General features: G+C 50.0%; 3 protein-coding genes and 4 long non-coding RNA genes across 9 annotated transcripts; 5 read left to right on the top strand and 2 right to left on the bottom strand.

The window, feature by feature from the left end:
* Positions 1–9,666: 9,666 nt before the first annotated feature.
* Positions 9,667–16,671, bottom strand: LOC144739316 (uncharacterized). The gene is made up of 3 exons (XR_013589407.1): positions 16,547–16,671; positions 13,861–13,963; positions 9,667–9,707 (listed from the first exon to the last, which is right to left on the bottom strand). It is a non-coding gene; the product is annotated as an uncharacterized LOC144739316 (long non-coding RNA).
* A 181-nt stretch (positions 16,672–16,852) lies between these two features.
* Positions 16,853–20,499, top strand: LOC144739317 (uncharacterized). Its single transcript, XR_013589408.1, has 3 exons — positions 16,853–17,151; positions 18,165–18,240; positions 19,132–20,499. It is a non-coding gene; the product is annotated as an uncharacterized LOC144739317 (long non-coding RNA).
* A 2,263-nt stretch (positions 20,500–22,762) lies between these two features.
* On the top strand, positions 22,763–28,688 carry LOC144739315 (uncharacterized). Its single transcript, XR_013589406.1, has 3 exons — positions 22,763–23,512; positions 27,532–27,625; positions 28,541–28,688. It is a non-coding gene; the product is annotated as an uncharacterized LOC144739315 (long non-coding RNA).
* Positions 28,689–28,962: 274 nt separating this feature from the next.
* LOC144739325 (uncharacterized) lies at positions 28,963–33,955 on the top strand. Its single transcript, XR_013589409.1, has 4 exons — positions 28,963–29,032; positions 30,903–31,069; positions 33,387–33,476; positions 33,927–33,955. It is a non-coding gene; the product is annotated as an uncharacterized LOC144739325 (long non-coding RNA).
* An 86-nt stretch (positions 33,956–34,041) lies between these two features.
* LOC144739327 (uncharacterized) lies at positions 34,042–39,243 on the top strand. Its single transcript, XM_078622289.1, has 4 exons — positions 34,042–35,030; positions 37,642–37,917; positions 38,791–38,969; positions 39,060–39,243. Exons 1-4 carry the CDS (start codon positions 34,760–34,762, stop codon positions 39,222–39,224), a joined length of 891 nt encoding a protein of 296 aa, XP_078478415.1. The 5' UTR covers positions 34,042–34,759; the 3' UTR covers positions 39,225–39,243.
* Positions 39,244–43,739: 4,496 nt separating this feature from the next.
* On the top strand, positions 43,740–61,352 carry LOC144739326 (uncharacterized). 2 transcript variants are annotated; one of them, XM_078622287.1, is made up of 10 exons: positions 43,740–44,484; positions 46,931–47,024; positions 48,045–48,173; positions 48,677–48,790; positions 51,955–52,044; positions 52,508–52,563; positions 53,896–54,190; positions 55,942–56,217; positions 56,974–57,152; positions 59,224–61,352. In XM_078622287.1, the coding sequence occupies exons 1-10, from the start codon at positions 44,434–44,436 to the stop codon at positions 59,386–59,388; spliced, it is 1,449 nt and encodes a 482-aa protein (XP_078478413.1). In that variant the 5' UTR covers positions 43,740–44,433; the 3' UTR covers positions 59,389–61,352. The 2 variants fall into 2 exon arrangements, with proteins under 2 accessions (XP_078478413.1, XP_078478414.1); XM_078622288.1 differs by lacking the exon at positions 51,955–52,044.
* An 18,739-nt stretch (positions 61,353–80,091) lies between these two features.
* On the bottom strand, positions 80,092–99,720 carry VTN (vitronectin). Of its 2 annotated transcripts, none has more exons than XM_078622279.1 (10): positions 99,643–99,720; positions 98,599–98,729; positions 97,833–97,958; positions 92,219–92,478; positions 91,294–91,669; positions 90,304–90,446; positions 86,444–86,597; positions 83,899–84,051; positions 82,953–83,078; positions 80,092–80,795 (listed from the first exon to the last, which is right to left on the bottom strand). In XM_078622279.1, exons 2-10 carry the CDS (start codon positions 98,690–98,692, stop codon positions 80,692–80,694), a joined length of 1,536 nt encoding a protein of 511 aa, XP_078478405.1. In that variant the 5' UTR covers positions 98,693–98,729; positions 99,643–99,720; the 3' UTR covers positions 80,092–80,691. The 2 variants fall into 2 exon arrangements, with proteins under 2 accessions (XP_078478405.1, XP_078478406.1); XM_078622280.1 differs by having other exon boundaries at positions 98,599–98,719; positions 99,643–99,713.
* Between the last annotated feature and the right edge of the window lie 6,582 nt (positions 99,721–106,302).

The following is a 106,302-nucleotide window of genomic DNA, read 5'->3' as shown; positions in this document are numbered from 1 at the left end:
ACGCAGTGGCGCAAATTGGCACGGAGAGTTGTCGCGGCCGCTACGGGTTCGTCCACTGTACCGGGGTCCATACAAGGTGTGGACGTGCGCATTTTGGTCGACTCGGGAGCGTCTGCGACTATTATATCGGATGTCATTTTCCATCTGTTGGGCATTCCGCCGGGGGCTGTGCGTCCGGTTTATGGGTCTTGCGTCGCTGCAAACGGGGGTAGTATGGGGATTGTGGGCCAGGTGGATGCTAAGATATCTATAGGGGATGTGTCGGCTTCGGGCGTTGTGTTAATATCGAGATCTTTGGCGGTTCCTTGCTTACTAGGCACGGATTTTTTGGCTAAGATGCCCATTTTGATTAAAATCAATGAGAATTGTATTGAATTGCCGGGGGGCCGTCGAATCTCGTTTCTGCCGTCGCCCTGGGGGCGACCTGCTTCGGCCGTACAGGTGCAGGCGCTGTCCGTCGCATCTGTGGACATCCCACCTGGTTCACAGATGCTTATACCCTTGCGGTATCGGAAGCCCCTGCCCGATCGGCTAGGAGCATTAGGGGTCTTGTTGTCACCATCCGCCACGATAACAACGGGATTGGCGTTAGTTGGGGCACAGACCATCGTCCGGCCGGATCAATTACCGGTTTTACAGGTGCTTAATGCGGGGGTGGAAAACATCCGTGTTCCGGCCGGTACGGTTGTGGCACATGCCACTACGACGTTTGCGACGCACGATTGTCCGCATCGCCGAGGAGTGGTCGCTGGTGTTTCCGAGCCAAGGAGTTCGGACAATCGTTGGATCGCTACCTTATGTGACGAAAATTCTTCCCTGTCCGTGGGGCAACGTGATGCGCTGCGTAAATTGTTGCTGACGTATTCGGATGTATTCAGCTCCGACGATTTGGATTTGGGACGCACATCCTTGCTTTCCCATCACATTGAGACGGGCGACGCTGCCCCTATTCGGTTAAATTCGCATCGGATGAGTCCAGCGGAGCGAGAACACGTTCGGGGGGCGGTGGAAGACATGTTGGCTGCGGACATTATATCGCCATCTAACAGCCCATGGGGCGCTCCTGTGGTCTTGGTTAAGAAAAAGGATGGCAACTTGAGATTTTGTGTCGATTTCCGGAAATTGAATAAGATATCGGTGGCAGATGCGTACCCCCTGCCGCGTATGGACGACTCCCTTGACGCATTGTCGGGGGCTAAGTTCTTTTCCACACTGGACCTCTCTTCGGGATTTTGGCAGCTTCCCCTTGACGAGTCCTCACGGGAGAAAACCGCATTCCGTACGCCGCAGGGGTTATTTCAATTCAACTGCCTCCCAATGGGATTGAATGCGGCCCCTGCTACGTTTCAAAGATTGATGGAGCTCGTTTTGACGGGGTTGCAGTGGGAGACGTGTCTTATATATTTGGACGATATTATTGTGTTCAGCCGCACATTTGAGGAACATTTAACGCGGCTGGAGACAGTGTTCACGAGGATGCGCTCTGCCAATTTGAAATTCAAACCAAAGAAATGCCACCTACTGCAACGGTCCGTCCGTTATTTGGGGCACATTGTGAGTGCCGAGGGGGTGTCCACGGATCCGGAAAAGACGGCGTGTGTCCGGGATTGGCCGACTCCGGCCTCTGTGGGGGATGTTCGACGGTTTTTGGGATTTGCCTCGTATTACCGAAGATTTGTGCCGGGGTTTGCGACGATTGCGAGGCCCTTGCATCTCCTTACGGGTAAAGGACGGAAATTTGTTTGGGGAGAGCCGGAAGAGGCGGCCTTTCGGAGTCTGCGCGATCTATTGGCTACGGCCCCGACATTGGATTATCCCGATTTTGATCGCCCTTTCATTCTAGATACGGACGCGAGTGACACAGGTATACTGGTGAGTGGTGAGTGTGAGTGGTGAGTGGTGAGTGGTGAGTGTGAGTGGTGAGTGTGACTGGTGAGTGGTGAGTGTGAGTGGTGAGTGTTGGTGGCGAGTGTGAGTGGCGAGTGTGAGTGGTGAGTGTGACTGGTGAGTGTGACTGGTGAGTGGTGAGTGTGAGTGGTGAGTGGTGAGTGGTGAGTGTGAGTGGTGAGTGCGAGTGGTGAGTGCGAGTGGTGAGTGTGAGTGGTGAGTGGTGAGTGGTGAGTGGTGAGTGTGAGTGGTGAGTGTGAGTGGTGAGTGCGAGTGGTGAGTGTGAGTGGTGAGTGGTGAGTGCGAGTGGTGAGTGGTGAGTGTGAGTGGTGAGTGTGAGTGGTGAGTGCGAGTGGTGAGTGCGAGTGGTGAGTGCGAGTGGTGAGTGCGAGTGGTGAGTGCGAGTGGTGAGTGTGAGTGGTGAGTGTGACTGGTGAGTGGTGAGTGTGACTGGTGAGTGGTGAGTGTGAGTGGTGAGTGCGAGTGGTGAGTGTGAGTGGTGAGTGTGAGTGGTGAGTGTGAGTGGTGAGTGTGAGTGGTGAGTGGTGAGTGGTGAGTGTGAGTGGTGAGTGTGAGTGGTGAGTGCGAGTGGTGAGTGCGAGTGGTGAGTGTGAGTGGTGAGTGCGAGTGGTGAGTGCGAGTGGTGAGTGCGAGTGGTGAGTGTGACTGGTGAGTGGTGAGTGTGAGTGGTGAGTGCGAGTGGTGAGTGCGAGTGGTGAGTGTGAGTGGTGAGTGTGAGTGGTGAGTGTGAGTGGTGAGTGGTGAGTGGTGAGTGTGAGTGGTGAGTGTGAGTGGTGAGTGCGAGTGGTGAGTGGTGAGTGTGAGTGGTGAGTGCGAGTGGTGAGTGCGAGTGGTGAGTGCGAGTGGTGAGTGTGAGTGGTGAGTGGTGAGTGCGAGTGGTGAGTGCGAGTGGTGAGTGTGAGTGGTGAGTGTGAGTGGTGAGTGCGAGTGGTGAGTGGTGAGTGTGAGTGGTGAGTGCGAGTGGTGAGTGCGAGTGGTGAGTGCGAGTGGTGAGTGTGAGTGGTGAGTGCGAGTGGTGAGTGCGAGTGGTGAGTGTGAGTGGTGAGTGTGACTGGTGAGTGGTGAGTGTGACTGGTGAGTGGTGAGTGTGAGTGGTGAGTGCGAGTGGTGAGTGTGAGTGGTGAGTGTGAGTGGTGAGTGTGAGTGGTGAGTGTGAGTGGTGAGTGGTGAGTGGTGAGTGTGAGTGGTGAGTGTGAGTGGTGAGTGCGAGTGGTGAGTGTGAGTGGTGAGTGTGAGTGGTGAGTGCGAGTGGTGAGTGCGAGTGGTGAGTGCGAGTGGTGAGTGTGACTGGTGAGTGGTGAGTGTGAGTGGTGAGTGCGAGTGGTGAGTGTGAGTGGTGAGTGTGAGTGGTGAGTGTGAGTGGTGAGTGTGAGTGGTGAGTGTGAGTGGTGAGTGTGAGTGGTGAGTGCGAGTGGTGAGTGTGAGTGGTGAGTGGTGAGTGGTGAGTGTGAGTGGTGAGTGTGAGTGGTGAGTGTGAGTGGTGAGTGTGAGTGGTGAGTGTGAGTGGTGAGTGGTGAGTGGTGAGTGTGAGTGGTGAGTGTGAGTGGTGAGTGCGAGTGGTGAGTGCGAGTGGTGAGTGTGACTGGTGAGTGGTGAGTGTGAGTGGTGAGTGCGAGTGGTGAGTGCGAGTGGTGAGTGTGAGTGGTGAGTGTGAGTGGTGAGTGTGAGTGGTGAGTGGTGAGTGTGAGTGGTGAGTGTGAGTGGTGAGTGTGAGTGGTGAGTGTGAGTGGTGAGTGTGAGTGGTGAGTGTGAGTGGTGAGTGTGAGTGGTGAGTGTGAGTGGTGAGTGGTGAGTGTGAGTGGTGAGTGGTGAGTGTGAGTGGTGAGTGGTGAGTGTGAGTGGTGAGTGTGAGTGGTGAGTGGTGAATGTGAGTGGTGAGTGTGAGTGGTGAGTGGTGAGTGGTGAGTGGTGAGTGGTGAGTGGTGAGTGTGAGTGGTGAGTGTGAGTGGTGAGTGGTGAGTGTGAGTGTGAGTGGTGAGTGTGAGTGTGAGTGGTGAGTGTGAGTGGTGAGTGTGAGTGGTGAGTGTGAGTGGTGAGTGTGAGTGGTGAGTGTGAGTGGTGAGTGGTGAGTGGTGAGTGGTGAGTGGTGAGTGGTGAGTGTGAGTGGTGAGTGTGAGTGGTGAGTGGTGAGTGTGAGTGGTGAGTGTGAGTGGTGAGTGTGAGTGGTGAGTGTGAGTGGTGAGTGGTGAGTGTGAGTGGTGAGTGTGAGTGGTGAGTGTGAGTGGTGAGTGTGAGTGGTGAGTGTGAGTGGTGAGTGTGAGTGGTGAGTGGTGAGTGGTGAGTGTGAGTGGTGAGTGTGAGTGGTGAGTGTGAGTGGTGAGTGTGAGTGGTCAGTGTGAGTGGTGAGTGGTGAGTGGTGAGTGGTGAGTGTGAGTGGTGAGTGTGAGTGGTGAGTGTGAGTGGTGAGTGTGAGTGGTGAGTGTGAGTGGTCAGTGTGAGTGGTGAGTGGTGAGTGGTGAGTGGTGAGTGTGAGTGGTGAGTGTGAGTGGTGAGTGTGAGTGGTGAGTGTGAGTGGTGAGTGTGAGTGGTGAGTGTGAGTGGTGAGTGTGAGTGTGAGTGGTGAGTGTGAGTGGTGAGTGTGAGTGGTGAGTGGTGAGTGTGAGTGGTGAGTGTGAGTGGTGAGTGTGAGTGGTGAGTGTGAGTGGTGAGTGTGAGTGGTGAGTGTGAGTGTGAGTGGTGAGTGTGAGTGGTGAGTGTGAGTGGTGAGTGGTGAGTGTGAGTGGTGAGTGTGAGTGGTGAGTGTGAGTGGTGAGTGTGAGTGGTGAGTGTGAGTGGTGAGTGTGAGTGGTGAGTGTGAGTGGTGAGTGGTGAGTGTGAGTGGTGAGTGTGAGTGGTGAGTGTGAGTGGTGAGTGTGAGTGTGAGTGGTGAGTGTGAGTGGTGAGTGTGAGTGGTGAGTGTGAGTGGTGAGTGTGAGTGGTGAGTGGTGAGTGTGAGTGGTGAGTGTGAGTGGCGAGTGTGAGTGGCGAGTGTGAGTGGCGAGTGTGAGTGGCGAGTGTGAGTGGCGAGTGTGAGTGGCGAGTGTGAGTGGCGAGTGTGAGTGGCGAGTGCGAGTGGCGAGTGCGAGTGTGAGTGGCGAGTGTGAGTGGCGAGTGTGAGTGGCGAGTGGTGAGTGTGAGTGGTGAGTGGTGAGTGTGAGTGGCGAGTGTGAGTGGCGAGTGTGAGTGGCGAGTGTGAGTGGCGAGTGTGAGTGGCGAGTGTGAGTGGCGAGTGTGAGTGGTGAGTGTGAGTGGTGAGTGTGAGTGTGAGTGGTGAGTGTGAGTGGTGAGTGTGAGTGGTGAGTGTGAGTGGTGAGTGTGAGTGGTGAGTGTGAGTGGTGAGTGTGAGTGGTGAGTGTGAGTGGTGAGTGTGAGTGGTGAGTGTTGAGTGGTGAGTGTGAGTGGTGAGTGTGAGTGGTGAGTGTGAGTGGTGAGTGGTGAGTGGTGAGTGTGAGTGGTGAGTGTGAGTGTGAGTGGTGAGTGTGAGTGGTGAGTGTGAGTGGTGAGTGTGAGTGGTGAGTGGTGAGTGTGAGTGGTGAGTGTGAGTGTGAGTGGTGAGTGTGAGTGGTGAGTGTGAGTGGTGAGTGTGAGTGGTGAGTGTGAGTGGTGAGTGTGAGTGGTGGCGAGTGTGAGTGGCGAGTGTGAGTGGCGAGTGTGAGTGGTGAGTGTGAGTGGTGAGTGTGAGTGGTGAGTGTGAGTGGTGAGTGTGAGTGGGAGTGGTGAGTGTGAGTGGTGAGTGGTGAGTGGTGAGTGTGAGTGGTGAGTGTGAGTGGTGAGTGTGAGTGGTGAGTGGTGAGTGGTGAGTGGTGAGTGGTGAGTGGTGAGTGGTGAGTGGTGAGTGGTGAGTGTGAGTGGTGAGTGTGAGTGGTGAGTGTGAGTGGTGAGTGTGAGTGGTGAGTGTGAGTGGTGAGTGGTGAGTGGTGAGTGGTGAGTGGTGAGTGGTGAGTGTGAGTGGTGAGTGTGAGTGGTGAGTGTGAGTGGTGAGTGGTGAGTGGTGAGTGGTGAGTGTGAGTGGTGAGTGTGAGTGGTGAGTGGTGAGTGGCGAGTGTGAGTGGCGAGTGTGAGTGGCGAGTGTGAGTGGCGAGTGTGAGTGGCGAGTGTGAGTGGCGAGTGTGAGTGGTGAGTGTGAGTGTGAGTGGTGAGTGTGAGTGGTGAGTGTGAGTGGCGAGTGTGAGTGGCGAGTGTGAGTGGCGAGTGGTGAGTGTGAGTGGTGAGTGTGAGTGGTGAGTGTGAGTGTGAGTGGTGAGTGTGAGTGGTGAGTGTGAGTGGTGAGTGTGAGTGGTGAGTGTGAGTGGTGAGTGTGAGTGGTGAGTGTGAGTGTGAGTGTGAGTGGTGAGTGTGAGTGGTGAGTGTGAGTGGTGAGTGTGAGTGGCGAGTGTGAGTGGCGAGTGTGAGTGGCGAGTGTGAGTGGCGAGTGTGAGTGGTGAGTGTGAGTGGTGAGTGTGAGTGGTGAGTGGTGAGTGTGAGTGGTGAGTGTGAGTGGTGAGTGGTGAGTGTGAGTGGTGAGTGTGAGTGGTGAGTGTGAGTGGTGAGTGTGAGTGGCGAGTGTGAGTGGCGAGTGTGAGTGGCGAGTGTGAGTGGTGAGTGGTGAGTGTGAGTGGTGAGTGTGAGTGGTGAGTGTGAGTGGTGAGTGTGAGTGGTGAGTGTGAGTGTGAGTGGTGAGTGTGAGTGGTGAGTGTGACTGGTGAGTGTGAGTGTAAGTGGTGAGTGTGAGTGTGAGTGGTGAGTGTGAGTGGTGAGTGGTGAGTGGTGAGTGGTGAGTGTGAGTGGTGAGTGTGAGTGGTGAGTGTGACTGGTGAGTGTGAGTGGTGAGTGTGAGTGGTGAGTGTGAGTGGTGAGTGGTGAGTGGCGAGTGTGAGTGTGAGTGGTGAGTGTGAGTGGTGAGTGTGAGTGGTGAGTGTGAGTGGTGAGTGTGAGTGGTGAGTGTGAGTGGTGAGTGTGAGTGGTGAGTGTGAGTGGCGAGTGTGAGTGGCGAGTGTGAGTGTGACTGGTGAGTGTGAGTGGTGAGTGTGAGTGGTGAGTGTGAGTGGTGAGTGTGAGTGGTGAGTGTGAGTGGTGAGTGTGAGTGGTGAGCGGTGAGTGGCGAGTGGCGAGTGTGAGTGTGAGTGGTGAGTGTGAGTGGTGAGTGTGACTGGTGAGTGTGAGTGGTGAGTGTGAGTGGTGAGTGTGAGTGGTGAGTGTGAGTGGCGAGGGTGAGTGTGAGTGGTGAGTGTGAGTGTGAGTGGTGAGTGTGGGTGGTGAGTGTTGGTGGTGAGTGTGAGTGGTGAGTGGTGAGTGGTGAGTGTGAGTGGCGAGTGTGAGTGGCGAGTGTGAGTGGCGAGTGTGAGTGGCGAGTGTGAGTGGCGAGTGTGAGTGGCGAGTGTGAGTGGCGAGTGTGAGTGGCGAGTCTGAGTGGCGAGTGTGAGTGGCGAGTGTGAGTGGCGAGTGTGAGTGGCGAGTGTGAGTGGCGAGTGTGAGTGGTGAGTGTGAGTGGTGAGTGTGAGTGGTGAGTGTGAGTGGTGAGTGTGAGTGGTGAGTGGTGAGTGTGAGTGGTGAGTGTGAGTGGTGAGTGTGGGTGGTGAGTGTTGGTGGTGAGTGTGAGTGGTGAGTGTGAGTGGTGAGTGTGGGTGGTGAGTGTTGGTGGTGAGTGTGAGTGGTGAGTGTGAGTGGTGAGTGTGAGTGGTGAGTGTGAGTGGTGAGTGTGAGTGGCGAGTATGAGTGGCGAGTGTGAGTGGCGAGTGGTGAGTGGCGAGTGGTGAGTGTGAGTGGTGAGTGTGAGTGGTGAGTGTGAGTGGTGAGTGTGAGTGGTGAGTGTGAGTGGTGAGTGGTGAGTGTGAGTGGTGAGTGTGAGTGGTGAGTGTGAGTGGTGAGTGTGAGTGGTGAGTGTGGGTGGCGAGTGTGAGTGTGAGTGTGAGTGGTGAGTGTGAGTGTGAGTGGTGAGTGTGAGTGGTGAGTGGTGAGTGTGAGTGGTGAGTGTGAGTGTGAGTGGTGAGTGTGAGTGGTGAGTGTGAGTGGTGAGTGTGAGTGGTGAGTGTGAGTGGTGAGTGTGAGTGGTGAGTGTGAGTGTGAGTGGTGAGTGTGAGTGGTGAGTGGTGAGTGTGAGTGGTGAGTGTGAGTGGTGAGTGGTGAGTGGTGAGTGTGAGTGGTGAGTGTGAGTGGTGAGTGTGAGTGGTGAGTGGTGAGTGTGAGTGGTGAGGGTGAGTGTGAGTGGTGAGTGGTGAGTGTGGGTGGTGAGTGTTGGTGGTGAGTGTGAGTGGTGAGTGGTGAGTGTGAGTGGCGAGTGTGAGTGGCGAGTGTGAGTGGCGAGTGTGAGTGGCGAGTGTGAGTGGCGAGTGTGAGTGGCGAGTGTGAGTGGCGAGTGTGAGTGGCGAGTGTGAGTGGCGAGTGTGAGTGGCGAGTGTGAGTGGCGAGTGTGAGTGGCGAGTGTGAGTGGCGAGTGTGAGTGGTGAGTGTGAGTGGTGAGTGTGAGTGGTGAGTGTGAGTGGTGAGTGTGAGTGGTGAGTGTGAGTGGTGAGTGTGAGTGGTGAGTGTGAGTGGTGAGTGTGAGTGGTGAGTGTGAGTGGTGAGTGTGAGTGGTGAGTGTGAGTGGTGAGTGTGAGTGGTGAGTGTGAGTGGTGAGTGTGAGTGGTGAGTGTGAGTGGTGAGTGTGAGTGGTGAGTGTGAGTGGTGAGTGTGAGTGGTGAGTGTGAGTGGTGAGTGTGAGTGGTGAGTGTGAGTGGTGAGTGTGAGTGGTGAGTGTGAGTGGTGAGTGTGAGTGGTGAGTGGTGAGTGGTGAGTGGTGAGTGTGAGTGGTGAGTGCGAGTGGTGAGTGCGAGTGGTGAGTGGTGAGTGTGAGTGGTGAGTGTGAGTGGTGAGTGCGAGTGGTGAGTGCGAGTGGTGAGTGCGAGTGGTGAGTGCGAGTGGTGAGTGTGAGTGTGAGTGGTGAGTGGTGAGTGGTGAGTGTGAGTGGTGAGTGCGAGTGGTGAGTGCGAGTGGTGAGTGGTGAGTGTGAGTGGTGAGTGCGAGTGGTGAGTGCGAGTGGTGAGTGCGAGTGGTGAGTGCGAGTGGTGAGTGCGAGTGGTGAGTGCGAGTGGTGAGTGTGAGTGTGAGTGGTGAGTGTGAGTGGTGAGTGTGAGTGGTGAGTGCGAGTGGTGAGTGCGAGTGGTGAGTGCGAGTGGTGAGTGCGAGTGTGAGTGGTGAGTGGTGAGTGGTGAGTGTGAGTGTGAGTGGTGAGTGTGAGTGGTGAGTGTGAGTGGTGAGTGTGAGTGGTGAGTGCGAGTGGTGAGTGCGAGTGGTGAGTGCGAGTGGTGAGTGTGAGTGTGAGTGGTGAGTGGTGAGTGTGAGTGTGAGTGGTGAGTGTGAGTGGCGAGTGTGAGTGGCGAGTGTGAGTGGTGAGTGTGAGTGGTGAGTGTGAGTGGTGAGTGGTGAGTGTGAGTGGTGAGTGTGAGTGGTGAGTGTGAGTGGTGAGTGCGAGTGTGAGTGGTGAGTGTTGGTGGTGAGTGCGAGTGGTGAGTGCGAGTGGTGAGTGCGAGTGGTGAGTGCGAGTGGTGAGTGTGAGTGGTGAGTGTGAGTGGTGAGTGTGAGTGGTGAGTGCGAGTGGTGAGTGCGAGTGGTGAGTGTGAGTGGTGAGTGTGAGTGGTGAGTGTGAGTGGTGAGTGTGAGTGGTGAGTGCGAGTGGTGAGTGCGAGTGGTGAGTGTGAGTGGTGAGTGTGAGTGGTGAGTGTGAGTGGTGAGTGTGAGTGGTGAGTGTGAGTGGTGAGTGTGAGTGGTGAGTGTGAGTGGTGAGTGTGAGTGGTGAGTGGTGTCACCTGTTTCATGTTCTTCTTTTTATCCGCCTCCCTCTGTAACTCATTCCCCACCGTGTCCTGACACACGAACAAACACACACTCACCATCACACACACACACTCACCATCACACACACACACTCACCATCACACACACACACACGACCAACACACACACACACTCACCATCACACACACACACTCACCATCACACACACACTCACCATCACACACACACACACGACCAACACACACACACACGACCAACACACACACACACTCACCATCACACACACACACACTCACCATCACACACACACACACTCACCATCACACACACACTCACCATCACACACACACACACTCACCATCACACACACACTCACTCACCATCACACACACACACACTCACCATCACACACACACACTCACCATCACACACACACACTCACCATCACACACACACTCACCATCACACACACACACTCACCATCACACACACACTCACCATCACACACACACACACTCACCATCACACACACACACACTCACCATCACACACACACACACTCACCATCACACACACACACTCACCATCACACACACACACTCACCATCACACACACACACTCACCATCACACACACACACACTCACCATCACACACACACTCACCATCACACACACACACACTCACCATCACACACACACACACTCACCATCACACACACACTCACCATCACACACACACACACTCACCATCACACACACACTCACCATCACACACACACACACTCACCATCACACACACACTCACCATCACACACACACACACACTCACCATCACACACACACTCACGACCAACACACACACACACTCACCATCACACACACACTCACCATCACACACACACTCACCATCACACACACACACACTCACCATCACACACACACACACTCACCATCACACACACACACACTCACCATCACACACACACTCACCATCACACACACACTCACCAACATCACACACACACACTCACCATCACACACACACTCACCATCACACACACACACACCATCACACACACACTCACCATCACACACACACGCACAAACACACACACACTCACCATCACACACACACACTCACCATCACACACACACACACGACCAACACACACTCACCATCACACACACACACTCACCATCACACACACACACACTCACCATCACACACACACCATCACACACCCACTCACCATCACACACACACACACGACCAACACACACACACACCATCACACACACACTCACCATCACACACACACTCACCATCACACACACACACACTCACCATCACACACACACACACTCACCATCACACACACACACACTCACCATCACACACACACACACTCACCATCACACACACACTCACCATCACACACACACTCACCATCACACACACACACACTCACCATCACACACACACTCACCCACCATCACACACACACACACTCACCATCACACACACACTCACCATCACACACACACTCACCATCACACACACACTCACCATCACACACACACTCACCATCACACACACACTCACCATCACACACACACACACTCACCATCACACACACACACACACTCACCATCACACACACACACACTCACCATCACACACACACACACTCACCATCACACACACACACTCACCATCACACACACACTCACCATCACACACACACACACTCACCATCACACACACACACACTCACCATCACACACACACTCACCATCACACACACACTCACCATCACACACACACACACGACCATCACACACACACACTCACCATCACACACACACTCACCATCACACACACACACACCATCACACACACACTCACCATCACACACACACGCACAAACACACACACACTCACCATCACACACACACACTCACCATCACACACACACACACACGACCAACACACACTCACCATCACACACACACACTCACCATCACACACACACACACGACCAACACACACACCCACTCACCATCACACACACACCATCACACACCCACTCACCATCACACACACACACACGACCAACACACACACACACCATCACACACACACTCACCATCACACACACACTCACCATCACACACACACTCACCATCACACACACACACACTCACCATCACACACACACACACTCACCATCACACACACACACACTCACCATCACACACACACACTCACCATCACACACACACACTCACCATCACACACACACTCACCATCACACACACACACACTCACCATCACACACACACGACCAACACACACACTCACCATCACACACACACTCACCATCACACACACACTCACCATCACACACACACTCACCATCACACACACACACACATGACCATCACACACACACTCACCATCACACACACACTCACCATCACACACACACACATGACCAACACACACACATGACCAACACACACACACACTCACCATCACACACACACTCACCATCACACACACACACACATGACCAACACACACACACACACATGACCAACACACACACACACTCACCATCACACACACACCATCACACACACACCATCACACACACACCATCACACACACACACGCACAAACACACACACACACACTCACCATCACACACACACTCACCATCACACACACACTCACCATCACACACACACACACATGACCATCACACACACACTCACCATCACACACACACTCACCATCACACACACACACATGACCAACACACACACACACACACCCACCATCACACACACACTCACCATCACACACACACTCACCATCACACACACACACACATGACCAACACACACACACACACATGACCAACACACACACACACTCACCATCACACACACACCATCACACACACACCATCACACACACACTCACCATCACACACACACTCACCATCACACACACACTCACCATCACACACACACTCACCATCACACACACACTCACCATCACACACACACTCACCATCACACACACGACCAACACACACACTCACCATCACACACACACACATGACCAACACACACACACTCACCATCACACACACACTCACCATCACACACACACTCACCATCACACACACACACTCACCATCACACACACACACTCACCATCACACACACACTCACCATCACACACACACTCACCATCACACACACACACACGACCAACACACACACACACTCACCATCACACACTCACCATCACACACACACTCACCATCACACACACACACACGACCAACACACACACACACTCACCATCACACACACACTCACCATCACACACACACACACACATGACCAACACACACACACTCACCATCACACACACACTCACCATCACACACACACTCACCATCACACACACACACACGACCAACACACACACACACACTCACCATCACACACCCACTCACCATCACACACACACACATGACCAACACACACACACGACCACACACACTACCATCACACTCACTCACCATCACGCACACACTCACACTACCAACACACTCACTCACCATCACACACACCATCAGGCACACACACACACTCACCATCACGCACACACACACTACCAACACACTCACCTCAATCACACACACTCACACACGACCAACACACTCACTACCAACACACTCACCTCAATCACACACACTCACACACGACCAACACACACACTACCAACACACTCACCTCAATCACACACACTCACACACGACCAACACACACACTACCAACACACTCACCTCAATCACACACACTCACACACGACCAACACACACACTACCAACACACTCACCTCAATCACACACACTCACACACGACCAACACACACACTACCAACACACTCACCTCAATCACACACACTCCACCATCACACACCACCACCACACACACACTGCGCTACACACCACTAGACTACACTATACACTACACTACACCGCTATACACTACTATAGACTACACTACACACTACTATAAACTACACCATACACCACACACTACTATAAACTACACTATACACCACACACTACTATAAACTACTATAAACTACACACTACTATACACTATACACGACACTCTACACTCCATCAGCTCACCTCGTCAGAGTCATCGTCGAACACGGACGGCCTGGGGAGCGTGCCACGTGGTGGTAGCGCTGCTGCTGCTGCCTTCTTCTTGTTGGAGAGGATAAGGCCGTACCTAGACGGGCCGACAGCGTCCATGAGCGAAGCCTCTCTCCATCTCTCTCACCCACCTCTCTCCATCTCTCTCTCACCCCTCTCTCCAGCTCTCTCTCACCCACCTCTCTCTCCCACCTCTCCATCCCCCTCGCTCTCACCCCTCTCTCACCCCTCTCTCCATCTCTCTCTCACCCACCTCTCTCCGTCTCTCTCTCACCCACCTCTCTCCGTCTCTCTCTCACCCACCTCTCTCCATCTCTCTCTCACCCACCTCTCTCCATCTCTCTCTCACCCACCTCTCTCCGTCTCTCTCACCCACCTCTCTCCATCTCTCTCTCACCCACCTCTCTCCGTCTCTCTCTCACCCACCTCTCTCCGTCTCTCTCTCACCCACCTCTCTCCGTCTCTCTCTCACCCACCTCTCTCCATCTCTCTCTCACCCACCTCTCTCCGTCTCTCTCTCACCCACCTCTCTCCGTCTCTCTCTCACCCACCTCTCTCCGTCTCTCTCTCACCCACCTCTCTCCATCTCTCTCTCACCCACCTCTCTCCATCTCTCTCTCACCCACCTCTCTCCGTCTCTCTCACCCACCTCTCTCCATCTCTCTCACCCACCTCTCTCCATCTCTCTCTCACCCACCTCTCTCCGTCTCTCTCTCACCCACCTCTCTCCGTCTCTCTCTCACCCACCTCTCTCCGTCTCTCTCTCACCCACCTCTCTCCATCTCTCTCTCACCCACCTCTCTCCATCTCTCTCTCACCCACCTCTCTCCGTCTCTCACCCACCTCTCTCCATCTCTCTCACCCACCTCTCTCCATCTCTCTCTCACCCACCTCTCTCCGTCTCTCTCTCACCCACCTCGCTCCATCTCTCTCTCACCCACCTCTCTCCGTCTCTCTCTCACCCACCTCGCTCCATCTCTCACCCACCTCTCTCCGTCTCTCTCTCACCCACCTCTCTCCGTCTCTCTCTCACCCACCTCTCTCCATCTCTCACCCACCTCTCTCCGTCTCTCTCTCACCCACCTCGCTCCATCTCTCACCCACCTCTCTCCGTCTCTCTCTCACCCACCTCTCTCCGTCTCTCTCTCACCCACCTCTCTCCGTCTCTCTCTCACCCACCTCGCTCCATCTCTCACCCACCTCTCTCCATCTCTCTCTCACCCACCTCTCTCCGTCTCTCTCTCACCCACCTCGCTCCATCTCTCACCCACCTCTCTCCGTCTCTCTCTCACCCACCTCTCTCCCTCTCTCTCTCACCCACCTCTCTCCATCTCTCTCTCACCCACCTCTCTCCATCTCTCTCTCACCCACCTCTCTCCGTCTCTCTCTCACCCACCTCTCTCCGTCTCTCTCTCACCCACCTCTCTCCGTCTCTCTCTCACCCACCTCTCTCCGTCTCTCTCTCACCCACCTCTCTCCGTCTCTCTCTCACCCACCTCTCTCCGTCTCTCTCTCACCCACCTCTCTCCATCTCTCTCTCACCCACCTCTCTCCGTCTCTCTCTCACCCACCTCTCTCCATCTCTCTCTCACCCACCTCTCTCCGTCTCTCTCTCACCCACCTCTCTCCGTCTCTCTCTCACCCACCTCTCTCCCTCTCTCTCTCACCCACCTCTCTCCATCTCTCTCTCACCCACCTCTCTCCGTCTCTCTCTCACCCACCTCTCTCCGTCTCTCTCTCACCCACCTCTCTCCGTCTCTCTCTCACCCACCTCTCTCCCTCTCTCTCTCACCCACCTCTCTCCGTCTCTCTCTCACCCACCTCTCTCCGTCTCTCTCTCACCCACCTCTCTCCGTCTCTCTCTCACCCACCTCTCTCCGTCTCTCTCTCACCCACCTCTCTCCGTCTCTCTCTCACCCACCTCTCTCCATCTCTCTCTCACCCACCTCTCTCCGTCTCTCTCTCACCCACCTCTCTCCATCTCTCTCTCACCCACCTCTCTCCGTCTCTCTCTCACCCACCTCTCTCCGTCTCTCTCTCACCCACCTCTCTCCCTCTCTCTCTCACCCACCTCTCTCCATCTCTCTCTCACCCACCTCTCTCCATCTCTCTCTCACCCACCTCTCTCCGTCTCTCTCTCACCCACCTCTCTCCATCTCTCTCTCACCCACCTCTCTCCATCTCTCTCTCACCCACCTCTCTCTCCCATCTCTCCATCTCTCTCTCACCCACCTCTCCATCTCCCTCGCTCTCACCCCTCTCTCTCCATGTCCCTCTCTCTCCATCTCTCCACCTCTCTCTCCTCTCTCACCCACCTCGCTCCCCTCTCTCGTTCTCACCCCTCTCTCTCCATCTCCCCGCTGTCTCTCTCTCCCTTCCCTCTCCCCTCTCCCTCTCGCGCGTAGCAGCAGCAGCCGCAGCGTAGCGCGCTAACCACTGCGCCACCGCTCCCCAAACCTCAACACGCACAAACTCGACCACGTTCAACACAAACATCGCAGCGAGAAGAATGGGGTGGTTTTTAACCAAAAAAACCACGCACAAATCTAGACCGATCCCTCGGGAGACATTCCCCGATCGAAGTGATCGAAACGGCGAAACGATCGATCGATTAAATTATCGACGAAAATTTTCTCGACTGAATTATCGGAAACGTTACCCCTTGTTGAACGCCGCCATCTTCGATTTGGAATCGATTGCCGCGGAGTCGTCGCTTTTGATGAATCGATGGCAGGCGATTCAGGCCTCAGTGGGTGATGGGGTGGGGGCGGTGTTTATGTGGTTCGATTCGTGGAGGAATCGATTGCTCGCCGTGTTAAATCAATGGGAATCGACGCGCGGTAGAGTTGTGTGCGGCGTCGATTCGATTCACACGGTGTGTGCGTCGCTTTCATTTCGTCCGTGGGAAACAATTTATGAAAACGGGTAGATTCGGGTGTGGTGAGGGTTTAATTATTCAATAATAATAATTGAATAATAACAGCGTGCAATTCATGTGCGTGTTATATTTGAATATAATTATTGCCAATAATTGTCAATTTAAATTAAGTTATTGATTTTTTTATATTGAAAGAAAAAAGGTTCCGGGTTGACATTTTTTTTAACTTTCACGGCCCTTAGCAACGAAGGCGACAGCCTGCGGCTAGCCTAGAAATAACCCTCCCCCACCCCACAAACGTCGCTGTAATCGTCTAAATTAACAAAAATAACGACTTTTAGCGTAGCAAGTAAGGCGACGACTCACACGGAAGGCGTCTTTGACAGGTGAGCGACGCGCCGTTTGCGTTTTTATTTATAATTCTGCGCGGTGAAGGCGCCGTCATAGCAACCGGCGATTTGCGTTAGGATCTTATGAGCGGCGTTAAACCGTTTAAAGAGTCTAAGTTTATAATTATAAATAACAGAGGAGGGGGTTTGTGATCGCGTAAGTAATCATTGACAGCCTGACGTGATTGTGCATCACGATGCAAGGGTTCGTGAACGTTTACAATGTTGCGGAAAAGAGGCTTAAAATGTAACGATTTCAATCTAGACTTAAAGATTTAGTGACTGCATGAATTCATATTCTTGAGTCTTTCGGTAAAATCACTTAAATAGGTTCAAATAAAATAAAAAAATGACGTTTCGATCGCAACGTAATCGATCAAAACGTCGTCGGTTTTTGTTATTTTTAAATTGTTTTCTTTGAACCTATCTACGCGACTTTACCGAAAGACCCAATAATATGCCAAGATTTGTTTAAATTAACGTAAATGAACGTTTCTCTGCGTGTGTATCGATCACATTTGGTGTAAATCGATCGATCGTGATCGTGCTTAAGGAACGGGATGAGCGAATTCAATGTTAAAGCGTCGTTTGAGGGGAGCTCACAATTCTTGTGTTAAAGTCTACGTAGGCCTACCCAGCGTTTACAGTGTTAGGCACAAATAACCGGAACTATATCTAAGTATTTGTAATTAGATATATTCTAGATTTGAAGCTTTCGTGACTGCAAGGATTCATACTCTAAGTTCTTTCGGTAAAGTCACCGTGTGGGTAAAAAATGAAATTAAAATTAATAAAAATAAAACAATAAAATATTGTTTTATTTGTATTCATTCAATGATGTCTGTAATGGCCGACGTGTGATTTTTATTGTTTTATTTTTTTTAATTTCATTTTTTACCTACGTGACTTTACCGAAAGAATTAAGAGTATAATTAGATATAGTTCATTCGACCCGTGCCTTTGCAAACAATTTTATTTTTTAATTTCCACCTTTTACGTCTGTCGAGAAGCAGCCGCGTGGCCGGGAGTTGAACCCCAACCCGTCACCTCCACAGGCCATGGGGGACCTGGGCCAGCAGAATCTGGGTGAGTCCACTTACCTAGTAGTGTAGTGTGTAGTGTATAGCGTAGTGTGTAGTGTAGTGTATAGTGTAGTGTGTAGTGTAGTGTATAGTGTAGTGTATAGTGTAGTGTAGTAGTGTATCGTGTAGTGTAGTGTGTAGTATAGTAGTGTGTAGTATAGTAGTGTAGTGTATAGTGTAGTGTGTAGTATAGTGTAGTGTGTAGTAGTGTATAGTGTAGTGTGTAGTAGTGTATAGTGTAGTGTGTAGTATAGTGTAGTGTGTAGTATAGTGTAGTGTGTAGTAGTGTAGTGTGTAGTATAGTAGTGTAGTGTATAGTGTAGTGTGTAGTATAATAGTGTAGTGTGTAGTATAATAGTGTAGTGTGTAGTATAGTGTAGTGTGTAGTAGTGTATAGTGTAGTGTGTAGTATAGTGTAGTGTAGTAGTGTAGTGTATAGTGTAGTGTATAGTAGTGTAGTGTGTAGTATAGTGTAGTGTGTAGTAGTGTAGTGTGTCATATAGTGTGTAGTAGTGTAGTGTGTAGTATAGTAGTATAGTGTAGTAGTGTAGTGTGTAGTAGTGTAGTGTATAGTGTAGTGTGTAGTAGTGTAGTGTAGTAGTGTGTAGTAGTGTAGTGTAGTAGTGTATAGTAGTGTAGTGTATAGTGTAGTGTGTAGTAGAGTAGTAGTGTAGTGTATAGTGTAGTCTATAGTAGTATATAGTGTAGTGTACAGTGTAGTCTGTAGTAGTGTAGTGTACAGTGTAGTAGTATAGTGTATACTGTAGTAGTATAGTGTAGTAGTGTAGTGTATAGTGTAGTGTATAGTGTAGTATATAGTGTAGTGTAGTATATAGTGTAGTGTATGGTGTCGTACCTACATTGAACCATGCTGACCGCACCTCTGCCCCCCCAGGCATCACCCTGGGGGTCCTCATCTCCCTGCTGGTGACGATGGTGGCCTTGGCTTTCTACGTTTACCGCCCGCTGAGGCCGGGACGCTAACATCGTCATGGCCACCACCTCCTCAACCTCCTCTTCGTCGTTAACATCCATTCGCAGCGACGTCACGAGACCCCCTTTGCCAGCATGAAGTTGTGATGATCTTGATTGGAAGCTTTCGTGACTGCAGGGATCCATACTCGTTGGTTCTTTCAGGAAAGTCATGTAGGTAGAAGATAAAATAAATCACGACGTTTCGGGCGCAACACACTACACTATTACACTATACACTACACTATTACACTATACACTACACTATACACTACACTACTACACTATACACTACACTATTACACTATACACTACACTACTACACTATACACTACACTTTACACTACACTACTATACACTACACTATACACTACACTATTACACTATACACTACACTATACACTTCACTACTACACTACACTATACACTACACTACTATACACTACACTATACACTACACTTCTACACTACTACACTATACACTACACTACTACACTATACACTTCACTATTACACTATACACTACACTACTAAACTATACGTAGGTATAAAAGAAATCACGTTTCGGGCGCAACACACTACACTATACACTACACTATTATACTATACACGACATTATACTACTACACTATACTACTATACTACACGACTACACTATACACTACAATATACACAACACTACTATACACTAGGCTATACACTTCACTACTACACTATACACTTCACTGTTACACTATACACTACACTACTAAACTATACGTAGGTATAAAATAAATCACGACGTTTCGGGCGCAACACACGCTTGCATTCTGACCCACAAGCATTGTGGTCAATGCAGACACGATTCCTCGTAAAAGGTTTCAGTTTGGTGTTTTAACAACTCAACGCGGCTGTTTTGTTGGCAGATAAAAGGGGGAAAAAAACCTCTTCTCATATTTCGCTAGTGGCAAAGGAGGTCCCTCATGATGTGGTGCTCCACATATTCTAATGCAAGTGTAGAGGAGTAACATGGGGACGTGACGTCGTGTGTGCCGTCCAGTGCAATGACGTCATGGAATGCGACGTCACGCGCGCTGGGCGGCTCGATGACGTCATGTCCCCTTACCTCCGTCTCCCGAGTGCGTCCTGGGAAACCCTCAACACAAGGATGAGAACTTAAAGGACATGAATTGCTTCCAACGTGTATTTATTAAAATGTGTTAATTGAAATAGAACAATGAAACATTGAACAATTGTTGAGTTAAGTTATAATAATAAAAAAATACAATTCCAACGAGTAATGGGACTTTTCAAATCGCAAAAAATCTCAGTCTTTTTTTAGCGATTTGCCAATCGCATTGTTTCAAATTTCGATTTGAAATCGATGAATCGTTCAGCCCGAGTGGCCAGCACAACCACCATACCTGGCTGGCCGCCTTTGTCTCTCCCCCAGTGCTAGCGATGTTGACTACACTACAGCGCTACACCAGGTACTCAGTTGAGGCTGAGTCGACCTAGGGGAGGCCCAGGATCGGTTCAGAGAATCGTCACTGAGTGGTGTTGGCCGTGAGCGGGAATCGAACTCGTGTCGCCGGGTTCGTAGCGCAGCGCTAACCACAACACCCACCACTCCCCACAGACAACAACAACAACAACCGCCATTCGCCACTAAGTGGTGGTGACGTCGCCACGACGCTTGTGCCAGGCTATGTGCACGTTGAGGCCACGTGAAGTGTCGAGCGCCCGCTGGCAGGAGGTCACGGGGCAGACCCAACAGGGGCCACGGGTCGACAGACAGATGCTGGCTGATGCACCACCTGTGCCCTCTACTTGCTGTGCTTTAGCCACCCGGAGCTCTGCTCGTTGTTGTGAGCGTCGCTCCTCCGCCCTCCGTTGTTGTTGGAGGACGACTGCCTCCAACTGCCCAGTAGCGTCCTTCACGAGCCTCCTCCAGAGGCCGATCTTGACACCGCTGGTACCAGTCATCTGCAAGTCCACTCAGCTCCACGTCCTCCGGCCGAACAAAAGCTGTTTAGGCATGCGGTGATTGGGCATGCGGGCTAGATGACCCAGCCAATGCAGCCTTGTCTGCCGGAGGAGCTCACCGATGGGACTTTGTCCAGATCTTTCGAGGATTTGTGAGCTCCTCACACAATCCGGCCTGGTTAAACCCAGGATGGATCGTAGGCAAGCCAGCCTAAATATTTCCAACCGGCGAAGATGCTCCATTAGGGGGGTCCACGTTTCACAAGCGTAGAGAAGGGAGGGAATGACCGTGGCCGAGAAGACCTGAAGCTTCGTGTGGAGCGACAGACCAGGTAGCTTCCACACAGCGTTACGCAACCGATGAAAAGATATTGCCGCTCGACTGATTCGGAGTGAGACCTCTGCTGTTAAACTGGAGTCCGCACACACACACAGACACACGCCCAGCGCTAGGCTGACTCATGACATCTCGCCGAGGATCCATCCGCCGAACAAAGTAGTTCCACGGTCCTGTTTGCATTTTTAAGTGAATGTCCGAAAAATATTTATTAAAATAGTTCATGGAAGCCGCATGTTTGTGTCGGTGTTCGTAAGTGGGGGCGTTCGTAAGTGGAGGATTACTAAGTTGTGTGTGTTCGTAAGTGAAGGAGTTCGTACGTGGGGTTTCAAAGAATGTAGGTGTTCGTAAGTCGAGGTCTGTGTTATCAGTGTTCGTAAGCTGGGGATTAAACGCGTGCTGAAGTTGATTCTAAATGTAGAGGGGAAACCGGATGAACCGGAGACAAAATAATCGACGCAGTGACCACCACGGAGAGAGAGACGCAGACTCCAAATATACAGCAGGACCCACGACCTCCTGCAGACCAGACGAGGTAGTCAACATCTCACCACGGGGAGAGAGACGCAGACTCCAAATATACAGCAGGACCCACGACCTCCTGCAGACCAGACGAGGTAGTCAACATCTCACCACGGGGAGAGAGACGCAGACTCCAAATATACAGCAGGACCCACGACCTCCTGCAGACCAGGCGAAGTAGTCAACATCTCACAGAACCCACGACCCCCTGTAGACCAGGCGAGGTAGTCAACATCTCACCACGGGGAGAGAGAGACACAGACTCCAAATATACAGCAGGACCCACGACCTCGTGTATACCAGGCGAGGTAGTCAACATCTCATCACGGAGAGAGACGCAGACTCCAAATATACAGGACCCAGGACCTCCTGTATACCAGGCGAGGTAGTCAACATCTCACAGGACTCACGACCTCCTGTAGACCAGGCGAGATAGTCAACATCTCACAGAACCCAAGACCTCCTGTAGAGCAGTCGAGGTAGTCAACATCTCACAGAACCCACGACCTCCTGTAGACCAGGCGAGGTAGTCAACATCTCACAGAACCCACGACCTCCTGTATACCATGGCGAGGTAGTCAACATCTCCCTAACCAACGTGGCGTTTGCACCATTTCGCGTGTTATCTTTTTGTCTCGAGACAATACATTTTTGTAGTGGCACTTTAAACACCCCCCCCCCCTCTCTCTCTCCCACACGCACCTTGACCTGAAACTACTCAAGGAAGTCAGCTCAGGTGCATTGCTGTACATGTCGAAACAACAGAGTCGTAGCTGGCAGTCTCCCTCTCTTTCTCTCGCTTTGTTTTTTGAGAGAGGCGATCAAACTATAGACCGTGTGTTTAACCTTGACAAAGCTACGCCACGTATGTGTGTGTACGTATGTAGAACATCTTTGGCACCGTACGTAGCCAGCCGTGGCTAATCGGAGGTGCCGGGGGGGGGGGGATTACAGACTGAACACAGCAACGAAGAGCGGTTCTACAAACATTAGTTCTCAATCGAGTATAGTGGTGTAGTGTATAGTGTAGTGTATAGTGTAGTGTATAGTGTAGTGTATAGTGTAGTGTATAGTGTAGTGTATTGTCGTGTATAGTAGTGTATAGTGTAGTGTATTGTCGTGTATAGTAGTGTATATTGGTGTAGTGTATAGTAGTGCAGTGTATAGTCGTGTATAGTGTAGTGTATAGCAGTGTAGTGAATAGTAGTGTATAGTGTAGTGTATAGTGTAGTGTATGGTGTAGTGTATAGTAGTGTATAGTAGTGTATAGTGTGGTGTACGTATGTCCAACTTCTATCGCGCGTACATCGGCAACCGTGCTAATCGCCGAGATCCCATTGGAGAGACACGGGGGAGACTTTGTGAGCGAATGAAGAAGCATCGGTGATGAACCTGAGCTGCTGACACAGGAGGACGAGAGGATCGCGACATGATTCTGTGGAAGAGATCAGTTGAGTGGAGGGGAATCCTCCTTCTCGTGGTGAGGACAACTCACACTCACTCACCTGTTCACTGTAACCAGTGACACTCACCTGTTCATTGTAACCAGTGACACTCACCTGTTCATTGTAACCAGTGACACTCACCTGTTCATTGTAACCAGTGACACTCACCTGTTCATTGTAACCAGTGACACTCACCTGTTCATTGTAACCAGTGACACTCACCTGTTCATTGTAACCAGTGACACTCACCTGTTCATTGTAACCAGTGACACTCACCTGTTCATTGTAACCAGTGACACTCACCTGTTATGTGTTTATACCACTGTCTGACACTGGGTAGTGAGACACTGGGTAGTGAGGCTGCTAGTGAGACACTGGGTAGTGAGCCACTGGGTAATGAGACACTGGTAATGAGACACTGGGTAGTGAGACACTGCTAGTGAGACACTGGGTAGTGAGACACTGGGTAGTGAAACACTGGGTAGTGAGACACTGCTAGTGAGACACTGGGTATTGAGACACTGGGTAGTGAGACACTGCTAGTGAGACACTGGGTAGTGAGACACTGGGTATTGAGACACTGGGTAGTGAGACACTGCTAGTGAGACACTGGGTAGTGAGACACTGGGTGGTGAGACACTGGGTAGTGAGACACTGGTAATGAGACACTGGGTGGTGAGACACTGGGTAGTGAGACACTGGGTAGTGAGACACTGCTGGTGAGACACTGGGTAGTGAGACACTGCTAGTGAGACACTGAGACCTTGGGTAGTGAGACACTGACACACTGGGTAGTGAGACACTGGGTAGTGAGACGCTGCTAGTGAGACACTGGGTAGTGAAACACTGGGTAGTGAGACACGGGGTAGTGAGACACTGGTAATGAGACACTGGGTAGTGAGACACTGCGTAGTGAGACACTGGGTGGTGAAACACTGCTAGTGAGACACTGGGTAGTGAGACACTGGGTAGTGAGACACTGGGTGGTGAGACACTGGGTGGTGAGACACTGGGTGGTGAGACACTGCTAGTGAGACACTGGGTAGTGAGACACTAGGTAATGAGGCACTGGGTAGTGAGACACTGGGTAGGGAGACACTGGGTGGTGAAACACTGCTAGTGAGACACTGCTAGTGAGACACTGCTAGTGAGACACTGGGTAGTGAGACACTGGGTAGTGAGACACTGGGTAGTGAGACACTGGGTAGTGAGACACTGCTAGTGAGACACTGGGTAGTGAGACACTGCTGGTGAGACACTGGGTAGTGAGACACTGCTAGTGAGACACTGGGTAGTGAGACACTGGGTGGTGAGACACTGGGTGGTGAAACACTGCTAGTGAGACACTGACAGTGAGACACTGGGTAGTGAGACACTGCTAGTGAAACACTTGTAGTGAGACACTGAGTAATGAGACACTGGGTAGTGAGACACTGCGTAGTGAGACACTGGGTAGTGAGACACTGGGTGGTGAGACACTGCTAGTGAGACACTGGGTAGTGAGACACTGGGTGGTGAGACACTGCTAGTGAGACACTGAGTGGTGAGACACTGGGTAGTGAGACACTGCTAGTGAGACACTGGGTAGTGAGACACTGGGTGGTGAGACACTGCTAGTGAGACACTGAGTGGTGAGACACTGAGTGGTGAGACACTGGGTAGTGAGACACTGCTAGTGAAACACTGATAGTGAGACACTGGGTGGTGAGACACTGGGTAGTGAGACACTGGGTGGTGAGACACTGGGTAGTGAGACACTAGGTAGTGAGACACTGGGTGGTGAGACACTGGGTGGTGAGACACTGCTAGTGAGACACTGGGTAGTGAGACACTGCTAGTGAGACACTGGGTAGTGAGACACTGGGTGGTGAGACACTGGGTAGTGAGACACTGGGTGGTGAGACACTGGGTGGTGAGACACTGGGTAGTGAGAAACTGGGTAGTGAGACACTGCTAGTGAGACACTGGGTAGTGAGACACTGGGTAGAGAGCCACTGGGTGGTGAGACACTGCTAGATAGACACTGCTAGAGAGACACTCGGTAGTGAGACACTGAGTAGTGAGACACTGGTAATGAGACACTGGGTAGTGAGACACTGAGACCTTGGGTAGTGAGACACTGGGTAGTGAGACACTGGGTAGTGAGAAGCTGCTAGTGAGACACTCTGGGTATTGAGACACTGGGTAGTGAGACACTGCGTAGGGAGTGATACTAGGCCATAAAGCAGGCTGCTGTTTCTGGTGTAGGCCAATCGCCTTCAAAGACAATGCGTGTGACATTCTTATTTTTATTATTTGAGGTAATCAAAGATTGGGCCGCCTGCGAATAGTTCGGCCACGATAATCCCAAACCATCGCCCTGCCATCGTGAACACCGCCACCGTCTCCGCTCCTTTAAGGGAGGAACGGACGAGATCCCACTCCGCTTCTGAGCAGACGAATGAGTGGATAGCAGCATCTAAGCTGACGTCTTGAACCCGCTGCTCTTAATCCGTACGACGGAGGAAGAAGAAGACAAAGACGAGACAGACCTAGGCGACAAACTCGTGAACCTGGACTGTGAACCCACCACACCTGAGATGGCAAACCCAATGTGGGAACACAGCACAGGCGAGGAAGCCGCAAATCCGGGTTCATTAATCGACTCCCTGAGCGTGAAAACAAGCTCCAGGTGGAGGATTGAAATCAGCTCATTTGGTACGGCAGTGGCTCGGAGATGTTAGCTACCTCGCCTGGTATACAGGAGGTCGTGGGTTTGATCCTGACGATTTCTGCGTCTCTCTCTCCACGTAGTGGGATGTTAACTACCTCGCCTGGAATACAGGAGGTCGTGGGTTCGATCCCAACCCTGATGTTGACTGCGTCTCTCTCTCCTCTCCCCATAGTGAGATATTAACTACCTCGCCTGATATACAGGAGGCTATAGGTTCGATACCGACCCTGACACCTGTTGTATATTTGGTGTTTGCGTGTCTCTCTCCCCGTGATGGTCGCGTGGATTATCCTCCCGTTGTTCCCTCCACATTGACAAACGTGCGTTTTGTAGAGCATTTGGCTGCGATACATATCCACGTGGTAAGCCACTTCGTTGAGCTATCATTTGTGGTGGCCAGGTCGCTTCTGAAAAAGAGCTACGTTGCTCAGTGGGGCCTTACCTGGTAAAATAAAAGTAGTTTGTAGTCGTTAATGCGTTTAGTTTGGATCGTTTAACCACAGGACAACAAACCTGAACGCAAAAAGCAGTTCTAAAGAAAAGAGTTTGTCGATCTCGATGATGCAAAAAGTACACCATAGCTCCAGTGCCTACCTAATAGTTATCGGAAGGAAAGAACGTTCCAGACGGCCGCAGAAGCGCATGTGAAAGCACCGCTTTTGTTCGACGGCGAAGCCACCGCCGCTGTGAGTAGGCCTCGGCAAGGTAAGGTCATTTACCCTTTTTACTGGGTAAAGGGTAAAGGTGTCGACCATGCCAATGGGTAAAGTAAAGGGTAGGGTAATGGTAGCGTGAAGAATTACCCGGTAAATACATTGCTAACCGCTCGCTAAAAGCTCCATGGCGCAGTCTGTGGCCTCCATTTAAAATTGGAATCATCGAGAATATTCTATATTAATAAAGCGCTCTATCTAGCATTTACCTGTTATAAACCTTTTTCATGTGTAGTACCCCAGTAATTACCCTGTAATCGGGTAATGTGTATGGGGTAAGGGTAAAAGGTAGGGTAAAGGTAGGCTCGTTACTTTTGACATTTTACCGTTTACCTTACCTTGCTAAAGGGTAAAAGGTAAGGGTACAGTGATTGTATTGTGGTAAGGTAAAAGGTAGGGTAAAGGTAGGCTCGTTGTTCTTACCTTTTACCGTTTACCTTACCTTGCTAAAGATTAAAAGGTAAGGGTAGAGTGATTGTATTGTGGTGAGGTAAAAGGTAGGGTAAAGGTAGGCTCGTTGTTTTTACCTTTTACCTTACCTTGCCGAGGCCTAGCTGCGAGGATGATGACGAGAGTTTCGATTTACCCCCAAACTCGCCGATTTGTCCCCTGCACCCTCTCTGTGTAGATGGTCTCTGCCGCTGCCATTCTGGCCGACAGAGATTGCGATCGCGGCTTCTACAAAACAGACCAGGGCTTCTGCTGCAGACTCTGCCGCCCAGGTAAGGAAACACAACCAAAACGAAACTATTTGTGTTTATTGTACCAGGTAAAGCCCCCTACTGAGTTATGCGACCCTTTTGTCAGAAGCGATGTGGCCATCACAAATGATATCGAGGCGAAGTGGTCTATCGCGTGAACATTATAGCAGCCAAATACTCTAAACACGTGATTCTACAAACTCATAGATACCCATAAAGACTCACACTCATAGAGACCCACACTCATAGAGACCCACACTCGTAGAGACCCACAGAGACCCACACTCATAGAGATCCACAGAGACCCACACTCAGAGACCCACACTCATAGAGATCCACAGAGACCCACACTCATAGAGACCCACAGAGACCCACACTCACAGAGACCCACAGAGACCGACACTCATAGAGACCCACAGAGACTCATACTCATAGACACCCATACTGAAACTAAACCATTTTTTTATTTTACCAAGGCCCACTACCCATTCACCAACCCGCACTGAGCAGCCTGGTAAAGAACGGTCACAAAGACAAAAATCCTCCCTATAGCCTGAACAGACTGTTGGGGCAAGTGCTGTTAGCGAGTAGCACATATGAAGGCCGGCACGCCACACGAGGGGGTGGGTTGCCAGCACCATGCCGCCTTTGTCTCCCTAGTGGCGATGTTTACTACACACCGCACCAGGTACTCATTTGAGGTTGAGTCGGTTCAGATAATCGTCGCTAGTGTCGACAGTGAGCGGGGATCGAACTCGCGCCACCGGGTTCATAGCGCCGCTAAACTACCGCTCCCCACAGTATGGTGACATAATCCCCATGACCGACTGGGCATCTGGAAATATATCCAGAAGTAGATTGACAAAGAGCTACGTAGTTTGTCCATATAAAATGTTGAAAAGTTCACGAAGCACACTGCCATGTTTCTCTTCATAGGGACATTCAAGATTGTCGACTGCATCGTCGATGGCATGGACCCTTTGTGTGATCTATGCCCTGAGAGCACATTCAGCAACCGAGATCACCAGGAGAAGACGTGCATGCCGTGTGGGGCTTGCGGACCAGGTAACAGGAACGACTCGCACCGCCGTCGCAATCACATTGGAGGATGCGGTGCCATTCTGGCGTCGCCTGACGCTACGCACGAAACACGACGCAACAAAAAAGAGAAGGAAAGAAAAAACGAGGAAAGAGAAAAACGAGAAAAATAAAAATAAAATGGAAAGAAAAAAGATTGAATAAGAGAAAAAAAAGAGTGAAAAAAAAAATAAGGGGGGTCACGAGAGGGGCTAAAGGGAAGGGAGGATGGGGAGGAGTGGAGGGGCGAGGGGACTGACGAGGAAGGGAATGGGCGATGTAGAGGTTGAGGCTTTGAGAGGTGACATTGCTATCGTAGCAAAAACAAATCACGAGCATTGTCAAAACCAGGTCAAGTTAAATTTCGATTTAAAGCTTTCGTGACTGCAGGGATTCATCTTCTTGGTTCTTTCGGTAAAGTCACGTAGAAGGGAAGTAATAAAATAATAAAAATAAAACATAATAAAATAATTCTCACGACGTTTCGGCCACAACGCAAGCAGCCGTGCTCAGGTGAAGAATGAAACACCACCAAGCTTGGAGCGTATATTTAAGCTGGGTTGGAGGGGGGAAGGTGGGAAGAAGAGCGCCTAGACAAAATAATTTGCATATCAAGAGGAATTTAGCATATGGAAAATGCGTAGGAGGTGGGCGGGGGGGTTTCAAATTAATATTATGCCCGTGCATTATGCAGGATTAGCAGCATCAAAGGGAGGGGGAAGGGGGGTAGCATTAACAAAGGAAAGAAATGTTAATAGTATGTAGCTGCAGTTGCTAAACAACCACATAAGAAACTAAAGTATAAACTACATAAACAACTAAAGTATAAACTACATAGCATCATCAGTATACTTACTATACTCTACAATAAGCTGAGTTACTAACAGTAAGTAATACATTACAATTCTACGTCGTAAAAATTATATATGCTTCCATCTAAACTTTGTTCTCTTACATCACACGAGTCTACACCGTACTATATACTGCCATAGACAAACCCAACATTAAATTATATACTGTATTGCTATAAACCGCATCCGTGAACATAAAGCAGACCTGAAACACGGTAGGACAAACACCTCAGCCGTGGCAGACCACTGTTACAACTCAGTGGGCTCACATGACATTGACTTCTCCAAGACAGAGGTTCTCTGCAAGCCATCTGGCTATCAGTATATAATTACAATACCCCCCCTCAAATCTTTGCACCTGACGAATTAATGAGTTAATGATGACGTCACCCTGCTGCTGCTCTATATAAGAACGGGAGACAGCAGAGCCTCACCATTCTGGCGAATTGCCCGATGATGCTGGATGCAATTACCAGCGAAACGTCGTACTACTCAAATTGTAAATGTTGTGGTTTCACGCTTCAACACACCGGTGGGCTAAAGCAGTGAACTAATTGTCGTTTGTCAACGTGACACTTTTTTACTGATTGGCCGTGTCGGGTGGTGGAGGGTTACGACACATTTATAAATAACGCGATCTAAACCCAAAAACGTTGATTATGAATATACAGTGTGATACACATTAGGGTGGGTAGAATAATACATAGTGTTATATTAAAATGTATTAGGTATATAGCAATACAGTATATAATTTAATGTTGGGTTTGTCTATGACAGTATATAGTACGGTGTAGACTCGTGTGATGTAAGAGAATAAAGTTTAGATGGAAGCATATTATATAATTTTTACGACATAGAATTGTAATGTATTACTTACTGTTAGTAACTCAGCTTATTGTAGAGTATAGTAAGTATACTGATGATGCTATGTAGTTTATACTTTAGTTGTTTATGTAGTTTATACTTTAGTTTCTTATGTGGTTGTTTAGCAACTGCAGCTACATACTATTAACATTCCTTTCCTTTGTTAATGCTACCCCCCCTTCCCCCTCCCTTTGATGCTGCTAATCCTGCATAATGCACGGGCATAGTATTAATTTGAAACCCCCCCGCCCACCTCCTACGCATTTTCCATATGCTAAATTCCTCTTGATATGCAAATTATTTTGTCTAGGCGCTCTTCTTCCCACCTTCCCCCCTCCAACCCAGCTTAAATATACGCTCCAAGCTTGGTGGTGTTTCATTCTTCACCTGAGCACGGCTGCTTGCGTTGTGGCCGAAACGTCGTGAGAATTATTTTATTATATTTTATTTTTATTATTTTATTACTTCCCTTCTACGTGACTTTACCGAAAGAACCAAGAAGACAGGTCAAGTTATCCATGTGTGTGAGACCGATGAACTCTCGATTTCCCATTTGCAGATGAGGAGGTGGCTTCCGCCTGCTCCTTGGCCCAGGACACCATGTGCCAGTGCAAGGAGGGGTTCAAGAGAGACCCTGGCTCGGAGCTCTGTGTTCGTGAAGGGCCCAGCCAAGGTAACTTACCACGCGGTCAACACCACTATTATCGTCGTCTGTAGAATTGCTTCTTATGATTCGTGTTTGTTGTGTCCCCCCCCCCCCCCAGCACACTCAGATTAGCACGGTTGGCTACGTACGGTGCGAAAGAAGTTCAACACACAAACTGTCGCCTATTCCCTTATTCGGCACCTGACTAAACGTGTGACGTCAAAGGTGGTCATACTCAGGATGTTCTGGTAATGATTAAACTCTTTCATAATAATGAACAAAGACGGTAACAACCACAAAACATGGGCTTACTGCAACGCACACCACAGCTCCGTTTACCATGACGACCGAATGTAGGCCATCTGCAATGCATACATCGTCTACTCCCAGCATCATCGAGAGCATCACGATAACACCTCCGCCGCTCTTCTTCGCTACAATGAATGCAACGAGCGGTTTGTCAACCATTTAAAAAAGGGGCTGTTTCAATGCACCGGATAAATCCTTTGCCCGACGCGGCTTTTATCAATCGCATCGTTCGGCTGTACGCGGTTGCGCCTCGGGAGGTCTGCTGTCGGCAACACGTGGGGAGGTGATGTTTTCCGTCTACACGTGATTCGACGCTGCTAAGATTCTTGTAATCCCCGCGTCGATAAGTCATGCCGTGAGGGGGCTGCATCGGTTGGAAGGTGTGAAGGGGACACGTTGCCGCATGCATCTAACCATCCACTCGTTGAGCACGTACGTAGGTGGCGGCGGGGGCCGCGGGCGCGGGGCGTCGGTAATTAATGAGGACGGGGATAAATACTGGAGTGCGAGAGAGAGATGGTGAGTTGTTGCTGGGAGCTGGACGGAGACAGTCGGGGAGAAGAAGAATAGGTTAGCAGCAGAGACGGAGAAGAAGAAGATATGAGAGGCCAGTAGTGGAACAGGAACAGAGAAGATACGAGAGAGAGAGACAGTCGGAGTGAGACGGAGAAGCCGAGAGAGAGGAAGACAGTCGAAGCGGAGACAGGCGAAGCACAGAGGGAGTCGGGGAAAGAGAGACGGAGAGAGAGAGGAAGGGAACGGAGCGAGCGAGGCCAGCGGAGCGCGGCGAGCGAGCAGAGAACGCGCTGAAGTCTAGGTTGTGGAATGTGAAGTTTTGTAATAAAAAGTGACGACGGAAAAAGAAGAAGTTGTCTGCGTAAAGTTGAGCATTACACATATGCCAGGCTATGTGCACGTTAAGGACACCACGTGAAGTGTCGAACGCCCGCTGGCAGGTCACGGGGCAGACCCAACAGGAGCCACAGGTCGCCTGACTGAGATGACTGGCGGATGCACCACCTACACAACATACACCCAACACACACAAATTCCATTTCCTAGATTATTTATTTCTCAATAACGCATTACTAGGCGAGAGTACGACTAATAAGTTTCACAAAGCTATGACTATCTGCAGCCACGGTAGTTTCCACTAGATTAATCTCGAACAGCCCTTCTTAATGGTTTCCACCATGTAGATCTCAGACAGTCTTTCTTGATGGTTTCCACCATGTAGATCTCGGAAAGTCCTTCTAGATGGTTTCCACCATGTAAAACTGACACAGTCTATTATCATGGTTTCCACCATATAGATCTCAGACAGTCTTTCTTGATGGTTTAGACCGTGTAGATCTCAGACAGTCGGCACCGATGTCGTCCGCCTGCAGTCATCCTTCAGTCCCCGAGCCAGCGCCCCGTTCGAGGGCCTCGCTCCCCCTTATACACCCGCTCGGCCACGCCCCGGTAACTTCCAGCACTTTCCCCTTGTAGATTCTTCCGACAGACTCCAACGTCGTTTACTTTCCTTCTGGAACCTTCCCACACGACACCAGGTACTATTTTAAGGCTGAGTCAACCTAGGGGAGGCCCAGGACCGGTTCAGATAATCGCTAACACTGGTGTTGGCCGTGAGTGGGAATCGAACCCGGGTCGCCAGGTCCGTAGCGCAGCGTAGCGCTAACCGCTACTAGACTACCGCTCCCCTAACACACACGCACACCCAAGAAAAAGGGAGAGAGCGACTCAACATAGTCCAATAGCAGGCGACGGAAATCTTGTCGAAATGAGTTGAACCAAGATGAGAGAAGCGTGACCGTTTATGGACCGTGAGGTCGATTATTGCGTCGGAATGCATTTTTTGGGAGGAATTTTCTGAGAAACGTAACACCTGCTTTCGTCGAGATCTGCCCTGCACATCACGGGCCGTTTTCGAATGCTCACATTGACTGTCTTCAGCAAGCTTTTTTTTATCCATAGATCGGCGGAACTGATTTGATGTTTTGTTTTTCCCTTGTTTTTTGTTTTTCATTACCAGCAACCATCGTGTTGGGATGCATCGCTGCACTCTCGCTGATCGCTACAACTGCCATCCTCATCGTTTATAGACGGAGACAGAAGCTCTCTCGTGAGTCTGATGGAGCAGATCAGCTGTATACCGGTGCGCGGTAAAAAATACATTTTTTCTATTCGCACCTCCGATTAGCTACAGTGCGCTATGTACGGTGGGACAAAAGAAGCTCAACAGAATTCTTTTTTTTTATATGTGATAGTCATATTATCTCTTAAAGCTTCACATGTATGTGTGTAGGACTTATTTTTGCACCATATTGTGGCTAATCAGAGGTGCGAGGGAACGGACAACAAACTATACACAAAAGGCAGTTTTAAAGAAATGAGTTTTGTCAATCTGGACGATGATTTAAAGTGCATCGCTCCCAGTGGCTTCCTAATATCGGAAGGAAGCGTTCCAGACGGCCGCAGAAGCAGCGCATCTGAAAGCGACACGCGACAGCAAAAGCGCAGTTCTTGCCATTGCCATTGCATCTCTGTAATGCTCCCTGCGATGCGTTCACAGGCGCCGGGTACGAAGAGGTGGCACCGCTCGTCGTAGTCGTAAAGAATGGGACCCAGGAAACGGCGAGCAACGTTGACATCGGTTCGGAGTGCTCCAGTGACGTGCATGGTGGCTCCAGCGAGCTTACAGTAAGTGATACAATGCGTACGCTTGCCAATCACACGCGTGTCTTGCGACTTGCAGCCACGTTCTCGTTTCTCCAACCCTCGGCGGTGTATTGTCACATCACTGTGGGAAAACACGAATTGTATGCACAAATAATTGCGATTTAGTGTAACATGATGGTCATAGGGAGAGGCGTGGGTTCGATCCTGACCCTGACAATGACTGCATCTCTCTCTCTCGCTCCACGTGGCAAGATGTTTACTACCTCGCCTGGTATACAGAAGGTAGTTGGTTCGATCTTGACCCTGACGATGCCTGCTGCTGTATATTTGAAGTCTGTGCATCTCTGTCTCCATGTGGTGAGATGTTAACTACCTCGCTTGGAATACAGGAGGTCGTAGATTCAATCCTGACGCCTGTTGTATCTTTGGAGTTTGCGTGCCTCTCAGCCCATGGTCGTGTGGACTTTTATCCGGGTTCTTCAGTTTTTCCCTCCACATTTAGAAACTTGCGGTGGGGTGGGGGCGGGTTTAACGACACATTTATATATTTGCGCGATCTAACCCAAAAACCTGTATTATGGATATTGGTCGCGAAAGCCTACGTGTTAAACATACATTTATTCAGCCACGTCGAGTAGGCAACCTCAGATTTTAGAACTGCTGGAGGCGTTTCCGTGAGACTTCCATGTTCGTCATCCACAGGCGGATGGTGAAATTGCTGATGACATGGTAAGGCAGGTAATGCAGGAATACTCAGAGGACCTAAAGAAGTGGGTCGGTGATAACACGACCCCTCTCCTGGAGCATCTGATCAACAACCGCACGATAACACAGGAAGTTTACAGCACGGCCAAAAGCAAGGGTGGAGAGGACTGCGTGGAGTTTCTACTTCACCACTTCCTCAACCGGGGAGGGAAGGAGTACTTCAGGCTCTGGAACGCTCTCTACGCCGTCAGAAGAAACTACCTGCAGCTGTGGAATATGTTCAACAAAAAGGGTATGCGTGGTCCTTTAACTCTTCACTACGATAAACATCATGTCAAGTTGCTTCGAATCGTCAATTAAAATACACGGTGCTCAAATTCAATAATTGAATGTTTATTTAAATTTTTTTAAAAGTATAATTACAGGCAGTCCTCTGAATTACGAACATGATCTGCCAGGCTAGGTGCATGTTAAGGCCACGTGAAGTGTTGAACGCCCGCTAGCAGGAGGTCACGGGACAGACCCAGCAGGTGCCATGGGTCGACTGACTGAGACGATTGGCCGATGCACCACCTGTGCCCCCTACTGTTCCAACTTGCTGTGTTTTAGCCACCCGGCACTCCGCTCAATGTTGTGAGCGTCACTCCTCTGCCCTCCGTTGTTGCTGGAGGGCGACTGCCTCCATCTGCCCAGTAGCGTCCTTCACGAGCCTCCTCCACAGAGGCTGATCTTGACACCGCTGGTACCAGTCATTGGCAAGTCCACTCAGCTCCACATCCTCTTGTACCATATCACTCCATCTCTTCTCTAGCCAGTGCTGCACCCGATTAACCCCCTCTATCCAGCCGAACAAAAGCTGTTTAGGGATGCGGTTTCTGGGCATGAGGGATACATGACCCAGCCAACGCAGCCTTGCCTGCCAGAGGAGCTCACTGATGGGACTTTGTCCACATCTTTCAAGGATTTGTGAGCTCCTCACGTAATCCAGCCTGGTTGAACCCAGGATGGATTGTAGGCCAGTCTAAATGTTTCTAACCAGGGAAGATGTTCCATTAGGGGGGTCCACGTTTCGCAAGCATAGAGGAGGGCATGACCGTGGCCAAGAAGATCTCAAGCTTCGAGTGGAGCGACAGACCAGGTAGCTTCCACACATTGTCGCGCAGCCAATCAAAAGATAATTCCACTCGACTGATTCGGAGTGAGATCTCTGCTATCAAACCATAACCAGTCATGAGCACACTGCCCAGGTATGGAAAACTCTCTACCCTCCACAACTGCCCCATCCCCAATTGGGAGTTGTGGGGTGGAGTGTCTGATGGCACAAAATACCCAGGCAGGTGCTTAGTTTTCGTGGGGCTGATGGTAAGGCCCTACCTATTAGTGGAAGGTTCAGCAGCAGTGCCTCCAACTCCTCCTCTGATTGAGCAGCAATCACCAGATCATAAGCATACATAACATGGTTGACCAATAGGAATCCCTTGACCGCACTCAGGCATCGATCAGCCTCCCATTGTATCTGTTCCAGATATAAATTCCTCCGGTACAGCCATCGAAGGCTTCACGAACTACGTGATCGATATAAATGTTAAATAATATGGGAGAAAGAAGACATCCCTTTTGCACCCTAAAGTGAACAGGGAATGGTTCCTACTCCCAGCCAAGTAATTTTACCCGGGCCTGCCCACCATCACGAAGGTCCTTAATGATTGTGAGCAGAGAGTCAGGACTCCGAAGGCACAAAAAATAACTCAGAGAACAACCCAGAGCCCAGGCCTACTGATGCTATCATAGGCCTTGACCAGGTCAATAAAGCAGAGATGTAGGTCTTCTTGGAATTCCCTACACCTCTGTTGTGGCAGACAGAGGAGTGACAGCCTCTCCTCCGCAGTGAGCGTTCGAACATTCCATGTGGCCACCCGCAGTGGCTTTTTGCTGTTTCTGGAGGAACCCCGAGGTTAAGGATTCAGTCTCCTGGCTCCGCCAAATGTAGTTTGGCCAGGAGACGTCATAGACACCTATCCCCCCAGGGCCTCCGGCACAAGTTTTGTTCTAAAATTTCCACGTGGTTTAGTGGTAAATAATTGAAGGTGGAGGGTTTACCAGCCCTTTGCACCCATTCAGAGCCCTCGTTTGGACGCTGTGGTGGCTACAATCGCCGTGAAGGGCCGATTTAGAAATTGACCTTCCCTCCATGGCATTGCTCACATCCACCACAGCGTTGCCGTTCAGCACCAGTCAAGAGGTAGGGGATTGTTTTCGCTGGACTAACACACACACACACGTGTACACGCACACGTTTGCACACGTTTGCACACATAAACACAAAGATAGATCCCCATATAGCCTTAACAGCAAGTGCTGTTAGCAAGCACCTATGAAGGCCAGCATGACGCACGAGGAAGTGTGTGGCCAACACCACGCCCAGCAGCCTTTGTCTCCCGAGTAGCGATGTTTACACACTGCACTAGCTACTAATTTGAGGCTGAATCGACCGAGGGAAAGCCCAGAAACAGTTCAGATAATCGTCACTGGTGTTGGCCGTGAGCGGGAATCAAACTCTGGTCGCCAGGTTCGTAGCACAGTGCGCTAACCGCTAAACTACCGCTCCCCACACACTCAGTTTCACACACACTCACTCTCTGCTCGAGTCACTTTAAAAAAATATTCCCTGGAAGCTAGTGCGGGTGTTCGTGAGTCGGATGTTCGTGAATCGTGTATTCGTAAGTTCGGGTGTTAATATGTGCGGGTGTTCATAAGTGTGGGTCGTGTTTGTAAATGTGGGTAGTGTTCGTAAGCCCAGGTAGTATTCGTAAGTGTGCGTGGTGTTCGTGTGGGTGGTGTTTATAAATACAGGGGTTCGTAAGTCGAGAACTGAATGTGCACTGCATTTTCTGTTGCCACAGGGGAAGCAGTGTTGGCTGTTACAAAAGCTAAGCCACAGCTGAAGGCCTGGATCGGCAAGGACCCGCGACACCTTCTGCTGCAGCTCATCAACCAGTCTCTGATTCCAGGCGACGTCATATCCAAAGCAAAATCGGCAAACAGCGACGAGGACCATGCCGAGATCTTGCTCGACTTCTTTATCAGACGGGGCAACGACGACTGTGATAAGCTGCTGTTTGCATTGCACATCGTGAAGAACGAGTACCCCGACGTCAAGCAGTGGCTGAGCTCCCTCAGTGAGTTGAAACGTCGTTGAACACCTTCAAACTTCCCACAGATATCATCCACATTATGACTCCCTCCCAGTTGACTTCCGCATTAAAATTATTCTTTGTGTGACGTAAAAGTACGACCCCCCTTTTCGTAGGAGTCTGTAATTATGAAGGGTTAATGGTGGAGACGCAAACTCTTTTTGCCAACTGGGAATGAGCCCCATTCGGATCAGTTTTTCACTTGAAACTATTATTTGTTGATTTGAAGCTTTCGTGACTGCAGGAATCCATACTCTTTGGTTCTTTCGGTAAAGTCACCTATAAAAGATCACGACGTTTCGATCGCAACACAAGCAACCGTCATCAGGTGTTTGTTGTTTCATTCAACTCATCCTTCGTACACAATTTGCCTATACCACGAGTGGAAACACTCGTCCGTCGATGTATCATCCATTATTATTACGCAATGATGCAAGCGATTGGACAAAGCAACTGAAATGTCGGCAACATATTCCGTACATGGAAAAGTAAGAATAGGTTTTACCCTTTGTGGCAATAAAACAGGTGTTAAGATGTTCAAACACCAAATATATTTTTTTCATAGTTTGATACTGGCAAAAAGGTCCCATATTCCTTACATAGTTCGTAGTTTTACCGCTAGGTGCAAAACAAATACCTCCCAGCAAAATGAAACAACAAAGAATAGTTTCCAGCACCCGGAGCAAAAAATACCACGTGTGTGCGAGATGGGGCAACGCTCTATCCCATACAGATGAAAGAGATGGAGATCGGTCCAATCACAAGTGCTGGACTCGAGGTGTGCGCCATCACGTGCATCAATCGTACTTTTCGTTTCTTCTCAATAATCCTCAATCGCCACTACTCACTGTCTTTCAGGGTTCCTCAAGAAGCTCTTGACCAAGGCCCCTTTGTTTTTGGATCAGTACAAGGACAAAGGGTTATACGGACATATTCGCTTCAACAAGGAACACATATCCGAAGCTATAAAGGATGACCTGGAACCCCTGCTTACCTGCCTGGAAAAAATAAACTACTTCAGCACAACCATCGCACAGGTATTGTGTTGGCTTTGGTTTTCACAGCGGAGGCTTTAGAATGATGTTTATGTTTGTATACTAATGCAGCGACGACGTTATGCTTTGCAGGACCTGAGAGCAATGGAGAACAAACACGGACGGGACGTGGCGGCAAGGCACGTGATAGAGCTCACGTTGGGGAAGAGCCGGGCGAATCCCAGGCAATTCTTAGAGGTCCTTTGGGGACTTCGAGATCAACACCCAAAGTTTAACTCCATCTTTCGTAACATGTGAGCTTTCTTAAGCCAAATTCACTTTTAAGAAATTTTTAAAAATCTATTTTTTTTTACCTTTTGCCACTTGTTAAGTGATTTCCTTTAGCATATATGCGTTAAGATGGACCTTTAGCATACATGCTAAGACGCATCCAGGAAGTGCAAATGAGAGTTCCACATCGTCAATTCCCTCCTCTCGCCCCTTGCTTGGCCACGTCATTTAACAAATTAGGCTTAATTTTTTTAAGACATCGCCTGCTTAAGTGACCCTCAATTTCAGAATCCTTTGTAATCAATTTCAGAATATTTATCCATATTTGGAGGAGGAACCCCATGAGCCATCAAGCTCTTTTTCACAGATGTCCAGTAGGGGCACGGGATAAGAACGTTACAACAACAAACAGTACAAAAACATTACCGTAGTGCAAAGTACGAGAAAGGGTCAACAAATCACCGAAACACGTACAAATAACTAAGACTAAATAAACCATCCCCATCCTACCAGGCAAAGCCTAATGAGGTATTAACTTATTCTTTCAGAAGCGTCCTGGCTATCACAAATGATAGCTCAACAAAGTAGCCCCATCATTTGGACATTTCTAGCCGCAAAATAATCTCAATGCGTGTTTCTAAATGTGGACGGAAAAACCGGAGGACCCGGAGAAATACAAAAAAGGCCAAATCTGATTACTTAAATAAAATTAATAGATAGCTACAAAGACAATCGCAAAAAAAATGCTTTAAAATTACTTGAGAACTCCACTAACTCAACAGCTTGCTATTTATGGGTTGCAGTGACATTTCCTGTGAAAGGAATGTTCTTTACACTTTCAACATATATTGTTGTGCAAACACCGCGTTTGGCAGATATTCCCCCTTAATACGGAAAAATAGGGTTGCGTTCCTTTGTCTGACATTTTCACCCGCTCCCTCTTTGTTTTATGAATTCTACTCGATTTCCAGTCTTGTTATTGTAATAAAGGATGCTGTACACTCTTCTCCGCACCTCCAATTAGCACGGTTGGCTGCGTACAGTGCTAAACAAGTTCAACATACATCATCACCAGCTATTGTTTAGTCACTGCTGGATGACATCCTCCCCATGCTGCCACCATCACGCATGGTCCAGTGATGCTACCATCTCACTCCTGTACAAGAACTTATCTAAATCGTTTCATCTCCGTGCATTTGTCTTCCTTTTGGATGCGTCCTCTCCTTTGGCTCCGATTCAATCACGAGTCTCGTCCCATCAGCCCGTCTTAGGAGATGTTTCCTGCCCAAGCCCATGTACATCGTTTAGTATCATTATCATTAATGTTCAAGTGACCGTGACGTGGTCCAGAGACAATCATCTTCAAATCAAACCTGCTGCCATCCCTCCCTTAAAGCCATCCCCATCTCATCTCCCCTAGCCCATCCAGCTACTCCTTGCCACTGCCACCCAGGTACGACCAGCCCTACCCCAACTCCTATCGCTAAACCTATCACTAGCCCTATCACTACTCCAACCCCTATCACTACCCCTACTGGTACTCTCTAGCTCCACCCTCAGCTACAACCATGCCTACCCCAAGCCCTATCACTACCCCTAACCCCGATCACTACCCCCAACCCCTATCACTACCTTAACCTCCTATCAACACCCTAACCCCTATTACTACCACCCTAACCCCTATCAATACCCCTAACCCCTATCACTACCCCTAACCCCTATTACTACCACCCTAACCCCTATCACTACCCCTAACCCCTATCACAACCTCAACCCTGTTACCACCCCTATCACTACCACCCTAACCTCTATCACTACCACCCCTACCCCAACCCCTCCTTAACCACTCCCGCCTGTCTTCCTGTCACCATTTTTGAACTGCTTGTTGTTGCGTTTAGCTTGTCCCCCCCCCCCACTTCCGATTAGCACGGTTGGCTACTTACAGTGCGAAAGTTCAACAAACATACGTAACTACACCGCCAGTTTGAATAACAACCCTTACTCTTTATTATCTCAACCACTGCCATCTTATGTATAATAGTATAATTATTGTCAGGCGCTATGAAATAAGGCACTATATATAAATCTATATAAGATAATATTAAACTCGCGCGTTTATTGATTCATGAAGGTATACAGGGGGTTTCGTGTTGAGGTGAAAATCAAAAAGGAAAAAGTGCAATACGCAATGAATGGATAGCAACTTGGCACCCTTTATTTCGCTATAATAAGCACAAATAATAAATTATCTTTGAAGGATTTTTTTTACAAGCGACGTTACAGACGATGGGCTTCATCACAGCACATAGATATGCTATGAAGAAGGCCCATTGACCGAAACGTCGCCTATTATACAGTCTGTTCTCTAAGGCAGTAGTTGAGTTCCTGAAGACCACGGCGTTATGGAAAAATCCTGTAATAATAAGTATACAATAAAGGATAAAACTCAGTTTAATTGTATAGACAAATGCTAGATGTGTACCCCTTTTTGATAATTAATAATTCATGAAAATTATACTTATAATTGTTCATCGCATGTGTATTCACATTGCTCTCTTATAAACGACGCATATGTTGAGCCTTAATTCCTATCAGCAGAGTTATGGTCTAGGAAGGGAGGCTTTAATTCTCATGCCCAGAAATATATAAGCGATGCCGCACCTGAGAACTTCACGGGACATCGGCCTTGATTTGAAGCTGTCGTGACTACAGGAATCCATACTCTTTGGTTCTTTCGGTAAAGTCACGTAGGGACATAGGCCCTTTGTCCAACATAAGTTCGTTAAAATGTTGATCCTTGCAAGAAGTAGCCAAAACCATACATGGAAATAACATCCGGCCACCCAATCTAAAGACTTAGGTTCTACATCGTCCCATGTTCTGGCTGCATTAACGGTAATTTATATGTATGACATGGGGCGTGATGTCAAGTATGGAAATTTCCATTTAATATTGAACTCAGTCTATGTGAAAGTCAGGGCTCCCAGGGGTTACCTCACAAAGAGGACCCACTGGTAATTGTTCTGATGTATTACTGGTAGAATGATTGTTTCTTGATATATTGGTTGGTCTGCTGCGAGGTGCACACTTTGTTTTTTTCCATACTGGTAGAGGACCGTCTGGTTTTGCCAATATTTTCTGAATACTGTTACGTTCTTAGAGAGTTTAACGTTTACGTTCTAATGCCAGTGCTGTCCCATATTTTGTTAAGGCTACGGAAATATCAACATTTGCATTTTTTCCTGTAGTCGCTAATGTGGGTTGGTTTTGATACATCTGTTAAGGCGTGCAACACACATACGTGGGCACATATTGTTACGTATTGCATAAATGCATAAAATATAAGTCTTTGGTTTGTGAGTCAGAAACAAGGCATACCAACCACAATCGAGGTTTTTTTGGGTTAGATCGCGTAAATTTATAATATTGTGTCGTTAAAACCCGCCACCACCCGACACAGCCAACTAGTACTGTAGAAGAATAACAAATGCAGAGTTGACGTGATTGTGACACTAGTTGATGCTGTGATCTATTAAATACTCAAGATTTTTGTTGCACTGAGTGTCCGAGTGGTTTCTTTCTGTTTCCTCGCTTGACAAATCCTGTACTGCTTGACGGGTCTATGAACCTGGTGACCATTTTTTTTAATTTAAAGCTTTCGTGACTGCAGGGATTAATATTCTTGGTTCTTTCGGTAAAGTCACGTAGAAGGGAAATAATAAAATAATAAAAATAAATCAATTAAATTCTCACGACGTTTCGATTGCAACACAAGCAATCATCATCAGGTGTGAAAACCACAGTCATCATCAGGTGTGAAAATCACAGCAACATTAATCCACGCAGTGACCACCACGGGGAGAGAGACGCAAACTCCAAATATACAGCAGGACCCACGACCTCCTGTATACCAGGCAAGATAGTCAACATCTCACAGAACCCACGACCTCCTGTAGACCAGGCGAGGTAGTCAACATCTCACAGAACCCACGACCTCCTGTAGACCAGGCGAGGTAGTCAACATCTCACCACGGGGAGAGAGATGCAGACTCCAAATATACAGCAGGACCCACCACCTCCTGTAGACCAGGCGAGGTAGTCAACATCTCACAGAACCCACGACCTCGTGTATACCAGGCGAGGTAGTCAACATCTCATCACGGAGAGAGACGCAGACTCCAAATATACAGGACCCAGGACCTCCTGTAGACCAGGCGAGGTAGTCAACATCTCACAGGACTCACGACCTCCTGTAGACCAGGCGAGATAGTCAACATCTCACAGAACCCAAGACCTCCTGTAGAGCAGTCGAGGTAGTCAACATCTCACAGAACCCACGACCTCCTGTAGACCAGGCGAGGTAGTCAACATCTCACAGAACCCACGACCTCCTGTATACCATGGCGAGGTAGTCAACATCTCCCTAGCCAACGTGGCGTTTGGACCATTTCGCGTGTTATCTTTTTGTCTCGAGACAATACATTTTTGCAGTGGCACTCTAAACACCCCCCCCCCCCTCTCTCCCACACGCACCTTGACCTGCAACTACTCAAGGAAGTCAGCTCAGGTGCATTGCTGTACATGTCGAAACAACAAAGTCGTAGCTGGCAGTCTCCCTCTCTTTCTCTCGCTTTTTTTTGAGAGGCGATCAAACTATAGACCGTGCCTTTAACCTTGACAAAGCTACGCTACTTATGTGTGTGCGTGTGTAGAACTTCTTTGGCGCGTACGTAGCCAGCCGTGGCTAATCGGAGGGGGAAGGATTACAAACTGAACGCAGCAACGAAGAGCGGTTCTACAAACATTAGTTCTCAATCTAGTATAGTGGTGTAGTGTATAGTAGTGTATAGTGTAGTGTATAGTGCAGTGTATAGTAGTGTACAGTGGTGTAGTGTATTTTATAGTGGTGTAGTGTATAGTGGTATAGTTTATACAGTGTATAGTATTGAAGTGTATACTGTAGTGTATAGTAATGTATAGTGTAGTGTATAGTAGTGTATAGTGTAGTGTAGTATATAGCAGTATAGTGTAGTGTATAGTGTAGTATATAGCAGTGTAGTGTATAGTAGTGCATAGCGTGGTGTACGTATGTCTAACTTCTATCGCGCCGTACATCGGCAACCGTGCTAATCGCGGAGATCCCATTGGAAAGACACGGGGGCGACTTTGTGAGCGAATGAAGAAGCATCGGTGATGAACCTGAGCTGCTGACACAGGAGGACGAGAGGATAGTGACATGATTCTGTGGAAGAGACCAGTTGAGTGGAGGGGAATCCTCCTTCTCGTGGTGAGGACAACTCACACTCACTCACCTGTTCACTGTAACCAGTGACACTCACCTGTTCATTGTAACCAGTGACACTCACCTGTTCATCGTAACCAGTGACACTCACCTGTTCATTGTAACCAGTGACACTCACCTGTTCATGATAACCAGTGACACTCACCTGTTCATTGTAACCAGTGACTCACCTGTTCATTGTAACCAGTGACACTCACCTGTTCATTGTAACCAGTGACACTCACCTGTTCATTGTAACCAGTGACACTCACCTGTTCATTGTAACCAGTGACACTCACCTGTTCATTGTAACCAGTGACACTCACCTGTTCATTGTAACCAGTGACACTCACCTGTTCACTGTAACCAGTGTCACTCACTCACACGTATGGGCAAACAGTTGTAAATGAGTCAGTGATGCCAATTCCACTCTTCTATGACAGGCGCGAGTCTATGCATGGGACGATCACCGCACTCCAATCAATCGGCGTGGTGAAGTATGGTCAAAACACCTGTGCTCGTAAACGAATACTGTACACAGACCTCTTGTCGTTATAACCAGTCATCACCTCTGTTGGCATAATTCACTCAAACTATATACAGATAAATTTCGATTTAAAGCTTTCGTGACTGCAAGGATTCATCTTCTTGGTTCTTTCGGTAAAGTCATCATGTAGAAGGGAAATAATAAAATAATAAAAAGAAAACAATGCTTTATGCAGCACTTGCCGTATTTTATTTTTTTACAAATATTACATAGAAAACATAGAGGGAACATAGACATGGAGTAGGGAGAGAGGGTAGAGAGGGGGGGGGTAGGGAGAGGGGGTAGAGAGAGAGGGAAGGGGTAAGGAGAGCAGAACGTGACATCTTTTGTGAAATATTTCATTTAAAAGGGGGGGGGTTACATAAAGCAAAGCATTAAAAAACACAAAAAAACGAAATGATGAACGAAGCAAAGTGCAGACTACACCGAGCATCTTCTTGTTTCCTCTGATCGTAAAAAAATAAGAGAGACGCAGACTCCAAATAAGCAGCAAGTGTCGTCAGGGTCTGGGATCGAACCCACGTCCTCCTGCATAGCGGGCGAGGCATGTTGTCCCTTTTCACATGAAAATCATTGAAAACATAAAAAAAACCGTAGCACATCATGCACTTGCCCAAGTTATGTACTAGAGTGTGGTATAGACATACTGCCTACGATATGGTATTCATTGTTAGCCTTTTAAACAGGCATGAGTATTGCCTAGAGCTGCATTTCTTTCCCTTCATTGTCATCAAGGTTGCATTTAACTGCCATGCTGGTTAATGATTTGCTACACTGTGTATTATTCACTGGCACCAAGAGTAAGATCAACACAATAGAAAACGCAGAGATGTTAACTACCTCACCCGGTGTACAGGAGATTGTGGGTTCCATCCCGACCCTGGCGATGCCTGCTGCTGTACATTTGGAGTCTGCTTCTCTCTCTCCCCGTAGTGAGATGCTAAAACACCAAACTGAAACCTTTACAAGGAATCACGTCTGCATTAACCACAATGCTTGTGGTCAGAATGCTAACAAAAAACACACTGATAATATATGCATTGTCCTTGAAACTGATTGGTCCACACCAGAGATAGCTTTCTTTTGAGCCTCGTCTCAAATGGTGTTAGACCAGAGGATGCCAAAAGAAAGATTGTCTGAGATCTACATGGTGGAAACCATGAAGAAAGACTGTCTGAGATCTACATGGTGGAAACCATCAAGAAAGACTGTCTGAGATCTACATGGTGGAAACCATCAAAAAAGACTGAGATCTACATGGCGGATACAATTAAGAAGGACTGTCTGAGATCTACATGGTGGAAACCATCAAGAAAGACTGGCTGAGATCTACATGAGTCTAGTCTCAAAACGGTGTTAGACCAGAGGATGCCAAAAAAAACACCTTTTGGAATTTTCTGGCACTCTAATTGTTTCAGTTCTAAAGAAATTTAAACTCAGGTCTAAAGAAATGAGGTTTCATTCTAGTGGTGTCGCGTAAAGTAAGTGTGCATTGTAGTGTATAGTGTAGTGTATATTGTCGTATATAGTGTATTGTAGTGTATTGTATAGTGTAGTGCATTGCCATGTATAGTGTAGTGTTGAACTTCTTTGGCACCGTACGTAGCCAACCACGTTAATCGGAGGTGTGGGGGAAGGACAACAAACTCAACACAAAAAGCAGTTCTAAAGGAATGATTGCGTCAATCTAGACGATATAAAAGTTGCATAACTTCCAGTGCCTTCCTAATTATTGGAAGGAAAGAGCATTCCATACGACCGCAGAAGTGCATCTGAAAGCACCGCGGAATGCGGTGACCACCTTCTTTGTTCGACGGCAAAGCCGCCGCCGCTGCGCAGATGATGACTGGAGTTTCAATTTACACCCAAATTCGCCGATTTGTCCCCTACACCCTCTCTGTTTAGATCATCTCTGCCGCTGCTATTCTGGCCGACGAAGAATGCGATCGCGGTTTCTACAAAACGCACCGTGGAGTCTGCTGCAGACTCTGCCGCCCAGGTAAGGAAACACAACATATACGAAGCTATTTGTGTTCATTGTACCAAGTAAAGGCCCCGCACTGAGCTATGCGGCCCTTTTGTCAGAAGCGACGTGGCCGTCACAAATGATAGCGAGGCGAAGTGGCCTATCGCGTGAACATTTATAGCAGCCAAATACTTTAAACACGTGATTCTACAAACTCACAGATACCCATAAAAACCCACACTCGTAGAGACCCACAGAGACCCACACTCGTAGAGACCCACAGAGACCCACACTCACAGAGACCCAAAGAGACCCACACTCATAGAGACCCACAGAGACCCACACTTTTAGAGACCCAGAGATCCACACTCACAGAGACCCACACTCATAGAGACCCACACTCATAGAGACCCACACCCACAGAGATCCACAGAGACCCACACTCACAGAGACCCACACTCATAGAGACCCAAAGAGACCCACACTCATAGAGACCCACACTCATAGAGACCTACAGAGACCCATACTCATAGACACCCACACTAAAACTAAACTATTTTTTTATTTTACCAAGTAATGCCCCACTACTCATTCACCAACCTGCACTGAGTAGCCTGGTGAAGAATGGTTACAAAGATCCCCCCTATAGCCTGAACAGACTGTTGGGGCAAGTGCTGTTAGCGAGCACCCATGAAGGCCGGCACGGCACACGAGGGGGTAAATGGCCAGCACCACACCACCTTTGTCTCCCCAGTGGCGATGTTTACTACACACCGCACCATGTACTCATTTGAGGTTAAGTCGATCTCGAGGAGGCCCAGGACCGGTTCAGATTAATCGTCGCCGGTGACGACCGTGAGCGGAAATCGAACTCGGGCCACCGGGTTCGTAGCGCGGCTACACTACCGCTCCCCACAGTATGGTGACATAATCCTCATGACCGACTGGGCATCTGGAAATATATCCAGTAGTAGATTGACAAAGAGCTACGTAGTTTTTCCATCTAAAAAGTTGAAAAGTTCACGAAGCACACTGCCATGTTTCTCTTCATAGGGACATTCAAGAATATCGACTGCATCGCCGATGGCATGGACTCCTTGTGTGACCTATGCCCTGAGGGCACCTTCAGCAACCGAGATCACCAGGAGAAGACGTGCATGCCGTGTGGGGCTTGCGGACCAGGTAACAGGAACGACTCGCACCGCCGTCGCAATCATAATGGAGGATGCGGTGACATTTTGGCGTCGTCTTACGCTATGCACGAAACACGACGCAACAAAAAAGAGAAGGAAAGAAAAAACGAGAAAAGAGAAAAAGAGAGAAAAAAAATAAAGAAAAGAGATTAAAAAAACACAATGAGAAAATATTAAGAAAGAGAAAAGGGAAAGAAAAAGAGACAAAAAGAGACAAAAAGAAAGAAAAAAAGGGATAAAAACATATTGAAAAAGGCGAAAAAAAATGAAAATTTTTAAAATAAGAGGGGTCACGAGAGGGGCTATAGGAGAGGGATGGGGAGTAGAGGGGCGAGGGGAATGAAGAGGAAGGGAATGGCCGATGTAGTTAAGAGGGTGAGGCTTTGAGAGGTGTCATTGCTATCGTAGCAAAAACAAATCATGGGCATTGTCAAAACCAGGTCAAAAGTCGTCCGTGTGTGAGACCGATGAACACTCGCTTCCCATTTGCAGATGAGGAGGTGGCTCACGCCTGCTCCTTGGCCCAGGACACCATGTGCCAGTGCAAGGAGGGGTTCAAGAGAGACCCTGGCTTGCAGCTCTGTGTTCGTGAAGGGCCCAGCCAAGGTAACTTACCACGCGGTCAACACCTCACAAGTAATACTAATTGCATATCTGCATTTCCTATAAATATGCTAAAATTCCTCTTGATATGAAAATGATTTTGTCAAGGCGCTCTTCCTCCTCCCTCCCAGCTTAAATAGACGCTCCAAGCCTGGGGTGTGTCATTCAGACTCTGTCTTCTCGACAAACCTGTTCTTCACCTGAGGACGGCTGCTTGCGTTGTGGCCGAAACGTCGTGAGAATTACTTTATAACGTTTTATTTTTATTATTTTATTATTTCCATTCTACGTGACTTTACCGAAAGAACCAAGAAGATGAACCTCTATCATCGTCGTCTGTAGAATTGCTTCTTGTGATTCGTGTTTGTTGTCCCCCCTCCCCTGCACACTCAGATTAGCACGGTTGTCTACGTTCGGTGCGAAAGAAGCTCAACATACGCGCTGTAGCCTATTCCCTTATTCGGCACCTGACTAAACTTGTGACGTCAAAGGTGGTTATACTCAACAACACCAGTAACAACCACGAAACATATGGCATATCACACCACAGGTCCGCCTTAGGAGGCAAATGTCTCCACTCCGATTTCCATGACGACCGAATCTAGGCCGTCAACAATGCATACATCGTCTACTCCCAGCATCATCGAGAGCATCACGATAACACCTCTGCCGCTCGTCGTCGCTACGATGAACGTCACGAGTGGTTTATCACCCATTTACAAAGGGGCCTGTTTCACTGCACCGGAAAAAAAACTTTTCCCGACGCGGCTTTTATCGAACGCATCGTTCGGCTGTACGCGGTTGTGCCTCGTGAGGTCTGCTGTCCGGCTACATGTGGGGAGGTGATGTTTTCCGTCTACACGTGATTCTACGCTGCTTCTTGTAATCTCCGCGTCGATGAGTCGTGCCGTGAGGGGGCTGCATCCGTTGGAAGGTGTGAAGGGAATCGAATGCAGAAGACGATTGGATTATCACGTACAGTTTTTTTTGCGCAATAACGCAACACTCGAGTTCAGGCGCAGACACATTAGCGCATACATCTAAACGTCCACTCGTTGAGCACGTGCGTTGATGCAGACGCCTTTATGGCGAATCATCAACGTTCAAGTGACAGTGTCAGGGCTGAGCAGTGGGCACGAGCGCCGCGATGTGGGAAGAGTTGGGGTGAAATTAAAAAATAAAGAGCGTACACACCAACAACCGCCATTTGCCACTAATTGGCGGTGACATCACCACGGCGCTTGTGCCAGGTTGTGTGCACGTTAAGGACACCACGTGAATTGTCGAACGCCCGCTGGCAGGTCACGGGGCAGACCCAACAGGTGCCACAGGTCGCCTGACTGAGATGACTGGCGGATGCACCACCTACACAACATACACCCACACACACAGGTTCCATTTCCTAGATGATTTATTTCTCGATAACGCATTACAAGGCGAGAGTACGACTAATAAGTTTCACAAGGCTTTGACTATCTGCAACCCTGGTAGTTTCAACTAGATTAATCTTGAACAGCCCTTCTTGATGGTGTCCACCATGTAGATCTCGGACAGTCTTTCTTGATGGTTTCCACCATGTAGATCTTGGACAGTCCTTCATGAGAATTTCCACCATGTAGATCTCAGACAGTCCTTCTTAATGGTTTCCATCATGTAGATCTCAGACAGTCCTTCTTGATGGTTTCCACCATGTAGATCTCAGACAGTCCTTCTTGATGGTTTCTACCATGTAGATCTCAAACAGTCCTTCTTGATGGTTTCCACCATGTAAATCTCAGACAGTCCTTCTTGATGGTTTCCACCATGTAAATCTCAGACAGTCCTTCTTGATGGTTTTCACCATGTAGATCTCAGACAGTCCTTCTTGATGGTTTCCACCATGTAGATCTCAGACAGTCCTTCTTGATGGTTTCTACCATGTAGATCTCAAACAGTCCTTCTTGATGGTTTCCACCATGTAAATCTCAGACAGTCCTTCTTGATGGTTTTCACCATGTAGATCTCAGACAGTCCTTCTTGATGCTTTCCACCATGTAGATCTCAGACAGTCTTTCTTGGTGGTTTCCACCATATAGATCTCAGACAGTCCTTCTTGATGGTTTCCACCATGTAGATCTCAAACAGTTTTCTTGATGGTGTCCACCATGTAGATCTCAGACAGTTTTTCTTGATGGTTTCCACCATGTTGATCTCAGACAGTCCTTCTTGATGGTTTCCACCATGTAGATCTCAGACAGTCTTTCTTGATGGTGTCCACCATGTAGATCTCAGACAGTTTTTCTTGATGGTTTCCACCATGTTGATCTCAGACAGTCATTCTTGATGGTTTCCACCATGTAGATCTCAGACAGTCCTTCTTGATGGTTTCTACCATGTAGATCTCAAACAGTCCTTCGTGATGGTTTCCACTATGTAGATCTCAGGCAGTCATTCTTGATGGTTTCCACCCCGTAAAGCTCGGACAGTCTTTCTAGATGGTTTAGACCGTGTAGATCTCAGACAGTCGGTGCCGATGTCGTCCGCCTGCAGTCATCCTTCAGTCCCCGAGCCAGCGCCCCGATCGAGGGCCTCGCTCCCCCTTATACACCCGCTTGGCCACGCCCTGGTAACTTTCAGCACTTTCCCCCGGTAGATTCTTCCGGAAGATTCCAACGTCGTTTACTTTCCTTCTGGAACCTTCCCACACCACACCAGGTACAAATGTAAGGCTGAGTCAACCTAGGGGAGGCCCAGGACCGGTTCAGATAATCGCTAACACTGGTGTTGGCCGTGAGTGCGAATCGAACCCGGGTCGCCAAGTCCGTAGCGCAGTGAAGCGCAAAACCCTACTAGACTACCGCTCTCCTAACACACACGCACACCCAAGAAAAAGGGAGAGAGCGACTCAACATAGTGCAATAGCAGGCGATGAAAATCGCCTGCTAAACCAAGAGGGGAGAAGCGTGACCGTTTATGGACCGTGAGGTCGATTATTGCGTCGGAATGCGTTTTTTGGGAGGAATTTTCTGAGGAACGTAACACCTGCTTTCGTCGAGGTCTGCCATGCACATCACGGGCCGTTTTCGAATGCTCACATTGACTGTCTTCAGCACGCTTTTTTTATCCATAGATCGGCGGAACTGATTTGATGTTTTGTTTTTCCCTTGTTTTTAATTTTTCATTACCAGCAACCATCGTGTTGGGATGCATCGCTGCACTCTCACTGATCGCTACAACTGCCATCCTCATCGTTTATAGACGGAGACAGAAGCTCTCTCGTAAGTCTGATTGAGCAGATCAGCGGTATACCGGTGCGCACCTCCGATTAGCTACGGTGTGCTATGTACGGTGGGACAAAAGAAGCTCAACAGACATACGCACAGTGATTTTACTGGTTTGACAATGATTACAATAAAAAATGTTTTTATATATGATAGTCATATTATCTCTTAAAGCTTCACATGTATGTGTGTAGGACTTCTTTTTGCACCATACTGTGGCTAATCAGAGGTGCGAGGCGAAGGACAACAAACTACACACAAAAGGCAGTTTTAAGAAATGAGTTTTGTCAATCTCGACGATGATTTAAAGTGCATCGCTACCAGTGGCTTCCTAATATCGGAAGGAGGCGTTCCAGACGGCCGCAGAAGCAGCACATCTGAAAGCAGTGCGCGACAGCAAAAGCGAACTTCTTGCCATTGCCATTGCATCTCTGTAATGCTCCCTGCGATGCGTTCACAGGCGCCGGGTACGAAGAGGCGGCACCGCTCCTTGTAGTCGAAAAGCACGGGACCCAGGTAACGGCGGACGACGTTGACATCGGTTAGGAGCTCTCCAGTGGCGTGCATGGTGGCTCCAGCGAGCTTACAATAAGTGATACAATGCGTCCGACCCGCGGCAGTGTATCGTCACATCACTGTGGGAAAATTGTATGCACAAATAATTGCGATTTAGTGGACTACGATGGGCATTGGGAGAGGCGTGGCAACACGTGCCATGCAGCCTTGGACCCTCAAAAAACGTGGCGGGAGATGTTAACTACCTTACCTTGTATACAGGAGGTCGTGGATTCGATCCCGACCCTGTCGCCTGTTGTATATTTCGAGTTTACGTGTCTCTAACCCCGTGGTCACGTGGATTTTTCTCCGGGTACTCCGGTTTTTCCCTCCACATTTATAAACTTGCGGTTAGATTATTTTCCTGCTGTAAATATCCACATGACGATAAGCCACTTCATTGAGCTGTTATTTGTGATAGCTGGGTCGTGTCTGCACCATAGACTCAAAACTGCCCATAGACTCAAACACTGCCCATAGACTCAACACCGTGTTTAGATTGTTGTCCTTCCCCCGCACCTTCGATTAGCACGGTTGGCTACGTACGGTGAAAAGTTCAACGTACAAACATATACATTTGTAGTGAGAGTCGCAGACGTACTCTTTGGAGGCAACACATTTATTAACACCTACACATGGGGTAACTGCCCCTTAATAGGATAACAACCTATGGTGGTGACCACCAGGCTAACTACATTAATTAATTACAACGTGACTAGCTACGACGGACCGGACCACAGCTTGGGTCCAGGTCCATGTGTTGGACACTCTGTAGTGACGTAGAACGTAGGTTTCTTTAGGATGAACAACATCAGCCTGTCTCTCTGGGGGGCCCGGCTTATATCCTCTGTGTCGTGGCCTGCTCCGTCCTTAAACACGACCACCTTCTCGAAACCTCGAGCAGGATCTCGACCCTGACACGTGACCACCGCTGACCCCCACTTGGGGGCCCTGTGTAGACTTAACTGGTCACGTGTCCTCTGGGGTGATTAGTAACCCCATTCACATGGCCAGCACTACCGCACCCCATCTTGTAGGGGCCGGCACTGCACGCAGATCGCGGTGCCATCCAGCGCTGTCGATCAGCGCTCACCGAGCCACTCTAGGGCCCGGTACTGCACCCACACGTGAGTGGTGTCCGCGATGTCACTACACCGCACACTGTGCCTCTCTAAGGCCGGCATTACACAGTGACATTCCACAATTATTTATTCAGCCACCTCGAGTAGGCAACCTTGGATTTTAGGACTGCTGGAGGCATCCCCGTGAGAGTTCTATGTTTGTAATTCACAGGCAGACGGTGGCATTGCTGATGAAACGGTAAGGGGGGTGATGCAGGAATACGCAGAGGAGCTAAAGGAATGGGTCGGTGAGAACCCGACCCCTCTCCTGGAGCATCTGATCAACAACTGCACAATCACACGGGAAGTTTACAGCATGGCCGAAAGCAAGGGTGGAGAGGACTGCGTGGAGTTTCTACTTCACCACTTCCTCAACCAGGGAGGGAAGGAGTACTTCAGGCTCTGGAACGCTCTCTACGCCATTAGAAAAAACTACCTGCAGCTGTGGAAGATGTTCAACGAAAAGGGTATGCGTGGTCCTACAACTGTTCACCACAATAAACATCACGTCAAATTGCTTCGAATTGTCAATTAAAATACACGGTGCTCAAATTAAATCATTTAATGTTTATTTTAATAAAAAAGAAGTATAATTACAGGCAGTCCTTTGACTTACGAACATGATTTGCTCCAGAGACCCGTTGGAAATTTAAAACGGTTCGTAGGTCTGAACATACTAATGTAAATGTATTTAAATGCCCATACGGTCAGAATTTATTAAACGTATTACGGAACGAAAAAATAGGAAGCATTGTTAAACTCATAAAGAAGAAATACTCTACATTTGCATGTAATAAATACTATATGGTAAATGAAACGTAACATGAATAGGAAAAAATACTGTTATATTTTCACTTACCTTAAGTCCTGATGCTGGCATGCTTGTCGAAAGGGGGACAATGAGTCACCACAATTCAACACACACACACAACAACAACCGCCACTCACCACTAAGTGGCGTTGACGTCTCCACGGCACTTGTGCCAGGCCATGTGCATGTTAAGGCCATGTCAAGTGTCGAACGCCCGCTGGCAGGTCACGGGACAGACCCAGCAGGTGCCACGGGTCGACTGACTGAGACGACTGGCCGATGCACCACCTGTGCACCCTACTGTTCCAACTTGCTGTGTTTTAGCCGCCCGGCGCTCTGCTCATTGTTGTGAGCATCACTCCTCTGCCCTCCGTTGTTGCTGGAGAGCGACTGCCTCCATCTGCCCAGTAGCGTCCTTCACGAGCCTCCTCTACCGCTAGTACCAGTCATTGGCAAGTCCACTCAGCTCTACATCCTCTTCTACCATATCACTCCATCTCTTCTCTAGCCAGTGCTGCACCCGTTTAGACCCCTCTATCCAGCCGAACAAAAGCTGTTTAGGGATGCGGTTGCTGGGCATGAGGGATACATGACCCAGCCAACGCAGCCTTGCCTGCCAGAGGAGCTCACTGATGGGACTCTGTCCACATCTTTCAAGGATTTGTGAGCTCCTCACGCAATCCAGCCTGGTTAAACCCAGAATGGATTGTAGGCCAGTCTAATGTTTCTAACCAGGGAAGATGTTCCATTAGGGGGGTCCACGTTTCGCAAGCATAGAGAAGGGAGGGCATGACCGTGGCCAAGAAGACATCAAGCTTCATGCGGAGCGACATACCAGGTAACTTCCACACATTGTTGCGCAGCCAATCAAAAGATAATTCCACTCGACTGATTCGGAGTGAGATCTCTGCTGTCAAACCATAGCCGGTCATGAGCACACTGCCCAGGTATGGAAAACTCTCTACTCTTTCCACAACTGCCCCATCACCAATTGGGAGTTGTGGGGTGGAGTGTCTGATGGTACAAAATACCCAGGCAGGTGCTTAATTTTGGTGGGGCTGATGGTAAGGCCCTACCTATTAGTGGCACACTCCAGGTTCAGCAGCAGTGCCTCCAACTCCTCCTCTGAGTGAGCAGCAATCACCAGATCATAAGCATACATAACATGGTTGACCAATAGGGAGCCATTCTTAAGTCGGGTGTTCGTAAGTGCGGGTGTTCGTAAGTCAGGTGTTCATAAGTACGGGTGTTCATGAGTGTGGGTGGTGTTCGGAATTGCAGGTGGTGTTCATAAGTGTAGGTGCTGTTCGTGAGTGCAGGTGGTGTTCGTAATTGCAGGTGGTGTTCATAAGAACAGGCGTTCTTAAGTCGAGGACTGCCTGTACACTGCATTTTCCGTTGTCACAGGGGAAGCAGTGTTGGCTGTTACAAAAGCCAAGCCACAGCTGAAGGCTTGGATCGGCGTGAACCCACGACACCTTCTGCTGCAGCTCATCAACCAGTCTATGATTCCAGGCGACGTCATAGCCAAAGCGAAATCGGCAAACAGCGACGAGGACCATGCCGAGATCTTGCTCGACTTCTTCATCAGACGGGGCAACGACGACTGCGATAAGCTGCTGTTTGCATTGCACATCGTGAAGAACAAGTACCCCAACGTCAAGCAGTGGCTGAGCTCCCTCAGTGAGTTTAAACGTCTTTGAACACCTTCAAACTTCCCACAGATATCATCCACGTTATGACTCCCTCCCAGTTGACGTCTGCATTAAAATGATTCTACTTTGTGTGACTCTTGTTGTCGACTGGGAATGAGCTCCATGCGGACCAGTTTTTCACTTGAAACTATTCTTTGTTGTTTCATTCAACTCATCCTTCGTGCACAATTTGCCGATACCACGAGTGGAAGCATCTACAGGATTGTCCGTCGATGTATCATCCATTATTATTATGCAATCATGCAAGCGATTGGACAAAGCAACTGAAATGTCGGCAACATATTCCGTAAATGATAAAATAAGAATAGGTTTTTCCCTTTGTGGAAATATTATTTTATTACTTCCCTTCTACGTGACTTTACCGAAAGAACCAAGAAGAAAAATAAAACAGGTGTTAAGATGTTCAAACACCAAATATATTTTTCTCATAGTTTGATACTGGTAAAAAGGTCCCATATCCCTTACATAGTTTGTAGTTTTACCGCTAGGTGCAAGACAAATACCTCCCAGCAAAATGAAACAACAAAGAATAGTTTCCAACACCCGGAGCAAAAAATACCACTTGTGTGCGCGATGGGGCAACGCTCTATCCCAAACAGATGAAAGAGATGGAGATCGGTCCACTCACAAGTGCTGGACTAGAGGTGTGCGCCACCACGTGCATCAATCGTACTTTTCATTTCTTCTCAATAATCCTCAATCGCCACTACTCACTATCTTTCAGGGTTCCTCAAGATGCTCTTGACCAAGGCCCCTTTGTTTTTGGATCAGTACAAGGACAAAGGGTTATATGGCCATATTCGCTTCAACAAGAAAGACATATCCGAAGCTATACAAGATGATCTGGAACCCCTGCTCACCTGCCTGGAAAAAAGAAACTACTTCAGCAAAACCATCGCACAGGTATTGTGTTGGCTTTGGTTTTCACAGCGGAGGCTCAAGACGTTGTGAGCACTCGCTGAAACCTTGACTTTTTTAACTCGTTCATTTTTGATATCTGTTAAAGACACGTCATCATTCAGTTGATGCGGATTAAGGGGTGCTCATGCTCACGATCAAAGATAAGGCAGTCTACAGACTGTGCAAGATGGACCATTACAAGATTATTCTCAGCAGGTAAACACAGAGAGACAATAAACCACTCATCAGCGTGACCAAAGGTTGCAGTAGCATAAGATATAACATAAGATCCTTCATGGAATGGAAAGTGAGACACTTGGGTCATTTGTAGGTATTTCAGGTAAGAATGGTATGAGTGTCACGGTGATGAGATGTTAACTACCACGCCTGGTATGCAGAAGGCCGTGGGTTCGATCCCGACCCTGACACCTGCTGTATAATTGGAGTTTGCATATCTCCCTCTCATCATCATTACAGTGATGACATGTTAACTACCTTGCCTGGTATGCAGGAGGCCGTGGGTTCGATCCCGACCCTAACACCTTCTGTATAATTGGAGTTTGCATGTCTCCCTCTCTCTCTCATCATCATCACGGTGATGATATGTTAACTATCTCACCTGGTATGCAGGAAGCTCTGGGTTCGATCCCGACCCTGATGCTTGCTATATAATTGGAGTTTGCATGTCTCTCTCATCATCACGGTGATGAGATGTTGACTACCTCGCCTGGTATGCAGGAGGCCGTGGGTTCGATCCCTACCCTGACATCTGCTGTATAATTGAAATTTGCTTGTCTCTCTCCCTGTGGTCACGTGGATTTTTTTCCAGCTCCTCCAGCTTTTCTCTCCACATTTAGAATCAACATGCATTTCAAGTTATATGGCATCTAGAAATCTCCACATGATGAGCCACTTCGTTGTGGCCAGGTCACTTATGAAAAGAGAGCTACAGTAGATCCTCGATTATCCGGTGGTCTTCGGGGGGGAAGGGGGCACCAGAATAACAAAAACGCCGGATAATTATTACTACGTCATCATAATTTAAAATATTGTATCTTTGCACATTATTGCATGACATTATGTTTTAGGTGTTGTGTATATGTTTTTTTTATTTGTTTACTATGTGAAATTGGTCTAAATAAACATGCAAATAGACGCAAATAAATATTCTACTGTTAAAAGTTATTGTATCTACCGTACCGTATTTACCACTCTAATCTCGAAGACACTGCATGTGGAGATTTACGAGTAGTGGGTTCCATGGAGACAAACACTTGAACTTGGAGGCAACACGTTTATTCTAACACCCCAACAGGGTAACTGCATAAACGTACGGGATAACGACATAGGTGGTGACCACCACAAGTAACTTAGACCACAACGGGGTAACTAGATAACTGGGTCAGTCAGTGATGCACTGCCTGACCCACGAAGCTGAGCGTAACGACCGAAGAGTGACAACCAAAGAAACGTAGCACGGCGGGTTGATTATAAAAGACAGCCCGGATCGGCGCTCGGGACTTCCCTTTTGTGCCCCTGAGCGTGGCCTGGCTCCGCCCTAGGCCAAACCCATCTAGATCCTAGTAGAAGGTTCTGGACCTTATGTCACTTGGCCCACCTCGCTACCCTCTCCTGGTCACGTGCCCTCTCAGGTTCACCCAGACTGTGATGTCCTGAAGTGCCCTCTTTCTGGGCATCACCAGAAGCATGCCCCCTGAGGGCCGCTTCTACGCTATACACACTCCGGTGCCAAAGAAAGACGCCAACATGCACATTACCACTCTTCTTCCAATAGCTGGCGCTAGACGCCATAGTGACTCAATATATACTTACTACGCTCTCATTTTAACACAACCGTGTGTCTGATGATCGCCAAACTGGTTTTGCCACTTTCCTCGGATCGTCCGCTGGACTGCCGTATAATGTTGGAAGCAGCCGGATAACCGTGCGCCGGGATAATCGATGATCATCTCAGCTAGGCCTTACCGGGCAAAATAACAAAAGGTTTTTAGTTTAGCTTTAGAATGACGTTTACGTTTGTACACTAATGCAATGACGACGTGATGCTTTGCAGGACCTGAGAGCAATGGAGAACAAACACGGACGGGACGTGGCGGCAAAGCACGTGATAGAGCTCACGTTGGGGAAGAGCCGGGTAAAGCCCAGGCTGTTCTTGGAGGTTCTTTGGGGACTTCGAGATCAACACCCCAAGTTTAACTCCATCTTTCGTAACATGTGAGCTTTGTTAAGCCAGATTCACATTTCAGATATTTTTTTCAATCTAATTTTGTTTTACCTTTTGTGCCAGCTCACTGTGATCCTAAGCAATTTGAGGCTGTAATTTAATCGACGTTTGTTAAATGATTTCTTTTCGCAATATACACGTTAAGATGGTCCTTTAGCATTTACACGTTAAAATGGTTCTTCAGTACATATACGTCAAGGTGGTCCTTTAGTGTATACGTTAAGATGGCACTTTAGTATATAAGTTAAGATGGTCCTTTAGCACATATGTTAAGAAGCATCGGGAAGTGCAATAGAGAGTCCCACATTGTCTTAAAAAAATAGTTTTACCTTTTGCACCAGCTCACTGTGATCCTCTGCAATTCAAGGTCGTAATTGTATTGCCGCTTGTTAAGTGATTTCCTTTAGCATATACACGTTAAGATGGCCCTTAAGCAGACATGCTAAGACACATCCAGGAAGTGCAAATGAGAGTCCCACATCGTCAATTCCCTCCTCTGTCCCTTCCCACCCCTGCCCGCTCCTCTCGCCCCTTGCTTGGCCATGTAATTTAACAAATTAGGCTTGATTTTAAAAAAAACATCGCCTCCATTAGGAACTCCTCCCAGCTCTTCTCTGATGAAGTGACCCTCAATTTCAGAAATCCTTTGAAATAAAAATCAGAATATTATTCATACTGGAGGAGGAACCCCCTGAGCCATCAAGCTATTTTTCACAAATGTCCAGTAGGGGCACGGGGTCAGATCCACTGGCGGAGCCAGTGGGGGGGAGGGGGGGGGGTTGGGTGGCATGTGCCCCCCCAATGATCCGATCGAAATCCCCAATTTCGATCGGATCATTGGGGTTTATTAGTAATAAATCGGCATTTTGCGACCCCCACTGCCACTGTGTAGCATATTATTGTGCCAGGGACTCTATGAGATAATAGGACAATAGTCTGAGTCCATCATTGGCGATAGGTAACGGCAAAGCGGTTATAAGTGACTCGCAGAATTGTGCGCAGTTGCGTATACAGAACACGACTTCCCTAAAGGCAAACACCTTCAGCGAGCACGATGCCGATCACACACGGTTCAAATTCGACCCTCGATCGATGGCTGTGCCATCGCCGCACACGCGTTGAATAAAAAGCAAGGGACAAGTCCTTACTATATAACAACTCCTATCATTTTTCATTGCTGGAGGGGTTGCCCCCCCCCTACCTGAAAATCCTGGCTCCGCCATTGCGTGGAGCTAATAAGAGTGCCGTTGAGAGCGCAAATCAAATATTCTTGGTTCTTTCGGTAAAGTCACGTGTATAGAAAAGAAAAAGAAAATTTTATTAAATAAAAATGAAGGCAAATTTTTTTGTATTTCATGATTTATTTATTTTTTTCTACGTGGCTTTACCGAAAGAACCAAAGGATATGAATTCCTGCAGTCACGAAAGTCTTAAGCGCAAATCAAGGCCAAGGTTGATTTCTTCGCGCTGAATCCTGGGAGGGCGGCACTACCGTTGGGTCCTGATAGGGGGGGGGGGGGAATCCCCTTTGGCTGTACGCGACCTCGGGAGCGAATTTGCACACCCCTGGGCTTCTGCTGTTTTGCCCCGTCACCCAGGAGAGGAGTGTGTGTAAGGATTGCTCGGAACGGTCGTCGCGTCGTTCCGTATCCGTTTTGTTGCCGCGGTGTTCTGTGATTGTCGACACGCGGGTTTGGCTGAGTTAAGCTGTTGAAATACAAACTTATGTCAAAATGTGCTATTACTGTTGCCGAGCGATTCAAAGAGTCGGCTGTACTTGTATTCTTGGTTCTTTCAGATAAAGTCACGTAGATAAAAAATCTAAAATAAAAATTTTATTTTTATTTTCTATCTATGTGACTTTACCGAAAGAACCAAGAATATGAATTCCTTCAGTCACGAAAAGTTTTAAGTCAAAATTTGGTTGTAGTTGGTTGTCAATAAATGATTATGCTCCACTTTGGCGTCCTTTTGCTTAGTGTATCAACAGCGCATAATGAGTCAAGGCATCGTTAATACATTCCAAATATTCATCTTCTTGGTTCTTTTGGTAAAGTCACGTAGAATGGAAACAATAAAAATAATAAAATAAAACATAATAAAGTAATATAATAAAATAATAATATAATAAATAATATAATATAATTTTTATTGTTTCCATTCTACGTGACTTTACCGAAAGAACCAAGAAGATGAATCGCTGCAGTCACGAAAGCTTTAAATCGAAAAATTCCAAATATTGTTAAGATTCATTGTATACCGGATCGGGCACTTGTCCTTCTTGCTGTCGCCGCTAAAGCACGTTTCAAAATCCGCATTGGTGCCCTACACAAATGTAGTGGATTCAACTGAGTTGCAGACGTACTCTGGAGGCAACACATTTATTAATACCAACACAAGGGGTAACGGCCCCTTAACAGAATAACAACCTACGGTGGTGACCATCAGGCTAACTACACCAATTACGTGACTAGCTACGACGGACCAGGACCACAGCTCGGGTCCAGGTCCACGTGTTGGCGACTCTGTAGGACGTAGGATGTAGAGCATAGAGCGTAGAGCGTAGATTTCTTCAGGATGAACAACAGCGCCGGTCACTCTGGAGGACCCCGGCTTATATCTTCCGCGGTCGTGGCCGGCTCCGCCCTTAGCCACACCCACCTTCAAGAATCCTCCAGCAGGATCTGGACCCGGACCACGTGACCACCCCCCAGCCCTCGCTTTGTAGACTTAACCGGTGACGTGTCCTCTGGGGTCAACCAGAGTGCCACGACCCTCAGTAACCCCTTCCCTACGGCCGGCACTCTCACGCCCCGTCCTGTAAGGGCCGGCACTGCACGCCGAGCGCGGTGCCATCCAGCGCTGTCGATCAGCGCAAACCGAGCCCCTCTAGGGCCCGGTACTGCACCCACACCCAAGTGCGGCCGGGTACGGGTAGACCGTGAGTCACTGGTGAATAACTGTTTGTCACTCATTTCCCAACGTCTTGTCTCTTCTCACAATTCAAGTTCCTAGAATCAACCCACCCGCGCCTGCAACATGGCTTCATCCCAGCGGTGGCAATCGGGTACCCGATACCCGTACCCTACCCGATACCCGTACCCGGCCAGATATCGGGTACCCGTCCGGGTACGGGTACCCGTTTGCGACCCTGGTGCGGCCGGGTACGGGTACGGGTAGGCCGTGAGTCACTGGTGAGTAACTGTTTGTCACTCATTTCCCAACGTCTTGTCTCTTCTCACAATTCAAGTTCCTAGAATCAACCCACCCGCGCCTGCAAAATGGCTTCATCCCAGAGGTCGCAATCGGGTACCCGATACCCGAACCCTACCCAATCACCCGGCTACCCGTACCCGGCCAGGTATCGGGTACGGTTACCCGTTTGTGACCCTGGTGCGGCCGGGTACAGGTAAGGAATCAAAACCCGTTTGCGAGCTCTGGTGCACGCAGTGTCGCTACACCGCACGCCATGACTGTCTAGGGCCGGCATTACACAGTGACATCCCACGATGTCGCTACACAGGTGATAGCCCCGATTGAGAGTCATCATCTCTAGTGACCGACCTCCTTTATTTAACCCAGGTAAGACTGACCTCCTTTATTTAACCCAGGTGTGAGACATCCTTTATTTAACCCAGGTAAGACGGACCTCCTTTATTTAACCTAGGTGTGAGACATCCTTTATTTAACCCAGGTGTGAGACATCCTTTATTTAACCCAGGTGTGAGACATCCTTTATTTAACCCAGGTGTGAGACATCCTTTATTTAACCCAGTTTAGACTGACCTCCTTTATTTAACCCAGGTGTGAGACATCCTTTATTGAACCCAGGTGTGAGACATCCTTTATTTAACCCAGGTGTGATACATCCTTTATTTAACCCAGGTAAGACTGACCTCCTTTATTTAACCCAGGTGTGAGACATCCTTTATTTCACCAAGGTAAGACTGACCTCCTTTATTTAACCCAGGTGTGACAGTCATCCTTTATTTAACCCAGGTGAGAGCCCCCATTGATATCCATCATCCCGAGTGACTGACCTCCTTTATTTAACCCGGGTGTGAGACATCCTTTATTTAACCCAGGTGAAACATCCTTTATTTAACCCAGGTAAGACTGACCTTTATTTAACCCAGGTGTGACATACATCCTTTATTTAACCCAGGTATGACTGACCTTTAACAAGGGTGTGACAGTTATCCTTTATTTAACCCAGGTGTGAAATACATCCTTTATTTAACCAAGGTAAGACTGACCTTTATTTAACCCAGGTGTAAGACATCCTTTATTTAACCCAGATGAAACATCCTTTTTTAACCCAGGTAAGACTGACCTCCTTTATTTAACCCAGGTGTAAGACATCCTTTATTTAACCCAGGTGAGAGCCCCCATTGATATCCATCATCTCTAGTGATTGACCTCTATTTAACCCGGGTGTGGTGAAGTATGGTCGAAGAAAACCGACTTAACGATACAATCCGCACTTTGAACAACATTTAAAATTTCGATTTAAAGCTTTCGTGACTGCAGGGTTTCATATTCTTGGTTCTTTCGGTAAAGTCACGTAGAAGGGAAATAATAAAATAATACAAATAAAACAATAAAAAAAAAATTTAACAATACAATTCTCACGTTTCTATTGCAACACAAGCAATCATCATCAGGTGTGAAAACCAAAACAAGAAAACTTTTTTCACATTTAATAGTTTAAATTTTATTATTTTATTATTTCCCTTCTACTTGACTTTACCGAAAGAACCAATAATATGTACCGTACCAGTTTAAAGGTCATCGATAACGGTGAATAGCGTGCATTTAATCTACAACACTAAAAGGCGAAAAAACAACGATGATACATTCACATAAGTGAACTTACAACTTCACATTTGCATTTTAAGGATAAATAATTAAGCGCTTACCGTTTGCCGGGGTTTATGCAACGTTCTGTGGGTCGCTATACTGCAATTCCCTTAAGAATTCTCCTCAGCGAGTATTTTAATAAAAATATATTAATCTTTATATAAATATCTTTAGCATCAGCAATAGTTTATAGCTATTATTCTCTTCATTAATCGAGTTTGTGTCGTGTTTTTTTTATCGATGCAAAAAAATGTATTTGTTTGCGTGCGCTGAGGGAGATTTGAACGTTTGATTTTGGCGGGAAAACGGCGACGGGCGGTGGCGCGAGCTACGCCCCACCCCCCTAACACCAGCCCCTCCCCTCTCCCATTCAAGCCAATGGACGTGAGAGCGCCCCCCCCCCCATTCAAACCAATCAGCGCGAGACCTCCCCCCACAATTCAAACCAATCAGCGCGAGACGTCCCCCCTCCCCCCACAATTCAAACCAATCAGCGCAAGACTCCCCACCCCACCCACAATTTAAACCAATCAGCACGAGACCGCCCCCCTGTTGTATTCTAGCCTTCTTCCATCATTGATATATAATGAATGAAAACACTAAAGCGCAGCAAACTGCAAAACACCAGGTGTTGTAGTAATGAACGGGAGGAGGGCTAAGATGGCAGAATTGCAACCTTGCTTCAGGGATAGATAAGGCCTGAGAAACGGGCATGTCACCCGTGCAAGGGCAGAGACAGTGGGAGAGTCAGCCAGACAGTTAAAGCAAAAAGCCCAACCATCTATGACCTCAGCACATGGGCAAATAATTGGGCAATGAAAGGAGCAGAGGCGCCTTTGTCTGGATCACGGCCACAGAAGGCCGGGGGGGTCGTCACTGATTGTGTGTTAGGGATTTCGAGCTAATTGGAACACGTGCACACAGGGAGGAGGAACACGCCTTGTTCTCTGCAGCTGAAAGATAAACTCAGCTCAAGGTTGTGTATACAGGAGAGGGGGCTGATTAACAACCACTGCACGTCTGAACGTGAGGGGGCCTTGTCCTGAAATTAATCACACTCCCAGAGCAGAAGGTTGGATGACCACAGTGAGACGAAAATAAGGGTGTTGCTCTCTCTCTCAAGGCTGCAGGCTCAGCTGAACAGCGAGGCTGCGGGGGGGGGTTACCAAAAGTTCGTGTTCGCCTAGTTAAGTCGAAAAGCTCAATTATTCTGTATTGCTATTCAAATAACGTTAAAGTCGGAGTTTAACAACAGGGTAGGCTAAAGTTATTGATACAACTCGACCCGAAGCATAACGGGATAAATCACCACCAGGTCGAAATAAAATACCTAATAAAAGAGCGATGTTAAATCCAGGGTCGGAGAGAAAGGGAGATCCCGGCCGTCTTTGTATCTCCGCAGCGCGGGATATGAGTGTGTACACGCTCGGGGAAACCTCCACTTGAGTCAAGCACCACGATGGGAAAAGACAGACCTTAGGTTAAATACAGAATCATAACTGGGAAATGGTAAGGGACAAATGTTAAAACTTTTAATCATTTCTTCATGCGTCAGCGAGGGTCGGGGGGAGTGTGCCCCTCCCTCCAGGTGGTGCAACACGGACAAAGACGCCTATGAGACGATTTGTAACGTCTGTGTTTTGGTTCATGAAGAAGGCCAAACAAGGGATGAATCGCACCCAGACAGAGAGACGACCTCGAGGCAATTTGTAACACCTGATTGTTTGCTCGTGGATTTTATGGAGGGAATATGACCACGGGATATATCGTGGGTGATGCACACAAGGACACACGGACGTACGGACACACACATGAACACACCTACACACGGACAGATCCTGACACAGTAAATCAAAAGAAAACCCCGCCTTGTGGGCAGGACCCAAAGGGATTTTTCGGCATAAAAGAAAGGACTCTGAGCATTGGAAACCAGTTGGACCAGGAGAGTCAACTCATCACGAGGGCGACCAACGGGTCGACTCATGAGCGAGCTCGACCGGAAGGGTCGGCTCGACTCATCAGCCGAGTTGGACCAGGAGAGTCAACTCATCACGAGGGCGACCAACGGGTCGACTCATGAGCGAGCTCGACCGGAAGGGTCGGCTCGACTCATCAGCCGAGTTCGACCAAGAGGGTCGAACTCACCAGCCGAGCTGCGACTAACGGGTCGGCTCGACTCTTCAGCTTCTGGGACTCAGCCGAGTTCAGCTGGCTCTCGGGGCTCGACTCAAGCAGCTCCCCGTCGCCTCTGCAGGCGGGCAAGACCCGCTTGACAGTTCAACCTGCCGCGTCAGAAGCCCCTGCTGGTAGCCAGGGTCGCGGTCTGGACGAGAGGACGACGGTGCGCTGCGAGCGAGCTGCGGGCGCCACCTACCGACCGGGTTCCGAACTACGACAGCGTATCAACAGGCATCCAACCAATTCCCCACGGCGACAGAGGAGCGACTAATACGTATGACGCGCACCGCCCCCTCACCACACGACCCCCAGGCATCTGTTTGACATAAAGAACCGACTCCGAACACTGACTATTGAAGACAACTCTTACCACTCAAACCCACTCGAACCCATAAGCCATCCGTGGCTGTGAAGAAAAACTCGAGACCGAGTGATGGCCATCCGTCATTTGTAAGAGTATTATCTTTAATATTTAGTGGACTGTACTCTTAATCGCATAAATTCCCAACAGATCCATCAATACGAATTGATTCTTGGCACCTCCTTCCGCCGAGCCACTCTGTTGTCAGATAACCTGCGATGTATCTGTTGAGATTGGTGCCTTTAAGAATCATAACTGTTTTGATTGTGTTTTATCGCCGTATAATCTTTCACGTATAATCATTCAGTAACGTTAAGGTTTTCTTAGCATAGTATTTGCATGTTTTAACGACTCTCTCTCACTAACAACCATCGCGTTACGCGGGATCCATGTGCCGTTGTCAAGTGAAATCAGACAATCGTTGATGATACTGTATTGATGCCGTGTTGACGTTCCGAGATTGAGAGTTCGCATACTATATCATAGTTGAGGTTGAATTAGTAATAAATTGATTAATACAGAAGTGGTTGTGTGATTCCTTCCTGAAATCTATGCATAAGATCTGCTTCTGCGTTGAGATCTGAACTTGGTGACCTTAATAAACACACTAACACATACTCAGTAAATGTTAAAGCGATAACGGGGCGAACCGGGGACCTAAATAAGCGAGAATGAGACGAACCTAGACAACGAGGCCGAGTTAATCTAAGTTAATCTTGTATACTTACACCACACCTGCATAACTGCATACGATTAATTGCCTTATTCCGATCGATAACCCACCCTCGTCACCGAGGCGGGGTCTGGTTATCATAACGACTTGCATTATCATAATTACACCCACTCGCATAATTACTACAATTACCTCTCGAATTGGCATAATTAAATGTGCGTAATTACATGGATTAAAGTATTTCCGGATAATTACACCTTTGGCCAAATTTCGATTGATTATTATTATTTTCACTGAATATTCATAACCCACATATACAACATAATAATTTCACCCACGCACGCATACAACACATCAAAATTTTCACACCCAACATATACAACATAATGGGGGCTCGTCCGGGATTTCTCGCAGACAGTTTATGCATGAATTCAGGAACGAATCACTGTTGTGTTAATCAAAGAGTTGTGAACTAACGTTGCTTTGTGATTGTAAACGGGCGTAAAACAAAACAAAACGCGCTCTGAAGGGAAATACCAGAGTAGCAGAGTATAACAAAGACGGCTGGGCTGAGATTATTTGCTCGAGTTGAACTGACGCATCCTGTGATACAATTGTGTATAAGTACTCTGAAAGGGAATGTCAAAGTAACTCCTGCCACTTGAGATGATAGGATTAAGAATAATTTTTGAATTGGTGACGGGGTATGGGGAGCTCGTATTAAAACGTACCGACCAATCTGTTACAAAGCAGTACAGTCAGAGAGACATATGGGGAGGGAGCTGTATCGATAACACGAACACACCTCGGGGGAAACTAATTGACTGGATAAAATGTAACAAAGGCGAACACGATGCAAAAACTACAGGAAAGGCAGGACAGGACTCATTCCTCCTCACACAGGCATACAGACAGGGATGGTGGAATAAAGGAAAATTCGGAAAGGAAACAGGAGATAAATCGTCTCTAATAAACGAGGAAAAATGTCCTCACACCATCGTAAGGGAGGAGAAATCAGGGCTCGCGACACCAGCGAAACTCACAGACGGGGATCCACAGAATAAATGTGGAAGTAACATTAAATCACACTCATTCGAGAGAAGGGAGGGAGAGATACATATGCAAACAAAAACATGTGAGATTGACAACTTCACAGATAGAGGGAAGCAAAATGTTAAAGTAAAGTTGATAGGACGTGCTCCGCTAAGGGCAGAGGCAAAAACTGAAGGGAAATGGCAACACGAGCGACACGGCACTGGGCACGCACACAGGAAATGCACACCGCTTAATCACGCCCCACACAGAACAGATAAAAGTGACAGATTGCCTTATGATAACTTGTTTGATGATGACGCTGACGGCGATCAACTTTCGGAATACTTTTTCAACAGTAAAACCCTTAAATTGATGGACAAGGCTCTAGTCAGAATTCCCGATTTTGACCCCCACAATAAGTCCATGGATATCCACACACATATCGCGACAGTGGAAGAGGAGGCAATGATTAGAGGGTTGATGAGACGGGATGAAAAGCGAGTTTGTTGAAACGAAGCTTAAATAAAGATTCTATTACATGGGTAAAGTCACTACCACACAAGGTTAGAAATGATTTTAAACAACTGAGCCTGGCAGTGATTCGGAAGTTTGGGGAATATTCGACACTCACTGAGGGGTTTTATGCTGTAAAATCGATGACCCAGGGCATGGACCAAGATCCACGTGACTACCTCGTGCAATTTAAAAGAGCGTATTACGCAGGCGATGTGAATCAATACCACGAAGGAGATAAAATGTTCAAAATTATGTTTTTTGAATCCTTGAGCCCAGAGATTACCGAAAGGGTGAGAATGGTTGTGAATCCAGAAACCGCATCCTTACGCCGCATAGAGAGCAAGGCGTACATGGCATGGTTATACAGAGCTAAGAATCATAATTCGGATCCAGAACACAGGGAGAGGGATAAAGAACCCAGCCTCTCAGAGAGGAATAAAAATCACCGAGCAGTCCCACAATGCAGGGCGGAGCAAACACGCACGCACACATGGCAAAATAACCCAGGGAGAGGTTGGCACGAGAATGAGAGCGGCATAAAGCCGGACATGCAGGAGAATCGTAGGGGGGAGAGGTTCAGAGCAGAACCATATCAACACCCCATCCCACGACACACGCAAGGGTCAAATTACGCACAGAGATGGCGAGATAACCATCCAGCGGGAAGGTACACAGACTGCGGAGGTATGGATGCGAACATGCAGGAGAATCGTAGGGGGGAGAGGTTCAGAGCAGAACCATATCAACACCCCATCCCACGACACACGCAAGGTTCAAATTACGCACAGAGATGGCGAGATAACCATCCAGCGGGAAGGGGTTACACAGACCGCGGAGGTATGGATGCGAACATTCAGAGGAATCGCAGGATGGGAGGTCAAACACAATTGATCCAATTCCGACCAATTCCTCCACCGGCTATACCAGGAGGGAATAGAGGAATAACACAGAATGCGGTCCAAAGACATGATGAACGACCCACAGTGAGCGCGAGCGAGCGGCCAACGCGCGCCCCACCCGCCGAGGTATTAAACCCTGAGATCAATGAGGAATACAGGCAGGCTGCAAGTGACCGGGCGGGCAGAAACGTGGACAGTACTCCCGTAAATGACGCGCGGATCGAATACAAGGACAGGGTTGCATTGAAGCGTGATCGGACAGTACAAAAACCGACAGCAGGGACACGCCCTGAGGAGCGCAGGCATGAGCCTTTGAATGGAAAATATTCAAGGGAAACCAAAATTTATGTGGGTCGGAGTGCTAAAATGGAGACGAATGTCCATGACGTATCGGGAATGGTGTTGGAATCCAACACACTCGTAAAAACAAAGAGGGCAACATTACGAGGGACAGAATTAAATCGACACACTGACTCGGCAAATGTGCATGTAATCGCAGAGAGAGCGAATGCCAGTGATGACGGAGTAGAAAAGTTGGTTGTGTGCGCGAATTCTGATTATGTGCAGCACAATTTTACACCCCACACTCCCACGACGCGAGAGAGTGAGAGGGGAAATTACAAAAACGAACCGGAAAACCGTGATCGAATGATCAAAGTGATAAGTGGTAAACCAGACACTCAGAACTTGGTAAAAAGATTGCCAGGATGTAACAGGAGGGAAATAACGCAAAAATGCGTTCGAAACCGCTACATAGCGTTTCCCAGGATTTAACAAAAACAGGGAAAAATTAATATCCGTCGGAGTTATGAGGGATGAGAACCATGTCCATGTAACTGGTGATATCGATGTTCAAGTTTTGTGGTATTTTTTTTGTTATTTCAAATGTAATCTTGTTAAGATTGTGATACATGCGCGCTTTGGAAGGAATGCGTTATGGATTAGTACCGATGTTTAACGTGGTGTTTTATTTTTTTTTGCGCTTATTTCAAAGTAACCATGTTACGATGGTGATGCATATGCGCGCGTCGTAAGAATAACCGCCGAGAGTGAGGGCGGCTTATAGATTCATAACACAAAAGAAAGGGGCATTTACGTGGTTTGAAAATTCGCCAGTGGCCAAATCGACCCCTGATAATTATTCAAACGGCCGGATTGTTGTGTCTATTTTTTTTTAAATTAAGAACAATTCAAAAAAATATAATAATTTTTTTAATTTATATATATACCTTTTTTTTAATTAATTAATGAAAACAACTCACTTCTCCTCACAAGAACACCAGGAATCCATGAAACATGGAGGGCGGTTAAAGTGTTGAGAGTTCAGTCACAAAGAGGTCATGGACATCCAAATGGACAAAAGATGTATGGACTAGCCTCCCAAGACATCTAGAGATACAGATAAGGGCAGAATAAATAACGGTTGAAACTTCGCGTTTTCTTAACGTTTTCCGTACCGAAAAGTAGAAACTTAACAAAGATAATTAACCAACAAACAATACTTTTTTATTATTATATGTTTCCTACCTATACGACCTTCCAAAAATAAAAATAAAAACTAAAGGGTACGAATTCCAGAAAGCTTAAGTGGAAACATAATAACGCTTAACCTTAGGACATAAAAAAAATTAACTCAGAATAAAACACCAATCTCTGGGGAACTAAACTAATGGGCATATCACACTACGATAATATGTAACATGTTTTCCAGGAAATGGCAGCCCTCCTGCTCACGCTCCTGCTAACGTACCTTGCCAAGCTAGAAGGGAGCCAAGGCCTGATGATGCCACCCAAGAATAACCGTAAAAACTATATTTTTAACGATATCTCCTATAACACGTAGTCAATAGAATAATTTCTCCCTCCCTTATCGTTTTACCTTCCTTTAGAATATTTTTTTTTTGTCACATATAACCATGTAAGTTGTGACACGTGCGCGCGCGTTGTAAGGAAATAGCAGCAAAACTTGAGGACAATCGATGGTTCATGATGGAAGAAGGGTATACATTTTTTTAAAAATAACCCGTGGCCATTTGACCACTGGCCATTTTTAAAAGGGCGGAATGTTGTATTCTAGCCTTCTTCCATCATTGATATATAATGAATGAAAACACTAAAGCGCAGCAAACTGCAAAACACCAGGTGTTGTAGTAATGAACGGGAGGAGGGCTAAGATGGCAGAATTGCAACCTTGCTTCAGGGATAGATAAGGCCTGAGAAACGGGCATGTCACCCGTGCAAGGGCAGAGACAGTGGGAGAGTCAGCCAGACAGTTAAAGCAAAAAGCCCAACCATCTATGACCTCAGCACATGGGCAAATAATTGGGCAATGAAAGGAGCAGAGGCGCCTTTGTCTGGATCACGGCCACAGAAGGCCGGGGGGGTCGTCACTGATTGTGTGTTAGGGATTTCGAGCTAATTGGAACACGTGCACACAGGGAGGAGGAACACGCCTTGTTCTCTGCAGCTGAAAGATAAACTCAGCTCAAGGTTGTGTATACAGGAGAGGGGGCTGATTAACAACCACTGCACGTCTGAACGTGAGGGGGCCTTGTCCTGAAATTAATCACACTCCCAGAGCAGAAGGTTGGATGACCACAGTGAGACGAAAATAAGGGTGTTGCTCTCTCTCTCAAGGCTGCAGGCTCAGCTGAACAGCGAGGCTGCGGGGGGGGGTTACCAAAAGTTCGTGTTCGCCTAGTTAAGTCGAAAAGCTCAATTATTCTGTATTGCTATTCAAATAACGTTAAAGTCGGAGTTTAACAACAGGGTAGGCTAAAGTTATTGATACAACTCGACCCGAAGCATAACGGGATAAATCACCACCAGGTCGAAATAAAATACCTAATAAAAGAGCGATGTTAAATCCAGGGTCGGAGAGAAAGGGAGATCCCGGCCGTCTTTGTATCTCCGCAGCGCGGGATATGAGTGTGTACACGCTCGGGGAAACCTCCACTTGAGTCAAGCACCACGATGGGAAAAGACAGACCTTAGGTTAAATACAGAATCATAACTGGGAAATGGTAAGGGACAAATGTTAAAACTTTTAATCATTTCTTCATGCGTCAGCGAGGGTCGGGGGGAGTGTGCCCCTCCCTCCAGGTGGTGCAACACGGACAAAGACGCCTATGAGACGATTTGTAACGTCTGTGTTTTGGTTCATGAAGAAGGCCAAACAAGGGATGAATCGCACCCAGACAGAGAGACGACCTCGAGGCAATTTGTAACACCTGATTGTTTGCTCGTGGATTTTATGGAGGGAATATGACCACGGGATATATCGTGGGTGATGCACACAAGGACACACGGACGTACGGACACACACATGAACACACCTACACACGGACAGATCCTGACACAGTAAATCAAAAGAAAACCCCGCCTTGTGGGCAGGACCCAAAGGGATTTTTCGGCATAAAAGAAAGGACTCTGAGCATTGGAAACCAGTTGGACCAGGAGAGTCAACTCATCACGAGGGCGACCAACGGGTCGACTCATGAGCGAGCTCGACCGGAAGGGTCGGCTCGACTCATCAGCCGAGTTGGACCAGGAGAGTCAACTCATCACGAGGGCGACCAACGGGTCGACTCATGAGCGAGCTCGACCGGAAGGGTCGGCTCGACTCATCAGCCGAGTTCGACCAAGAGGGTCGAACTCACCAGCCGAGCTGCGACTAACGGGTCGGCTCGACTCTTCAGCTTCTGGGACTCAGCCGAGTTCAGCTGGCTCTCGGGGCTCGACTCAAGCAGCTCCCCGTCGCCTCTGCAGGCGGGCAAGACCCGCTTGACAGTTCAACCTGCCGCGTCAGAAGCCCCTGCTGGTAGCCAGGGTCGCGGTCTGGACGAGAGGACGACGGTGCGCTGCGAGCGAGCTGCGGGCGCCACCTACCGACCGGGTTCCGAACTACGACAGCGTATCAACAGGCATCCAACCAATTCCCCACGGCGACAGAGGAGCGACTAATACGTATGACGCGCACCGCCCCCTCACCACACGACCCCCAGGCATCTGTTTGACATAAAGAACCGACTCCGAACACTGACTATTGAAGACAACTCTTACCACTCAAACCCACTCGAACCCATAAGCCATCCGTGGCTGTGAAGAAAAACTCGAGACCGAGTGATGGCCATCCGTCATTTGTAAGAGTATTATCTTTAATATTTAGTGGACTGTACTCTTAATCGCATAAATTCCCAACAGATCCATCAATACGAATTGATTCTTGGCACCTCCTTCCGCCGAGCCACTCTGTTGTCAGATAACCTGCGATGTATCTGTTGAGATTGGTGCCTTTAAGAATCATAACTGTTTTGATTGTGTTTTATCGCCGTATAATCTTTCACGTATAATCATTCAGTAACGTTAAGGTTTTCTTAGCATAGTATTTGCATGTTTTAACGACTCTCTCTCACTAACAACCATCGCGTTACGCGGGATCCATGTGCCGTTGTCAAGTGAAATCAGACAATCGTTGATGATACTGTATTGATGCCGTGTTGACGTTCCGAGATTGAGAGTTCGCATACTATATCATAGTTGAGGTTGAATTAGTAATAAATTGATTAATACAGAAGTGGTTGTGTGATTCCTTCCTGAAATCTATGCATAAGATCTGCTTCTGCGTTGAGATCTGAACTTGGTGACCTTAATAAACACACTAACACATACTCAGTAAATGTTAAAGCGATAACGGGGCGAACCGGGGACCTAAATAAGCGAGAATGAGACGAACCTAGACAACGAGGCCGAGTTAATCTAAGTTAATCTTGTATACTTACACCACACCTGCATAACTGCATACGATTAATTGCCTTATTCCGATCGATAACCCACCCTCGTCACCGAGGCGGGGTCTGGTTATCATAACGACTTGCATTATCATAATTACACCCACTCGCATAATTACTACAATTACCTCTCGAATTGGCATAATTAAATGTGCGTAATTACATGGATTAAAGTATTTCCGGATAATTACACCTTTGGCCAAATTTCGATTGATTATTATTATTTTCACTGAATATTCATAACCCACATATACAACATAATAATTTCACCCACGCACGCATACAACACATCAAAATTTTCACACCCAACATATACAACACCCCCCCACAATTCGAACCAATGGGCGCGAGACCTCCCCCCTCCTCCCACAAATCAAACCAATCAGCACCAGACCTCCCCCGCCCACAATTCGAACCAATGGGCGCGAGACCTCCCCCCTCCTCCAACAATTCCAACCAATCAGCGAGAAATCACCCCCCCCCCCCCATTCAAACCAATCAGCGCGAGACCTCCCCCCACAATTCAAACCAATCAGCGCGAGACCTCCCCCCTCCCCCCACAATTCAAACCAATCAGCGCGAGACCCCCCCCCACCCCCCTCACAATTCAAACCAATGGGCACAAGACCTCCCCCCCCCCACAATTCAAACCAATCAGAGCGGGATCTCCCCCGCCCACAATTCGAACCAATGGGCGCGAGACCTCCTCCCGCCCACAATTCCAACCAATCAGCGCGAAATCACCCCCTCCCCCCATTCAAACCAATGGGCGCGAGATCTCCCTCCCCCCCCCCCCACAATTCGAACCAATCAGCGCGAGACCACCCCACCCCTCAATTCAAACCAATCAGCGCAAGAACCCCCACCCCCCTCACAATTTAAACCAATCAGCGCGAGATCCCCCACCCCACCCACAATTTAAACCAATCAGCACGAGACCGCCCCCCCCCCCACAATTCGAACCAATGGGCGTGAGACCTCTCCTCCCCCCACAATTCCAACCAATGGGCGTGAGACCACCCCCCCCCCCACAATTCAAACCAATGGGCGTGAGACCTCTCCTCCCCACAATTCGAACCAATGGGCGTGAGACCCCCCCCCCCCCCCACAATTCGAACCAATGGGCGCGAGACCTCTCCTCCCCCCACAATTCAAACCAATCAGCGTGAGACCTCTCCTCCCCACAATTCGAACCAATGGGCGTGAGACCCCCCCCCCCCCACAATTCAAACCAATCAGCGTGAGACCTCTCCTCCCCACAATTCGAACCAATGGGCGTGAGACCCCCCCCCCCCCCACAATTCGAACCAATGGGCGCGAGACCTCTCCTCCCCCCACAATTCAAACCAATCAGCGAGAAATCACCCCCTCCCCCCATTCAAACCAATGGGCGCGAGACCACCCCCCCCCTCTCCATGGCGCGAGACTATCCACTGCTAGATGAACATCAAAGTGGTGGTGGTGGTGGTAATGGCGGTGTCTCTTACCCTGCGTGTCTTCTCCAATCGTCGAACTCCTCTCTCTCGTCTCTCTCTGTGTCTCTCAGCGTACTCACCACCATCACCGTGATCTTTCCACTGCTGCATGAAGGCTACGCGACTCTGTTGACTACCTCGTCTGGGAGATGTTAAAGGGCCGTTCATAAATGACGTCACGCGATTTTGGACGATTTTTTGACCCCCCCCCCACCCCTCGTCACGTGGTGTCACATAAAGTCAGACCCCCCACCCCCTCAAATATGACGTCACAAAGCTCTGCCCCCCCCCCCCCCCCTCCTCCCAAAAACAATAAAACACGCTTCAAATCGCTTTAAACTATTGTCATTGTAGTGCGTATTTAATGTGGCGCTGCACTCTGATGTTGTAGGAGAAAACATTTATTAAAAAGTCTATTTCATTAAGTAGAACGTGTTGTCTATATTTATTTAAAGTTGCGCATTTGATGTGACGTCACATTTCTCAACCACCCCCCCCCCCCTCGTCACACATCGGCACAAATGTCTGACCCCCCCCCCTATCCCCCTAGGTGCGTGACGTCATTTATGGACGGCCCCTAACTACCTCGCTTGGTATGCAGGAGGTCGCGGGAGATGTTAACTACCTCGCCTGGTCTACAGGAGGTCGTGGGTCCTGCTGTATATTTGGAGTCTGTGTCTCCCTCCCCGTGGTGAGATGTTGACTACCTCGCCTGGTCTACAGGAGGTCGTGGGTCCTGCTGTATATTTGGAGTCTGTGTCTCTCTCTCACCGTGGTGAGATGTTGACTACCTCGCCTGGTCTACAGGAGGTCGCGGGTCCTGCCGTGGTGAGATGTTGACTACCTCGCCTGGTCTACAGGAGGTTGTGGGTCCTGCCGTGGTGAGATGTTAACTACCTCGCCTGGTCTACAGGAGGTCGTGGGTCCTGCTGAATATTTGGAGTCTGCGTTCCCTCCCCGTGGTGAGATGTTGACTACCTCGCCTGGTCTACAGGAGGTCGTGGGTCCTGTGGTATATTTGGAGTCTGCGTCTCTCTCCCCGTGGTGAGATGTTGACTACCTCGCCTGGTCTACAGGAGGTCGTGGGTCCTGTGGTATATTTGGAGTCTGCGTCTCTCTCCCCGTGGTGAGATGTTGACTACCTCGCCTGGTCTACAGGAGGTCGTGGGTCCTGTGGTATATTTGGAGTCTGCGTTCCCTCCCCGTGGTGAGATGTTAACTACCTCGCCTGGTCTACAGGAGGTCGTGGGTCCTGTGGTATATTTGGAGTCTGCGTCTCTCTCCCCGTGGTGAGATGTTGACTACCTCGCCTGGTCTACAGGAGGTCGTGGGTCCTGTGGTATATTTGGAGTCTGCGTCTCTCTCCCCGTGATGAGATGTTGACTACCTCGCCAGGTCTACAGGAGGTCGTGCTTTCCATCTCGACCCTAACCATTTCTGCTGCTGTATATTTGGAGTTTGCGCCTCTCTTTCCCCGTGGTGAGATGTTGACTTTCTCGCCTGGTATACAGGAGGTCGTGGGTCCTGCTGTATATTTGGAGTTTGCGCCTCTCTCTCCCTGTGCTCACTTGGGCTTTTCCTTCCGGGCTCTCTGACGTCATTTATGGACGGCCCCTCTACATTTGAGAATCGAAATTTACGAATTTAGAGTATTTAGCTGCAACGATACATTTCCACGTGGTGATGATGATGATGATGGTGGTGGTGATATCAGCCGCTGCGTTGAATCTGATTCACACCGTACGATTCGATAGCCGAATGGCTCACAGGGCTAAACCTAATACATGAAATGAAACTGAAGTAGCAGCAGCACCAACATAATTCATAAAGTGTAATCATAAATCTTGACTTAAAGCTTTCGTGACTGCAGGAATTCATATTCTCAGGGTCTTTCGGTAAAGTCACGTAGATATGTTGAAAGAAAATAACCAAAAAACAACGACGTTTCGATCGTAACGCGGGCGTTCGTCTTCAGGAGGAGAAAAGAGGTAAGCTGCTGAGGCAGGCTGTTTTAAAGGTTTAAAATGGATGTAGCCCAAGGGTCATAAACGAAGTGGGCGGGTCTAGTGATGTTAACGTGAGAAATTAGCATGCTATTGTAAGATCGGAGAGTGGCGTTTAATAGTCATCAACATCAGTATCATCAGTGCCACCAACCACCACCATCATCATCAGTAGCAACAGCACCAACATAATTCACAAAGTGTAATCATCAGCAATAGCATCACGGCAATAAACATGGCCATCATCATCGTCAGCGCCATCATAAACCTTGGCAACTTCTTGGTTCTTTCGGTAAAGTCACGTAGAAGGGAAATAATAAAATAATAAAAATAAAACATTATACAATTAATTTATATAATAAAATAATACAATAATAAAAATAAAAATAACAATATTTTTCTATATTATTTTATTATGTTTTATTTTTATTATTTTATTATTTCCCTTCTACGTGACTTTACCGAAAGAACCAATAAGATGAATTCCTGCAGTCACGAAAGCTTTAAATCGAAATTTAACATTGGCAACTTTTGTTATTTTCTTTGAACCCATCTAGGTGAATTTACCGAATGACTCCAAAGAATATGAATTCCATGCAGTCACGACAGCCTTAAGTCAAGATTAGCAAGTGGCTGGTCCTGGCCATAGGAAGGTGGAATGTAACACAAGAGTCTTTATTGGTTTGATCACAATCACCGATACGCGTGACGTTACCGTCGCGTTAGCGAATCATCGTCGAATCCAACGAAGCTGCTGCTCTAAGATCGATTATAGTCAAAGTTGAGCCCATCCTGACCACGCCCACCGCTCCACTGACCACGCCCACCACCCCACTCACTCTGACCCCCCCCCCTCCGATCATGCCCACTGCCCACCACCAACAACCGCCATTCGCCACTAAGTGGTGGTGACGTGACCACGACGCTTGTGCCAGGCCATGTGCACCTTGAGGCCACGTGAAGTGTCGAACGCCCGCTGGCAGGAGGTCACGGGGCAGACCCAGCAGGTGCCACGGGTCGACTGACCGAGATGACCGAGATGACTGGCTGATGCACCACCTGTGCCCCCTACTGTGCCAACTTGCTGTGCTTTAGCCACCCGGCGCTCCGGTCGTTGTTGTGAGCGTCGCTCCTCCGCCCTCCGTTGTTGCTGGAGGGCGACTGCCTCCAACTGCCCAGTAGCGTCCTTCACGAGCCTCCTCCACTGAGGCCGATCTTGACACCGCTGGTACCAGTCATCGGCAAGTCCACTCAGCTCCACGTCCTCCTGTACCACATCACTCCATCTCTTCTCTGCCCACCGCCACACTGACCCCACCATTACCCCACTAACCCCGTCCACCACCTGCACTGACCCCATGTGGCCAAAATGAAATAAAAGAAAGGCGGAGCCTAATTAGGAAGGGGATGCGACGTTAGGGGGGAGGGCATAGACCAGGAAGAGACTGGGGGGGGTGGGACTTGTGGAGTTAGGGGGCGGAGCTTAGACAGGGAGAGACGGGGGGGGGTGGGACTTGTGGAGTTAGGGGGCGGAGCTTAGACAGGAAGAGACGGGGGGGGGGGGTGGGGCTTAACCACAGGCCAACGAGTTCTCAAATCAAATTCCTCTATATAGTGAGTTCAGCATAATTTCATCATCATCATCAACGTCACCATCATTATTATTATTGTTCATGTGCGTGTGCGAATTGAATGAACGCGAATTGGCGTAACAGCCTTCGTCGATTTGTTTTTATCGTTGCGTATGGCACTAAGTGTGGTGCTCTAATGGATCCCTATGTATCTCTATGTGTCTATATGTGTCTCTATATATCTCTACGTGTCTCTACGTTTCTCTATGGATCTCTATGTAGCTCTATGTATTCTCTACGTGTCTCTATGTATCTCTATGTATATCTGTGTATCTCTATGTGACTATGTATCTCTATGTATCTCTGTGTATCTCTATGTGACTCTGTGTTTCTATGTATCTCTACGTGTCTCTATGCATCTCTACGTATCTCTGTGTATCTCTACGTGTTTTATGGGTCTCTATGTATATCTACGTGTATCTATGTATCTCTATGTATCTCTATGTATCTCCATGTATCTCTATGTGTCTCTATGTATCTCTATGCATCTCTACATGTCTCTATGTATCTCTATGCATCTCTACATGTCTCTATGCATCTCTATGTATCTCTACATGACTCTATGCATCTCTATCGGTGTCTACGCATCTCTTTGGGTCTCTATGTATCTCTATGTATCTCTACGTGTCTCTATTGGTCTCTATGCATCCCTACGGGTCTCTATGTATATCTATGGGTCTCTACGTATCTCTGTGTGACTTCTCTATGCATAATTCACGAGTCCATGACACACTCCGGAGTCTTGCGGATGCACGTGAAAGTGAAGTCACCGGCCGGAGGGGTGGGAAGGAAGGGGGGGGGGGGATCACCCCCCTTTGTGACGTCACAACCACGCGCCCTTTGTGACGTCACGGTGGGGGGTGTGGTGGCAGGGGGTCACTTGATGTCGCAGTTGAGCCAGTACTTGGCGATGGAGCGTGGGTAGGGCGGAGAGGCACGCTCCACTCGACGGCTGGACAGGTCCACGCGGTAGTAGGAGTCTGCCGATGCATATAGGGGGGGGGCGGGTCACAGTTAGTAGGATACTTACCCACGCACACAGGGGGGGCGGGTCACAGTTAGTAGGATTCTTACCCACGCACATAGGGGGGCGGGTCACAGTAGGATTCTTACCCACGCACATAGGGGGGGGCGGGTCACAGTTAGTAGGATTCTTACCCACGCACATAGGGGGGGCGGGTCACAGTAGGATTCTTACCCACGCACATAGGGGGGGGCGGGTCACAGTTAGTAGGATTCTTACCCAAGCACACACAGGGGGGGGCACTGTTAGTAGGATTCTTACCCACGCACATAGGGGGGGCGGGTCACAGTAGGATACTTACCCACGCACACAGGGGGGGCGGGTCACAGTTAGTAGGATTCTTACCCACGCACATAGGGGGGGCGGGTCACAGTTAGTAGGATTCTTACCCAAGCACACACAGGTGGGGGCACTGTTAGTAGGATTCTTGCCTACGCACACACAGGGGGTCACAGTTAGTAGGATTCTTGCCCACACACACACAGGGGGGACACAGTTAGTAGGATTCTTGCCCACACACACACACAGGGGGGATCACAGTTAGTAGGATTATTGCCTACACACACACAGGGGGGGCACAGTTAGTAGGATTCTTGCCCACACACACACAGGGGGATCACAGTTAGTAGGATTCTTTCCCACACACACACAGGGGGGGCACAGTTAGTAGGATTCTTGCCCACACACACACAGGGGGATCACAGTTAGTAGGATTCTTTCCCACACACACACAGGGGGGGCACAGTTAGTAGGATTCTTGCCCACACACACACAGGGTGTCACAGTTAGTAGGATTCTTACCCACGCACATAGGGGGGTCACAGTTAGTAGGATTCTTTCCCACACACATAGGGGGGTCACAGTTAGTAGGATTCTTTCCCACACACACACAGGCGGGTCACAGTTAGTAGGATTCTTACCCATGCACACACAAGGGGGATCACAGTTAGTAGGATTATTGCCTACGCACACACAGGGGGGTCACAGTTAGTAGGATCCTTGCCCACACACACACAGGGGGGACACAGTTAGTAGGATTCTTACCCACGCACACACAAGGGGGATCACAGTTAGTAGGATCCTTGCCCACACACACACAGGGGGGACACAGTTAGTAGGAGTTTTCCCCACGCACACACAGGGGGGGGGTCACAGTTAGTAGGATTATTGCCCACACACACACAGGGGGGGCACAGTTAGTAGGATTCTGACCCACGCACATAGGGGGGGCGGGTCACTGTTAGTAGGATTCTTGCCCACGCACACACAAGGGGGGGACAGGTTGTAGGATATTTTTGGGTCTTTCGGTAAAGTCACCTAGGTAGGTTCAAAGAAAATGACAAAAATAACAATTTTGTTTTTTTAGTTATTGCCGAAAAACCCAATAATATTCTACTTTAGATCCCCCGTGTAGCCTCAACAGACTGTAGGGGCAAGTGCTGTTAGCGAGCACCTATGAAGGCCGGAACGGTACACGAGGGGGTGGGTGGCCAGCACCACGCCCGACCGCCTTTGTCTCCCCAGTGGCGATGTTTCACACCGCAGCAGGTACTCATTTGAGGCTGAGTCGACCTAGGGGAGGCCCCGGGACCGGTTCAGATAATCGTCACTGGTTTTTGCCGTGAGCGGGAATCAAACCCAGGTCGCCGGGTTCATAGGGCAGTGCGCTAACCACTACACCACCGCTCCCCACTAACACACACTGGGGGGGGGGGGGCACTGTTAGTAGGATTCTTGCCCACGCACACACAGGAGGGTGCATGGGACGGACTACAAACTCAAGGCAACAACGGCAAGCAGTTATAATGAGATGAGTATTCAATTTGGTATAGTGGTGTAGTGTATAGTGGAGTGTATAAACACTACACTATACACTACACTATACACTACACTACTATACACTACACTACTATACACTACACTACTATACACTACACTATACACTACACTATACACTACACTATACACTACACTATACACTACTACACTATACACTACTAGACACTACACACTACTATACACTACACTATACACTACACTATACACTACACTACTATACACTACACTATACACTACACTACTATACACTACACTATACACCACGCGACTGCACCTCCGCTGTAGAAGTAGACGTCCAGGCTGGCGTGGGGGTGTGCCGGGTAGGGTGACAACATGGCCGCCTCCAGACGCGTGGGAACGCCGCGCCAGCTACGTGCCGTGTCCCGCGGGTAGCACTTGTCTGGGGCAGCAGCAGCAGCGGGGACAGCAGCAGTAGTAGTAGCAGTAGTAGCAGCAATAGTAGCAGCAATAGCAGCAGTAGCAGTAGTAGCAGCAGTAGTAGTAGCAGTAGTAGCAGCAGCAGTAGTAGTAGCAGCAGTAGTAGCAGCAGTCGTAGTAGCAGCAGTAGTAGCAGTAGTAGCAGTAGTAGCAGCAGTAGTAGTAGTAGTAGCAGCAGTCGTAGTAGTAGCAGCAGTAGCAGTAGCAGCAGTAGTCGCAGTAGCAGTAGCAGCAGCAGTAGTAGTAGCAGTAGTAGCAGCAGTAGTAGTAGCAGCAGCAGTAGTAGTAGGAGCAGTAGTAGCAGCAGTAGCAGTATCAGTAGTAGTAACAGTAATAGTAGCAGTAGTAGCAGTAGCAGCAGTAGGGGCAGCAATTCAATTTGTTTGGCCGCGTTGGGTGGTGGAGGGCTCCACAACAATAGTAGTCACCCAGGGCGGCCATCGCGTGGCCTCTCTCCAATAGAATCGGAACCACAGATCGCTCCGAGCACCCACATTATACACAACTATACACCCGTGTACACACACACACACGTGTACACACACTCACACTCACTCAACAACAACAACTGCCATTCGCCACTAAGTGGCGGTGACGTCACCCCGACGCTTGTGCCAGGCCATGTGCACCTTTAGGCCACGTGAATTGTCGAATGCCCGCTGGCAGGAGGTCACGGGGCAGACCCAGCAGGTGCCACCGGTCGACTGACTGAGATGACGTGCACACACACACACGTGTACACACACACACGTGTACACAAACGCACACGTGTATACACGCACCGTGTCTGGCCGAGAAGAAGCGGCTCATGAAGGCGTCCCAGCCGTGGGGGGCTCCGTGCAAGTGCGCCGAGTGGGGGGCTCGCGGGCGAGTGTGCCGCCGGCACTCGCGGGAGCTCGACTGCTGGCGGAACGTGTACTTGTAGTACTGCCCTCCTGTAGATATAAAGAGAGAGGTACACGGGGATATATAGAGTTCAAGTTCAAGTTCATTTATTAGGTATAGCCCTGTGAGCCATTTGGCTCTTGAATCGGGTGCAACCGCAACAAACAAAAAACAAAAACACGAACAAAAAACATCTTAAAGTGACTAAGTGACTAAGTGCAAACAGAAAATCTAAGAAAAGACAGCAAAATATTGCAGAAAAAAACACCGTACACCAACGCTGTGTGCAAAAATCCCAGTGGGATGCAAGTCAAACATCAACAACAACAACAACCATAAGACAACTTAGATTAAGGCCATCAGTCTAACTCTGTACTACAACAAACAAACATGGCTAAACCAATACACTTTTCAAAATCAGAGAGAGATATACACAAAGAGAGGAACACGTGCTTGCAGTACTGGCTTCCTGGAGAGGTAGATAGAGCGAGATAGACAAAGAGGAACACGTACTGGCACGGCTCAGCTTCTAGCTAGTGGAAAAAAACAAAACCCAATCTGAACCATGACAGGGCTGGCCCTGGTACGGCTCGGTTTGTAGCCAGTGGAAAAAAACAAAACCCAACCTGAGCCATGCCAGAGCTGGCCCTGGTCCAGCTCGGTTTGTAGCCAGTGGAAAAAAACAAAACCCAACCTGAGCCATGCCAGAGCTGGCCCTGGTACGGCTCGGTTTGTAGCCAGTGGAAAAAAAACAAAACCCAACCTGAGCCATGCCAGAGCTAGCCCTGGTACGGCTCGGTTTGTAGCCAGTGGAAAAAAACAAAACCCAACCTGAGCCATGCCAGAGCTGGCCCTGGTACGGCTCGGTTTGTAGCCAGTGGAAAAAAAACAAAACCAAACTTGAGCCATGCCAGGGCTGGCCCTGGGATGGTGGCTAGGTGGGGGTGTGGGCTAGTGGGGTCTAGGGGAGTCTAGTGGGGGCTAGGGGGGTCTAGACGGGGTCTAGACGGGGTCTAAGGGGGTCTAGACGGGGTCTAGGGGGGGTCTAGGGGGGGTCTAGACGGGGTCTCGGGGGGGGTCTAGATGGAGTCTAGATGGGGTCTAGGGGGGGTCTCGACAGGATCTAGGCAGGTGGTCTAGGGGGTGTCTAGGTGGGGTCTAGGGTGGTCTAGGGGGTGTCTAGGTGGGGTCTAGGGGGGTCTAGGGGGATCTAGGGGGTCTAGGGGGTGTCTAGGTCGGGTCTAGGGGGGTCTAGGGGGTGTCTAGGTGGGGTCTAGGGGGGTCTAGGGGGGTCTAGGGGGGTCTAGGGGGTGTCTAGGGGGGGTCTAGGGGGTGTCTAGGTGGGGTCTAGGGGGTCTGGCAGGGGGTCTAGGGGTGTCTAGGTGGGGTCTAGGGGGGTCTAGGGGGTGTCTAGGTAGGGTCTAGGGTGGTCTAGGGGGTGTCTAGGTGGGGTCTAGGGGGGTCTAGGGGGGTCTAGGGGGTGTCTAGGGGGGTCTAGGGGGGTCTAGGGGGGTCTAGGGGGTCTGGCAGGGGGTCTAGGGGGGTCTAGGGGGGTCTAGGGGGTGTCTAGGTGGGGTGTAGGGGGTCTGGCAGGGGGTCTAGGGGTGTCTAGGTGGGGTCTAGGGGGGTCTAGGGGGTATCTAGGTGGGGTCTATGGGGGTCTAGGGGGATCTAGGGGGGTCTAGGGGGTGTCTAGGTGGGGTCTAGGGTGGTCTAGGGGGTGTCTAGGTGGGGTCTAGGGGGGTCTAGGGGGTGTCTAAGTGGGGTCTAGGGGGGTCTAGGGGGATCTAGGGGGGTCTAGGGGGTGTCTAGGTGGGGTCTAGGGGGGTCTAGGGGGTGTCTAGGGGGGGTCTAGGGGGTGTCTAGGTGGGGTCTAGGGGGTCTGGCAGGAGGTCTAGGGGTGTCTAGGTGGGGTCTAGGGGGGTCTAGGGGGTGTCTAGGTGGGGTCTAGGGGGGTCTAGGGGGATCTAGGGGGGTCTAAGGGGTGTTTAGGTGGGGTCTAGGGTGGTCTAGGGGGTGTCTAGGTGGGGTCTAGGGGGGTCTAGGGGGTGTCTAGGTGGGGTCTAGAGGGGTCTAGGGGGATCTAGGGGGGTCTAGGGGGTGTCTAGGTGGGGTCTAGGGGGGTCTAGGGAGTGTCTAGGGGGGGTCTAGGGGGTGTCTAGGTGGGGTCTAGGGGGTCTGGCAGGGGGTCTAGGGGGGTCTAGGCAGGGGGTCTAGGGGGGATCTACGGGGGATCTAGACGGGGTCTAGACGGGGTCTAGACGTGGTCTAGACGTGGTCTAGGGGGGTCTAGGGGGTCTGGCAGGGGGTCTAGGCAGGGGGTCTAGGGGGGATCTACGGGGGGTCTAGACGGGGTCTAGACGGGGTCTAGGGGGGTCTAGATGGGGTCTAGACGGGGTCTAGGGGGGTCTAGGCAGGGGGTCGAGGCCCTCGTGGGCTCACCCTTGAAGAAGTAGGCGTGCTCCTGAGCGTGCCGGGATCGCGGGACGGCGAAGGCCGCGTCCGGAGTGGACGGGACCCGCGGGAACCCCCGCGAGATGCTGCGCGGGAAGCCGCGGTCGAGCACCCCGTCCGTGAAGCGCCAGTACTTGTCTCCCTGGAGCGAGCACACGGACACACAGACAGACACACAGAGACAAAGATTCACACACACAGACAGACACAGAGGCAATGCTAAGCACAGACAGACAGACAGGCAGACACAGAGGCAACGACACACACACACACAGACATACAGACAGACATACAGACACACAGACAGACACACAGACAGAGATACACACACAGACAGACACACAGACAGACACAGAGGCAATGATAAGCACAGACAGACAGACAGGCAGACACAGAGGCAACGACACACACACACACACAGACAGACATACAGACAGACACACAGAGAGACACACAGAGACAAAGATACACACACACAGACAGACACACAGACAGACACAGAGGCAATGATAAGCACAGACAGACAGACAGGCAGACACAGAGGCAACGACACACACACACACACAGACATACAGACAGACATACAGACACACAGACAGACACACAGACAGAGATACACACACAGACAGACACACAGACAGACACAGAGGCAATGATAAGCACAGACAGACAGACAGGCAGACACAGAGGCAACGACACACACACACACACAGACAGACATACAGACAGACACACAGACAGACACACAGAGACAAAGATACACACACACAGACAGACACACAGACAGACACAGAGGCAATGATAAGCACAGACAGACAGACAGGCAGACACAGAGGCAACGACACACACACACAGACAGACATACAGACAGACACACAGACACACAGACAGACACACAGACAGAGATACACACACAGACAGACACACAGACAGACACAGAGGCAATGATAAGCACAGACAGACAGACAGGCAGACACAGAGGCAACGACACACACACACACAGACATACAGACAGACATACAGACACACAGACAGACACACAGACAGAGATACACACACAGACAGACACACAGACAGACACAGAGGCAATGATAAGCACAGACAGACAGACAGGCAGACACAGAGGCAACGACACACACACACACAGACAGACATACAGACAGACACACAGACACACAGACAGAGACACAGAGACAAAGATACACACACAGACAGACACACAGACAAACACAGAGGCAATGATAAGCACAGACAGACAGGCAGACACAGAGGCAACGACACACACACACACAGACAGACATACAGACAGACACACAGACAGACACACAGAGACAAAGATACACACACACAGACAGACACACAGACAGACACAGAGGCAATGATAAGCACAGACAGGCAGACAGGCAGACACAGAGGCAACGACACACACACACACAGACAGACATACAGGCAGACACACAGACAGACACACAGAGACAAAGATACACACATACAGACAGACACACAGACAGACACAGAGGCAATGATAAGCACAGACAGACAGACAGGCAGACACAGAGGCAACGACACACACACACAGACAGACATACAGACAGACACACAGACACACAGACAGACACACAGAGACAAAGATACACACACACAGACAGACACACAGACAGACACAGAGGCAATGATAAGCACAGACAGACAGACAGGCAGACACAAAGGCAACGACACACACACACAGACAGACATACAGACAGACACACAGACACACAGACAGACACACAGAGACAAAGATACACACACACAGACAGACACACAGACAGACACAGAGGCAATGATAAGCACAGATAGGCAGACAGGCAGACACAGAGGCAACGACACACACACACACAGACAGACATACAGACAGACACACAGACACACAGACAGAGACACAGAGACAAAGATACACACACAGACAGACACACAGACAGACACAGAGGCAATGATAAGCACAGACAGACAGACAGGCAGACACAGAGGCAACGACACACACACACACAGACAGACATACAGACAGACATACAGACACACAGACAGACACACAGACAGAGATACACACACAGACAGACACAGAGACAACGACACACACAGACAGACAGAGACAACGACACACACAGACAGACACAGAGACAACAACACACACAGATAGACACACACACAGACAAAGACACACACACACAGACAGACACAGAGATAGACACACACACATACAGACAAAGAGACAACGACACACACACAGACCAAGGTACAGAGACAGACAGACAGACACAGAGACAAAGACACACACACAGACAGACGAAGAGACAACGACACACACAGACAGACACAGCGGCAATGACACAGACACCCATCACTCCATCTCTTTGTTCAGCCCGCGTCACCAACTCACCCACTCACTCACTATCACTCTGTCTCTTCTCTAGCACGTGTCACCAACTCACCCACTCACCCATCACTCCATATCTTATCTAGCCCGTGCCACTCACCCACTCACTCACCCATCACTCCATCTCGTCTCTAGGACGCGTCACCAACTCACCCACTCACTAAACCACACACTCACTCACTCACCCACTCACCCACCCACCCACCAACTCACTCACCCATCACTCCATCTCTACTCTAGCCCGTGTCACCAACTCACCCACTCGCTCATGCACTCACCCATCACTCAATCTCTTCTCTAGCCCGTGTCGTGCCCGTTTAGCCCCCTCTATGCGGCCGAACAAAAGCTGTTTAGGCATGCGGTGGCTGGGCATGCAGGCTACATGACCCAGCCAACACAGTTTGCCTGCCGGATGAGCTCACCAATGGGACTTTAAATTTCGATTTAAAGCTTTCGTGACTGCAGGGATTCATCTTCTTGGTTCTTTCGGTAAAGTCACGTAGAAGGGAAGTAATAAAATATTTTATTACTTCCCTTCTACGTGACTTTACCGAAAGAACCAAGAAGAACAATGGGACTTTGTCCAGATCATTCAAGGATTTGTGAGCTCCTCACACAATCCAGCCTGCAGGTTAAACCCAGGATGGATCGTAGGCAGGCCAGCCTAAATGTTTCTAACCGGTGAAGATTCTCCATTAGGGGGGTCCACGTTTGACAAGCGTAGAGAAGGAAGGGAATGACCGTGGCCGAGAAGACCTTAATCTTCGTGCGGAGTGACAGACCAGGTAGCTTCCACACAGCAGCGTTACGCAGCCGATGATAAGATATTGCCTCTCGACTGATTCGGAGTGAGACCTCTGCTGCCAAACCAGAGCCGGTCATGAGGCACACTGCCCAGGTATGGGAAACTCTCCACTCTCTCCACAACTGCCCCATCACCAATTGGGAATTGTGGAGGTTGTGGAGTGTCCGATGGCACAAAATACCCAGGCAGGTGCTTTGTTTTGGTGGGGCTGATGGTAAGGCCCCACCCTCTTAGTGGCCAGCTCCAGTTTCAGCAGCAGCGCCTTCAACTCCTCCTCCGAGTGAGCGGCCATCACCAGATCATCGGCATACATAAAAAAGACGCTCCAAGCCTGGGGTTGTCATTCAGACTCTGTCTTCTCGACAGACCTATTCTTCACCTGAGGACGGCTGCTTGCGTTGTGGCCGAAACGTCGTGAGAATTATTTCATTATGTTTCATTTTTTATTATTTTATTACTTCCCTTCTACGTGACTTTACCGAAAGAACCAAGAAGACACATAACATGGTTGAGCAATAGGGTGCCACCCTTCGACCACACCCGGGGGGGGGGGGGGGGTGATTGGGGGGGCATTGATCAGCCTCCAGACGCACGCGGGGAGCACGCGGGGATCACGTGGACCACCACCTTGAAGATGTAGGAGAGCGCCTGGCAGTTGATGCGCGTGAAGGCCGCATCCACGGGGGCCGGGACCCCCCACGCCTCCTCGATGAGCCGGGGAGCGCCGGGGGAGCCTCCAGAGACGGGGAAGAGCTCCCAGACATACAGCCCTGGGGGGGGGGGGGGGGTGGGCGGTGAGAATGGGGGGCTCTTTCGGAGATGGTAGGGGATAGGGCATAGACTCAGCACTGCTACCCATAGACTCAACACTGCACCATAGACTCAACACGGCACCATAGACTCAGCACTGCACCATAGACTCAACAATGCACCATAGACTCAACACTACCCATAGACTCAGCACTGCCCATAGACTCAACACTGTACCATAAACTCAACACTGCACCATAGACTCACACTGCACCATAGACTCAACATTGCACCATAGATGCAACACTGTACCATAGACTCAGCACTGCTTACCATAGACTCAGCACTGCCCATAGACTCAACACCGGGCGAGGTGGTCAACATCTCCTAGCCCACCACGCGAGGTAGTCAACGTCTCCTAGCCCACCAAGCGAGGTAGTCAACGTCTCCTAGCCCACCACGCGAGGTAGTCAACGTCTCCTAGGCCACCAAGCGAGGTAGTCAACGTCTCCTAGCCCACCAAGCGAGGTAGTCAACGTCTCCTAGCCCACCACGCGAGGTAGTCAACGTCTCCTAGCCCACCAAGCGAGGTAGTCAACGTCTCCTAGCCCACCAAGCGAGGTAGTCAACGTCTCCTAGCCCACCACGCGAGGTAGTCAACGTCTCCTAGCCCACCAAGCGAGGTAGTCAACGTCTCCTAGCCCACCACGCGAGGTAGTCAACGTCTCCTAGCCCACCACGCGAGGTAGTCAACGTCTCCTAGCCCACCAAGCGAGGTAGTCAACGTCTCCTAGCCCACCACGCGAGGTAGTCAACGTCTCCTAGCCCACCAAGCGAGGTAGTCAACGTCTCCTAGGCCCCCCGTACCGCGGAAGGCGAGCACGGTCCCGTTGGGGGTCGTCATGAAGGCGTCGAAGGCCTCCCCGCTGCACAGTTCGGCCTTGGGAGGCGAGCCCCGGGCCATGCCCGTGGACCCCGTGGCCTCCCCGGGGGATGCGGCGGCAAGCCCTGGGCCCTCCTCGTGGGGCCGCTGGGGCCCGGGTTGGGGTCCCAAGGGAGTCGAGGCCCCGTGGGGACGCTGGGAGTCGGGCCTCTGATCGACGGACTCTGAGGACGGGGGTCTCTGTGGAGGTCGCGGTTGTTGTGGTGGTTGCGGTGGTTGCGGTGGTTGCGGTGGTTGCGGTCGTGGTCGTTGGTGTGGCTTTGGTGGTTCTGGTTGATGCGGTGGTGGTGTTGCAGGAACCTAGGGAGAGAGGAAGACGATTACGGTGATGGTGGTGATGATGATTGTGATGATGTTGATTGGGCTAGTGTTGATGATCGTGATCACGAACATGATGGTGGTGATGATGATCATAATATTAATAGTGACCATGATGACAATCACGACGATGATGATCGTGACGACAAAGATGATGATGATCGTCATAATGATTACGACGATGATGACGATCGTGATGACGACGGTGATAACGATCGCCACAACGACGACGACGATGATGATGATGACGACGATCGTCTCGATGATTACGACGATTACGACGATGATGACGACAATGATCGTGACGATGATTACGACGACGATGATGACGATCGTGATGACGACGACGATAACGATCGCCACAACGACGACGACGACGATCGACTCGATGATTATGACGATTACGACGATGGCGATTGTGACGACGACGACGACGATGATGATCGTCACGACGATTACGGCGATGATGACGACCGCGACGATGAAGACGATGATGACGACCACGAAGACGACATCCTGCGTCATCTTTACCCTGGGCGGATAGAGGCCCTCCTCAGCGGTGTCTCCTCCCAGCACCTCCTCAAAATCATCTCCCCTACCAGCACCACCAGCACCAGCACCACCAGCACCACCAGCACCAGCACCACCACCACCAGCACCAGCCTCCCCCTCCACGCCACCCTCCTCGTGGCTGATGTCGGCCTCAGGGTGGATGATCACGCTGGTGAGGTCCTCCTCCTCCTCCTCCTCCACCGAGGGGTCAAAGTCATCCGGGAGGTCGCCACGAGTTACTATGGGGGGGGGGCGGGGGGGGGCGGTTGTGAGAGGGGTGAGGGGTGAGTGTTAAGGGTGAGGGGTGAGTGTTAGGGGTGAGGGTTAGGGGTTATGGGTGAGTGTTAGGGGTGAGGGTTATGGGTGAGTGTTAGGGGTGAGGGTCAGGGGTGAGTGTTAGGGGTGAGTGTTGGGGGTCAGTGTTAGGGGTGAGGTTTAGGGGTGAGGGTTAGGGGTGAGTGTTAGGGTTGAGGCTTAGGGGTGAGTGTTAGGGGTGAGTGTTATGGGTGAGTGTTAGGGGTGAGGGTCAGGGGTGAGGGTTAGGGGTGAGTGTTAGGGGTGAGGGTTAGGGGTGAGGGTTAGGGGTGAGGGGTGAGGGTTAGGGGTGAGGGTTAGGGGTGAGTGTTACGGGTGAGTGTTAGGGGTGAGGGTCAGGGGTGAGGGTTAGGGGTCAGGGTTAGGGGTCAGGGTTAGGGGTGAGGTTTAGGGGTGAGGGTTAGGGGTGAGTGTTAGGGGTGAGGGTTAGGGGTGAATGTTACGGGTGAGTGTTAGGGGTGAGTGTTAGGGGTGAGGGTCAGGGGTGAGGGTTAGGGGTGAGTGTTGGGGGTCAGTGTTAGGGGTGAGGTTTAGGGGTGAGGGTTAGGGGTGAGGGTTAGGGGTGAGGGGTGAGTGTTAGGGGTGAGGGTTAGGGGTGAGTGTTAGGGGTGAGTGTTAGGGGTGAGGGTTAGGGGTGAGGGGTGAGTGTTAGGGGTGAGGGTTAGGGGTGAGTGTTAGGGGTGAGTGTTAGGGGTGAGTGTTAGGGGTGAGTGTTAGGGGTGAGTGTTAGGGGTGAGGGTTAGGGGTGAGGGGTGAGTGTTAGGGGTGAGGGTTAGGGGTGAGTGTTAGGGGTGAGTGTTAGGGGTGAGTGTTAGGGGTGAGTGTTAGGGGTGAGTGTTAGGGGTGAGTGTTAGGGGTGAGTGTTAGGGGTGAGTGTTAGGGGTGAGTGTTAGGGGTGAGTGTTAGGGGTGAGGGTTAGGGGTGAGGGGTGAGTGTTAGGGGTGAGTGTTAGGGGTGAGTGTTAGGGGTGAGTGTTAGGGGTGAGGGTTAGGGGTGAGGGGTGAGTGTTAGGGGTGAGGGTTAGGGGTGAGGGTTAGGGGTGAGTGTTAGGGGTGAGGGTTAGGGGTGAGGGGTGAGTGTTAGGGGTGAGGGTTAGGGGTGAGTGTTAGGGGTGAGTGTTAGGGGTGAGTGTTAGGGGTGAGTGTTAGGGGTGAGTGTTAGGGGTGAGTGTTAGGGGTGAGGGTTAGGGGTGAGGGGTGAGTGTTAGGGGTGAGTGTTAGGGGTGAGTGTTAGGGGTGAGTGTTAGGGGTGAGGGTTAGGGGTGAGGGGTGAGTGTTAGGGGTGAGGGTTAGGGGTGAGTGTTAGGGGTGAGTGTTAGGGGTGAGTGTTAGGGGTGAGTGTTAGGGGTGAGGGTTATGGGTGAGTGTTAGGGGTGAGGGTTATGGGTGAGTGTTAGGGGTGAGGGTTATGGGTGAGTGTTAGGGGTGAGGGTTATGGGTGAGTGTTAGGGGTGAGGGTTATGGGTGAGTGTTAGGGGTGAGGGGTGAGTGTTAGGGGTGAGGGTTAGGGGTGAGGGTTAGGGGTGAGTGTTAGGGGTGAGGGTTAGGGGTGAGGGGTGAGTGTTAGGGGTGAGGGTTAGGGGTGAGTGTTAGGGGTGAGTGTTAGGGGTGAGTGTTAGGGGTGAGTGTTAGGGGTGAGTGTTAGGGGTGAGTGTTAGGGGTGAGGGTTAGGGGTGAGGGGTGAGTGTTAGGGGTGAGTGTTAGGGGTGAGTGTTAGGGGTGAGTGTTAGGGGTGAGGGTTAGGGGTGAGGGGTGAGTGTTAGGGGTGAGGGTTAGGGGTGAGTGTTAGGGGTGAGTGTTAGGGGTGAGGGTTATGGGTGAGTGTTAGGGGTGAGGGTTATGGGTGAGTGTTAGGGGTGAGGGTTATGGGTGAGTGTTAGGGGTGAGTGTTAGGGGTGAGTGTTAGGGGTGAGGGTTATGGGTGAGTGTTAGGGGTGAGGGTTATGGGTGAGTGTTAGGGGTGAGGGTTATGGGTGAGTGTTAGGGGTGAGGGTTATGGGTGAGTGTTAGGGGTGAGGGTTATGGGTGAGTGTTAGGGGTGAGGGTTATGGGTGAGTGTTAGGGGTGAGGGTTATGGGTGAGTGTTAGGGGTGAGGGTTAGGGGTCAGGGTTAGGGGTGAGTGTTAGGGGTGAGGGTTAGGGGTGAGTGTTAGGGGTGAGGGTTATGGGTGAGTGTTAGGGGTGAGGGTTAGGGGTCAGGGTTAGGGGTGAGTGTTAGGGGTGAGTGTTAGGGGTGAGTGTTAGGGGTGAGTGTTATGGGTGAGTGTTAGGGGTGAGGGTTAGGGGTCAGGGTTAGGGGTGAGGTTTAGGGGTGAGGGTTAGGGGTGAGTGTTAGGGGTGAGGGTTATGGGTGAGTGTTAGGGGTGAGGGTTATGGGTGAGTGTTAGGGGTGAGGGTTATGGGTGAGTGTTAGGGGTGAGGGTTAGGGGTCAGGGTTAGGGGTGAGGGTTAGGGGTGAGTGTTAGGGGTGAGTGTTAGGGGTGAGTGTTAGGGGTGAGGGTTAGGGGTGAGGGTTAGGGGTGAGTGTTAGGGGTGAGTGTTAGGGGTGAGTGTTAGGGGTGAGTGTTAGGGGTGAGGGTTAGGGGTGAGTGTTAGGGGTGAGGGTTAGGGGTGAGGGTTAGGGGTGAGTGTTAGGGGTGAGTGTTAGGGGTGAGGGTTAGGGGTGAGGGTTAGGGGTGAGTGTTAGGGGTGAGTGTTAGGGGTGAGTGTTAGGGGTGAGTGTTAGGGGTGAGTGTTAGGGGTGAGTGTTAGGGGTGAGGGTTAGGGGTGAGGGTTAGGGGTGAGGGTTAGGGGTGAGTGTTAGGGGTGAGGGTTAGGGGTGAGTGTTAGGGGTGAGTGTTAGGGGTGAGGGTTAGGGGTGAGGGTTAGGGGTGAGGGTTAGGGGTGAGGGTTAGGGGTGAGTGTTAGGGGTGAGTGTTAGGGGTGAGTGTTAGGGGTGAGGGTTAGGGGTGAGGGGTGAGTGTTAGGGGTGAGGGTTAGGGGTGAGTGTTAGGGGTGAGTGTTAGGGGTGAGTGTTAGGGGTGAGTGTTAGGGGTGAGTGTTAGGGGTGAGTGTTAGGGGTGAGGGTTAGGGGTGAGGGGTGAGTGTTAGGGGTGAGGGTTAGGGGTGAGTGTTAGGGGTGAGTGTTAGGGGTGAGTGTTAAGGGTGAGTGTTAGGGGTGAGTGTTAGGGGTGAGGGTTAGGGGTGAGGGGTGAGTGTTAGGGGTGAGGGTTAGGGGTGAGTGTTAGGGGTGAGTGTTAGGGGTGAGTGTTAGGGGTGAGTGTTAGGGGTGAGGGTTAGGGGTGAGGGGTGAGTGTTAGGGGTGAGGGTTAGGGGTGAGTGTTAGGGTGAGTGTTAGGGGTGAAGGTTAGGGGTGGGGGGGGGTTGTGAGAGGGGTGAGGGTTAGGGGTGAGTGTTAGGGGTGAGTGTTAGGGGTGAGGGTTAGGAGTGAGGGGTGAGTGTTAGGGGTGAGGGTTAGGGGTGAGTGTTAGGGTGAGTGTTAGGGGTGAAGGTTAGGGGTGGGGGGGGGTTGTGAGAGGGGTGAGGGTTAGGGGTGAGTGTTAGGGGTGAGTGTTGGGGGTGAGTGTTAGGGGTGAGTGTTAGAGGTGAGTGTTAGAGGTAAGGGTTTGGGGTGAGGATTTAGGTGAGGGCTAGGGGTGAGGGTTAGGGGTGAGGGTAATGTGCGTGTGCTCTAGTTTGTGTGTGTCAGTGTGTGTCTGTGTGTGAGTGTTTGTGTCAGTGTGTGACTGTGTGTGAGTGTTTGTGTCAGTGTGTGTCTGTGTGTGAGTGTTTGTGTCAGTATGTGTCTGTGTGTGAGTGTGTGTGTCAGTGTGTGTCTGTGTGTGAGTGTGTGTGTCAGTGTGTGTCTGTGTGTGAGTGTTTGTGTCAGTATGTGTCTGTGTGTGAGTGTGTGTGTCAGTGTGTGTCTGTGTGTGAGTGTGTGTGTCAGTGTGTGTCTGTGTGTGAGTGTTTGTGTCAGTATGTGTCTGTGTGTGGCAAAACAACCCCGTACCTTTTTGTTGGTGCCCGGATGGCAACGCTGTGGTGGGCAGTGCCGTGGGGGGAAGGCCATCTGAGATTGGCCTTTCCCCTCATGGCGACTGTGACCACCACAGCGCCAAATGAGGGCTCTGGACGGGTGCGAGGGGCTGGAAACCCCTCCACCTTCAATAAATTACCAAACCACGACTGAAATATCTAACTAATAAGCTTGTGCCGGAGGCCACGGGGGGACAGGCGTCTATGATGTCTCCTGGCAAAACCCCATTTGGCGGAGCCAGGAGATTGAATCTTCACCCTCGGGGCTCCTCCAGAAACAACGAAAAACCACTACGTGTGGCCACGTGGAATGTTCGAACGCTCACTGCGGAGGAGAGGCTGGCCACTCCTCTGTCGGGAGCTGGACCGGTACCGCCTGCATCTCTCTGGTAGTCTGGAGGTCCGGTGGACCGGCTCTGGCTCCTGTCACCATGAGGGGTGGACAGTCCTCCACTCGGGGCAGGAGACTGCCAAACCACAGGGAGTGCTTTTGTTCTGAAGAAACGAATGAAGGGGGCGTGGGAGCGTGGCCCTCCAACAACAATGGAGGGCGGAGGAGCAACGCTCACAACAACGAGCGGAGCGCCGGGTTGTTAAAGCACAGCAAGTTGGCACAGTAGGGGGCACAGGTGGTGCATCAGCCAGTCATCTCGGTCATCTCGGTCATCTCAGTCATTCGACCCGTGCCACCTGATGGGTCTGTCCCGTGACCTCCTGGTGCACCTAGCCTGGCACATCAGCACTAGTCGACCCGTGGCACTTGCTGGGTCTTCCCCGTGACCTCCTGCCAGCGGGCGTTCGACACTTCACGTGGTAGCCTCAAGGTGCACCTAGCCTGGCACAAGCGTCGTGGTGACGTCACCGCCACTTGGTGGCAAATGGCGGTTGTTGTTGTTGTTGTAGTCGTTAGAGCACTGTGTGTGAGTGAGTGAGTGGGGAGCGGTGGGTGTAGTGGTTAGCACTACGCTGCGCTACGACCCTGGTGACACGGGTTCGATTGCCGCTCACGGTCAACACCACTCAGTGACGATTATCCGAACCGGTCCTGGGCCTCCCCTAGGTCGACTCAGCCTCAAATGAGCTACCTGGTGTAAGGGTGCGTAGTAAAACATCGCCACTGGGGAGACAAAGGCGGCCGGGCGTGGTGGCGCTGGCCATCCCACACCCCCTCCGTGTGCCACAGGTGCTGCTGCTCGCTAACAGCACTTGCCCCTGCTGCCTTGTTGCAGGCTACACGGGGGAGCTTTGTCTTTGTCGCGTACTTGTGATGCAAAGGTCGTCGTAGTCCGGGCAGCAGTCCCGGCGTCCCTTGCAGTAGGGGTCACAGGCGCACTCCGATTGGCTGACGCCGGAGAACAGCGCCTCATCGCAGCGCTCCTCGCACGAGCCTGAACTCACCACCGCTCACCAGTTACTCACCAGTTACTCACCCACTCACTCAGACACTCACTCAGACAGACACTCACCCGCTCACTCAGACACTCACCCACTCACTCAGACACTCACCCACTCACACAGACACTCACACAGACACTCACTCACTCATGCAGACACTCACACAGACACTCACTCACTCACACAGACAATCACTCACACAGACACTCACTCACTCAGACACTTACCCACTCACTCAGACACTCACACAGACACTCACTCAACCACTCACCCACTCACACAGACACTCACTCACTCAGACACTTACCCACTCACTCAGACACTCACACATACACTCACCCACTCACTCAGACACTCACTCACTCACACAGACAATCACTCACACAGACACTCACTCACTCAGACACTCACCCACACACTCACACACTCACTCACACAGACACTCACTCACACAGACACTCACTCACTCACACAGACTCTCACTCACCCACTCACCCACTCACACAGACACTCACTCACTCACACAGACACTCACACAGACACTCACTCACAAAGACACCCACCCACTCACACACACAGACACTCATACAGACACTCACTCACACAGACACTCACCCACCCGTGTTCACTGACCTGTGCGTGAGGCTTGTGCACATCCCAGGTTGCACAACGCCATCACCGCCATCACCGCCATCACCCACTTCACCCCCATCGCCTTCACCTGCATCACCGCCCGTCCTGTCCGTCCCAGCCTCTACCCGACACTCAACAACACAACATTCATGTCGTCATTACACCTCCACCACCACCACCTCCACCACCTCCTCCTCTACCTCCACCACCACATCCACCACCACCTTCACCACCACCTCATTACACCTCCTCCACCACCTCTACCACGACCACCTCCACCACCACCTCCACAACCTCCTCCACCACATCCACCACCACCTCCTCCACCTCCACCACCACCTCCACCACCACCTCTACCACCTCCACCCCACCTCCTCCACCTCCACCACCACCTCCTCCTCCTCCACCACCACCTCCACCACCACCACCTCCACCACCTCCACCACCAACACCACCTCCACCACCTCCACCACCACCTCCTCCACCTCCACCACCTCCACCACCACCTCCACCACCTCCGCCTCCACCACCTCCACCTCCACCACCTCCACCACCACCTCCACCACCTCCACCACCACCTCCACCACCTCCACCACCACCTCCTCCACCTCCACCACCTCCACCACCACCTCCACCACCCCCATCACCTCCACCACCACCACCTCCACCAAAACCCACCACCACCACAACCACCACCTACACCACCACTTCTACCACCACCACCACCACCACAACCACCACCTCCACCACCACCTCCACCACCTTCACCTCCACCACCTCCACCACCACCACCTCCACCACCATCACCACTTCTAACACCACCACAACCACCACCTCCACCACCACCTCTACCACCTTCACCTCCACCACCTCCACATCCACCACCACCTCGTCACACACACACCTGTACACATACACACCTCGTCACACACACACAGACACACACACACAGACACACACCTCGTCACACACACACACACACCTGTACACACACAAACAGACACCCAGACACCTCGTCACACACAGACACACACGCACGTTCACCTCCTCTCGGAACCCGCGACCTCCTCGTGTCTCCTCTCTCACCGACTGACTTCGCGCTCCGTTCCTGTATGTCAAGCTGCGCAGATTTCCTCCCCCCCCCCCCACACATCCCCCCACTTGATAGGCGCTGTTTGCCTGACCGGGTGAATGATTCACCACTGATGGTGATCGTGGTGGAGGTGGAGTCCTCTTTCTGTCTCTGTCTGTCTGTGTCTGTCTCTGTCTGTCTCTGTCTGTCTGTCTGTCTGTGTCTGTCTGTGTCTGTGTCTGTCTGTCTGTCTCTGTCTGTCTCTGTCTGTCTCTGTCTGTCTGTCTGTGTCTGTCTGTCTGTGTCTGTCTGTCTGTGTCTGTCTCTGTCTGTCTGTCTGTGTCTGTCTGTCTGTGTCTGTGTCTGTGTCTGTGTCTGTCTGTCTCTGTCTGTCTGTCTGTCTCTGTCTGTCTCTGTCTGTCTCTGTCTGTCTGTCTGTGTCCGTCTGTGTCTCTGGTGCCGGACGGGCAACGCTGTCGTGGTCAGTGCTGTGGGGGGAGGGCCAATTCCAATTGGCCTTCCTCCTCATGGCACTTGTGACTACCACAGCGGCTACATGGGGGCTTCAATTAACTTACCGTTAAACCATGACTACAAAATTTAATAAATAAGCTTGTGACGTCTGTGACGTCTCCTGGTCAAGCCCCAATTGGCGGAGCCAGGAGACTGAATCTTTACCCTCGGTGCTTCTCCAGAAACAACACAAAACCACTACGGATGGCCACGTGGAATGTTCGATCGCTCACTGCGGAGGAGAGGCTGCCACTCCTCTGTCGGGAGCTGGACCGGTACCGCCTGGATCTTTGTGGTATTCAGGAGGTCCGGTGGACCGGTTCTGGCTCCTGCCACCATGAGGGGTGGACAGTCCTCTACTCGGGGCAGGAGACTGCCAAACAACAGGGTGTGGCTCTTCTTCTGAACAAAAGAATGAACGAGGCATGGGAGCGTGGCAGGGAGGTGTGGGAAACGGTAAGCCCCAGGCTACTTTGGGCTCGCCTTCCTATCAACCAGAGGTGAGGAGTGGTGGTCGTGGTTACTTATGCCCCCACTGAAGACGAACATCCGTGGAGGGATGCAGGCAAGGCCGATGAGTCAGATGCCTTTTATGACCTCCTGTCACAGGTGCTAGCTAAAGTGGCCCCTCGGGATAGAGTCATCTTGTTGGGTGACTTCAATGCCCGAGTTGGTCATGATGCTGGCACCTGGTCTGGAGTGATTAGAAGGCATGGGCCAGATCAGCTCAATAACAACGGCAGGAGGTTGCTAGATTTAAGTGCAGCCCATGGGCTTGTAATTGCCAACACGCTGTTCCGGCATCGGCGCATCCACACAACATCATGGATGCATGCCGGGTCCAAGCAAGAACATCTGCTGGACTACATAATGCTGAGGAAGGTGGTGTTTGTACGCAGACTGCCCTACATGACATCATACCAACAGTCTGGGCCACTGGATGGGTTCCGCAGGATTGGAAGGATGCCCTGGTGGTCCCCCTCTTTAAGAAGGGGGACCGCACACACTGTAACAACTACAGGGGCATCTCACTCCTCAGTGTGCCGGGAAAGGTCCTGGCAAGGATTATTCAACATCGCCTTGCTAGGCACGCTGAGGAGAGGCTTGCGGAGCCCCAATGCGGTTTCAGGAAAGGACGGTCCTGCACAGATGCCATATTTTCTGTCCGTCTGCTACAGCAGAGGTGTAGGGAATTACAACATGACATACATCTCTGCTTCATTGACCTGGTCAAGGCCTATGATACCATCAGTAGACCTGGGCTCTGGGTTGTTCTTCGTGCTTTCGGAGTCCCTGACCCTCTGCTCACGATCATTAAGGACCTTCATGATGGTGAGCGGGCCCGGGTAAAACTACGTGGTCTGGAGTCGGAGCCATTCGCTGTACACCATGGGGTGCGACAGGGATGTCCTCTGGCTCCCACATTATTTAATATCTATTTCGACCGCATAGTTCATGAGGCCTTCAATAGCTGTACCAGAGGAATTTCCATCTGGTACAGATACAATGGGAAGTTGATCGATGCCCGGGTGTGGTCAAGGGATGGCTCCCTATTGGTCAACCACGTTATGTATGCCGACGACATGGTAATTGCGGCTCACTCAGAGGAGGAGTTGGAGGCGCTGCTGCTGAAAAAGGAGTGTGCCACTAAGAGGTGAGGCCTTACCATCAGCCCCACCAAAACTAAGCACCTGCCTGGGTATTTTGTACCATCGGGCACTCCACCCCCACAACTCCCAAACGGTGATGGGGCAGTTGTGGAGAGAGTGGAGAGTTTCCCATACCTGGGCAGTGTGCTCATGACTGGCTCCAGTTTAACAACAGAGGTCTCACTCCGAATCAGTCGAGCGGCATTATCTTTTCGTCGGTTGCGTAACGCTGTGTGGAAACTACCAGGTATTTCACTCCGCACGAAGCTTCGGGTCTTCTTAGCCACAGTCATTCCATCACTTCTCTACGCTTGCGAAACGTTGACCCCCCTAATGGAACATCTTCGCCGGTTAGAAACATTTAGGCTGGCCTGCCTACGATCAATCCTGGGTTTAACCAGACTGGATTGTGTGAGGAGCTCACAAATCCTCAAAAGATCTGGACAAAGTCCCATCGGTGAGCACCTCCGGCAGGCAAGGCTGCGTTGGCTGGGCCCTGTAGCCCGCATGCCAAATCACCGCATGCCCAAACAGCTTTTGTTCGGCCGGATCGAGGGGGCTAAACGGGCGCGGCACGGGCTAGAGAAGAGATGGAGTGACGTGGTACAGGATGATGTGGAGCTGAGTGGACTTGCCGATGACTGGTACCAGCGGTGTCAAGATCGACCTCTGTGGAGGAGGCTCGTGAAGGAAGCTACTGGGCAGTTGGAGGCAGTCGCCCTCCATCAACAACAGAGGGCGGAGGATGACGCTCACAACAACGAGCAGAGCGCCGGGTGGCTAAAGCACAGCAAGTTGGCACAGTAGGGGGCACAGGTGGTGCATCAGCCAGTCATCTTGGTCATCTCAGTCAGTTGACCCGTGGCACCTGGGTCTGCCCCGTGACCTCCTGCCAGCTAGCGTTCGACACTTCACGTGGCCTCAAGGTGCACATGGCCTGGCACAAGCGTCGTGGTGACGTCACTGCCACTTAGTGGCGAATGTCGGTTGTTGTTGAGTGAGTGTGAGTGTGTGTGAGTGTGTGTGTGATTGTGTGTGTGAGTGGGTGAGTGTGTGAGTGTGTGTGTGAGTGAGTGTGAGTGTGTGTGAGTGAGTGAGTGTGTGAGTGAGTGTGAGTTTGTGTGAGTGAGTGTGTGAGTGAGTGTGTGTGTGAGTGAGTGAGTGTGTGTGTGAGTGAGTGTGTGAGTGAGTGTGTGTGTGTGTGAGTGTGTGTGTGAGTGTGTGTGTGAGTGTGTGAGTGAGTGTGTGAGTGTGTGAGTGTGTGTGTGAGTGTGTGAGTGAGTGTGTGTGTGAGTGTGTGTGTGAGTGAGTGTGTGTGTGAGTGTGTGTGTGTGAGTGTGATTGTGTGAGTGTGTGAGTGAGTGTGTGTGTGAGTGAGTGTGTGTGCGTGAGTGAGTGTGTGAGTGAGTGTGTGTGTGATTGTGTGAGTGTGTGTGTGTGAGTGAGTGTGTGAGTGAGTGTGTGTGTGATTGTGTGTGTGATTGTGTGAGTGAGTGTGTGAGTGAGTGTGTGTGAGTGAGTGTGAGTGTGTGTGAGTGTGTGTGTGAGTGTGTGTGTGAGTGTGTGTGTGAGTGAGTGTGTGAGTGAGTGTGTGTGTGTGAGTGTGTGTGAGTGTGTGTGTGAGTGTGTGTGTGTGAGTGTGTGAGTGTGTGTGTGAGTGAGTGTATGTGTGTGAGTGAGTGAGTAAGTGTGAGTGTGTGTGAGTGTGTGTGTGAGTGTGTGTGTGAGTGAGTGTGTGTGTGTGTGAGTGTGAGTGTGTGTGAGTGTGTGTGTGTGTGAGTGAGTGTGTGAGTGTGTGAGTGTGTGAGTGAGTGTGTGTGTGAGTGTGAGTGTGTGTGAGTGTGTGTGTGAGTGAGTGTGTGAGTGTGTGAGTGAGTGTGTGAGTGAGTGTGAGTGAGTGTGTGTGTGAGTGTGTGTGTGAGTGAGTGTGTGAGTGTGTGTGTGTTCACTGTCTGTGTTGACTGCAGCATTCCGTGAGGTCACGAGGTTATCATTGCAGCGGACATCAAAGCCGTGGGTGGTTGTGGTGTTGGTGGTTGTGGTGGTGGTTGTGGTGGAGGTTGTTGTGGAGGTTGTGGTGGTGGTTGCGGTGGTGGTTGTGGTGGTAGCTGTGGTGGTTGTGGTGGTGGTTGTGGTGGTTGTAGTGAAGGTTGTGGTGCTGATGGTGGTGGTGGTTGTGGTGGTTGTGGTGATGGTTGTGGTTGTGATGGTTGTGGTGGAGGTTGTGGTGGTTGTTGTGGTTGTTGTGGTGGTTGTGGTGGAGGTTGTGGTGGTTGTGGTGGTGGTTGTAGTGGAGGTTGTGGTGGTTGTTGTGGTTGTCATGGTGGTGGTTGTGGTGGTGGTTGTTGTGGTGTAGGTTATTGTGGTTGTTGTGGTGGTGGTGGTTGTGGTGGTGGTTACATGAGTGACACCAGGCTAAAGAGACCCCACACCCTTAAAAACGGATGTATTCACAGTAACTGCTAAGAATTAACAAATCAATATATATCGACGAGGTTGTGAAAATGGTAACGAATCATCATTGTTAACTTGACCACCATCATCATTAACATCATCACTATCATCATCATCAGCAGCAGCATCACCATCATCATCACCACCATCACCACCAACATCACCATCATCATCACCATCATCATCATCACCACCATCACCACCATCAACACCACCATCATCACCACCATCACCACCATCATCACCATCATCACCATCATCACCATCATCATCACCACAATCACCACCATCACCACCATAAACACCACCATCACCACCATCACCACCATCACCACCATCAACACCACCGTCATCACCACCATCACCACCATCATCACCACCATCACCACCATCAACACCACCATAATCACCACCATCAACAACAACAACCGCCATTCGCCACTAAGTGGCGGTGACGTCACCACGACGCTTGTGCCAGGCCATGTGCACCTTGAGGCCACGTGAAGTGTCGAACGCCCGCTGGCAGGAGGTCACCGGGCAGACCCACGTGCCACGGGTCGACTGACTGAGATGATTGAGATGACTGGCTAATGCACCACCTGTGCCACCTACTGTGCCAACTTGCTGTGCTTTAGCCACCCGGCGCTCCTCTCGTTGTTGTGAGCGTCGCTCCTCCGCACTCTGTTGTTGTTGGAGGGCGACTGCCTCCAACTGCCTAGTAGCGGCCTTCACGAGCCTCCTCCACAGAGGCCGATCTTGACACCGCTCGTACCAGTCATCGGCAAGTCCACTCAGCTCCACGTCCTCCTGTACCACATCACTCCATCTCTTCTCTATCCCGTGCCGCGCCCGTTTAGCCCCCTCGATCCGGCCGAACAAAAGCTGTTTAGGCATGCGGTGGCTGGGCATGCGGGCTACATGACCCAGCCAACGCAGCCTTGCCTGCCGGAGGAGCTCACCGATGGGACTTTGCCCAGATCTTTCAAGGATTTGTGAGCTCCTCACACAATCCAGCCTGCAGGTTAAACCCAGGATTGATCGTAGGCAGGCCAGCCTAAATGTTTCCAACCAGCGAAGATGCTCCACTAGGGGGGGTCCACGTTTCCCAAGCGTAGAGAAGGGAGGGAATGACTGTGGCCGAGAAGACCCGAAGCTTCGTGTGGAGCGACAGACCAGGTAGCTTCCACACAGCGTTACGTCATAGACGCCTGTCCGCCCAGGGCCTCCGGCACAAGCATAATACGTTTTTTGCATCGCAGTTGAGTGGTAGTTAATTGAAGGTGGAGGGGTTACCAGCCCCTCGCACCCGTCCAGAGCCCCCATTTGGCCGCTGTGGTGGTCACAGACGCCATGAGGGGGAATGGCCAATAGGAATTGCCCCCCCCCCCCCCACGGCACTGCCCACCACAGAGTTAACGTCCGGCACCAGGAGGAGGTCGGGGGTTGTTTTTGCCGGACACACACACACACACAGGTACACACAGCAACAACAACAACCGCCATTCGCCACTAAGTGGCAGTGACGTCACCACGACGCTTGTGCCAGGCCATGTGCACCTTGAGGCCACGTGAAGTGTCGAACGCCCGCTGGCAGGAGGTCACGGGGCAGACCCAGCAGGTGCCACGGGTCGACTGACTGAGATGACCGAGATGACTGGCTGATGCACCACCTGTGCCCCCTACTGTGCAAACTTGCTGTGCTTTAGCGACCCGGCGCTCCGCTCGTTGTTGTGAGCGTCGCTCCTCCGCCCTCCGTTGTTGTTGGAGGGCGACTGCCTCCAACTGCCCAGTAGCGTCCTTCACGAGCCTCCTCCACCAACGCCACCACCACTACCACCACCACCAACGCCACCACCACCAACGCCACGACCGTGGTAGTCATTCTCCTGACCACTGATAAGTCCTCCAGCTGGCACGTGAGCACGTGTGTGTGTCTGTGTGTCTGTGTGTGTGTCTGTGTGTGTGTCTGTGGGGAGTGGTAGTGTAGTGGTTAGGGCTACGAAGCCGGCCACCCAA

The sequence above is a fragment of the Lampetra planeri genome, unplaced genomic scaffold, assembly GCF_965212315.1.
Source record: "Lampetra planeri unplaced genomic scaffold, kcLamPlan1.2.h2 scaffold_143, whole genome shotgun sequence".
NCBI classification, from domain to species: Eukaryota; Metazoa; Chordata; class Hyperoartia; order Petromyzontiformes; family Petromyzontidae; genus Lampetra; species Lampetra planeri.
This window is presented reverse-complemented; position numbering and strand designations above follow the sequence as displayed.

Bases quoted from the DNA above. Each gene is read 5' to 3' on its own strand.
- LOC144739327 (XM_078622289.1), top strand. From the start codon at position 34,760: ATGGTAAGGCAGGTAATGCAGGAATACTCAGAGGACCTAAAGAAGTGG. The intron at 35,031-37,641 runs GTATGCGTGGTC...CTGTTGCCACAG, and splicing joins GAATATGTTCAACAAAAAGG to GGGAAGCAGTGTTGGCTGTT. The intron at 38,970-39,059 runs GTATTGTGTTGG...TATGCTTTGCAG, and splicing joins TCAGCACAACCATCGCACAG to GACCTGAGAGCAATGGAGAA.
- LOC144739326 (XM_078622287.1), top strand. From the start codon at position 44,434: ATGATTCTGTGGAAGAGACCAGTTGAGTGGAGGGGAATCCTCCTTCTC. The intron at 47,025-48,044 runs GTAAGGAAACAC...TTCTCTTCATAG, and splicing joins CTGCAGACTCTGCCGCCCAG to GGACATTCAAGAATATCGAC. The intron at 52,564-53,895 runs GTAACGGCGGAC...TGTAATTCACAG, and splicing joins TCGAAAAGCACGGGACCCAG to GCAGACGGTGGCATTGCTGA.
- VTN (XM_078622279.1), bottom strand. From the start codon at position 98,692: ATGCAGGTGAAGGCGATGGGGGTGAAGTGGGTGATGGCGGTGATGGCG. The intron at 86,598-90,303 runs GTGGTGGTCCAC...TGCTCGCTCCAG, and splicing joins CGCTCTCCTACATCTTCAAG to GGAGACAAGTACTGGCGCTT. The intron at 80,796-82,952 runs GTGCAGTCGCGT...ATGCATCGGCAG, and splicing joins CGTCTACTTCTACAGCGGAG to ACTCCTACTACCGCGTGGAC.